General features: G+C 49.4%; 5 protein-coding genes and 1 non-coding gene across 12 annotated transcripts; 2 read left to right on the top strand and 4 right to left on the bottom strand.

Annotated features, from left to right (window-relative positions):
• Nucleotides 1-6,258: 6,258 nt before the first annotated feature.
• On the bottom strand, nt 6,259-47,601 carry Sap30bp (SAP30 binding protein). 3 transcript variants are annotated; one of them, XM_046449557.2, is made up of 11 exons: nt 47,445-47,601; nt 45,854-45,963; nt 43,276-43,323; nt 23,150-23,192; nt 14,692-14,780; nt 12,055-12,146; nt 11,192-11,252; nt 10,688-10,739; nt 9,303-9,361; nt 7,979-8,063; nt 6,259-7,786 (listed from the first exon to the last, which is right to left on the bottom strand). In XM_046449557.2, the coding sequence occupies exons 1-11, from the start codon at nt 47,548-47,550 to the stop codon at nt 7,605-7,607; spliced, it is 927 nt and encodes a 308-aa protein (XP_046305513.1). In that variant the 5' UTR covers nt 47,551-47,601; the 3' UTR covers nt 6,259-7,604. The 3 variants fall into 3 exon arrangements, with proteins under 3 accessions (XP_046305513.1, XP_046305514.1, XP_046305515.1); XM_046449558.2 differs by lacking the exon at nt 43,276-43,323; XM_046449559.2 differs by lacking the exons at nt 14,692-14,780; nt 23,150-23,192.
• Nucleotides 22,242-22,314, top strand: Trnam-cau (transfer RNA methionine (anticodon CAU)). Its single transcript has one exon. It is a non-coding gene; the product is annotated as a tRNA-Met (tRNA).
• Nucleotides 47,602-47,712: 111 nt separating the features above from the next.
• On the top strand, nt 47,713-81,279 carry Recql5 (RecQ like helicase 5). Of its 2 annotated transcripts, none has more exons than XM_046449624.2 (19): nt 47,713-48,506; nt 49,584-49,705; nt 50,703-51,221; nt 52,064-52,169; nt 52,695-52,806; nt 53,232-53,394; nt 58,052-58,131; nt 76,688-76,906; nt 77,150-77,249; nt 77,403-77,439; nt 77,571-77,629; nt 77,707-77,780; nt 78,166-78,259; nt 78,535-78,669; nt 78,985-79,517; nt 79,686-79,776; nt 79,999-80,223; nt 80,436-80,505; nt 80,604-81,279. In XM_046449624.2, exons 1-19 carry the CDS (start codon nt 48,377-48,379, stop codon nt 80,702-80,704), a joined length of 2,970 nt encoding a protein of 989 aa, XP_046305580.1. In that variant the 5' UTR covers nt 47,713-48,376; the 3' UTR covers nt 80,705-81,279. The 2 variants fall into 2 exon arrangements, with proteins under 2 accessions (XP_046305580.1, XP_046305579.1); XM_046449623.2 differs by having other exon boundaries at nt 77,150-77,258.
• Smim6 (small integral membrane protein 6) lies at nt 61,053-62,824 on the bottom strand. 2 transcript variants are annotated; one of them, XM_046449628.2, is made up of 3 exons: nt 62,688-62,824; nt 61,384-61,600; nt 61,053-61,200 (listed from the first exon to the last, which is right to left on the bottom strand). In XM_046449628.2, the coding sequence occupies exon 2, from the start codon at nt 61,592-61,594 to the stop codon at nt 61,415-61,417; it is 180 nt and encodes a 59-aa protein (XP_046305584.1). In that variant the 5' UTR covers nt 61,595-61,600; nt 62,688-62,824; the 3' UTR covers nt 61,053-61,200; nt 61,384-61,414. The 2 variants fall into 2 exon arrangements, with proteins under 2 accessions (XP_046305584.1, XP_046305585.1); XM_046449629.2 differs by lacking the exon at nt 62,688-62,824 and adding an exon at nt 62,277-62,471.
• On the bottom strand, nt 67,793-74,483 carry Smim5 (small integral membrane protein 5). Of its 3 annotated transcripts, none has more exons than XM_046449626.2 (3): nt 74,315-74,483; nt 68,849-69,007; nt 67,793-68,378 (listed from the first exon to the last, which is right to left on the bottom strand). In XM_046449626.2, the coding sequence occupies exons 2-3, from the start codon at nt 68,973-68,975 to the stop codon at nt 68,269-68,271; spliced, it is 237 nt and encodes a 78-aa protein (XP_046305582.1). In that variant the 5' UTR covers nt 68,976-69,007; nt 74,315-74,483; the 3' UTR covers nt 67,793-68,268. The 3 variants fall into 3 exon arrangements, with proteins under 3 accessions (XP_046305582.1, XP_046305581.1, XP_046305583.1); XM_046449625.2 differs by having other exon boundaries at nt 68,849-69,012; nt 74,315-74,477; XM_046449627.2 differs by lacking the exon at nt 74,315-74,483 and having other exon boundaries at nt 68,849-69,050.
• Nucleotides 81,280-81,318: 39 nt separating the features above from the next.
• Nucleotides 81,319-112,443, bottom strand: Myo15b (myosin XVB). The gene is made up of 65 exons (XM_058581014.1): nt 110,393-112,443; nt 109,931-109,994; nt 109,585-109,694; nt 109,343-109,417; nt 108,943-109,039; nt 108,561-108,664; nt 108,139-108,409; nt 107,866-108,027; nt 107,163-107,276; nt 106,991-107,049; nt 106,785-106,917; nt 105,170-105,265; nt 104,805-104,936; nt 102,317-102,442; nt 100,885-100,962; nt 100,566-100,681; nt 100,433-100,478; nt 100,193-100,317; nt 99,007-99,121; nt 98,664-98,830; nt 96,173-96,266; nt 95,935-96,031; nt 95,757-95,893; nt 95,471-95,536; nt 95,112-95,169; nt 94,858-94,988; nt 93,980-94,075; nt 93,644-93,879; nt 93,384-93,562; nt 93,111-93,183; nt 92,516-92,677; nt 92,203-92,315; nt 92,036-92,112; nt 91,847-91,928; nt 91,549-91,647; nt 91,302-91,417; nt 91,010-91,201; nt 90,760-90,838; nt 90,504-90,602; nt 90,180-90,429; nt 90,010-90,097; nt 89,685-89,904; nt 89,127-89,239; nt 88,881-88,940; nt 88,231-88,306; nt 88,002-88,120; nt 87,720-87,838; nt 87,504-87,645; nt 87,194-87,305; nt 86,934-87,103; nt 86,393-86,544; nt 86,170-86,233; nt 86,007-86,079; nt 85,510-85,586; nt 84,302-84,375; nt 84,099-84,214; nt 83,900-83,994; nt 83,728-83,805; nt 83,538-83,634; nt 83,245-83,390; nt 82,940-83,055; nt 82,470-82,603; nt 82,201-82,334; nt 81,945-82,085; nt 81,319-81,767 (listed from the first exon to the last, which is right to left on the bottom strand). Exons 1-65 carry the CDS (start codon nt 112,426-112,428, stop codon nt 81,708-81,710), a joined length of 9,438 nt encoding a protein of 3,145 aa, XP_058436997.1. The 5' UTR covers nt 112,429-112,443; the 3' UTR covers nt 81,319-81,707.
• Between the last annotated feature and the right edge of the window lie 3,514 nt (nt 112,444-115,957).

The following is a 115,957-nucleotide window of genomic DNA, read 5'->3' as shown; positions in this document are numbered from 1 at the left end:
GGATCGAATCTAGGCCCTGGTGCATGCTAAGCATGCACTCTACCACTGAACTGCACTCTCAGCCCAGCTTGTGGCTTTTTCATGCATTTGCCATGTTGTTTTGAAATGACTGTACCCCTCAAGATCAGATGCTCCCTGGCACCTAGCACAGTGCTTGGAACATAGCAGGTACTCAATAAAAGCGTAGTTGAACTGTATGGGACTGTCAACCTCCCTGAACCTCAGCTATGTGCTGCCAGCTCCCAGCGGGATTGAGGAAATGCTTGTTGCAAATGCATGAGCCATAGTCACCATCCTTGTGCATCACCTGCCTTGCCAGGTTATCTTGAGAACTGTTCTGCACAGGCAAGGAACTCAGAGAGGGCTGGCTCCTGGAATATGGGAACACTGTGGAAGGAGCCCCAGTGTGGCTGCAGCACTCATGTCTGCATGTACCAGGCCAGCACAGTGCCCTCCCTGTGGATGTGAGCCCCTCTATTAGGCATCCAATCACCCTGGAAAATAGGAGAACAGAGCAGTGGCTCAGAGCAGCAAAACTCAGCCTGGCCAAGGGGCCTGTGTCTACCAGCATCCTCCATTGGAGGCTGGGGTGCATATACATCCCACTGTAGGTGGGGGACTGAGGCATCTTCCCAGGCCCAGAGATGGCAATGCCCCAGACTCCATGGGGCTCAGTAGCCCTTTTGTTTTCCTGCCAAACCCTTCTGAAAATGCCTTTGGGGCTGGAGCCCTACCCTGCAGCAGCTGAGTGTCATGAAATGTCCACTCTGGGGCAGTTTTGGTAGGATGGGCCATGAGGTTCTTCAGGCTTCTTGGAGTGCAGGGATTCATTACCTGGAGCTGAATGTGAACTTGTGGTCAGGGAAGGTCCACGGGCCATCTGAGATTGTGTGAAAAATTCATGGTATATTTGATATAGGAATATGAGTTTGTGAGAAGGGGATGCTGAGCTTACACTGGATTCCCAAATAGGTCACAGACCCACAAAACGTTAAGAATCAATCACTATATGACCTGCTAATTTTGTAGTAGTGTGGTACTAGGGGTTGAACCTAAGACTTCACATATGTTTGGCAAGTGCTCTACCACTGAGCTGCATCCCCAGCCTCCTACATGTTAATTTTATAAAAATGAAATAAAACTCCAATGACTCATTCTACAGCCTTAGGGCCAGAGTGGGGGCTTCCCTCTCAAGGCTCTACAAGATAAGCAGGTGAGGCCTCTGGAACACAACAAATACCACAAATCCTTGCTACTGCTACTGCCAACTCCCCTGTGGACTCCAGTAGGCCAGAGTTGTTGTCATTAGTTCAGTCACTTGTTTATTTTACATGCATTTAATAAACTGCCCAGGCCACGTGGTGGGAAGACCATGCTGAATGAAACACACTGCCCTTTCCTTTTGTGGAGCCTGCAGTTTGAACCATGGGTCTCCAGGGATGTGCCAGGCTTGCTAATGTACATCACCTATTGGTAGAGGGGATAGTCACTGAGTTTGTTTTCTCCACAGAGGTATGGGCTTGCTCACTAGGCCCTTCTTTCATTTATGAATGTATGTATTTATGTACTGATTTATTTGCTGGGCTGGGGATGGAACCTTGAACATGGACCTCGAACATGCTAGGCAAGTGCTCTACCACTAACCTGCACTCCTATCCCCTATAGGCCTCCTTGGGAGTTCTGATTCCTTAACTTTTTACTTTGAGTATTTTTCAATCATACAAATATTGAAAGTTACAAAAATCAATTTTATTTTACCACCTGGATTCAAGAGTGACATTTGCCACATTTGCTGTATTTATATATTCATTACAGGTTCATATATTTTTTTAAATATTTATTTTTTAGGTATAGATGGACACAACACAATGCCTCTATTTTTATGTGGTGCTGAGGATCGAACCCGGGTCTCGCCCATGCTAGGCGAGCGCTCTACTGCTGAGACACAATCCCAGCCCACAGGTTCATATTTTTAATTTGGATTTAAGTTGTATATATCCTGACATTTCATCTTTCCACACTCTAGAACAGCCTCTAGAACAGCCCAAAACATCACACAAGCTCAAGAACTGTGATATCACCTAACAAAGTTAACCATGACATGTCTATTAAATAATTTGGGGCTTGCTGCACCCGATGGCACGACTGTAATCCCATGGACTCAGGAGGCTGAGGCAGGAAGATTGCAATTTTCAGACTAGCCTCAGTAACTTAGCAAGATCCTGTCTCAAATAAAAAGGAAAAAGGGCTGGGCATGTAGCTCAGTGGTAAAGCATCCCTGGATTCAATCCCCAGTGGTGTGGGGGGTGGGGAATCTATGACAGTCCATATTTAAATTTTCATAGCAGTCCCAAAATGTCAATTATGTTTCCTTCTGAATCTGAGCCCAATTCATATCACCCATTGCATTTGATCGTCTCATTTTTACTTTAGTCTTCCCACCCTGATCCCCCCACTGACATTTTAAAGAGATGCCCGTGGCCCTGCAGAATGCTCTGTCTGGATTGTTTCTTCAAGGTTGTCGTTGGACTTGTTCTCTTATCCTTCTGCAAAAGGGAGGCTGGACCTAAAGGTCCAATTGGATTTGAGTCACATATTTTCGACAAGGTTGGTCATAGGTGGTAGTGTGAGTTTTGCCAGTGGCACCTGCCTCTCTATTAGGGATGCTGAAGTCAGTCATCAGGGTAAGGAAGTGATGGCCCTAACTTCTAGTGGGAAAATACCCTTTTTCACTTTGTGATTAACAGTTATCTAGAAGAGGGTAATAGTGCTTTGTCACCCTGCACATTGCTCAAACATTTCTGAATGTTTTAGCACCCCTTGGTGACTGGCCTGAAGTAAGTATTTCTTTACAGTTACAAAATGACTATTTTTTTTTCTCTGTTTTTACTTTCCTATATTTAATAGGTTCTTTTTTTCCTCTTCCTTCCTTCTTTTCTTTCTGGGGTTTGATTCCAGGGCTTCATGTGCTTTACTACTGAGCAACATCCTCAATCCTTTTTTTTTCATATATATATATATATATATATATATATATATATATATATAGTTGTCAATAGATCTTTATTTATTTGTATGCGGTGCTGAGAATCGAACCCAGGGTCTCACATATGCTAGGCAAGCGCTCTACCACAATCCTTTTTTATATTTTATTTTAAGACAGGGTCCTGCTAATTTGCTGAAGTTCTAACTTGCACTCCTCCTGCTTCAGCCTCCCAAGGAGCTGGAATTACAAGCCACCATGCCTAGTGCCCAGCACCATGCTATGTATGTTTTTGTCACATAATGTAAAATTTCCCATCTTAACTTTCTTTTATTGCTTCTGAGGATTGAACCCAGGGGTGCTTAACCACTGAGCCACAACCTCAGTTCTTTTTTATATTTTGAGACAGGGTCTCACTAAGTTGTTTAGGGTGTAAGTTGCTGTTGAACTTGTAATCCTCTTGTTTTAGCTTCCGGAGCCATTAGGATTACATGTATCACCTCCACTGGCTTATTTCCTTTTTAATAATAAAACTTATATTAACTTTATTTGAACTTTTTTTTTTTTCATGCTGGGGATTGAACTAGGACCTGAACATGCTAGGCAAGCACTCTACCACTGAGTTACGTCCCCAGCCCTTTTTGTTTCTTAGACAGGCCCCGCGTTAGCCTTGAGCTCCTGAACTCAAGTGATCCTGACTAGATGGAATCACAGGTATGCCACCACACCTGACTTGGGCAGTTCTCATTAACTTTTGGAGGGTCGCCATACTGTTTTCCATAGCAGTTGTACCATTTCACAATGCCATCCACATTAGACTAGGGGCAAGTCTTTTCAGTGTCAATTTCTGAGTAAGGAATTAACATTAAACTCTGATGGTGGCAAATACATTTTTCTTCTTTTTTTTTTTTCAAATATGAATGAATGGATCTCTATTTACCCAGTTTATAGTCCTTTGCAGTCATTTTTTCTTAATGTTCACATTAACCACATTTGACCAATGAGAAATATCTTCAAAATAGTTCCGTTGACCTTTTGAAATACTTGAAATACTGCTTTCTGGAACAAAGTGCTCCATCCAGCCCCACTTAGATTTTGACTCATCCGTTTCTCCAAGGAGCCCTGTGGGGAATCAAAATCTGGGTGTTACACATGTGTATTGCTACTGGGGTTTCTACATTCCTTTAATACACAGAGACAGATTGAACCCACCCAGAGTCAATGCACTACCAGTCAATACCCAGCCCTGATATCTTTTATTCTTGTATTGCTTTTCTCTATAGCACTGTTCTACATCTTGCCTCTCCTAAGATCACTGCAAATCTGTCCATGGAAATCTTCCTCATTCATTCTTACTTACAGCTCAATAACCTTTTTTTTTTTTTTTTTTTAATTACTATAGTCAGGTGAGGTGGCACCCATCTGTAACATCTGCAATCCCATTACCAGGGAAGCAGAAGGAGAATCATAAGTTTAAGGCCAAGCTAGGCAATTTAGTGAGATCCTGTCTCAAAATAAAATTTTAAAAGTGTATGTGTCTGTGTGTAGAGGGGGAGGGAGCTGACATGTAGCTCAAGTGGTAGAGCACCCCGAAGTTCAATCCCCAGCACCATAAAACCAAACTTTTTTTTGGTACTGGGGATTGAACCCAGGGGCACTGGACCACTGAGCCACAAACCCAGCCCTTTTTATATTTTATTTAGAGACAGGGCTTCACTAAGTTTCTGAGGCTGCTTTGAATTTATGATCCTCTTGCCTCAGCCTCCTGAGCTTTGGGATTACAGGCATGCACCACAGTGGTTGGTAAAACCAAACTTTTACCCATACTTTCAAACATATACAAAATGAGAGCCAGGTGTGGTGACATGTGCCTGTATTCTCAGCTATTTGGAAGGCTGAGGCAGGATTGCTTAGGCCCAGTAGTTTGGGGCCAGCCTGGGCAACATAGTGAGATCCTGTCTCCAAAATCAAAACAAGCACAAAATGAGAGAACAATGAGCCCCCTATTCCTATGGCTGAGCCTCTGGGATTGCCAGCCCACAATCTACAGTAGTCCTTTGGAATTAAACCCATACAAGAATCGCTGTGAACATGGGCATGGAGGGTCACTCGAGTCTAGTGACCACAACTTTGGATGACCACTAATTAACCCCTCCTTCCATTCCTCCACTACATCACTGAAGTCCTTATTTCAGGCACATGGGACATTGTTTCTTGTAACTACCTTCTTTGCTTGCAGTAACTAGGACACCAGTGGTCTCAGCCCACTGTTTTGTGGGCAGAAGTCACAGGCAGAGAAACATTTCTGAGAGCACTGAGAAAGGAGTGAGCAGCTGCGGGGAATGAAGTCAGGAAGGGGTATGAAACCTGAGATCCATTATGTGCAGAGGCGTAGCAGGGAAAGCACAAGGTGAGGGAGCTGCCCAAGCACAGTGGGTGGGGCGTGGAGAGGTGGGAAGCTGGTGGCTTGGCATGCCATGCTCAAGTCTAGACCCTGCTGTGCAGCGTGTAACATGGCAAAAGCTGGAGTATAGCAAGGGGCCTCTGCTAGATGACCGGAGCTTGGACGGGAGTGGGGAGACTTGAGGCAGCACTACCAGGCCAGAACAGTGTGGTGTGAGGGACAAGAGCCTGAACAGAGGCAGCAATAAAGAGGATGGAGGAGGAGCTTCTGAAGTCACCCACGGGGTGTGAGGGACAGCGCAGATTCCCAGTGCACAGTGGTGAGACCTGCATGGATCATGATGTCATTGCTCAACACAGGAAAGGGGTGGGGGCAGAGTGAATTTTCCCTGTGAGATCAGAAGTCACCTTAGTCCCTGCAGGGATACCCGGTATCCACAGACACCATCCTCAGTGGGAATAAAGGTGGGCAGGCACCCTTTTATACTAACCTGTTATTCTGAGGATTGAGACTTAGCCAACTCACTCGGTTTCTAGGAAGTGGAACAGCACTCTCAGCTTGGGGCTGCCAACTCAGCTGTGTCCACTGCCCAGGCCCCCACTGCACGGTCACTGCTGCTCCAACTGGGCAGCTCAATGGCAGGGCTGGGGAGAGGGGCAGACTGGCCTCAGCCTACTTCCCGCTCTATCAAAGAGCCCTTAAAGGGGAGGTGGCCTTGCTGCCAACTCCCCAGACCCTGGCTGATTTCGTCATTTTTAGGGTTTGCTTCTCTCTTAGGTCAATAGTGAAAATAAAATATATTGGCAAACAGCAGAACTTTCCGAGTACTTTACAGTTTAGAAAGCTTTTCCTTCAATGATTCCTCCAAACCTCTGCATGAAGCTTTATTGCTGTGATTTGACAGAAGAGTGGCATACAGACCACAGGACTTGCTTTAGGCCAGGACACCAGACCAGTGGGTGCCCACTGTACTTGGCACTCTGTTTCCCTGCTGCACTGCCTTCTACTAGACCTCCTGGTACCCTTGGCTATGGGGGAACCCCCAGAGCCTGGGAGCAAGGGGGCCTTTACAAAGACCCTCTTGGGATGAGCAGGCAGCAGCAATTCCCCCAGGGTGGCCAAGTCCCAAGGAGAAGAGGGGGCAAGAGTGACTATTTTTATTTTGGCGACATTAGGGATAGTTTGTCATATTCCCCAGATCACATAACAGTACCAGGCATCAATTTCAAGACCACCTTTCTCAGTCTTTGCCGGGCCCATGGAATCCATAGCTTTTCACAGCCCGGCTTCCTCCTTTGACACTCAGCCCTTCCGCTGGACCAGAGCTGCCAGAGGGCTCAAAGGCAAACTGCCCCCTCCATTCCCAGGCTGGTGGTGGTTGGGAAACCCATTTTGGCCCAAGAGAAGCTGGTCAGCCATTGGTGTTGCCCAGGGACTGCTGCTGGGCAGAGATAACAACAGAGGAAGGGCGGGGTGGCAGCAGCTCTCCCAGGAGCAGTGCTTTCACATAAACAATGAACTGCTGCTGGCCAGAGCAGGAGGTGATTCATCTCCCCAACTGTGGATCTCACTGGCTGCGCTTGCTGGGCACTAAGGGACTAGGCGGCCTTGGCCAGGTGCCCATACCAACCCCCTCTGGTGCACATTGGGGATCTCACCCCAGCCCTTCTGGTATCTAGCCTAATTCTGAAAGCCTGGGCATGTCCAAGAAGTGGCCTGTAGAGTGCTCAATTGCACCAAGACAGCCGAGGTCTGCTCTTGCTTAAGAACCAGAGGCCTCACTCTCCTCCCTGGGGCCACACCTGACCATGCCAAGAGGCAGACAGTGGGAACAATCAGTGACTTACTGGGGCACCCCTCTGAGCAGTGCCACAGGCTTCCATCACCCCACTATCAATCCTTAGGCAATCAATAATCACAAGTAAGAAGATGGAGGGAGCATTTGAGCTTCACATTTGCCTGAAAACAAACCGTGGAAGAGGCCAGTGTACCCCAGATGCTGGGACGGAAGAACACGACACTTTTAATTGGGTGAGACCCCAAAGTGGTGTGTGGACAGACAGACCCTATCTGCTGTATCCTCTGCCTCTGCTACAATGTCCTTCTGGTTGGAATGCCACACAGAGGCTCCTCTCAGATGGCACCTTGGGAGCAGGTCCAAGTCCTGAAATATACAGCAGCCACTAGGCTGCACAGTCAAGCCCTGGCATGGCTCTGTCACTGCTTGGCCTTCTTCACGATGGTGCCCACAGCAGAGATGACTGTGGTCTTGGAGCCGCTGGCGCTGGTGGTGACAGTGACTACCGCTGGCAGGGTGGCAGTGGTGGTGAGAATGGTGGGCTGCGCTATTGTCGTCACTGGGATGGCGGAGTCCCACTTGCTCTTTCTCTTTTGGGCATCTAGAGATAATGCAGAAGAGGAATCAGGATAAAGACCAACCAAAAGCAGAGCACTTCATGTCCTCAGGGCAGGAATGCAAAGGCCTTGGTCCAAGAAGCCCCAGGTGGCCAGCAGGTGCCCTAGACGAGCCCAGGAAACCCTTGCTAGACTGGTGTGGCCAGTCCAGGCAGAGCTGGGCCAAGCCATCCTACCTGCAACGGCTGTGCTGGCAGTGGTTGTGGTGGTAGCTGTGGCATTGGTGGTGGTGCCTTTCTTGGTGCCCGTCACAAACTCAATCTGGAGGGGGGAGAGAGGAGGATAAGGCCAATGCAGAGCTATGTGCCTACTTCCTGTGCCATCCGTCTGCTCCAGGGGGACAGGAATTTGGCAGTACACAAAGAGGCATTGAAAGTCACCTCAGCTATGAGCATCTGGGGAGGGAGAGGTGCCTGGAAACAGCCCGAAGGGACTTTCACCACTCTTCAAAGAGCTTTCCCAGCAGACAGCAGTCCCTCCCGGCATCACAGGATTGCGCATGCCTGGCACCCCTGCCCACCACCCCACCTCACATGCCCAGAACCGGTTGGCCAGGCCCCTCCTCCTCACACCCAGGAGGCGGTGCCTGCCCGCACAGGGGAAGGACAGCTCCGGTCCCCAGGCGCTGCAGACACGTCCCTGCAATAAGCCTGGGGTTTGGAAGGGAGAGGGAAAGAGAGAGAAGGGAGATTCAATCAAGGGTTAAGAATGAGAAACCAGATTATCCCCTCACACCAGCTCCCACCAGCCAGGGCCTTGAGAGGGCCACCAGTGCGTCCAGGCCCTGCAGCCCCTCTGCTTGGGGGTGAGGGGAGTATCCTGGGGGTCGCAGCTGCCGTGAGGCTGACCAGGTCTAACTAGAGGTGGGAGGAGCCAGTGTCTGATGCCCAGCTTTCTCTCTTGGAGACTCTGGTTATAAAGGCACAGTATCCAAAGGATGATGCTTTAGTCTCAGAGCTAAATTGATGCTTATGAAGAACCCACACCACACTACTGGGAAGAAGTGGTACTCAGGGTTCTAAAATGAGGGTTCACCTGGCTGTCAGACATGGGACTTACAAGGAAGCACCCAAGCAGGCTGCTGAGGTCAGTTTTGCAGGGCAAGAAATACAATGGCTGGAGCAGGCTGGGGTGTCTACACTCTCAGAAGGAAATACTTCCCTCCATCCAGGTCAGGGAGGGCACTGATGACCCAATGACCCACAAGAGACAAGCTACCTGAGCTTTGAAGTTGTGAATGGGGGAGGGAAGGTAAGGGAGAGCATAATATCTGAACTACAAGACATCAAGAATGGAACAGTGGGAGGCTTCTAAAAGCCACGTCAGAGGCTGGGCCACAGCCTGCTTGGTGCAGAAGGGCAGGCCTAGGCTCCTCAGAGCCTCAGCAGGTGACAAGTGCGGAAAAGGGTGGGTGTGGGAGATGGGGACTCTCGGCTTATCCATCAGGACCCGCATACCCAATGCTTGCCTTTCTGATCCTGCAGGTCTGTAACCACTTACTTTGGTTCGCTCCTTTTTGGCCTTTTCCAATTTGTCCATTTCAATCTTCTGGGCCTTGGCTAGAAGAGACAAGATGGTGTTACAAGGAACCCTATGAGCAGCTTTGGCCTGTGGAGCCTAATCCCCTCACTGCTCGGGGCACTGTATTCTTTTTGATGATTTTAAGGCCTTTGTGGGCTTAGAATTCTTTTGCATTAGGTGAAATGAAATGCCAGCCCTTAGTCAATTTAGAGCAGGGGCCTCAAAACAAGGGCCTGGAGGCTGCATATCATGTTGGGAAGGGTTAGTTACTCCTGAGCTCCAGGGACTGTTGGGTTTGGGAATGTGGGGACTATCTTCCTACTGACAAAGAAAAGCTGCAATTATGGAATTTTATACAAAATGTTGGCAACTAATTCAAATTAATAAAAGAAAAAATTTGTGTGGGGAAAACAAAATATATGTATAGGCCAGGAACTGGACCATGGGCTGTTGGCTTAAGACCTGTAGCTTGAAGGCTACCCTTTGAAATCCCCCTGGCCTTAGAATACAATTCCCCAGCCTGCCTGGAGCATTCTGCCCGCATCTGCCTGGCTCCTACACCTCTCCAAACCTTAGCTGCAACATGGCTTCCTTGGCAGGGTCTTCCTAATCCTTTAGCCAGGTGAGGTGACCCTGATTACCAAACCCTCCCCAAACCCCCTTGGGTCCCCCTGGCCCCCCGTACTGGGGATTGAATCCAGGGGCACTCTACCACTGAGCTATACTCCCAGTCCTAATTTTTTGAGATAGGGTATTGTTGAGTTGCCCATGCTGGCCCTGAAGTTGTGATACTCTGTCTTGAGCCTGATGAGTTGCTGGGACTACAGGTGTGTGCCACTACACCCAACACTCTCTCCTCATCTTAATACCCATCAGTGTTGGAATTACTGGTTTCACTATCTTCCTTGCTATATTTAAGTCTTTGTGTGTGTGTGTGTGTGCGCATGCGTGCATGTGCGTGCACGCATGTGGGGTACTGGAAACCAAAGACCTCACATATGCTAGGGAATTGCTCTACTTCTGAACTATGTCTCCAGCACTTTTAAAAAATATATTTAAAAGTTTTGAGAGGGTCGTGCTAAGTTGCCCAGACCTATCTTGAACTTTTGGTCCTTCTGCCTCAGTCTCTCAAGTAGCTGGAATTAACAGGTATATGCCCCCATGCCTGACTTATATTTAAGTTTTGTAAGTTACAGATGGGGTCTGTCTTATTCAAGATTGAATCAACAGCCCCTTGGATGTGGCCTGACATAGAGGAGACCCTGAAATATGTGTGGCCTGGATCCTGGATGGTTGACTGGATGGTTGAATGGCTGAACAGATGGGTAAATGGACGAGTGGTTGGTAGATGGAAAGCAGGTTACCTAATGCCTCATAATAGGAATCCTCAGACCAGCCATGGGGGTCAAACATATCCTGAAAAAGAAAAGATCAAGCTGCAATCAGCAGAGACCACCAGGTAACAATGATTTGAAGAGTCTTTCCATGGACCTTTTTGGCCTGGAGCCCCCTGTCCTCTTGACAGCACAGGAGCTGGCATGATTCCCAGTCATGGGTAGCCAGAAAAAGCTCAGAAAAGAACATGGGAGTGGCAAAGTTCTTGGCTCAGTAACACCACCACCAGCTGGCCGATAGGAACAACAAGCATATACTTGGGTTCTAAGTGGTTAGAGACCAGGTCGTTGCTGGCATTTCTTTGTTAAACTATTTCAGAATAGAAACTCAAAAACAACAGAGATGGGGCCTGTCCTCTTCAACCCGTAGTGCTGCTACATGGACCTTTCTGTGGCTCTAGGTCAAATACAGTGGAGCAAACACAGAGTCCTGGGAACCCTCTTCACCCTCAAGCTGCAGAGTGTAGGACGTACCTTTGGGTAGTTGGTGCCCAGCTCATCAATGGCACAGAACTGGATCAGTTTCTCATAGATGCTGAAAAGAAAACAGCCTCATCAGTGAGCAGGCACTGGTCCAGGTCTACAGGGCAATGAAACCCACTAGTCCCTGGGGCTAAGATAAGAGCGGAAACTCTTAAGGCCAGTTATATTGTTCTAAGCAAGCTTCCTAATGGGGGGCCTGACCTCCTGGCTCTGGCTTTCTACCTTCTCTGGGAGATGGAAATGTAGCTGGGGCAAGCACCAGGAGTGAGATGTCAGCTATGCTGTGTCTAATCCAGATGTCTCTAACCTTCAGTCTGCATGGCTGGGTTGAGTCCACCACACTCAGGCCCATGCAGGGGCCAGAACAGGTCCCACTGTCACACACCACCTTCTTCCTGGGTTTGTCACTAGCCAGAACACTAGATGGACTAAGACCTAGATATACCTGTCCCTAAAACCTCTCATCTGCATGCAAAACCAACTTTTTAGAGTTGGAAGAAGAGTAACTCCCTTATTGAACAGATGAGGAAACCAAAGCCTTGAGAAGTTATGTGCTGTAGGAGCAGAGGAGTGACAAGAAACCAGCCAGGTCTCCCTGCATCAGCCCAGGACTCTTGGCTGCTATTCTGTAGACTGGTTTCTATGCTTAGTTTGGATCTAACTGGTAAAGTTCCACCTGGTTTAGACAGCTGGCTATGTGTCACAGGCACTTAGAATAAGGAGAATCTGGGAGATGGCCCTTTCTGCTCAAGAGGGATCAAGGCTGCCTCTCCTTAGCCCTTCCTAGGCGCATTCCTGGTTCCCCCATCCAACACCAGTGACTCAACTTACCTGCAAGCTCATGGGAAACTCACCTAGGGTTCCGAAATTCTTTCTTCCTTTGGATGATGTAATTCATATCCATTCCCTCCTTTATCTTTCGCTCATAAAGCTTCTGGATCTTGTCCTATGAACAGGAACAGAAGGACATATGACAGAAGACCACCCACCTACAATCCAGTCTGTGGCATAAACACAAGAGCCCCAGGAAGCACAACTCCAGCCATATTCTCCTTTTCCACCCAGCCTTTAAAGAGCAGAGCTACCCACAGGCAAGATAAACCAAGATGGGTCTGTTTTCATTGCTGATTTCTCCCAACCTTCTCTGGATGGCCAGTACAGTGAGGAGTAAAGATCAAGGTGGAGAAGGAACAGAGAAGAAAAGAAACAAACTCCTGACTGGTTATCAGCTCTCAAATCACTATAAGAAGAGTTTAAGGTGTTAACTGTTTTTACATGATTTATGTTTGGTATTAGGGGTTGAATCCGGGGACACTATCACTGAGCCATATCTCAGCCCTTTTTAATTTTTATTTTGAGACAAGATCTCACTAAGTTACCAAGGCTGGGAACTTGTAACCCTCCTGCCTCACTTCCCAAACTGCTGTGATTATAGAAATGTACCACCATGCCTGGTTGGTTTAAAATTCCAACAGAAGGTTAAGTCCTCAGCAAAACTGTGAATTGCAACCAATAGACCTGTGACCTTTTTAAGGCAGGAGTAGAATGTCTTGGAGTGGTCTCACAAACTTCCTAGAATTTTCTTTCTTTTTCAATGCTGGGGATTGTGCATGCTAGGCAAGCATATTCCCACTGAACTAAACCCTCAGCCTTAGCAAGTCTTATGTGAGGCACTCACAAGTGGTTGGGTCATGCCAGTTTGTCAAGGGTCACAATCAAGGGTTAAGAGCGCATGTCATTTTGACCAAAATGCTCACACAGATCCCTGACCTACTCTCAATGGGACACAGGAGAACTACCTGGCTGGGATCCAGGCTAACCTACTGGGCCAGTAATATGCTATCCTCAGGATGGGGGTCCTGCCTGGCCCCTATGGCATATGGTATCAGTGCTGTCCAGTGACAATGAAGAGTTCTTTGAAAGTGTGTTCTTATCTAGGAAGGTGGGTAAGATCTAATTCAAGATCAAACTGCAGCATCCCCTCACTTGGCAGTTAAATATACAGATTCTCCAGAAGGAAAACATTTGGGCACCCTTCCCCTGCAAGAGGAGGTGGGGGAAGGGCTGGAGGTCCCAAGTGATACTCCTTAGGATGGACATGTCAGGAAAGGTGGCCTACTCGCCTGGTCAGAAGGCAAATTTTTCTGCCGAGATGGACCTGAAGAAGCACTGAAAGATTTGTAATCCATTTAACTACCAGGGAAGAGAGAAGCTGAGAGCGACAAGCTGCTTTCCTCAATGGGTTCTCATCAAGGGCAGTGGAAGGAGGCCTTACATAGAAGGCTGGGCAGCTTTGGGTGAACTTATCATATAGCTGACTTGGTTGGGTTTCCAGGCCCATCTATCAAATGGGTTCTGCTACCTCAGGTGAACTAAACCATTTGCTCAAATGCCATGGTTTCTACCCAAGGGAGGATTGAATGAGGAGGAACATTTTGAATTTGAGGGCTGAATGGCTATCTGGCTCTGTCTGGCAGGTCTTTGGAATTGTCCTTACAGGCTAGAGCCCATTTTCTGCCATGGAGGATGACTTGATCCTGAGGGTGCTGGGAAACAGACAACTCAGCAAAGGGAGGAGACTTCCGTGAAAGGAAGACAAGCTGCACTGTACCCCAGCCCTGACTCTAGCCCTCCCCTGGTCTGCTGCATTCTTCAACCCCACTCCCATTAGTCATCCATCCGTTTGGGTGGTGCCAGGGGCTTGCTAAGTAGCCAGAGGCACTGAGCAGAAGCTGCAGGATCAAAGGCAAAGCAGGTGAACCAGGGCCACAATTGCACAGCCTTGGGCATCGGCCCTATTATTAGTTACAAGGTCCCACTCACAGCAGAGGGACAAAGAGAAGCCACAGTATAGTCTGAAATCCAGAAGTCTTGCCAGCCAAGGAGCAACTGCATGAACAGTTCCCACCACTAGGGATTTCAAAGCCAAAGGTAGGCAATAAATGGCTGAAATCTGAATTTAGGAATGAGGACAGGAATGTTATGCCATATAAATGCTGTACTTTTGGCTGAAGGTGTAGCTCAGTGGTAGAGTGCTAGATGTGCCAGTGGTTGATGTGTGAGGCCCTAGGTTCCATTTCCAGTACCGCAGGAAAATAAAAAGTATAAATGCTGTTTTCACATTAGCATAATTTACTTTACAGTCTGATATGTCCTTATTTTGTCAACACAGCTTTTTACCACTGGGTCAACTGTGTGCAGGGAAATGTGCATGTTTTTTCCTGCGGGGACATAGGCCTTGCTGAAGGTAGTCTAGTACGATATCAGGTGCCATGAACTATGGGTGCCAATTCCTGAGATCTGGCTAGCTAGAGATAACCAGGATTGTAGCTCCTGATCATGTGGCAGCCTATTTATTCATTTATTTATTTTTTGTGGTGCTGGAAATTGAACCCAGGACCTTGGTCCCTTTTCCCTGCTATGGCCCCACCAGGTAACTAACCCATACCACTTCATCCATATTGGCCTCAGCAGCCAGGCCCTGTGCTTACTTGTAAATGATTAGAACACCTGCCAGGGGGTTCTGGTGGGATCTTGATTTCATCAGGCGACATGTTCCGGACCCTTTCGGAAAAGGAGGCTGTTGAGAAATTAGAGGGAAAGATTCTATAGGTGAGGGTATTAGGACAGGGGACAGAGATAACATTTTATATGCTGCGTTTTTATGTTTTCAGGAAGGGATAAATGCTGTGAAAATGGTAAAACAGCTGGGTAGGGTAGCATATGCCTATAATCCCAGTGACTCCAGAGGCTGAGGTAGGAAGAATGCAAATTTGAGGCCAGCTTCAGTAACTCAGTGAGACACTGTCTCAAAATAAAATATAAAAAGGGTTAGGGATTTAGCTTAGTGGTAGAGCTCTCCTGGGTTCACACCCAATACTGGGGAGGTGGGGAGAAATAAAAGAAACAAACAATAAAATAGGGTATTCTGCTGTCACCTGAGCTGATCAGGAGCCAGACACATGTCAACCTGGGAGAAGAGAAATTTAGGTAGAAGGTCTAGATGAAAAACATGTATTACCAAGTCCTAGTGGTTAACTTTTTCTCTTTTTTGTGGAGTAGTACTGGGGATTAAATCTAGGGCTTCAAGCTTGCTAAGCAAGTGCTCCTATCACTGAGCTATATCCCCAGCCACCCCATCCTCCTTTTTTTTGAGACAGGGTCTCACTAAACTGCTCAGGCTGGCCTTGAACTTGTGATCCTCCTACCTCAGCCTCCTAAGACAGATTACAGGTGTACACTACAGGGCCTGGTTCCCACTGGTTAACTTTTTTTTTTTTTAATATTTTAGTTATGGATGGACACAAAACCATATATTTTTTCCCCCATGTGGTGCTGAGGATCAAACCCAGTGCCTAACCCCAGCCCCTCACTGGGGTTAACGTTAAAAAAATAATAATAAAATTTTTTTTTCAGTCGTTGATGGACCTTTATTTTATTCATTTATTTATATGTGGTTCTGGGATCAAACCCAGTGCCTCACACGTGTGAGGCAAGTGCTCTACCACTGAGTCACAACCCCAGCCCCCACTGGTTGACTTTTTTAAAAATATTTTTTCCCTTAGTTGTCGATAGATCTTTATTTTATTTATATGTGGTACTGAGAATCGAACCCAGTGCCTCACACATGCAAGGCAAGTGCATTACCACTGAGCCACAGTCCCAGCCCCTGGTTAAATTTTAAGAAAAGAATATGCCCAGTGCTGTGCTGGGAAATGTTTAACAACCAGCTGGAAGAGAGGGATCCTTAGCATTTGCTAATTCCCATGGTGTAAATTTCCTTTCTGTGGCCAATTTCAGGCTACCAATGTGAAGTTAGTGAACACATGGTTGGGAGGAACATGCAAGTCAACTCACTGTGCATTGGCTCCAGCCTCCCACTGCGTAGTCTCTAAAACACCTCTACTAGAACTCTAGAAATCAGAGTTGCTCAGTATCAGCCTTCTTGTCTTGGGCTGACCTGCCTAGGGAGAAACTGTATTCAGGGTTCCTGAGATTTTGGGTTCTAAGAGTCTAAAACTGTTTATGCATAAGGACACTTTTTAAAAATTACCTGTTGATAATTGGCTTATGGTCTTTTTCTTGGCCCAACTAATTTTTGAGAACAAAAGGCCTGATTCTGACATTAAGAACCACAACCCCCAAGGGACGACTCCCTCAGAGATTTGCTGCTGCCCACCCAAGCCTCCCACTCAAGCCTCGCCCTCTCTTCTCACTCCTTTCCTTGTAGCCTCTGGCCACTCTGGTGACCACAGTCCTGCTCTGGATCACTCAAACAATGCACTGTTTGTTGTAAAATTCTGCCTGTGCTCTTTAAAACATTCCTTCATGAAAAGGACCATACAATGAGCAAATAGCAGGCAGAACAGGGCGGGCAGGAGGAAGGGAAAGAATGAACAAGCTACCACCAATAACATCCAACAAATACTTTCTGAGGACCTACTGTGTGTGCCAGGTCCTACGGCTAACTCATTTCTTTATTTCTTCCTTTTGTGGTACTGGAGATTGAACCCAGGACTACTTTCGCACGGAACACCGTCCCCAGTCCTTTTTTAATTTTTGAGATAGTGTCTCTCTAAGTTGCTGAGGCTGACCTAGAACATGCAATCCTCCTGTCTCAGCCTCCTGAAAAGCTAGAATTACAGGGGTGCAAAACTAACCTATTTCTTAGACCACTTAGCTGCTCTAAGAAATGGGTTAGCTTTGCACCCCTGTAATTCTAGGGGGAACAAGTGGTCTCCTGGACTGTGGAGACTGGCCTAGAACAGCCTTCTGGGTCTCCTCTCCCAAGGCTAGGATAATATTATTTTTGTATCGGGAGTGAATCCAGAGGCACTTAACCACTGAACCACATCCCCAGCACTATTTTGTATTTTTTATTTAGAGACAGGGTCTCAATGAGTTACTTAAGGCCTTGCTAAGTTGCTAAAGCTGGTTTTGAACTTGCAATCCTCCTGCCTCAGCCTCCAGAGCTGCTGGGATTACAGGCATGCAACATCATGTCTGGTTATTATTACTATTATTTTTAAAAAAGACAAGCTCTCACTATGTTGTGGAGGCCTTGTTGTAGAAGGCCTATGTTGTAGAAGCCTTGAGCTTCTGGATTCAAGTGACCTCAGCTTCCTAAGTAGCTGGGACTACGAGCCTGCCACCTGTACTACTTAGACTAGAGACAAACCCTCCAGACTTGTCAGTCAAGCTGTTGGGATTCCAGCCTGCTCACACTACAAACACCTTAAGCCTGGGGGTCAAGCCCAGAGCATTACTGCTTTTTTTTTTTTTTTTTTAAGGTACTGATCTAGAGATTGACCCCAGGGTTTCACACGTAATAGGCAGGTGCTCTACCACTGAGCCACATCCCTAGCTTTTTCTGAATTTGGTACCAGGGATTGAACCCAGGGGCACTTTACCACTGAACAACATACTCAGCCCTTTTTATATATTTTATTTAGAGAGAGAGTCTCACTGAATTATTTAGGGCCTAAGTTGCCAAGGCTGGCTCTGAACTTGCAATCCTCCTGACTCAGTCTCCTGAACCACTAGGATTATAGAAGTACCACTGCACCTGGCTTGAATTTTATTTTAATACAGGGTTTCATTAAGTTGTCCAGGCTGGCCTTGAAATGAGATCTTCTTTTTTTTTTTTTTTTTTTTAAAGAGAGAGTGTGAGAGAGAGGGAGAAGAGAGAGAGAGAGAATTTTTCAATATTTATTTTCTAGTTTTCGGCAGACACAACATCTTTGTTTGTATGTGGTGCTGAGGATCGAACCCGGGCCGCACGCATGCCAGGCGAGCGCGCTACCGCTTGAGCCACATCCCCAGCCCGAAATGAGATCTTCTTACTTCAACCTCCTAAGTAGCGAGATTATAGGTTCGAACCACCATGCCTGGCCAGGGAACTCTTATAACACGACTACACATGCTGATTTTTACTGTTATCAATGGATTTTTGCTGGACACACTCCAAGGGCAGAGTACTGGCCTGTTATTTTGAGGGGGGGCAAGAGGACAGGGATTGGGTGACTCATAGATCAAAGGTCTTGCTGTGGCCTGAGTTTCCACAAGGGGACTACATGATTCTCTCCGCCCAGCACCTTCCTTCTGCCTCCTGATTCCTCAAGCAAGGGTAACACTCTGCTCTGGCTGGGATTCAAGCCTCATCCTGACTTCCTCCTTCCTCTCAGCCCTGGGATGAGCAGAAGTTCTAGACATGAGCTCAAAAAGGCTGCAGAGGCCAGTTGAGAGTGGAAGCAGCTGGGAAGAGCTGGTCCTCCGATTTCATGAACATCATCAACAAAAGCAAGGAGGCCTTGGCAGGCACTGGGCACAGAAACAAGGAAGGTTAAGTTCTTCCCAAGACTAGAGCCACAATGTGACAATGTGTACATGTGACAGGGAGACAAAGAATGCCCTTTGGCATTTGCCAGGAAAGTCTTTTAGAAAAACAGGGTGTGACACTGTTGCCATAGCAACCCCACCAACCTCCAGGGTGCAAATGGTAGATAGCATGACAAAAGGGAAACCCCTCTGAGCTCTGGGCTAAAAACAAGAATTACTAGGAAGTAACTGACAATAAAGGGACAAACTTGGGAAAACAAAAGTTATCCCACGGATTTTAGAAGCAATTTTTCAGTGATTCTCTTTCCTAAGTTCCAGAATGAATCCAATAAAAATGACATCAACTCTGTGTATCTTGCTACAAGCAGCCAGAACTCTGAACCATCTTCCCAGGAAATACATTTAGCAGTGTGTCCTCAGACACTCAGGACAACAACCACATGTGTGGGTGCTGCCTGGGTCTTCTGGGGACAGTCTGGGTGGGCAGCTGCAACTTAGGATTTAAGGAGCCTGCATCAGCACACATCACCCCTGGGGCCTGCCCATGTCAGAAAACATCCCCAGTATCCATAGCTGCCAGGTAGGCCTATGAAGTGGCAGGGAGCAAGTAGAGCAGCAAGACTGGGAGACCTGAGGATGTCTGCAGGGTGTTGTGGGGGGCTACAAGCAGGAGGTGGGGGGGGATATTTCCAGTTCATGATTGGCATGGAGAACTCACTGGGGGTGTCACTCCAGTACCTCTGTTTCTGGCACCTATGGAGCAATGGTGGGGCCCCTGGTGGGTATGGACAGCTCTGTCAGGAGTTACAGTACTAGAGATACCTCACCTATGAATTGGACTCTCAGCGTTCTTGATTGCTTTTTTAAAGGTAGGGCTGTCTACATGTTTGAAAATGTTTCCCACATCCAGTGAGCAACGTTAAGTCCTGATATCTAGAGGAGTTAAGTTCAGGTACAGGAGCCAAGTTCATACAGAGGAGCTGACAAGCATGGCATCATGAATGGAATCTACTCTCCATTAAACTAAAAGTTGTCCAAGCTTGCATGCTCAGTGAAGAGCTGACCTAGCTACTCCTTAATGAGAAGTGGTCAGACAGTTCAAAACTGTGCGGCATTTGTGTCCTCAGTGGGTGAACGAATACACAAACAACTGTAGTATACCTTACAAGCATGTTCCTTAGCAATAAAAAGAAGTAAACGATGGATATGCTCAACGACATGGATGAATCTCAGAAGCATCAAGACAAGTAAAGGAAGCCAGTCAGGAAAACTACGATCTATTTGTATTGGCAGTTCTCAACTGGGGGTGCTTCTGCACCTTTGGAGATAACATTTTGCCACCACATTTGGGGAAGAAGGAGAGAATGCTCCTGGCATTTAGTGGGTAGAAACTAATGCCGTGCTAAATATCCTAAATGCACAGGATGCCCCCTTAACAGGGAGTGATCCAGCCCAAAACATCAATAAATTCTGATTTATATGAAATTCTAGGGGGCTGGGGATGTGGCTCAAGCGGTAGCGCACTCGCCTGGCATGCATGCGGCCCGGGTTCGATCCTCAGCACCACCTACAAAGAAAGATGTTGTGTCCGCCGAAAACTAAAAAATAAATATTAAAAAATCTCTCTTAAAAAAAAAAAAAAGAAATTCTAAAATAGGCAGAACTTCCAGGAGGGATGGAAACATCCTGTCTTGTGAAGGTGGAGGGGATAATACAACTATACACAGCTGTCAAAATTCATCAAATGGCACACTTAAAACCAGCGAATTTTACTTTGAAAATTATAAAATAAACCTCAACAAAGCTCCTTTATTTTTTTCGGAGGGGGTTACTGGTGATGGAATCCAGGTGTGATTTACCACTGGTTCTAGGCCTTTAAATTTTTTATTTAAGACAGGGTCTCACCAACTTACTAAGGGTCTCGTTAAGTTGCCCAGGCTGGCCTTGAAGTTGTCCAAGCTTGCATCAGATTGTGACTCTCCTGCTCAGCCTCCCAAGTAGCTTCAAATACTGTCTTTTCCACCTTGCACAGTTCAACCAAACTATTTTTATTTTTTCATTATTTATGTATTTGGTACTGGAGATTGAACCAGAGGTGCTTTACTATTGAGCTACATTCCCAGTTCACTACTTTTTTGGTAGCAGGGACTGAACCCAATCCTTTTTATTTTGAGATTGGGTCTCACTAAATTGCTTGGAGCCTTGCTAAATTGCTGAGGCTGGCTTTGAACTTGTGATCTTCCTGCCTCAGCCTCCTAAGCTGACCAGTTTTTTGAGATAGTGTCTTGTTAAGTTTCTGAGGCTGGCCTCAAATTTGCAATCCTCCTGCCTCAGCCTGCCAAATTGCTGGGATTACAGATGTGAATCTCAGCATCCAGCTCAACAAAACTATTTTTAAAGTGTGGCATGGAGTTGGGTATAGGCAGTACAAACCTGTAATTCCAGATCACAAGTTCAAGGCCAGCTTCAGCAACTTAAGCCTTAAGCAACTTAGGGGACCCTGTCTCATAATAAAAGGTCAAAAAAGTTGAGGGGGCGGGGGGATCTAGGATGTAGCTCAGTGGTAAAGTGCCCCTGGGTTAAATTTCCAGTACCAAAACAAATAAACAAACATGGCAGAGAGAAACAGTGCTCAGTTGGCTGTGAAAGAAGTTGGGAGCTAAGCTCTCATACACACTGTGTCATGTGCCAGACACTGCTAGTGAGTGGAGGGCACTGCCATGATGGCTCACAGACAGGCTGCTCTCTGACCTCCAGCCTTGAAGCTTCTTAATAATAAACAGAAAGATCAGGTGGGGTTCTGAAGGAAGAGGCTGAGGCTCTTGCCACACCTGGCCCTACAGATTACTCACTAGGGACAGGCCCTTGGCTCCCTAGCTGACATACTCTGCCTCTTCTGGTCTAGAAGGAAACTACTGCCCCTGATGTTGCAAGTCTCTCAATTTTAAGCAAACTCTAGCTAGGACTTAGGAAAACCCGGGGCCATTACAGGATTTGGAGGATTCAAATTCCACCCATTAGAGAGCCCAGGGATCAAAGCAGAATCCTGCTGAGAACTGGGGTGGCACTGAACAGCATTATGGTTTAGGTTAGGTGTCCTCCAAAAGCTTATGTGTGAAACAACGGAAGAAAGTTTAAATGAGAAATGACTGGGTTTTACAAGGCTTAACCTTATCAGTGAATTAATTCATGATGGGGATTAACTGAGTGGTAACTGAAGGCAGGTAGGGTGCGGCTGAAGGAGGTGGGGGCATGCCTTTGGGATATGTTTTTGTATCTGACAAGTACAGTCTCTCTGCTTCCTGCTCATCATGTGAGCCACTTCCCTCTGCCATTATCTTCTGTCATGATGTTCGGCCTCACTTCAAGGCCCAAGGAATGGAGCCGGCTGTCTATGGACTCAGACCCCTGAAACTGAGAGTTGCCAAATAAACTCTTCCTCCTCCCCACCCCCAGCAAAAGGATCCTACTTAGAGAAAAAACAAGTGGAAGGGAGGCTGGAGGAGCACTTTCTGGACAAGTCTCTGTGTGATCTGAAAACTTGGGACTAGGGCTGGGGATGTGGCTCAAGCGGTAGCGCGCTCGTCTGGCAAGCAGGGGACCCTGGGTTCAATCACTCAGCACCACATACAAATAAAATAAAGATGCTATGTCCGCCGAAAACTAAAAAAAAAAAAAAAAAAAAAAACAATAAATATTGGGCTGGGGTTGTAGCTCAGTGGTAGAGCGCTTGCCTCATACGCATGAGGTCCTGGGTTCGATCCTCAGCACCACATAAAAGTAAATAAATAAAAATAAAGATATTATGTCCATCTACAACTAAAAAAATGTTAAAAAAAAAAAAAAAAGAAAAGTTGGGACTAGAAGGAGTGAGCCTTCAATGCCAACATGGGTGTACAAGGGCAGGTTCTATAGGTGTCCCTGGGAAGAAGAAAAAAGATCTGCTTTGTAAACATCACTGGGACAGGCAGGTAACAGCTGCCATAGAGAGGGAGGGTTGACACTGCTGAGAGGCCTGGATTCACTGGAAAATTCCCTTGGGTAAGGCTTTTGGATCCAATAATGTCCATGGCCAAATTAAAGGAGCTAAGAAACTTTCTAATGGGATTAGAGGCTGGGATTGGCAAAGGAGGTAGACGGTACGAAATTTCCAGAAACGGCTCTGTCTCTCACCAAGGGCCCCAAACTCATGAGTTTCAGGACATGTTCTTGCCTGGGGACAAAGCAAAATTCCAGCAAAGGCCATATGCTGACTCTGTGAGCAACGTGAACACCAGTGGAGCGGGAGGAGAACAAAGGCAAAGAAAGGACCCAGGGCACAAGGGAAAGAAACAAAGCTCCCAGCTGATGGGGACCTGGAACCCCCTCCTGATATATTAGCAACTTAGGAAACCCCAATAAGATGTACCATGAATATTATTCAATGAAGAACTGCTTTGGGGGGCGGGTCTCAGTCATTCTAGAAAATGCCAAAGGCCCTAAGAGGGAGTCTGAAGGGAGGATGCTCATAGATGAGAAAAGCCCCAAGGAGCAGAGGCTGGCATAGCCAGAAGCTGGTTTGCTCACAGGGCAAGGGTTACAAGTATGCCCCCAGCTCTCCTGCATACTTACCAACTAGTTCTTGGGGATCTCGCTTCTCTACTTCTGTGTTATCCTGCAGAAGAGAAATAACACACAGAGGTAAGATCAGGCCCCTGAGCCAGTCTCTCTCTTCAGGAAATGCCTGATTTTTTTAGGGAAGGAGAAGAGGGAAAATTATAGCAGTGGCACTAAATGAAGGGGAGCAGTGCTTTGGGGGCTTCTGGGATCCCAGAGCCTCCTACCCCTTCTTCCTTATATCAGTTGGGATACTCCAGAGTGCCGTGTTAGTCTTCTTCCATGGCTTCCAGCAAGGAGCAGTTCCAACTGATGTTGAGGAGCGCCAACACAGCAGCATTCCTGCCTGGGCCACCTGTATGACCTGAACCATGTCTGCTGCTCCCTTGGGCTCAGGAGGCCCCCCGTACCCTGAAGCAGTAGAGCTCAAGATCCTGGCTGCCTCTTCCTCCAGAGCCTAGGCAGTGCCACAGAGTATATTACTGAGACTGCTGGCACAAAGGAAGTAAGGGGTACTTCTTCATAATATCCCGCTCCCAAGATTGAGACGTGAGATTAGTTACTCCTCGAGTTTCATGTTTAGCTCAAGTCAAAAAAGGAGTCTTTACGTAAGGATAAAGGAGCAGCTCACAGAACCCCAGAGCATGTGTACAGCATGCCTTTAATAAGGGACCAAATGAGGTCCCAGTTCCAGGCAGCATTCTTTGGTTGTATATTCTCTCTAACGAAAATTTTTTCCTTAATACTTTTTTTTTTTTTAAAGAGAGAGACAGAGAGAGAGAGGAGAGAGAATTTTTTAATATTTATTTTTCAGTTTTTGGCGGACACAACATCATTGTTTGTATGTGGTGCTGAGGATCGAACCCGGGCCACACGCATGCCAGACGAGCGCGCTACCACTTGAGCCACATCCCCAGCCCTTTCCTTAATACTTAATGCAAGTCGACAGTTACTCCCATTTCATCCTGTAGAAACCTAAATACAAAGGCTTCTTTTTATTTTTTAAATTTTTTAGTTGTTGTTTTTAATTTATTTACTTATATGTGGTGCTGAGAATAGAACCCAGTGCCTCACACATGCTAGGCAACCGCTCTACCAACTGAGCCATGACCCCAGTCCAACAAAGGCTTCTTATCAGAAAACTGCTTACCTCACTGCACCAGAGTAAATGCTTCATCTAAAACAAATCAATGGATGAGAAGGCAAAGGTGACAATCTAAGCCCCATATTACAAGTTCCTGACACAGCAGGAACATAAAATGGCAAGAACACACCTGTTTCCTACTGACTGACCAGTAAGGTCAGTGATCTCAAGTGCCACTACAAGTTAATGATCAAAACAGAAAAAGCTGAGTTCACAGAATGTTGTTGGATCTCATTTCCTTTCCTTTGCTTGGTGAGGGGGGAGATAAGACAGTGACAACTCTGCAACAAGATCTTCACATGGGAACCGCCACAGAGCTCTGGACTCCATTCACCCTGCATCTCAGAAGGGAAGGCACCGTGAGGGTTACCAAATTCCTGCCCAAGCTATGGCCACGTGCCAAGACCAGACTACAAGTGCTTAACCCCTTCCCCAAAAAAGTCCCTCCTGATTAACAGACAGACCAAAATCCTCTCTCTCTTCCAAACACTGCAGCTATTCATCCAAACTGCAAGGGCACAATGTTAAAGCCAGGCTGCTTAGCAACCCACCTTCTAGGCACCCACCCCCTGCCAATCAGGTGGGCAAAGAGGAAAGAGGGCTAGGGTAGAGGAAGGCGGGAGGCAGGCCTGGAGCACTGCCATGTCAAGTTCAGGTTGGACTCATAAATCAGCTGCTTTATAAAGAGCACCAATCTCTCAGGGGACCAACAACAATCCCTTTGTAGAAGTAACTGAAGAAACCATTATTAAAGAGTGGTCAGTAACAAAATGTGGGACTGTAAAATTTTCTTACATTTTTCCTCTAGGGGACAGCCTTCTTGGTGCTGATTGTGGGAAACATCATCTGGGTACATCCTACCTCCCCGAGCCAATACAGGGGACTGACCTGTGAACTCTAAGGGCCCCAAACTCACTGTTTTCCAAGGTCCTGTTTCCTGCCACTCTCCTTTCATGGACAAATATGCAGAGTTGAGGAAGGAGGCTTGATAGTCACTGAAATCCTAATCCAGTGTCCATCTGAGTGACAGGAAGCTGGTCACCAAACATGCAAATGTCACTTAAAGGGCTCCCTAAGTACAGTAAAAGTTCAGGAGCCTCCCCATGGCTTCTTATGACCTTTGTGATCTGAGATGGGAGGGGAGGAGGTGTGTGTGGTGATGAGGAATGAATCCTGCATTTCACACATGCCTGGCTGGCTTAGCTGAGGTTCTTTAGTCATATCTGAGGAAGAAAATGATGGGGCAAAAACCAGACAGGAAGTATATTTGTGTATTTTCCTCTTATATTGTTTTGCTGTATGACTCTAGTTATTTTACATGTTAACTAAAAGAGAAAGGTAAACCGGGCAGTGGGGGGGCTGGGATTGTGGCTCAGCGGCAGAGCGCTCGCCTAGTGCAGGTGGTTCAATCCTTAGCACCACATAAAAATAAAGGCATTGTGTTGTGTCCATCTACACCTAAAATAAATAAATAAATAAATATTTTTTAAAAAGCTTAAAAAAAAAAGAAAGAAAAGAAAAGAAAAACTGGGCAGTTGGTTTCCATTTGTGAACTGATCTAGTCCTTGCTTTCTACTCTGTTAGACCAAGAATGGGGTATGCCAGAGAGCACCCAGCTAAGGTGCTAGAACTCGTATTTTACATCCAAAACACAGGTTCACCTGACCTACCTCAGTGGAACTTGGTTCCACGGGCCTCCAACTTTTGGTGACTCCAAACAAAGTGCTGACCAATGGACCATGGACCTTATTCCAAATGTGAGAAGATTCTCCTGCCTTAATCCCATAAATCGAATGCATAAATGAGCCTGCATATCTTCAAAGCCATATGGGGCAGTGGGCTTCAGGAAGGGGCCAGAAACATGGCGCTAAGATCTCCTAGGATGTAAGATCTTTTTTTTTTTTTTTTTTTTTTTTAAATTTTAATATTTATTTATTCTTTTTTAGTTTTCGGCAGACACAACATCTTTGTTTGTACGTGGTGCTGAGGATCGAACCCGGGCTGCATGCATGCCAGGCGAGCACGCTACCGCTTGAGCCACATCCCCAGCCCGGATGTAAGATCTTTGGAGATCTCCTAAGATTTCTGGAGCCCATTGGTGTTATAGGCACCCTTGGAACCTGGAAGGTTCTGGAGAATCCACAGTGGGAATCTACCTCCTGCTGGCCACACCCTGTCCTGTTTTGGAAGGTAATTCTTCTGCCCTGAGACCAAAAAGCTGGGTGTGAGCTTGCTTAGCCCTGGGCACATTATTGCATAGAGCTGCTTCTGAGAAAACAAACCAAGTTCTTATGGCTCTTATGGTGCCCACTCTGACAAATCAGGTTCCCTCCATATCTGAGCATAAGACCAGAGGCACAGCATCACCTGTACTTCAAAGGAGATGGGTCCAGATTTAAAACACCACTGAGGAAGTCTTGGCAGAAAGTAGGAATCACTGAAGACGGTGATAAACATCCCAAGATGCTTTCAGGACCACTTACGCCCATCCATTGAAGCAAGTTTCACTAAATGAAAACAGGCACTATTCTGACAGTAGCAACATGATTCCACAAGGACCTCCATACAGTGGAAGAAAGGGTAGAAAGCGGAGGGAGACTGTCACAGTAAAAACAAAGACCCAGAGGAACATCCTCCTAACTGTCAAGCCAGATACTATTCAAGTACCCACGACAGCTATCACAAGCTAGTCATAGGACACACGCATGAGGTAGTATTTTAAATGGCAGAGCTAAGGGGACAGAAAAAAAGGGTCACATTATTCAATTATACCTGTATTCGGAGAGTCTTGCCATGCCCTTAAAGAGGCAGGAAGGGGAAGGGGAGTAATGAAGACACAAGCAAAAACAATGAGAAATCACTGTTCCTCTTTCCTTCCCACAAAGCACATTTCAAAACTCACAGGGGACACCTGTTTTGACTTGTACAGATCCGTTCCTCTGGCTTCCAGTTGGTTGAAGTAATAAACTCAGCCTGGAGATCTATTTACCAGACAGTTGTCTGAGTCAGTCAGGAGGCATGGAACCCACAGCCCAGAGACAAGAAGGCAACAGCACAAGTCTCTCAGGTAGAAAAGGTTGAGAGGGACTCTCCTAGTCTACAGGAAAGATGAAAGAAAGCATCGCCCTATGAAAGAAAAGCAGCTCCTAGAAGAAATCCCCTTCAGCTCCCTAGTTCAAGTCCAATTAAGACAAAAGGAAAAACAAAAGCCCAAATCCACAGCTTTCCAACAGAAGCCACGTGAGAAGACAAGGGAGGAGGAAAGAACCACTCTAGTTCACATGCTGCTCCCCAGCCTTCACCTGAGACCAAAGTCCCAATAGCTAGAGCATGAGGTGGCTACAGCAGGCTGTAGAACTTGCCAGTTTGGTTTAACTGTGACAGACATTTGGGAGAACACACCAGCTATGGCTGTAGGTCAACAGCAGAGCCCTGGTATTCTCAGGAATTACAGAACCTAGAATTTGGTTCTCCCTGCAAAGAATACGAAAGCCCAGTCACCGATGAAGCTGACTGGGACAGAGGAAGGAAGTAAAAACAATATAAATTCATGAAGATAGAGGAGCTGTCATTGGAGCTGGGAGGATTTACTCAGCATATCCTGAAGCAGGTTTATTTACAGCCAGCAATATTTCGTAGACCCTCCCTAGAACCAGTCCCATAACACACACACAAAACTCCAGTAACAAACTCATCACAGTACTGGCAGCCTCTCACATCTGGATTCTGCCAATCAATAATGTTTTCTTTTCAGGTTTGGGAATATTAAGCACAGAGAAAGCACTCTGAGCAGCACACAGAGAAGCCTCTACCAGAGCCAGAGACAGCATGTGATGGATTTCAGCTGGGCAATCTAATTTGGGATATGGGGAGGTATACTGGTAAACTAATACTAACCAAACTATCATCTCAGCAATGTGACAGCCACATAGTTATAGAGCCCTAATGCTATCTCACTTAATGAGCAAACTATCTACTTAAATGAATCTTCACATAGTCCTGGGGCCCTCTTCTCCCCTCTCCACACCAGGGCTTTGCAATGCTTGCTCCCTGCCCACTGTTGCCTAGTAAACCCTATGCAGTCGTCAGACCTCAGTCTAGGGAACCTTCTTCTGCCTCCATCCACTCAGACAGGAATGACACCCTGTTCTACTGTGTGTGCTCGCAAACTGTCCAGCATACTGCCTAGTATAGTCAGTACCTGGCCCACAGCAGATGTGCAAACACTGTCACACACAGAGGCACTCTCCATTGTCAGTTTTCCTTCAGTCTAGGGCAGGGTTTTGTGGCAACCTTTTGATGCAGTGCAGTAATGCCTAGGCTCCAAACCTGTTAAACTCCAGTTAGTTTCAATGTGTAGACATGGAAAACTTCATAAGAGGCGCTAACGAAGGTGTTAGATTTGCAATAAAAGAGTGGCCCAAGACAGAGAGAAGGCTGGGAGTGGCACCTTTTTTATTTATTTTTTTTCCTTTTTTATGGTTCTAGAGATAGAATCTAGGGCCTTGTACATGCTAGGCAAGTGCTCTACCACTGAGCTACATCCCATCCTTAAAAAATATTTTAAACCCAATTTTAAAAAAATTTTAGTTGTAGATGGATATAATACCTTTATTTAATTTATGTATTTTTATATGGTGCTAAGAATCAAACCCAGCGCCTTACACGTGCTAGGCAAGCGCTCTACCACTGAGCTACAGTCCTAGCACTTAAACCCAGTTCTTTACTCTTCTCCCTGTATCTTTTTTCTAACAATTGGGCCTAATGCTCCTAAGAGGTGGTACATACCTATAGCCCAACTACTAAGGAGGCTGAGAAAAGGACTCCATAAGCCCAGGAGTTGGAAACCAACTGGAGCAATACAGTGAGACCATATGTCAAGACAAAACACAAAATCCAGAAGACAACAATAAAAAACACAGAATTACAGTATAGTTAGTTCACTTATTTATTTAACAAATAATTTATTGAGAATTTATTGTGTCTCAGGCAACAGGCAAAGCACTAGTGATAAAATACATATCAATCTAGGGAAACAGCATTAGTTATTATACTAAACTCTTCAATTATGGTCTTATCTAATATTCAGAACAGCCCAGGAAACCATGTCTGAACTATCAAGACAGCATTGCTGTTTCAGAAAGACCAGTATGCATGCCCAGGAAACCCTCTTGGGGGCATCAAAGTGATAGTTGAAACAAGATTTTCTGAGATGGATGTGAGTCACTTCAGGTAACCAAAAAAGCAGCAATTCTAGATTACTTCTGTCAAAATAACTCCAATCTCCAGAATAAATGATGCTGGTTTGACAGTCATGAGGGTGTGGGTGGGTAGGTGGGTGGAGGGAGGGAGCCCTGTCTGCAACCCCCAAGCTCAATCAAGTCACAGAACCAAGGTTGCATGCGTACATTCCCCCCTGTAAATCAGATGCCAGCCCTCACAGGCTGGAGAGCCCTGGAGAAAGCCCATCACCAACACATTTCCTTCAGTTGCATCCTGTGGGTTAGGATTGGGCCACTGCCATGGCACACTGCCTGTCTAGGGATGGAAACACAGCACTTATCAGAAAAATGGGCGGAAGCTGGTGGGGCTGCTTTGGATGCCCTGGAATTGCCTTTACTTCCAGAGAGCTTACTGACAGGAAGGCTCAGCCCCCCAACCAGAGCCAGAGGTTTCTCCAGGAAGGGTTAAACAGAAGACTGCCAAGACAACTTAAGCCAGCTCTAGAACTGGCCTCCTTGTAGATTAAGGAAACGACAGGAAGGAGAGAAAAAAAAAATGGCCTCCTTTTCTATTTGAAAAATTTGGTTAAAACAAAGCTATGGCTCAGTATGGCTGTCAACGTTTGGCCACATGAAACACGCTGCATCAACCAGACTTCAACCTAAAAGCAAAAGATGGACCAGGAGCCATTTCCAAAAAGATTTTTTTTTTAAAAAAATATATTTTTAGTTGTAGCTGGACACAATACCTTTATTTTGTTTATTTTTATGTGGTGCTGGGATTGAACCCAGTACCTCAGGCATGCTAGGCAAGTGCTCTACCACTGAGTCACAACCCAAAGGGGAGATTTTTGTTATGTGAGCATTTCAACAGTCATCTACACTTGATTTAAGACACTTGAGGATTTTTATTATCTTTTATAAGTAGCAGGGCAACAAATTTATCACAAAAGCAAAATATGAATTTGAGACTTGAAATGTAGGCAATAGCGCAGAAGAGACATGCATGTGAGGATTTTTAGTCTCTTGAAAACTATAGAGGATGGTAAGAGAGGGCTGTTCCATTCCACTCTTTCTGGTCCTACGAGTGCCAGGAGTGGGCTGTGTTGGGGGACAGAGATTGCCTCACACCAAAGATCTGAGTAGTCAAACCTTCAGTGGAGGGGCCAGGCCATACTTTTCCTTCATGGCTTCCTAAAGGACAGTCTCCAGGCTTTAAGCCTGTTTTTTTGGGGTGGGGGAGGTCGGAGCCAGACAAGGACAAAAGAGACAGCTCTGAGGCTGAGAATAGCCAAGTGAAGATTTTAAGACTCAACTCTACATGGCCACCAAATTGCATTATTCCTTCTGAGAGATTAGAATCACCCTGAGGTGTTAGGATAATATCCTGAAAGCCAGGAGGGGGAACTGCCAACTGGTAGTCATCCACTTATGGGCAGGAAGGGGATTCATCATCCTGAGGGCCAGAAGGAATGCCAGTGCTTAAAGCATGCTGGGAAAAAAGTGACCGAACTCCAAAGTTAGGAAAACAGAAGAACAAACCCCACCAAACTCAGAAATCATGCATGGAGTAGGATTTCAAGAGACATAGATTAAACCGCAGAAGGTGGGAAAGTGCTGGATTCCTAAGGAAAGGCAGTTTTCTGCATCATATAATTTCAAAAAGATGAGTCCCAGCTGGGGAGGGAGGGGCTCGGCCACACCTCAGTTAGCAATCCACGGCATCTGATCCTGAGGGGAAGGAGGTATGTTGGGGCTTGCACGGCCATGGGAAGGCGGACTGGGCATGTTATGGCTCCTTCCGGCTGCAGAGCCATGGAGGAGCAGGCAAGGTGGGGCTTCTGTTTTCTTGGAGCCAGTACAGTCAACAAGGCCCCTCTGGAAGTGTGGTAGAGCCAAGGGGTAAGAAAGAGAACACAGGTCATTCTTTCACTCCGGAAAGTGACTTCTAAAGCCTTATTTCTGCTGCTCAGAGCAGGTTATCACCCAGCAGATCCCTAGATCCCAGCCTGGAATGGGTCTTTCTGAGCATGCCTACTCCCAAGAGCTTCTAGAAAGGCATGCCTCCCATTTCTTCAAGGGCAGCCATAGCATTGTTGAGGACAACTCTAAAGAAGGCCATTCATCATGCTGAGATCACAAAAGTGCCAGATGCTAGGCAGGCGTGGGTATTCTCTGTTTTGTTTTGTTTTTTAAAGAGAGAGAGAGAATTTTTTTTAATATATATATTTTTTTTGTAGTTATTGGTGGACACGACATCTTTGTTTGTATGTGGTGCTGAGGATCGAACCCAGGCTGCACACATGCCAGGTGAGCGCGCTACCACTTGAGCCACATCCCCAGCCCAGGCGTGGGTATTCTCAATAGTTCAAAGGTCACATTATAATTTCCAATGAGAAGAATAGGTGATTCACAAAACAGCAATAGTCAAGGGCCACTTCCTTCTCAGAAATGTCCTAGGTGACCAGGGAACTTTTTTCTCTATTCAGCACTCAAAGGATCATGGAGAATGGGAGACAGAACAAAGGGGTAGGTGGAACACTAAAACTAAGTTGAGGGACCAGTATACCCTCTCCCTCTCCCATAGACTTCCTCCCATACCATAAACACAGAACTCACTGAAAGCTAATGTTTATTACTCAATTCTCACAACCACCCCACAAGGCAGACAGTATTATCTCATTCTGCAGATGAGTGAACTGAGGTAATGTATGATGAAGGAGGTTGCCTAGCAAATGGCAATGTTGAAATCCAAAGTAAAGTACCCAAGTCTGTCTGACTCCAAAGTCTAGTTATATGGATTCCCAACTTAAAACTGTTTCTATGAAGTCTCTGGATATACCACTGCGGGAGCCAACATAAAACAGCAAGGAGGAATAACTCTCTAGTAGGCAGCAGAGCGGAGCAGGTGATAAACCCTGGACTTAAGAGGAAGACGGCCAGATTCACTGCCTTACAGCTATGATGATGATCAGGGGAAGCCACTCCTGAGCCTATGGTGCCCCAGTGAGTAATGCCTGAGTGGACTCCAAAGGAAGGGCTGGTGCTTAAGACTTAGACACAAACAGTGGGTGCTGCCTACAGACTTTTGTCCTCAGCCTATAGACTTCCTGGGAGCTCATGGAAGAAAAGCCATCAAATCTTGAACACGACTTAAGCTCTTTTTTCTTCTTGGGTGAACATGTGGACTCTCAGTGATAGCTGGAACTCCCAAAGATGAGTTAATTCCTCTGACTTGACCGCTTAGAGAACACAGCAGGTTTTCAGTTCAATAGAGAATCTCACTAGAGAGAAACTGCAGGCACAGCATCTGACTCTGTAACAACTATAGCAATATATTCAGGTTTGGCTACAATAATGTACTAATTCTGGATTTAATCTACATAGCTGAAGCAAACATGAATATGAGGCAACTGATGTGAAAGAGTGTGGTGCTGATGCTAACATCACTGTGAGAACTAAACTTGGTGGATCTTGACAGACTTTTTCTTCTTTTTTTTTTTTTCGATATCGGGGATTGAACTAAGGGACACTTGACCTTTGAGCTACATCCCCAGCCCTATTTTATATTTTATTTAGAGACAGGGTCTCACTGAATTGCTTAGAGCCTCGCTTCTGCTGAGGCTGGCTTTGAACTCTCCATCCTCCTGTTTCAGCCTCTCCAGCTGCTGGGATTGCAGGCGTGCACCCCTGCACCTGGCCAGACTTTTTCTTTTTTAAAATCATCCCTGATTTAAAATACTTAGACAATTAAAAAAATATTTTTCTTATAGCAGCCTTAACTGACATATAACTTACATAATTTTTTTTTTTGCAGTGCTGGAGATTGAACCCAGGGCCTCATAGATTCTTAAGTGTTTATAGTTTTTAGTTTTTCATTTATGTTATGCTACTATTAAAATCACTGACATAGCAACGCAGCCTTAATTGACATATAACTTACATAATTTTTTTTTTGCAGTGCTGGAGATTGAACCCAGGGCCTCATAGATTCTTAAGTGTTTATAGTTTTTAGTTTTTCATTTATGTTATGCTACTATTAAAATCACTGACATAGCAACATTGGAACCAGAGAACCAGAAACAAAACTGGATGTATATCTACATATGTATTATTATAGGCAAACAAAAAAAAAAAAAGGAAGAAAATGGGAGTATTATTACTGTTATGAGATTAGATGAATTTTTCTTTTACAAAATACTCAATTTTGCCACATAGTTTGACAATAAATATAAAAACAAAACTCTAATAGAATCACCATATATAATTTTGTTCTTCTCAAAAGAAAAAGTCTAGCTAGATACAGTATCCCAACCTGTAATCCCAGAGACTTGAGAGGTAGAGGCAGGAGGATTCTAAATTCAAGGTCAGCCTAGGGAACTTAGCAAGACCTTGTCTCAGGGGTTGGGGATGTGGCTCAAGTGGCAGCGCTTGCCTGGCATGCGCGGGGCGCTGGGTTCGATCCTCAGCACCACATAAAAATAAAACAAAGATGTTGTGTCCACCGAAAACTAAAAAATAAATATTAAAAAAATTCTCTCTCTCTTAAAAAAAAAAAAAAAAAGACCTTGTCTCAAATAAAAATTAACAAGAGCTGGAATGCAGCTCAGTGCTAAGCTCCCCTGGATTTAATCCTCAGTGTTGTTTAAAAAAAAAAAAAAGGAAAAAAAAAAAGCCAAATATAAGCTCTAAGAGATAACTTTTACTCTCATACCCTGAAAACTAGTTCTTAACTCTCAGGGTTATCCAGAAGCACACCAAAGACACAAAAATGATCTGTTTTCTATTTTGCTAAAGGACTTATGATTGTGCTAGGCATAATGGCACAAGCCTGTAACCAGGGACTTAGGAGGCTGAGGAAGGAGGATCAGAAGTTCAAGCCCAGCAACTTGGCGAGAACTTGTCTCAAAATAAAAAGGACTGGGGATGCAACTTAGTGGTAAAGCATCCTTGGGTTCAATCCCCAATACCAAAGGTGGGGGGCAGGGGAAAACTCATGGTTCCTACTCCATCGCAACCTACATAATCTTTTTTTTTTTTTTTTTTGAGGTACTGGGTATTAAACCCAGGGCCTTGCATATGCCAGGCAAGTGCTTTACCACTGAGCTACATCCCCAGCCCTTTTCATTTTTTATTTTGAGACAGAGTCTTACTAAGTTACTGAGGCTGGCCTCAAACTCATGATCCTCTTGCCTCAGCCCAGCTACTTGCTCTCTTAAATATCCTTCAATGTTATGATGACCAGACACCCACACTATTTGTTTATAAACAGCTTTAGCATCTTCCTTTTGGACTTCAGAGTGCCAGAGGTGTAGCAAGCACACCCAGAGCCAACCTCTTCCTCCGTGGAAAATGGCACTTGTTCCACAGTCTCTTCACAGTCAATAAAGAGAATGTAAGATTTCAACCTTTAGTACTGTCCATGGACAACTGCTGACAGGCTCCTGAAACTTCTTCCTAAAATCAGTGGTCAACAACAAGTTCTTTCAAAATAAGCTCCTTAGGCAGTTTTCAGGCCTTTGATTCTTTAAAAGATCAATAATGAGGAGGATTTGGAAAGGAGAACATGAGGAAATTATTGAGTCAGATTGGCTCAATACAAATCTGTTGTCCAGACTCTGAATCAATAATATGCAGTAACTGGGTTGGGGTAGTGGCTCAGTGGTAGAGCACCCACCTAGCATGGGTGAGGCACAAGGTTCAATCCTTAGCACCACATAAAGGTAAATATAAAGGTATCGTGTCATCTACAACTAAATAATAATATTAGTGCTAATACTAATGCTACTACTACTTCTAATAATAATTATAAGCAGTTACTGAAAAACCTGACCTTCAGGTTGGGTATGAACAACCACTGGGAACAAAAAAGCAAACACTAGGGCTGTGGTTGTGGCTCAATGGTACAGCTCCCCCCTAGCATGTGCGAAGCCCTGGATTTGATCCTCAGCACCACATAAAAATAAATAAAGGTATTGTGTCCAACCACAACTAAAAAATAAAAATTTTTTAAAAAGCTGGGGTTGTGGCTCAGAGGTAGAGTGCTCGCCTAGCATGCATGAGGCACTGGGTTCAATTCTCAGCACCACATAAAAATAAAATAAAATAAAGATATTGTATCCACCTATAACTAAAAAAAAAAAAAAAAAAAAAAGCAAGCATACCCAAAAAATAGCTAAGCTGAAGCTCCAGGGGAGGGCACATGAGGACTTATATCACACACCCACCCACCCAGGGAACTCTATCAAGGTACCATGACAAACTTACAAAGGTGTCACAGGGTATTTAAAAATTTCACGGTAAATAACATCACTAGAAACCATACAAATTTATATGTATTACTTTTGAAAGCAGTAATGACCGAATTGTGAGGATAGTAGTACTTAAGTATTTGGAGCCAATTTCAGAATGAGGAAAACCATTAGGAATTTCTGTGGCCTGCAATTCTATAAAACTACTGAGACCCCATGGGTGGTAACCTGGGAAGATACGGCAACTTCTGCCTTATGGAGTGAGGATGTTTAATGAGACCCAGCTATACTGCCAAGGCTGAGCAATACTCACAATTGCATTTCATCCCATGAGAAGCAAGTTCACATATGTTCTCCTGCATCACTACCATGGCTGACTTCACCCATAAAGTGAATGGAGTGTAGGTGTGTACCTGTGCTTCCACAGCTGGAGGCAAGCCAAACCAGGGTACCACCCAGGGCTTCTAACAGAAAGCCACTAGCCTAGCTGGAACCTGTGAACTTCAATTTTGGCACTACTCTCAGGCTCTAAGAATCTTTATTTTTTATTCTATTTTTTTGTGGTACTGTGGATTGAACTAGAGGTGCTTGCTCTAACACTGAGCTACATCCCCAGACCTTATTATTTTTTCATTTTGATACAGGTCTCATTAAGTTGATAAAGCTGACCTTGAACTTGTGACCCTCCTACCTTAGTCTCCCAAGTCACTGAGATTACAGGCATGTGCCACTGCGCCCAGTAGTCTCTAACAATCTTAAAAATGCACGCTAGGCAGTGGCACATGCCTGTAGAGTCTGAGGCAGAAAGATCACAAATTCCAAGCCAGCCTCAGCAAAAGCAAGGCACTAAGCAACTCAGTGAGACCCTGTCTTTAAATAAAATCTGAAACAGGGTTGGGGATGTGGCTTAGTGGCTGAGTGCCCCAAGTTTAATCCCTAGTACCAAAAAAAAAAAAGAGAAGAATATTAAAAATGTGTTTGTTTGTTTTAAAAAAACTTTAACTGGGGTCACACACACCTTTTCAAAAAATGCCAGAACACGCCCCCCACGTGATGTTACTTCCATGACCCAAAGACACTCTTTTGCAGATGCTTACTCTTGGGCCATGAGTATCCTTTTCCTAGGCCACAGCCTAGACTAGGAGACCTCAGGGAGGCAACACTCTCAGTCCCTTCCCAGGCAGCTGGCAACAGGCTGCTCCATCTTTCTTGCTCCAGGTCATGAATCTTTGTTTTCAAAGGAAGGGTGTGTCAAGGACAGTGAGTGGAAATACCTCCATCCACAGGAACAGTAGGAGTGGAGGAAAAAAATAAACAAGGGAAAACATTCCAGGGTAACCGAGGGAAAACCTGGACAGTGAAGAGTGCAAAGGGGACGCTCATATACCAAGGTAATCAGATGGAGGAAATGAAGTTAAGACCTCATAGAGGAAAGCCACTGCTAGTCTGGTGTTTTTCTAAGACAGCAGTGCCACCTTCTGTTGAGTATGGGTTATACAAGGGTCAGGATCTTACCTCACTGAGGAGGTAAGATCAGAAACCTAAGTTAGCGGAAAAAGAATGCAACAGAAACACCAAAAATGTTCCATTTCCTATGAGATGCTCAGCTGATTCCCCTGACCTCTTCTCTGGTTTGGGACAAACCCAGCACCCGCAGAACCTCATTAGTGCCACCCCTGGGTGATGGACAGGACTGAAGACTCCCTGTATAGCTGGGACCAGAGTTAACATCTCTCATTCAAACTTCCAAATGAAGAATTTTGTACTCATAGATAATCCTTAACATCAGTGATTTAAAAAAAAAAAAAAAAAGCAATTTCCACTCTTGGTATCCCCCTGTGCCAGAGATTAAACCCAGGACCTTGGGCATGCTACTGCTTAGTTACAACCTCAGTCCCAGTCTTGGTGATACTTTTTTTTTTTGGACTGGGGATGGAACTCAGGAGTGTTTTACCATTGAGTTACATTCCCAGTTCTTTTAATTTTTTATTTTGAGAAAGGTTTTGCTAAGTTGCCAAGGCTGGCCTTGAACTTATGATTCTCCTGCCTCAGCATTCCCAGTAGTTGGGATCACAGCCTCAGAAGCAAGCAGAAGTTCTGGCAGCTGTGTTCCTTGCTACTAGTGCTACTGAACACAGATATAACTGACATTATTAAGCCACGTATTGTACTTTTACTTACTCAATCCTCATAAAATAAATGAGGTGGATTTTATTATGATGCCTATTTTCCAGACAAGAGTGTTAAAGAGATTGTAGGTTAAAGAGACTAAGGTTAAGGGAGAGATGGAATTCAAACCTGGGTCTAATTCCGGAAATTTAATTTCTCTCCACCATGGTGGGCTGAATTTGCTTACTCTGGATACTGTGATGCCCACAATGAGCAAGATCCCAAAAGGGGAACTTAATAAACTTTTGCAGAAAAATAGAAGTTACGACACAACTATTTAATATACTAATTCATAATTTCTGTTTTGAAAGAATAGTGATTCTTGAAGTTGGTCTGCAGATCCAAGGGGTCTGCAAAGTCTAAATTATTCTCATAACAGTATGTTATTTTGCACTGTGTTGCCATTTGCAGAAGCAATGGCGTATAAGCTGCTGGACAAATAACGGCAGTGGCACCAAACTGTAGCTATAGTTACTATAAACTCAGTTTATTAAAAAGAGAAAAAGTAAAACCATTTTCATGTAAGAACACTACTCTGGCAAAGTAGTAAAAATGATTAGTTATTTTTAAATATATTTAATTATTAAATCCTGATCTTTGGAAAAAATGTACAATCTCTTTAATACGGTGTATGATAAACTGGGGGGAATGCATGAACCTTTTTGTTGCATGCCAAAGTACGATGGCTGCTCAACGGAAAGCACATATGGTGAATGCCTGAGTTCCAAGCTGAGCTAGTCATTTTCCTCAGAGAACACCATTTCTACTTTAAAGAATGACCACAGACAAATTGGTTATACGATCTTGGGTATCTGCCAGGCATTTTCTGAAAAAAATGAAGCATGTCACTTCCAGGAAAACTCTTGATAGTACAATGCAACTTAAGCTTTCAAGGAAAAAATGTTAGAATCTTGGAAAACATACTCCCCATTGTATATTTGATAGATTTCTGTTACTTAACAGCTTGTCTGATAAGATCAATGATGTTACTAACAAACGTGATTTTTTTTTATATCATAGAACAAAATGTGTCAACATGAGATCTGTGTACACAGTAAACCAATATCTTTATAAATCACCAGTGACTGATAATATAAAATCATGCAAGGGTAAAAGACCCATCGAAAGTGTAGGACACATCTGAAGCTGGGCACACACCTATAATCCCAGAAACTCAGAAACAGGTTTGCAAGTTCAAGGTCAGCTTCAGCAAGAAAGACTATCTCAAAAGAAAGAAAAAAAAAATTGGGTATGTAGTTCGGTGGCAAAGAAACCACAGATTGAGTTTTGATAAAGTATCAAAGAATAATATCCATAATTATCTTAAGGACTATTAAAATACTTCTCTTTTTCAACTACCTATTGTGTAAAGCCAGATTCTCTTCAAATACTTTGAACACACAACAACAGACTAAATTCAAAAGCAGTTATGAGAATTCAGCTGTCTTCTAGTAACACACTTTGTTTCAGAAATACTGTTTTTCACAAAAGTGTTATTTGTGTTAATTTGTAATGAGCTGAATTTTGTTATTTTAAATTACATATAATTTCAACTTTTCTCACTTTTAATCATTTTTCCCTCCAGGACTGAGGACTGAAGCTAAGGTTACTCTACCACTGAGCTACATTCTCAGCCCTTTTTATTTTGAGACAGGGTCTCCTAAGTTGCTGAGGTTGGCCTTGAACTTACAATTCTCCTGCTTTAATTTCCTGAGTAGCTGGGATTTCAGGCTGGCTCCCAGTTTATAATAAATACCAATAGATAAAATTTAAATAAACACAAGTTTTTTTTGGATCCTAAGTTTCTTTTCCCCGGGTACTGGGATCAAACCCAAGACCTCATGCATGCTAAACATAGCACCTTACCACTGAACTATACCCCAATTACAAGATCCTCAATTTAAACAAAAAAAAATTTTTTTTGTAGTTGTAGATGGACAGAATGCCTTTATTTATTTATTTATTAATTATGTGGTGCTGAGAATCCAATCCAGTGCCTCATGCATGCTAGGCAAGTGCTCTGCCACTGGGCTACAGCCCCAGCCCAGGATCCTCAATTTTTAATTGTGTAATAACCAAAATGTTTTGAGGACTGCTATAAAAAAATAAAAAGTGAATCTTGAAAAGCCAAAGCAGAACAGAGAACGCCATCTAGTGGAATAGACAGTTATGACAGCAACTTGCTTACTAACCAATTAAAAGATACTTCCAACATGTACCCCTGTAACAAGTTACATTGTTAGAAACTTTATATACTTAAAGCAAAAACATTCAAATTAAGGTTTTAGAATAAAAAACTTTAAATATCAATTAAAATAAAACTTGAATGTGCCAGAAAAACTCTGGGTTTGAGGTATAGGCTGCTACCTGGAAGATAGTCTGATGCATCTGGGCCAGATTTGATGGCAGGCTCATGCTGGGCAGGGATTGTTTCTAGTCATTAGGATACTGGTGACTGGAGGACATCTAATCCGGCAGCTCTATATAAACTCTCCACCATTACTCTCTAAAATAACTAAGTCAAGTTACCTTAGGACTGGATTTGGTGTTCTGATTCCTGAGGTCTGCCCAACAGAAATAGAAATTATTCCACAAAAACTTTTATTTTCATAGGAAGACTTGAAATTCAAGTGACTGAATGAGGTACAGTAAAGCATATCAGTTAAGGGCCAAGTAGAAATGATAGGACTTTCTAATCCCAATGCGGAACTGAGAAAGAGAAGGCTGAGCACAAAAGACACATTTACAATCTCCCTGAGTGTGCCGTTTTATGGAGTTCACCCCCACCCCCATTTCTTTATTAACTGCTCCTAGACAGCAGAAAAGTCTATTTTATTTTTCATGATCTGCCCTCTCTGATAAAGATATGTTCTTCCCTGAGGATTTACCTCAGGGACCACAGCACTCTACAAGGGGTGATGGTCAAGTGCATGTACCCCATTCTTAAGTCAACTTTCCCAGATGGCCTTCCAGCTTTGAGCACAGGCTGCAACTGCACACATAAAGCTCCAGTCTGGTAAATCCTCTTTTCCCTCCACAATTCAAGCCTAACACCTGATGGCTCCACCAGATTGTTGTATACTCGGGCTCAATGACCCTTATTTTCTTGGTAAAATGTGTTTTTGCCAGGAATGGTGGTGCACTCCTGTAATCCCAGCAACTCAAGAGGCTCAGCTCTAAGCAAGTTAGCAAGACCCTGACTCAAAATAAAACATAAAAGGCTGAAGATGTGGCTCAGGTTCAGTGCCCCTGGGTTCAATCCCCAGGAAAAAAAAAATAAAAAAAGTGTTTTTATGTGAATCATCTATAGCCTTTCATAAATTTATTTCTATGGCTGCAAAGAGTTGTATCCAATCACAGAATCAGTCCAAGTATGGAACAGCTCACACTATATTTTCAGATATACTGTTGTTCTCCATACCTGTGGGTTTCATTATCTGGATATTCAACCATGGATCCAGAATATTTTTTGGGGAAAAAAAATCGCTTATGTGGGCTGGGGTGTAGCTCAGTGGTAGAGCGCTTGCCTTGAATGTGTGAGGCACTGGGTTCCATCCTCAGCACCACACAAAAATAAACTAAACAAAGGAACTGTGTTCATCTACAAGTTACAAAAAAAAAAAAAAAAAATTAAAAAAAAATCTCGTATGTACTAAATATTTCCCTAAATAATACAGTGTAACATTTATTTTCACAGCATTTACACTGTACTAGATATTTTAAGTAACCTAGAAAATCCATGGAGGAGGACATCCACAGGTTATATGCAAACACTACACAATTTAGATAAGGGTTGTGAGCATCTGCAGATTTTGATATTCACATGGGGTGGAGGTGGGATGTTCTGGAACTAATCACCATGGACACTGAAGGACTACTATTTAGATTGTTAACTGGATAGTTTTCCTAAATTCTACTAAGCCATCTTGAAGGCTTCACCTGGTTTCAAAGTAGGTTTTTTTGTTTTGGGGGTACCAAGGATGGAACCCATGGTTACATAACCACTAAGCCACATCCCCAATGTTTTATTTTGAGACAGTCTTGCTAAGTTGCTTAGGGCCTTGCTAAGTTGCTGAGGCTAGCTTTGAACTTGTGATCTTCCACCTAAGCCTCCCGAGTTGCTGGGATCACAGGCTTGAGCTACCATGCCCAGCTCAAAGTATGTTGTTTTTTAATTTTTCATTTGTTTTGGTAGTACTGGGGATTGAACCCAGGGCCTTGCACACACTATTCACGGACTTTACCGCTGAGCCACATAACTAGTCCTCACCCTCAGCCCTTCTGATTTTTTAATTTTGAGACAGGGTCTCAATAAATTGCCCAGGCTGACTTCAATCTTGTAGTTCTCCAGCCTAAGCCTCCTAGATAGCTGGGATTATAGGTATGCACCAGTAGGACTGGCTTCAAAGCAGTTTTTTTTTTTTTTTTAAAAGAGAGAAAGAGAGAGGAGAGAGAATTTTTTAATATTTATTTTTCAGTTTTCAGTGGACACAACATCTTCATTTTATTTTTATGTGGTGCTGAGGATCAAACCCAGTGCCCCAAGCATGCCAGGCAAGCGTGTTACCGCTTAAGCCACATCCCCAGCCCTCAAAGCAGTTTTTAAGTGCAAAATTTGATCCCTATTCCCCAGGCCCAGAGTAATGGAATTAGTTTTTCTCTTTAGGGGCTAAAAAAAAAAATGTCCCATAAAGAAAGACTCCTCAAAAGACACATGTCCAATGCCCAGTGAATAACATAGCAGTTTAACCTGAACAAGTGGTCTTAACCTTCATCGCTACTGGACCACTAAGAAACTTGACAGGAATCACTGTTAATTACTCTCAGCTGCTACTGGGATGGACCTATGAGAAGAAATGGCTTCATGAAAATAAATATGTCTTCCTGACCATTAAACACAGCTTGCCCAAGAGTGAAAGTTGTACATCCCTAGGAAAATGTACATGGGATCAACATCCCCAGCAGTTGGGGTGAGGTCTCATATTGGTCTGAGCCTCTTGGAGATCTTTTTCACTTCTAGAAGCCTAAGAGAATCCCAAGTACACATGGCAACCCTCATGCCTTCCTGATTTCCACAAAGCACTTGGGAGACAGTGTGAGTTGTGAGACTCAGGCCTCTTGCTTTCTAGTCCAGAGTATGGCACAATCTGCAAGCCTGGAAATCTACTCTGCCTCAGGACTTATTCATTCCTAGGTTGCCTCAAAGATCTTTCTTTATAAAGCTGGCACTTTATAAATGCCACAAGGTCACACAATTATTAGTGGGACAGATCGTGACCAGACATATGAACTGAGCCATGATGTTAAAATGCCTTGTTCGTATCCAGCCACCCCGCCACAGCCAACACCAAATACCTTTGGGTCATCAGCCTCAGGTTTTTCAGTCTCTGAATCGTCATCTTCCTACAAGACAAAGAATTTAGAGGATTAAGCTTAAAGGAGTGGGCCTGAGAGTCTCACATGCATAACTAAGGTTGGAGCAAAAAGCTCATTTACCCAGAAGGGGTCATCCCACCAAGAACCCCTCCCCTACCAAATGACCCACAGCTAGAGAAAGAGAAGGGGAAAAGGAGATGTTCTGGGGTGGGGGGAATCCAAAAACAACAGCAGCTCAAAGTCAACAGTTACTCCAGTGGTGCCACAGTCCACATCAATGAAAATGCTCAAGGTAAAATATTACATAAAGAGTGGAAAGAAGTTGTAATTTGCTTCAGAAAAGAATAAAATTAGGTTACAGGATAAAACAAGCATAGTGTTTCCACTGAAATATGAATGATTTAAAACCAGTATTATGGATCTTTTCCCCCCTTGCCTTTCATATTCACAAATATATCAGATTTAGACCTAACACAACACTGTTCAACATAAAAAAAGAGCTGTGACTCAGACATCTATACCCTGGTACCTCAACCAGTAGAATTCACACTAACATGAACACAGGAAGGTAGACATATGACTAGAGCAGGTGACCTAGGAAAGGCAGGACTAAAGGGCAATGCACAGTCTTTCTTGGGTCCCAGCTGAGTGGGTTCCGCCTCCACTGAGTGCTTACATTACTGACTGCCACTGATCCATTCTGCCCACCTTGTTCCTTATCCAAATGAGCACCATGTGAATAAGACATTGTCCAGAGCAAGACCACAATTCTACTGAACACTTATACTAATATAACGAAGGTCCCAAAGATCAGGCACAGCTATTTTGTTAGATAATTAAATCCATGTCACTTCCATTACCTACAGCACTCCCAATACATGAAAGCTTTTTTAGTGCTGAGGAAAAACTGATTTGACACTGTTATTTTCAACAAAGTTACACTTTAAACCAAATGTGACCCAGCACTCTAGATGTTACTATACACACCACCTAAGAGTTGTAAACAAATATAGTAATGATTTTGAGACTTAACTGCCCTGTAAGGTGCCAGTGAGTCAAAGCCTTTGGATGCAATCTCCATAATCTCCTTAAAATGAAATCAATCAGCCAAATAATCAGTGATGGAGCCAGCTGAACACATATTTCAGAACATCTATTTTGGGATTGGTGAAATTTTACTAAAATATGAAACAAAGCTTAAATATGATGGAAATTCTAAGAAAAACAAATATGGAACAACATTTAAAAAATACACATTATGTAAATGTATTAAAGAAAGCAGTTAGGAAGATTAAGGCAATATATACATACTTGAGAAAAGTCAAGAAAAGATCTTATAAAGTTTTTCTTAAAAAAATATAATCAACTCTGAATTATAATTATTTATGGCTGAGGCTAAAGACATGAAAATACTTCACAAAAGAGCACAGAATATATTTCTATTAATTTGGAAAGCCATAATGCTGGGAACTGAACCCAGGGCCTGCTAGGCAGGTGCTCTACCACTGAGCTACACTACCAGCCCTAATTTGGGAAGCATTTTAATGCTAACATTAACATATAAACATGTAATAACATGTTTAAATAAATAAGTGTGTCAATTCAAACTGTTGCAAAATAGCCAGACTCAATCAATATCGAAATTCAATTTTGTACATATCTATGCTAAGCATTAGCATGAACTTCCTTGCTTTTCTTCCAAACATTCATTCAATCATTTTTATGGTGGTGGGGACTGAATGTAGGCCTTGCACATGGTAGGGAAGACTCCATTTCTGAGTTACATCACCAGCATCTCCAAACTTAAAAATTCTGATTCATAAGCCAGGCTTGGTGGTGCACACCTGTAATCCCAGCAACTCAGGAGGAATGTAAATTGGAGGCCAGTCTGAGCAACTCAGCAAAGCCCTAAGCAACTAAGTGAGACCCTGTCTCAAAATAAAAAAATAAAAAGGGCTGGGGATATGGCTCAGTGGTAAAGTGGCCCTGGGTTCAATCCTCAGTACCAAAAAAAATTTCTGGTTCATGCTGCTCTCAGGTGATTGTGAATCCTATGTCTTTCTTGTTAATAAAAACAAGTTCTCCTTTCTTTGTTATCCAGTACCTACTTAACATAAAGTGGAAGAAAATGAAATTTCCTTTCCTTATCTTGTTAACCAACTGAAGTAATTAAATGAGCCCCAATTGAGATTTCAAATAATACAGAGTTGATTTCAGATATAAATAACACACCAATTAGGATGAACACACTGTTATATCATTTAAGTAGGGAAAACTCATACAAAACACCCACTGATATCTGAGTTAAATAAAATAGTCCACTATCTTTCCTTGCAAATTTCAATTCCAAGGTTCATACAAAATGGTCCAGGTAAAAATGGATTTCATTTTCAATAGAACTACTGATATTCAACTTAGTTTCTTCAACCAATGGAAAACAAAAATGGGGAAGAAATGAAGTTCAGCCATAAAATGGAATATTATTGACACAATTCAAAAGTTTCTTGACAAACAAAAAGGTGCTTTGAACAGCTCTGGATTCAACAAATTTACTTACCGACTGTTTGCTGTTCTCATCTTCCTCTTCTTCATAACCATCTTCATCACCCCCTGGGCGAGAAAAGTCATCATCTCCATAGGCATCAGACACCAATCCACCTTTCTCTTCTGAAACAGAGGTGGTAAAAGATGGAGAAGAAAGAAAGAAAAAAGAAAAAAAAAAAAAAGCAAGAAAACTTTCTAGTGACTTGAATGGCTAAGACTATCTCTGAAGAAAAAAGGGGAAATTAATTCTCATGTAAGTGACCACAGACATAAACATGGAAGAATATCACACTAAATCCTGTTTCTTTTTTTTTTTTTTTTTAAAGAGAGAGGGAGAGAGAGAGAGACAGAATTTTTTTAATATTTATTTTTTTTAGTTATCGGCGGACACAACATCTTTGTTTGTATGTGGTGCTGAGGATCGAACCCGGGCCGCACGCATGCCAGGCAAGCGCGCTACCGCTTGAGCCACATCCCCAGACCCTAAATCCTGTTTCTAATGCTGTCAATCCAGGCTGGGGGTGTAGTAGAACACCTGCCTAGCATTCATGAGGCTCTGGCTTATATTCCCAGCACAGTCAAAAAAAAAAAAAAAAAAAAAAATTAAAGCTCTCAGTCCAGGGCTGGGTTTGTGCTCATTGGTAGAGCACTTGCATAGCACATGTGAGGCACTGGGTTCAATCCTCTGTACCATGTAAAACAATAATAATAAGCAAATAAAATTATAGAAAAGGTTTTTTAAAAAAGCTGTCAGTCCATCTACACTAGTTTAACTGAAGCCTTCCCTTCTCTGAATTATCATAGCATGGAGCTTGAACATTTCTTTTGACATGCTTGCCTCTACCTTGTATCATAGGAACCTGTGACTTTGCCTTCTCTTATAAGACAGACTGTCTTATTCATTTTCGTACCAATTCCCTTCACTTTCCAAATGAGAAAACGCAAGGCCTAGATACATTAGGTAACTTGCTCTTTCTACTACCCCAAAGAAATCTGTTCCTATTCTAACAAGAGATTCATAATTCGAACAAAACAACAAAATTACTGATGGGCTTTAAAAACTCACAAAGAAACAGAATCACCCAGAAGCTTTAAAAAAAAAAAAAAAAAAAGCTCACAAATACCCAAATTTTATGGCGTAAGCTACAGAATTACACTCTCTGGAGTGTAATTTAGACCTACGTCTAAAAAGCTCCAAGATATGTTTAGAGATCATTCCTAATTTAAAAGTCATAAATTTACCAAGACACACGTTTCATCACTCTCCAAGTAGGTTTTACTCATCTCCCTCCCCCCATCAAACAAGGAACCGGAGCGAACTGGTAGTGATGCTGCGGCCGTGGATACCTCTCTCCCTTCGTCCATTCCAATGCCCAGCACAGATTTCTATTAAGTTTTAGCAGAAGAGTAGAAACAAAGGAAGGAAACAGTTCTTATTGTAAAATCTCTAATGTTAAACCTAACTCAGGACCCCGACTGCGCTTCGGGGCTCCGGGGTCCGAATCGTGGGGCACAATGAACATCTCTTCCCCTCCTACCCCACTAGGAGAGCAGCATTCTGAAAGACGCTCGATTCCCCCTTCAGCTTCCCACTCGGGCCTCACCAGCCGCACCGCCCACAGCTTCGTTTCCAGCTTCGCCATCAGACTCGGGTTCTGAATCCTCGGCGTAAACCGCCAGAGACGACAGAACGTTCTTCTTCCCCGCCATTTTATTCCCACAGCTTGGGCGTGGCTCACGCCTATGACTCAAAGACGACGACTTCCGTGAGGAAAGTCAACTTCTTCCGGATCCCAAGACACACCGCGCCCGATGGTAACCAATCAAAACCGCCGTTTCTGAACCTGGCCCATCCCTCAGGTCTGCGCTTCATTGCGTCATCATCGCGCGACGGCTGTAAGGTTGTAGGGGTTGTACCTGACAGGCTATTCCCAGGGGTTTATCTTAGAGTTGGGAAAGGTGTGTAGAAGTGTTTGAGCGCTTGCGGAACCAGCGGACAGCAGCGGCCGGGCAAGAATCCTTGGCCCTTAGAGGCCCTACGGCCGGGTCTGATACCTGGGGGTGGTGAAAAGAGGGAATCTTCTGCTGGTGAAGAGAGAAAACTGTGGATCTGGGGCTCAGAGGAAGAAAAGTGGAAGGGCCGGTCCTGGGGGGAAGAATAGTCGTCAAGACTGCCCTTACAGAAGAAGGAGCAGTAGGTGGATCTTAGAAAAACAATTCCACGTTCTCCAAACTCTTCCAAAGACAGTTGCGTTTCTTGTGATCTGATTCTAGCTCTGGGCTAATTGGCCTGGGATAGTTCAATGTGTTTATGTTCATGGAGTCTAACAGTGCAGATGATAATTGCCCAGGAATGTATTGCTTGAGACAGTTCACCTGCAACTTTACTACTTGAAAATAACATTGCTTAAGTGTAATATAGCAGATTTATTCTTACAGAAGAAAAACAATCAGTGTTTTAAAAGCAGAACAGAGAGTTCTCGTGGCAATCTTCCACCACTTTTGCTTTAACTTTTGGCTACTAATTTTCGTTAAGATGAACACCCACCCTCCCTCCACTTCCTTTGACCCTGAACGGCGAGTCCGGAGCACATTGAAGAAGGTCTTTGGGTTTGACTCTTTTAAGACAACTTTACAGGAGAATGCGACCATGGCTGTAGTGAAAGGTAACATGAGACCACCTGCCTTTAAATTTCTACTGGCTGTACCATAGCATAACATCATCCTCTTAAAACTTCCTACTTCCTCACCTTAGGCCTGTAACTAGTTTTGGAGATCTTTAGACTTATCATCTAAAGCTGCAATTTTAATGGCAGAATCAGTCACTTGTTCTGATTCTTACATTATATAGCTGGAGCCAAAAATAGTCTTTGAAAAATTATTCCTAGATTCCCATTTTTTGTTTGGGTAGTCACAAGGTAATCCCCTTGTTGAAAAGTAAGTATTTGGGTCCCCCATAAGAAAGGAAGGAGCAGTAAGATTGTAAACTGGAGATATGATCATTGGAAATTGTCCAGAGGGGAGCAGCAGTGTAATATTTAAAAATTTTTTTTTTAGTTGTTGATGGGCTTTTATTTTTAGTTATTTATATGTGGTTCTAAAGATTGAACCCAGTGCCTCACACATGCTAGACAAGTGCTCTACCACTGAGCAACAACCCCAGCCCTGCAGCAGTGTAATATTACTGATATATTTATAAACAAAATATCTCTAAGTGATGTCCTTGTGTGTCTATACAGATGTGCCCAGTCACCTAGCAATATTCTGCTTTTACAACTGTTTTTTTTTTTTCAGTCATCTATGTCCCAGCAGACTCAAAATTTATGCCCTTATTATTATTATTCGTGTATGTGGTACTGAGGATTGAACCCAGGGCACTCTACCACTAAGCTACATCCTTAGTTCTTTTATTTTTTTATTTTGAAATAGGGTCTCACTAAGTTACTTCAAACTTATTATTCTCTGCCTCAGCCTCCCAAGTTGCTGGGATTATAGGCAGATGCTACCATGCCCAACTCATACTCTTTTGTTTTTTAATACCATTACCAGAAATAGTTTTCAGACATTTCCAAATATTTTAGTATCCTTGTCCTTTTTATAGAAGGGACAAAAGAGAGTTAACATATCCAGATCTTCCCCTGTGCCAGACACTGCTAGATGTTGTTCCTACATTCTCTTTAAATTTTCAACAACCTTGATGAAAACAGGAAGCACTGAGACGTTATCTTTTTGTGTTTTTGCAGGTGACAAGGATGTCTTTGTGTGCATGCCCACAGGTGCAGGAAAATCCCTTTGCTATCAACTCCCTGCACTGTTGGCTAAAGGCATCACTATCGTTATTTCTCCTCTTATTGCTTTGATTCAGGTGAGCTTTGGGGAATGAAGGTGGTAACCCAAAACAATGAAGGAATGGTTGTTTATAGTTAGAAATTTTACTCCTCCTTTATTTGGTCTTTGCCTTTTATTTTCTCTGATTTGCCTACATTACTCTTGTTGGGTTTCTGAATTGCCCAAATGTAAGGTTCTCTATTAGTGCATGTCACTCTTGTGGGTCACAAATGAGTCTTACTGTTTTGATGGCCTGAGGTCCTTCATCCTCTGGGTTTGGTTTTTGTTTTTGCTTTTTGGTTTTGTTTTGTTTTGGGTTTTTTTGGTGCAGAAGTGTATGAAACTTTATCTGTTCCATACACCAACTCACTCTCACATCCACACACATGTGCTCGTGATGTTAGGATAAAAGGTGCAGGTGTATAGGTAGCTAAATTGATATGAGGAATCCCTGGTGTCCTGGTTTATTTTGGCAAGTGTACAGGTATGTGAAACCGAAAAAGAGATGAGAAACTCATTGGGACCTTACTGACCAGATGTTCTGACTGTATTTAGTGCCTGCAGATGGGCTGATGGAATTAGAATTGAGGAAGTAAGGCCATGTGGTTAAGAGCCATCCACCCAAAAGAAAGGTACACAGACTGGGAACACCAGTTGTACTTTGCCAGTGTTCCCTATTCTCAGGCTTTGTGCCAGGTGCTTTATATGCATTCACATTACCTTTAAAATGTAAAATTTTATTCACTTCTTACTACAGTCTTATTAGATGGTTACTATTTTGGGAGAGAGAACTAGAACTGAGTCCCAGGGGTTAAGAAACAGCCTGAGAGCAGGTAGCACTTTAATGAGCCAGGATTAGATCCAGGTCTTTGTGACTCCAGAGAGCCTGTCCTCTCAGCCACTTCACCTTGCATACTTCTGGGCAAAGAGCAGATATGTGGAAGGAGGGGAGGAGGCTTTATGACTGGGAAGTTTCCTGGGGAGTTGCAATGAAATTGACCACTGATTCTGGCCTTGTCCCCTTTTGCCCTCAGGACCAAGTGGACCATTTGCTGGCCCTGAAGGTACAAGTGAGTTCCCTGAACTCAAAGCTTTCAGCGCAGGAGAGGAAGGAGCTGCTTTCTGACTTGGAGCAAGAAAAACCCTGGACCAAGCTTCTCTACATTACCCCAGAGATGGCAGCTGCATCCTCCTTCCAGCCCACCCTGAATTCCCTAGTGTCCCGCCACCTTCTCTCCTACTTGGTGGTGGATGAAGCTCATTGTGTTTCCCAGTGGGGACACGACTTTCGTCCTGATTATCTGCGTCTGGGTGCTCTGCGCTCCCGCCTGGCACATGCCCCATGTGTGGCCCTGACTGCCACAGCCACCCGACAAGTTCAAGAGGATGTGTTTGCTGCCCTGCATCTGAAGCAACCAGTTGCCACTTTCAAGACTCCCTGTTTCCGGGCCAACCTCTTTTATGATGTGCAGTTCAAGGAACTGATTTCTGATCCCTATGGAAACCTGAGGGATTTCTGCCTTAAGGCTCTTGGACAGAAGGCTGATAAAGGGGTGAGACCCTAAGGTTGGGGACTAAGGTGTTATCTGCACCAGAGAGATGGATAGTTTTTCAAACCTTTGCTTTTCCTAGCTTCTTAGTCAGGCTTCCTAAAACTTGTGTACAAGCTGAGTACAGTGCCTGTAATTACAGCTACTTGAGAGACCAAGATAGAAAGATAGAAAATTCCAAGCTAGCCTGGGCAACTTAGTGAGACCCTGTTTCAAAATAATTTTTTTTTTTTTTGCTAGGGAAGCTACTAGGAATTGAACCTAAGAGTACTTTACCACTGAACTACATCCTTAGCCCTCACAAAGTCTCCTGGGGTCTTATTAAGTTGATGAGGCTGGCTTTGAACTTGCAATCCTTCTGCCTCAGCCTTCCTAGTCACTGGGATTATAGGCATGCACCAGCATGCCTGGGTCAAAATAAAATTTTAAAAAAGAGTTGGAGATATAGCTGAGTGGTAGAGTGCCCCTGGGTTCAGTTCTCAGTGCTTCACAAAACAAACTTGGGCACAAAAAGAGTTATCCCTTTCATTACCTGGCATTGTCCTCCTCAATGGGGTTCCCTTGTCTTGGCTCCATCTGTGGAAAACAAGCACATGGTCCCTCTGTGTGAAGCCTTTGCTGACCTACACAGGGTTTTGGGGAGTAGGCAGAGGAATTATAGAGGCTGGACTTTAGGCTGCTTTGGTTCTGCTTCTTCTGAAGCAGGAGAGCTCTGTTGGTTGTCCTGCCTTCTCAGTAGACTGAAGTTGACAAGACAAAACACAGAGCTTCTTCTGAAGCAGGCTGCACCTAGCAGGCTGATTGTTTTCTTCCCACACCTCTTTTCTTCCTGTCTCCCCATTCAGTTGTTGTCCGGCTGTGGCATTATCTACTGCAGGACTAGAGAGGCTTGTGAACAGGTGGCCATAGAGCTCAGCAGCAGGGGTGTGAATGCTAAGGCTTACCACGCAGGTAAGAGATGTCCAGGCTATGTGGTCCTCTTCACTTGAGGAGGCCTGTTTTGTTCCTATGGATTCTGGATAATTAGGTGATTCATTATCTTTTTCCAGAGACCCATGCAGAGCTAAAATTCACTTGATTCCGCTAAAAGGAGTCCAGGTGTGAATGAGGTCTAAAATAAGAGTTGTAATTCCTGAATTCTTTTTCTTATCCTGTGCCCACCAAGCAGCAGGGGATGCATTTTTATAAGTCCAGATATAAAAAACCAGGTCAAAGAAGCACAGGCTTTGGAGGCCAATGGACAACAGTTTGAGTCTCATCTAACATTTATTGAATGCTCTGTGCATTCACGTTGACCCACGGGCTGAGGTCTTTATGTCTATTAACTGAGATTCTGTGAGATTAAGTACCCAGCCCCAGGTCATATAGCTGGGAGTGATGGACTCAGGGTGGGTATAAAGTGCCCAGCAATGTAAAACCCAAGGTAAACCCATGGGAAATGTGGGTTATCCTTCCCCACCTTCTCCACCTTTGCAGGGCTGAAGGCTTCTGATAGAACACAGGTGCAGAATGAGTGGATGGAGGAGAAGGTCCCTGTAATTGTTGCAACCATCAGTTTTGGAATGGGAGTGGACAAAGCCAATGTCAGGTGAGCTCTGCTTATTGCTTTACCTTCCTGGTTGGAGCCTGGCTCAGGGTAGTTTGCCTAGTTCTGTGCTTCAAAGAAGTTATAAAAGACTTAGTCATAGTTGTGTCTCTCATAAGTGTCAGAGTCTAATCTTATTCTAAGACTGGTATTTATTCCACTGGGCCTCTGGCTGTGAACTTTTTTGGATCCCCCATATTTGTTGAAATTACCCCCTTAACTCCTGCCTCTAAGCTGGGCTGCTCCATGGCAGAGAGAGCTGCTAATGTGCTACAGGCATCTCAGCCAGCTTACTCTGGGATCTTTTTTCTGCTTCCTTGTACCTGGCCTCAGTGGATAGAGCCCTGCTCTAGTGGCACAGGATTCCCCCCTCCATGAGGACTCAGCTCTTCCATATCTCATGCAACTCATTCTTTTGAATCCCACAGGTTTGTCGTCCACTGGAATATTGCCAAGTCAATGGCTGGGTTCTACCAGGAGTCTGGCCGGGCTGGCAGGGATGGGAAGCCTTCTTGGTGCCGTCTCTATTACTCTAGGAATGATCGGGACCAAATTAGCTTTCTAATCAGGAAGGAAATTGGGAAACTCCAGGTAAGTCATGGGTGGTATTAGCCTTTTCTAACTGAACCCACCACTCTCCAGTTTTACACAGTCTATTTCCCAGTCCAGCTGGAGCTTCTGTAAGCTAGACAGGGCGTTACTGGCCAGGGTTTTGCAGGGTAGTAGTGGTGTGTAGGGTGGACAGGCAGCTGACAACAAGCTAGTTTGGTCTTATTTTCTTTATAAACATTTAAATTATGCTATTTTACAGTCAAAATCAATCTTGCCCTTGTTTTAGTGAGCATTGTTATATGAGCATTTCCCATTGTTATGTGTCTTTTACTTTTGCTTTTAGCCATTTTTTATTTTTTAATGGTTAGGCATTCTTCTTAGAAAACCTAAAAACAGAACCAAACATGTAAGAGAACCTGATATGTGATAGGTAGCATTATAAATCAACAGGAAATTGTTGGAAAAGGGGGAACTGTTGAATAGTGCCAACCAAAAAAAATTTAGGTCCCTACCTGATAGCACATACATATGAATTACAGGTGGGTTCAAGACCTCAAAAAGCTATAAAATTAAAAGGCGAAATATTTTATCTTCTTGAGGAAGAGCAGAGCAACTCAAGGTTTTTTTTTTTTTAAATAAGTTTAAAAAATTTTTTTTAGATATTGATGAACCTTTATTTAATTCACTTATTTATATGTGGTGCTGAGAATTAAACCCAGTGCCTCATACAAAATTAGGCATATGCTCTACCACTGAGCCACAACTCCAGCCCCTACTCAAGATTTTTGAAATAGAAACCATAAAGGAGCATGTGATGTATTTGATGAAATTCCAACTAAAATTTTCTGTATAATGGGCAACACCATAAATTAAGTGGAAAAAAAGGGGAAGATATTTGTAGTATATATTATTGGTGGGCTGTTGAGAGAACTCCTTATAAGAAAAGGTACCAGCCTCATAGCACAAAGCACAGACAATTCATAGAAGAGGAAAACAGAATATTTAATAAATGTACAGAGATGTTCAATGTTACTTAGGAATCAAAAACATGCAAATCAGAAAACAAGCTATCCTTTTATACCTATTAGGTTGGCAGAAATGTAAAACATTTATAACCAATTGTTGTTAAGAATGTGGAGGCTGCGTATGGTCATGTGAACCTGTGGTCCCAGCTACTCAGGAGGCTGAGACAGGAGGATCACTTGAGCCCAGGAGTTTGAGGCTAGCCTGGGCAATAGAGTGAGACCCTGTCTTAAAAAAAAAAAAAAAATTACAAGAAAATTTAGCCTGGTGTATGATCTAGGGCTGGAGTTATTATGTGTATGTATGGGGGAGTACTAGGGATTGAACCCAGGAATGCTCCACCATTGAGCTATATCCCCAGTCCTTTTTTTAATTTTTATTTTGAAACAAGTCTGGCTAAATTGCTGAGAGCATCACAGATTGCTGAGGCTGCTTTCAAATTTGTGTTCCTCCTGCCTCAGTCTCCCAAGTCACTGGGATTATAGGTGTGTGCCACCACATCCAGCCTGGAGATACTTTTGTAGTAGAAATTACAAGCCTGGAGGGCTGGGGATGTGGCTCAAGTGGTAGAGCGCTCGCCTAGCATGCGTGAGGCACTGGGTTCGATCCTTAGCACCACATACAAATAAAATAAAAGATATTGTGTCCACCTAAAAGCTAAAAAAATAAATATTAAAAAAAAGAAAAGAAATTACAAGCCTGGAAAGCTATCCTTTTAAAAAAAGAAATATTTGAATACATTAAAAAGTTTTAAATTTCTATCAACTCTGAAGCTATAAAAAATGTATATGGCAAAAAGTCCCATAAACAAAGTCAATAGATAAACAGTAGATCTGGGAAAATATTTCAGTATAGAAGCAAGTAAAAGGTTAAGGTTGAGAACAGAGAGCTTTTGCCAATTGATAAGAAAAAGGACACGAAAAGCAAAGAATATGAAAAAAATGTTCCCAGAAAAACTCATCCAAATGACATTTCAAAAGATGCTCAAATTAATAGCAATCAAATAAATGCAAATTAAATGTTTTGACATGCATGTGAATAAGCTCTAGCCCTGGTTGCTAGTGGGGCTGTGTAGGAAAGAGGACTCATGCTTTGCCAAGCAAAGAGTTACAGTCATTTTGAAGAAAGCAATCTAGCACCTTCTATCATACTTTTTTTTTTTTTTGCAATGCTGGAGATAGAGCCTAGGACCTTGCACTTGGGAGGCAAGTGCTCTGTCACTGATCTGCACCCCTAGCTCCCTGTTACCCTTTAAAATACAGGTATACTTTGACCCAGATATCCTATTTCTGGCATCAGAGTCTATGAAATAAAAGTGCCAGTGCATAAGCTCATGTGTAGAGCCTGTGAGGCAGAATTGTTCATGATGACAGAAAATGACAAAGAAGATGAATGTTGATCCTTGGGCAGTGAGTAAAGAAATCATGGTACATGTTCCCCATGAGGGGATACAAGGCACAGCTGAGGCTGAGGAAGGCTCCTATCTTATTTTTTAGAAATTCATATTTATTACTACTCAGACATTTGTTTATGCTCTGTCTACTTTTCTGAAATGCAAACTCCATGAGAGTGGGACCTTTTGCTTTCTGTAACTGTAGTGCCTAGATCTGTGTGGGAACAGAGTTAGTATTTAGTAAATGAATGGCTAAATTAAGGAATGGGGAGAGAAGGTGAATGCAAGTAAAGATTAGGATGGAGACTTTTGTGGGCAGAGAATGATGGTTTGCCCTGAACTAAGGGAGCATGATTAACTCATCTCCATGATCTGAAATTCACATTAGACAAGGTAAAGATTTTGCTAGGATGATTGAGTAGAAGGTATTTATTTGAAACTTACTAACAGTGAATTTTGGGAACCTACGCTAGACTCCTTGAAATATTTAAGATCATTGGAGAGAAAGAGAAGATCTAGAAAACTTATATAGAGAGAACACAGGCAATATATGATGGACTGAGAACCAGAAGGGCATCTGGTTTCTCAGCTGGAACACTAGAAACAAGATAACTGTGAAGTAGAGCCTTCAAATTCCAAACAAATGCCAGGCCCATGTGGTGGCACATTCCTGTAATCCCAGGGACTTGGAAGGCTGAGGCAGGAGTATCTCAAGTTCAAACCCCACCTCATCAACTTAGTGAGGTTCTGTCTCAAAATAAAAATATAAAAAAGGTCTAGGAATATAGCTAGTGGTAAAGCACTCTGGGTTTAATCCCCAGTACCTGTCCTCCTCCCCTACAAAATTCTAAACAATTTCCAACCTAGAATTTTCTACCCAGTCTATCAGTTAAGCATGAAGATAAAGACATTTTCAGATGCAGGGTTTCAAAAAATTTCCTCTGTGTCATGTCTGGCTAGTAAGGGATGCTCTCCATCATAAAGAGGTAGTTAACTTGGAGAGGAAAATGGAGATGTGACTGAGGAGCAAGACAAAGGGACAATGTTCAGTGGGAGTCAGAAAGACAGCTGGGCACAGGCCTACAAAAAATCATGCAGATGAAACTGGGGGATGGAAGGTTCTAGGAAGGAAGTTTCCAAAAATTAAAGTGGAACCTGCATGTCCAGCTCCAATTCAGATGAATTCCTTATTATGTCAAAACATTTGAGGGTGAATTAGTGACATCCTGAAATCTAGGCAAATGGAACAAACAAAGCAACTATTTCAGGGAAAACAGAGTTATAAAAAAGAAAACCTGACCATGGGAAATGCAATTCCATGGTTTAGCTTGAAGTAGTGTTGACAGGGTTATAATGAGGAAAATATCAATGTGATAAGAAATTGCAGTTGAAACACATTGAGAGATTGCAGGTGAAGGAAGTATGTGCATTCATCTATATCAGGGGGAGGGGCCACCTAAATGCAGTAAGTCAGTAAGTAGGTAATGTCTCAGGTATCATGTCATATTTTCTTCACTTTTCTGTATTTCTTTTAAGTTGACAATTTTCTTTCTTTCTTTTTTTTTTTTTTGGTGTAGATGGACTCTACATAATGCCTTTATTTTTATGTGGTGCTAAGGATCGAACCCGGGTCCTGCCCGCACTAGGCGAGCGCTCTACCGCTGATCCACAGTTCCAGCCCCAAGTTGACAATTTTCTAAAAGGAAATTTTTAATGAATAGCTGTGTATTAAAAAGGCCAGTGGTGCATACCCATCACTCAAAAATAACAACTGTTAACCTTTTTTTTTTAGTTTTGTTTTTTTAGTTGTAGTTGGACACAATATTTTATTTATTTTTTTATGTGGTGCTGAGAATTGAACCCAGTGCCTCGCACATGCTAAGCAAGCACTCTGCCACTGAGCCACAACCCCAGCCCCCCAGCCCCCATTAACCTTGTGTGTGTTAAGCCTCTGTATATACATTAGCAGGTAGGGTCACACCATATAAGGACTTATATGAAGTCAGATCATATCATGCTTCCCACATGGCAGTCCAGGGCCCTTTGCATGAGAATCACGTGGGGAGCTTTTTGGAAGTATAAAATATTTCCAAATATTAAGGCTTCTGTCCCAGAGAGTTAGATTCATTAGCCTAGGGATTTTGATGTACACACAGGTTTGGGGATACCATTTAGTAAATGGCTTTATTATTGTCCTGTAATAGTTTTCTCCCTCATTAATTTTTGTAGTGACAATGTAGTCTAACTCTGTGACTTTTAGTGGTCATTTTCTGTCTCCAGGAAAAGAGAGGGAACAAAGCCTCTGACAAAGCCACCCTTTTGGCTTTTGAGGCCCTGGTGACCTTCTGTGAAGAATTGGGGTAAGTGACTTATTTTAGTTATGGAGCAAAATGTCAGATCATTTCCTCCCCCAGCAGCCATTATCTGACCAGCTAACATAAAACAGCTTTTGTCCACCAAGGGACAAAGATCATTGGGTTTTGTATTGAGGACCCTTCTTCAGGACCCTTCCTCTTCTCTTCTGGAGACCCCAGCCACTCTGGCAGTTTGAGGATTTGTTTAGCATTTTAGGTGTTCATCCACCTTTCCATTCTACTCCCTTCTAGGATGACTGACATTATGTGGCCAGCCCCAAGCCATTGGCATTATGGTCATCACATGCCACTGAGCTGGGTCTTTTGCTTTACTCCAAGTATCCACTCTTACCTATGTCCCAAACAGAAGCATGTGACCCTCTTATCTTTTGGGCCAGGAGGCATCACGTGCTTTAGAGAAATCACCCTTTCTAATAGCCAGCCAGCCCACATGGAACCCACTTGTCTCCTTTGTCTTCATCTGTGGGGATTGGGCAGGGTGTCATGATTGTGGCTGGACACATGCAGTTGTTAGTGCCCCCTGTGAGGGACACCCCAAAGGACTCTGTTATACTTGGTCTAAAAAGCTCTCAGATTCGTCTGATCTCATGGAACAGTCCTGGGAGGACAGCAGATATGATTGCCTCAAAAACAGATGAATAAACCAAGCTCTGGAGAGGTCACAATCATAAAGCTCAAGGTAGACAGAAGCCACTAAATTTGTGCCTCCTAATTGTCAATGGAGTGCTCATTTCATATACCTATGCCATCTTGGTTTTTGTAAGCATAGTGTCTTCTTTTTGTTAGCTTGCTTGCTTGTTTTTATAGTGCTGGAGATGAAATCCAGGGCCTTGTGCATGCTAAGCGAGTGCTGTACTACTCAAGACTAGAATCTTGAGACAAGGTTCTGTGTAGAGGTACATAGTACCAGCGTGAAACAGATGTTTTGGGCTGTCTTCTGGAAACCAGGGAGACACTTCCTTAGGCACTGTCTTTGCATTCCCATCTCTGTCCTTCTCACATGAGTTGGTGGCTCCTTCTGGAAATGACCATCTCTCATTTGGTCTCTGTGGTAGGACCACACCCAGCAAAAGTGGTAGACTGCAATGCCAGGCCCACCCTTGCCTATGGCCCTCGCCACCAGAACCCTTTTCAGGCACTGGTTTAGGGATTGCTAAATTCAGCCTTCTTGGGCTCCTTGAGCGGACATCTCATTTCTGGTGAGGAATAAAAGGACCACCGAGTGTTCTTGCTAATTGTCAGAGCCCCCTCTGCTGGAAGCACCCTGGCTGGTTCTTGTTTGAGGCTCTGGGGGTTAGAACCTGCCAGGCAGGGAGACGATCCTCTTTGAGGCCTCTACTTCTATTTCATCTCATTTCAAGGAGCTGGGGTTTCTGAGTGTGTCAGTGGGCCAGCTGGGGGTAGGGGCCGAGGCATCCATGGGCCCAGGGAGTCCAGCTGAAGGCCTCCTGGGCTTTGTGCACAGCCTTGTACTTGTGTCTTGTTTTCTGTGTGTGAGGGTTCTGGATCCCAGGGCTTTCAGGCTGGAATAAAACCCCTGGTACGTCTGTAGGACCACTGCTCTTTGAATAAAAGGGAATGTTTATTATAAAATGGGGCAGAACATGAAGAAAAAGCTCCTTTCCACCCTATATTTGCTCCTTTTCTAAGAATAGTTCTGGTTTGAGGTCGAGGTGAGGCAGCTTTTCCTGCCAGCACTCCCTCAGGGCGGGCACCTGGCAGTGAGAGGATAGACCAGTGCAGTGGGTTTGCTAAGGTCAGAACATTTCTAAAAGAAAGCTGTTGTAGATGTTTGGGCATGTCGAGGTGGCACCCTGTGAGTAGCACTGGGTGGGAGGGTCTGGGACCAACAGAAAAGGGACTCGGGTCAGTTGGGATTGAGGCCAGGTTGTGGCACCCAGCAGTGTGCCTCTCATCTCTGCATGTAGCTGTTTTCTCTGGGCTGTAGCCATGGAAAAGCATTATTCATGACAGGGTTTTTTGTGTTTTAGTGATCTGGGAACAGTTATAAGGCATGAAGCAACCTCTGGCCTCGCGGCCTCAGTACCTTGAGATAGAAGAACAGCTCTGTGTTTAGGCCTGAGCTGAACTGTCTCTTGTGGTCTCCGAGCTGGGGAGCACAGAAGCCCAGTATCTTCCTGTTTATCCACTCATATGCTCATTCACTCATGTGTTCAACCAATATTGATTGATATCAGCTTTGCCAGGCACACTGGCCATGGGAATAAAATGGTGACAGAAAGAGACCCATCTCCTGCTTCTGTGGTGCTCAGTTTCCATGGGAAAGACAGGCATTTGTCAGGTAACTGATGATTCTTGCCAGATAATGATAGTGTACACCTGCAATCCCAACTACTTGGGTGGCTAAGGCAGGAGAATCACAAGTTTGAAGCCAGCCTGGGAAACTTACTAAGATCCTGTCTCAAAATAAAATAGAAAAGGCTTAGGTTGCTCAGTGATAGAGGACTTGCCTAGTATGTCCAAGGTCCTGGATCTAGTATCCAGTACCACAGAACAGAACAAAACAATAAAAATGTACAATTTCTGTTAAAAGGGCTCTGAAAAAAAAAGATAAATGGTGTTTTGATAGTATATAGCAGGTGTCCTACCCTAGTCCAGAGAGTCAGGAGAAATTTACCTGAGGAGTCAGGTTTAGACTGAGATCTAAAGGGTGAGGAAGCACTAGCTGAGCAAGTGTAGTGTTGGTGGTGCACACCAAGTCTGTGGCAGGACAGAGCAGGGCTTTTTCAGGAACTGAAACTTGCTCCAAGAACCTAGGGGCACGTGCCAGATGGCTGGTCGGACAGGCAGGGCCAGCACACAGGGAGAGTTGCAGGTCCCAGTAAGGCTTTGCTGGCTTCTTCTGGTGACCACATCTAGATAGAAAATGAACTCTTACAAGTTAACAGATTTGAAAAGGAATTTTTTACTTCATTTGGTTTGGTTGTTTTTGGTGTGTGTGTGTGTGTGTGTGTGTGTGTATGTGTGTCCTCTTCATGTTGCTGGCTGGGCTGGGAATCTATTGGGGACCTTCTTATCCGTTGCTTCTCTCACCTGAGAACAGAGGAGAAGACCTCTGCATGACCAGTATCAGACCAACCTCCCAATCTTGCTAGCTGACCAACCCTAAGGCAGACCCAGTGTTTGACTAGATTTTTTTTTCCTGGTGAGAAAAGACGACTGGACCCTGAGTCTGAGGGGACCACAGAGGGGTATGGGAGAAGCAGAGGAGCCCACCTCTCGTCTTCTTGGCCCCCAGGAAGTCACATCAATCCTCTTCATATTCTGTCTTCTCCAGTGGAGGGATTAAACCAAACACAACAGCAAACATGAAGAGAAACAGGACTGTGGAGATAAATAAGCCAATCACTATCAGGCCCCCCAGCTCCCAGGGGTTCTCCCAAAACTCATCATGCCAGGCGGTCTTCTGGATTGCCGCTTGGTCCATATAAACCTGGAAAAGAAAAGACGGAGGCTGTGAGTTTGGACCCTCAAGGTCCTGTCTCAGGTGCTACTCTCCACTCCCAACCTTCACACTAAGTAGCAGCTGCAGGGAATAGCTGGCCATGTGTGGTCACTGAAGAAATGGTGAGTCTCTGAGCTCCAGGTCTCCCGCAAGCAACAAATGGAGTTTCCCCCTTTGTAGAGAGGGCCCTGCATTCTTCCCAGAGGCTGCCCCGGAGCCTCCCTTTCTCTCCTGAATAGCTCTGGTATGAGCCAGGACATTCGTTCTATCCGAGGCCTACTCAACTCAAAGCTAAAAAGCACTGCTATGCGTCCTCCCTAACTTTTCCTGCCCCAATTGCTAAACATTTGGGAGGCATTTTGAGAACAACCGCATAGGAGCCCACCCATGTGCTGTGGTGTGCTCCTATAGTCCCAGTTCTCAGGAGGCTGAGGCAGGAGGATCACTTGAGCCTATGAGTTGGAGGCCAGCCTAGCCAACAGAGTAAAACCCTGTCTCAAAAAAAAAAAGGACAAGAGCCAAGAAGTGGCTCAGGCTTCAGTAAAGTCCCTGGGGGCCCCTGAAAATAGGAAATCTAAATATCTTTTCGAAATGGAACCAGTGTTTGGAGAGCTGTGAGCCCTTAGCTGAAGGGAGTAGAGAGGAGAAAGGAAAGAGTCATTACCTGCTGTTGTTACTGTGTTGTGACCTACAAGGGCAAATCAAGGTTGTCCTACAAGCTCCACGCTTTGGGGGGCCCTGACTGAAGAGACTGCCAGGTGACCAGAGCTTCACCCTGATTCAAGGAAGCAACTTTTTTGGGGGGAAGGCGTTAGTTTTGACTAGCAGCCCTGACCAGACCTGCATTGCTGCCACCAGAACAAACAGCGGTGGGCTGGGGCTGGTTGCCTGGCAATGACCACTCCCTTTCTGCCTTTCACACTCCTCTCAGCTGCATCCTGCCTTTTGTGATGTCACTGTTGGGGTACTGTGGGCACCTGTTCAGAAGTGCTCCCAGAAAGCAGTCAGACTTGGAGTGGGGTGGGGGAGGAGACTGAACCCGGGGCCTGTACCCCAGGCCACCCACCCATCTTACCTGTATAGAGCAGGGTCTTGGCTTGGTTTAGATGACCTGTCCACAGAGAGAACCTGCCCAGAGCTGGGAGCCCTGGGGCTGGGACTGCCACCCAGGCCTTATTTCCAGGAATGTGGTGAATGATTAACTGCAGCTTCTGAAGGGAGTCTGGGGCGGGGAGCACTGTGGAGGCCTCACTTCTTGATGGTGCCTGTTGCCTCTCAGGCCAGGCCTTGGCTGCTGAGTGGCTGGTTGCTACCCATTGGTGTGATTGGGAAGCTAGGAAAAGGGAACAAAGCCCAAAACCTCATGGCCACCCTTAACTGCTTTAAAAGCTAGGATGGGGGCTGGGGATGTGGCTCAAGCAGTAGCGCGCTCGCCTGGCATGCGTGCGGCCTGGGTTTGATCCTCAGCACCACATACAAAGAAAGATGTTGTGTCCGCCGAAAACTAAAAAATAAATATTAAAAAATTCTCTCTCTCTCTTAAAAAAAAAAATGGATACCCTTAGAAAGTCCTGATCAGAGCCACTTCCTCTTTAAAATAAATAAATAAATAAAAGCTAGGATGGGTGGGCCTATTGTGACCAGGAACTGTGCCAGCCACTGAAACAAGAAGAGTGGGGCTGGCCCTTTGAGAGCTTATCTTCCAGCCCATAGGTCCTCAACCCTGCTTGTGACAGTCACTAGAATCTCTAGAAACGCCCAGGCCCCGCACATCAGTCTTTGGGATGCCAGGGTGCTGTGTTGTTTTAAACCTTCCTAGGGGACTCTCCCAGGTGTAGCCGGGTGGCTGACAGATGAGCAAGTGCAACAAGGCCTTCTTAACTGGAGAGCTGCGTGGACCTGGCCTGCCTGAGCTTTCCACTTCCTTGTGGAGAACTTGCTGACTCATGTCCCTGGCATGTGGAGCACGCTGGTCTCTGGCACACCCTGGTACTTCAGCTCCACCAGTCAAGCCAGGGTCTTATCAAGAGTCAGTTGTTTGTCCCCAGACTGGTTTGTGGCAGTTGAACTTGTTGTTATAGTTACATAATCGAATGTAACATAAGCAAATGAAGCAACAATGATAACTAATATACCAATTTTTAAAAATTTTATTCATTATTGTGGGGGGGTACTGGGGAGTGAACTCAGGGGCATTTTACCTTTGAGCTTCCCCAGCCCGTTTATATTTTTATTTTGAGACAGGGTCTTGCTAAGTTGCCCAGGATGGCATCAAACTTGCCATTCTCCTGCCTCAACCTCCTTTTTTTTTTTTTTAGTATTTTTTTAGTTGTAGATGGACACAATACCTTTATTTTGTATTTACTTATTATTTTGTATTTTATGTGGTGCTGAGGATTGAACCCAAGGCCTCACACATGCAAGGCAAGTGCTCTGCCACTGAGCCACAACCCAGCCCATCAACCTCCTTAATAACTGGGATTTCACACCCGTCTAAAAGTCCAGTTTTGTAGATAGGACACAGGCACAGAGAAGTTCAGTAACTTACTCAAGGTCATACAGCTAGTAAGTATGGTTTAGATGACCTGTCCACAGAGAGAACCTGCCCAGAGCTGGGAGCCCTGGGGCTGGGACTGCCAGCTAGTTATAGTTGAGAACTAGCTGTACAGAATCTGAGCTCTGAGATACTACATTGTGCCTCAGAGTAAGTAGAGAAAGAAGTTGTTTCTACAGGTGCCTGCGTGACCCCTTGGAATCACTGGGATTATATTCCTGTCAAAAAAGATGCAGACATGATAACTAAATAGGAACATTATAAAAATTCGGTGGACTTTCACACTCAGATTCCTTTGCAAAGCCTAAGTTCTTGTTCTACTCCAAACTGTGTGTGTGTGTGTGTGTTTGTGTGTGTGTGTGGGGGGGGTGTTGCTAGGGCTGGAACCCAGGGCCTTGTGCATACTGAGCAAGTGCTTTACCACTGAGTTGCATCCCCAGCCCATCTTGGCCTGCTGTAATTAAATCAAAACTACAAAATAGATACCACAAGGACTCTAGTCAGCCAGCCTACATTTAGAGAAAAGACCCTCACCCTACCCCAGAAGGATTAGCCAGGAAATGTGTGGGCTTTCTCAATTTAAAATGAGATGTGTAGGTGCTGGGGCTGTGGCTCAGTGGTAAGGCACTTGCCTGGCATGTGTGAGGCACTGGATTCGATTCTCAGCACCACATATAAATAAAACAAAGGTCTATCAACAACTAAAAAATAAAACCAAAAAATGTTTAAAAGATGAGACGTGTAGACAATGTGTCATACACATGAAAGGTGCGTGGACTGACTGTTTCAGCTAACTACTGTCCACAGGGGCATAATTCTGCTGGCATGTTGGTGTGAAGAGCATGAGCTGACGGGGAGGAGAGAGGGTACTGAAGCTCAGTTGCTCGGCCTGCTGTCCTGTGAGGAAGCAGTGCATAAATTAAGACACAAAGACTGGAGACAGAGCTAGAGTCAGTGTTGTGTGGCATGGAGCAGGCACAAGGAGATCAAGGGAACTTTTTAAGGATGAAATTCATTTGTCCTCAGTTGTGCTCTGAAATTTGTATTACAGTTTGTGTTCCTCATTTGTGCCATAACAAAGATTTTTATTGTAGATTGCTTTAAAGTGTTAATAATTGAGCAGATAATAATTTTTGTGCTCTGCCAAATTTTGCTAACCAGAGTCTTGCCCAATAGGTTTTGTAGTTGTAATGAGGTATAATACTCCCACAGCACAGTGCACAGATCTTTGGTGTGGAGCGCAGCCCTTCTGAGAAACTGAGAGCAGATGCTGGTGGAGCAGAGGCCACAGTGGGGTGGCATGAGGAGGCTGGTGAGATCACTGTGGAAACTGCCCAGGCCTCTGTGCAGTGGCCCTGGCAAGCACTGCTGGTGGCTTGGTCCAGTGTGGCATGGAACAGTGACAGGTGGTGACCAGAGTCAGTCAGATGTTCTCTAGGTCTGAGGCAACCTGATGGCTGTCCCTTATATGTAGCCATCTTCAGGCAGCCCGCGTCTGAAGCGTCTTTGTGTTTATTTTTCCCACAGTGGGGGTGTAGCTGCCTCCTCTCCAAGCCCCCTTCTCCAGGAATGCCCTGTGCTAGGAGCTGTGCGTCCCGGGGTTGGGCTGGAGCAGCTTTGTTTACCTGAGTGGGCTGGGAGCCTGCGTGGCACTTGGCCCAGCAGAGCTTGGGGGGCTCAGTGTTCACCAGGGAGCAGGAGGAGCACGTCTTCCGCTGGCAGGGACAGCCTCATATTTGGACCCAGCAGTTTTGTACTGCCTGCCATGGGACAGGAGGGTACACATAGACTAGCCAGACACCTGTGTGTGCCCTGGTTGTTCACGGTGCCTGACTCCCAGCAACTGGGCTGGGAACTGGAGGCTTTCCTAGCAGAGTCTCAGCCTCAGCCACTCTTTAGGAGGGCCATTCTTGATGCCAATGAAACCTTGCTTTCTGGAGGAATCGGGCAAGCACTGGTCTGCTTCCCAACCAAGTGTTCCCAGGACCCTCCAACCAGCAGTGCTAGGAGTGAAAAATGCAGGGTTCTCCCTCCCTCCCACCATCCCGAGGTTGTTCTTCTGACACCTGGTTGAGCTCCACCCCAGCTCTTCCCTGTTGGGTACCTCCAACTCATGTGAAGGTCATTTTGAGACAGAGTTTGGGTGTGGGTGTTTGGGCAGTAGGGTTCTTATTATCCTCACTGGAGGATAATAAGAATCTTATCTGTCCTACATCCGGGAGGCCTCAGAACCCTGGGTGTGGTGAGCAGGAGCTCTGGAGCCAGACAGACTGGACCCAGAGGCTGGCTCAGCCACTTTCCAGCTGGTTGAGCTTGGACACCTAGTGTCACTGAGGCTCAACCTCCTCACCTCTAAATGGGGATAATAATGGTATCTAAGGCATTAAAGTATTGTGATGATTAAATGAATTGATCTGCATTGAAATGCTTAGACAGCTCTTGGGCGTGGACTAGCCCTCAGTGGATTCCAGCTCTTCATTGTCACTGACCTCAGTGTTGCCGTTGTTCTTTAGAATCCCTTACTTTGGACACTACTAGGGACAGGTGGATTCTTGGGTTTCTTTTCTTTTGGGTGGAAACCCTTCCTCCCCAGGCCTTTGACTCAAACCTGCCAGGTGAGTCCTGGAGACCAGGAAGTAGAGCCAGCTAGTGAGAGCTGCTTCTGCTCTGCCTGCCCCCGCCTGTGTGGCTTAGATTGCCAGCTAGAGATGACAGGGCTGACATCCCCTCTCCATGACAGGGCTCTGCTCTCAGGCACCTGGGGAGTGTTCTGCACAGACCAGATGATGGAAGGGTCCAGGAAATTGCAGACCCCTTTATGGCTCCACAGGGCTGGTGGGGAGGTGCTGTCAGATGCTCTGGTCCAGCCCCGTTGGCATGTGGGGAGACACATCCATGTGCCTTCTCTCCCCCATTTCTGGGTTTGTAGCTCTACCTCTCAAAGAGAAAGTTAACTGGAGGGAGGCAGGAAGGGGCATTGCCTTTTAGCAGATCCATTCTTTAAAATGGGTCCATGTTGCTGTGGGTTGGTCCCTTGTCTAGAGGGGAGAATAAGTCAGTTCATAATTATGGAGCTCTTAGAACTATGCTCAGCTGTGCTAAGTGCAAGATGGAGGTCATCTTTGTTTATTCTCATGGTGCACCACAGGAAGCAGGTGCCAGGATGAGCCCATTTCACCAGGGAGGAGACAGGCTCAGAGGTTGAGTCACATAGCCAGTGAGTGGCAGGAGAGGTGTGAGCCCACAAACGGGGAAGTAGTTGTAGAGAAAACTAGGGACCTGACCTCTTTTCTTGGAGCTCAGAAGTTTAGGGATCCAGGGGTTTAAGCCTGCTAGTGTGGTGTGTCCAGGCAGAAGTTATAGACAGTGGAAAATGTTAAGTGGCCTTCCTGGGCCTAGCACAGTGTGGGTATCCAGCAGCCACTGCTTGTTAACTGTTGGGTGACAGGAATGTTGCTGTGTCCCTCCACTGGTTTCTTGGCTGTGGAGGGGGACTCCTCCCTGTGTGATTTTCCAGTTTTCATGGGCTTAGGGAGAGCAGTGGCCTGGAAAGAATAGTCGCTGGTCACACCCCTGGAATTCCAGCTCCGCCCTCCTGATGCACAGAGTGCAGCCAACCTCAGAAATATATAACCAAAAAGCTTTTACTTGGAAATAAACAGGCAAATACCAGGCTAGAATACTGACATGTTCCCCTTGGTTGGGATCCAGTAGCTATTGCACAAAGTCCCTCTGATTGGCTTGTTCCTCTTTGGCATGGATCAGTAGAGCCCCAAGGGCCAGCTCCCCACAAATGTGGGCTGGTCCCCATCAAAGTATGGGAACTCCTGTGTCCTTGTTAAACAGTGAAGGTCAGCAGAAGACCCAGGTGGTGTCCTCAGTCTTTGAGCAGTGGACTCCTCCCCAACACCCAGTGTCCACTAGCAGGTGGAGTTTTGTGCGTGTCCCAGCCCTTGTTTCCTTGGTGAGGCTCCAGGTGTCAGCATCCTGGTATCGGGACAGGGCCAGGACTGGGGCTGGGGGGGTCCTTGTCTGGAGGCGCGAGGGCCACAGGGCCAGGCTGACAGCCTCTCCAGCTTCTCCTTCCATGTCTTGCTGCCCCTCAGTGGGGGGTCATGGGCCGCACCTGGACCTTCCTGCCTCTGCGCTCAGGGCAGCAGCAGTGAGTGCAGCAGCAGCTGCAGGCTATCAGCAGCAGCAGCAGAACAGTGGCTGCAGGATGGGAGAGTGGGCCTGAGAAGGTGGGGAAGGCAAGGGTGCCCACCCTCTTTCCAGAGGAGCCCTTGGACCCATGCTAGGGCTCCCCCAGGTCTGGTTTAGTAGTCTGAAAGACCTGAGGGTCTGACGGGGGATGTTGACTGTCCCCTTGCTGGCCCCGAGCCTTGACCTCCTTCCCGGTGTCTCTTCCACAACCCAAGCTTGGCTCCCTTCATCTCTGGGTTGAAACCTGACAGTGCCCCTGGGCCCCGTTCCCAGTACTACCCAGCATTGCCCATCACTTGGGCAATGTCAGAGGATATGGGGAAATCCCTTGGTTTCCCACAAGGGGCAACTGCTTTTCCTCCTTATCTGGGGACAGTCTCCACCCCCACCAGCTCTCTAGCTAGCACCATGCTCTGGTCTCTCCCAGATGCCAGGAGGAGCCATGGGGTGCTAAGGAGACTGTGAGTGCCCACACTTGCCTGTAAAGAGGACGAGGATGGAGAAGGCCACAAGCTCCACGGGCTCGGCCTGGGGCAGCCCTCGCAGCTTCTTCAACAGTCTCTCACCCACAGAGTGCATCTCCTGCACAAAGCCAGGGGCTGCCATGCTGCACCAGCTCCTGCTGGGGTTCTTGCGGGCTGCGCTGAGGCAGAAAGAGTGTGCCTGGAGTCTCCGCGGGGCTGGCCGCACACTGAGGCAGCACCAGCAAACCACCCTCTCTCCTGCTGCAGCCCGCAGAACAAGTTTGTCAGGTCTTACCCCTGTGCCCCTGGTGGCTTCTGAGGGAAGCCGGGAGTTAGTGGGGCCCACTCAGTGGCCACCCTCAGCCCCCAACCTGGCTGGCCCAGCTCTGGATCAGGGACACTGGGGATGAGTGACATAAAGAGCCTGCTTTTGGGGGCTGCCAGCCAAGGCCTGAGTTGGTGAAGGTTTCTGTCCGCAAGGTGGAGCAACTTTGCTGTACATTCCTTTGCCTTGAGACACTACAACTAGGCTTGGCCAGGATACTTTGGCTGGCACAGTTCCCCTATCAGCCCCTGGGTCTTTGGGACTTGGGTACCTTCTCCAATGCCCTTGGCTGGGGAGATGGACCTCGGGAGCCCAGCCTATGTTTGCCTTTCATCACATGCCCGGCAGGAGGACGTGTTCATGGGGGTTCTGGCTGGGATCAGTGGTAGTGAACACTGCGGAGAGGAGGTTTGGGGGATATAAAACTTGAGTCCCCTGGGACCCCCCACTCCCAGCAGCCAGAGTTTTTTGCTGGTACATTGTTCTAATGTGAGGGGAAGAGATCGCACTGTCTGCTCCCGTTTTTGCCAGGGGAAGGGTCCTCTCTGAATGGGATCAGGACTTCCCTCCTCTGTTGGTTTGGATCTGTTCTGGCCTGACCAGAGAGGCCTGTCCATCACCCCCACCCCAGAGAGCTTCTTCCTGTCCAGGGTGCCCAAGAGGCCCAAAGGAGTTTCCAGGTTCAATCTGTTAGTTGAGGCCTGTTGTGCATCAGGGATTCTTTCCCCTTCTACCTCTCCTGTGGGCACAAGGGAGCCAGAGCCTTTTTAGAGAAGGACCAGGGACAACCTTTGCCAGCCAGCCTGAACCGGTTCACCAAGACAGTTGCTTTAATCCTGGGCCTGATGTGGTAGATCAGGTGGCCAGGGGATTGTGATGTACTGATTGGCTCTACTGATTGCCTCCTTGCTCCTGGTCTCAACCCAACAGGCAGCACCTGTGCTGTGTTTCTCCCAGCTACAGGGCTGCTCACTCCCAGCACCGCTGCCTGGAGGCAGGGTTAGAACTGTGGGCCATCTGACCTGGTGCTCCACCTGCATTTGGCCTGCTGCCCTCCTGTTGAGCACCTGATGGCAAGGACTCTCCTGCTGGAGCAGCCCACCTGCTCACAGAAGGTCAGACCCCTGCCTTCCTCCAGGGAGTCTCTCTTCCCCTGCACAATCCATCAGGAACTTGATGGCAGCTGGTGTGAATTTCCCTTCCTCGCAGTAACTGTTCTAGTTTTTCCAGCTGACCCTCTTAGAACAGTGTTTCAATCATCCCACCTCCCCTCTTCCTCTGTGTCGTGGGTAGGTCACTTCATCTCTGCATTGACACAGAGATAAGATGCCCACCTTTCCAGCTACTTGGGCCCTGGCCATCCAGCCATACATGGTGGATATGAACACCCTCTGGGTGGGGCCTGGCCATTGCCAGGGGAGTTGAGGCAGCTGCAGGTCTCCTGGCTTAGGAGCTGTCCCCCCATGCACTGTCGACTAGCCCTCCCCAGAAATGCCTTTCAGGACTGTCTGTCCTTTACTCTGGTTTGTTTCTGTTGTGTCTGGAAGCTGGACAGGGGGACTTGTTGTTTAGTGACATTGGGGAGAGCAGGCATATGATGGCTCCCTGGAAAAGTGACTTCCTGTCAGAAGTGTGAGGTTCTCTGGCTTACATCCCCTGACTTCTCTCACGCCTTACCTCAGGGCTAGCACATTTCTGCAAAGGAGATCAGACCCCAGTTTGCACAGTAAGAAGCCGCACAGAATCCTGGGATACTGCTACTCACCCACTCCCACCTCTTTGCTTTTATATATGGGTAACCTGAGAGCTATGTGACTTCTCTGCGGTCACTACTGGACAGGCTCCTCCTGCCCTGTGCCCTGTCAGTGAGGGCCCATCTCAGGCTTTGAGCAGAAAGCTAGGCTAGTGTAGCAGCCGTCCACTGAGGACACTGCCCATGACTGGCAGCCCCTGGGCTCTGCACGGTCAGCCCTGCTCTTGTGGGCCTGAAGCTCTAACTTCACCACCATGTCACCTTCAGACTGAGGCATACCAGGCTTCTTGAGAGCACACATACTACTTGTCTCCAAAAGGACAGATCTTAAGTGCCCTGCTGACTTGAGCATAGTACCATTCCCTCTGGTCAGACCAAATGAGGCCCTTCTCTGACCAAGTGGGACAGGCTTGCACAGGATGGTGGTCCCCTCTGTTCTGGGACCTTTGTGCCATTACCACTCCTCAGGTTTCCAGGCATCTCATCCTTAAAGGAATAATTTGCTCATGGCTCAGAAGTGGTCCTGCTTCCCTCCCCTCCGGCTTCATTTGTACTTGGTCTGGCTTTTCAACCTGACTGGCACTTTGCCCACATGGACTAATGTAGCCCAGTGGAGCCACTCCTTAAAAGAGGAAGTGGGCAGGAGGTGGGTGGGTAGGGAGAGCTTTCTCTCTTCTATGCCACACCCAAAGACCCAGGGAGAGGTTGTGGGGGAGGGGAGAGATGGCTGTTAGTGAGAAGTGGTGTGGGGACTCCAGGTCCATCTGAGAGTCAGAACCCAGGGCAGGGAAGGGACACTGAGGCCGAAGCTTCCCTGCAGGGAAGACAGGGTTTGTTGATCAGACCCTGGGCTACAAGGTGGTGTCCTCCAGGGCTTGTGAAGTTGGAAAGCTGCAGACTCATAACTAGAGGGCCTGGTGTCCACTCTGGAAGAGGTCGGTCCACACCAGTGGTGGGCCATGCATGTGGATGGCTCCAAGGCTTCTCTAGACTGCCAACTGGGAGCTGAATTAGCCAGCTGGACTTGGCCATCCTCACTCAGCAAACTGACCCAGGGTTGCCCATGGGATTCCATCTGCACTGTGCACAGAAGTGGGGCTGTTGGGCATGGTTGTTCTCCCCTAAGAACCTGGGGTCCTCTTTGCGTGGCTGTTGGTATTTGTCCATTCAAGCTTAGCCCTATGACTGAGCAGAACAGGCCCACCAGGAAAGAGGCAGGAGAGTGGGGGGCAAGCTGAAGGGTCTTGTTCTTAAAAAAGGAAAGAGGCACATTCCAGCGGGTCCCCGGCGTCTTCCCAGCGGGCTATTTAAAGCAAGACCAACAGAGTGCCTGAAGCCTGGTGCCCAATATAACCAGCAGCCGTCAGGTGACCCTGTGGCATGTGTCCCAGCCATTATCTTGGAGGGAGCTGCATGTGTTCCCAGCTGTGGCCAGGGGAATGTGGGAGCCCTGGGACTAGCCCCTATTGCCGCTTTACCCTCCCAGGTTTGGGGGAAGAAGGCAGGGAGGCCAAGTGGAGTTGAGAATTATGTATTTTCTTAGTCTTTCTCAGACTCACCAAACTTTTTTAACTGTACTTCCTGCCTGAGAACCAGAGGAACTAGAGCCTCTCCCACCCCCAAGCTTGTTAGTGCCTCAGTCCTGACAGCCCGCAGGACAGAGAGGGAGGCTGGCAGTGCTGGAGGGACTTGGCAACAGCCTTTGTGTGGCATCTCCTGGCAGAGAGAGCCTTGCCATGGAGCAGACTGGCATCCTGCAGGCCAGACAGCTGCCACTTGGTACCAGGGCTTGTCTGTTTCCTCCTCAGAAAACTGATAGTCCAACTCCAGGCTGCCCCATGGAGGACAGGCAGTGTGTGCATGCCTGATAAGCACAGTGTGCTCAGGGCCCCGAGGACCTTCTTGCTCAGTCCCCGTTGTTTTGTCATGGTGGGCTTCAGCCACCCTTGCCCTGTGGGGCATTATCTTGTTTGAGAAATGGTTCCAGTGAGAAATAACCAACAGTTGTGGGAGATTTGTAGGGTCCAGAGGCCAGCAGAGTGGAGACACTTGGTGTGCACCGTGCTGGACATTCAGCCCTGGTTCTGATTTGAAATAGAACATAGGCACTAGAACCTTTGGCAGTTTCATTGCCCCAACCCCAGAGCTTCCCAGGACAAGAGGCGGACTTCCTGCCGTCCACTTTCTGTCCCTGCTTGGACTGCTAGAAGGACCTCATCCACCTGTGTCCAGTGGATGTAGGGCACCTGCCTGTTGGGGTATCTTAGAGATAAGACACACCTCACCATTGTGCCCTTCCCTTCCCTGACCTGATGCCTCAGGTACACCCTGGCCTCCATTCAGTCCCCTCCCTTTGCCACGTGCTTCCAGTCCCCAAGCTAGGCAAAGCCCATGGCCTCTTCCTAAGCCCAGGACACTTGGCCTGATCTTTGCTTTCCACTTTTCCCTGGATTGTTTTTCTTTCTTGCTAGATGCCAACTTGTTTGCTTTGGGAAGAACCATCTAGGGGTGTGGGGGACTTTAACTCTGATGTGAGGACAGGGAGGCAGAAGGGGTAAGTAGCCTCTACTTGTGGAGCCCTTCCCAGGAGGGAAATGCTCAGTGCTGCCTGAAGAACCAGATATCTGTCTCAAGGTCACAGCATCTCTGTGGTGCCACAGAGATCTGAATACCTGTGGTCCCTCCCCAGCCTCACACCTTTCATAACCATCTCCCAGCCCAATGCTGAGTTTAGAATCGGGTGTACATGGCCGTGGTTCAGTGTTCAGAACTCATTGCCAGAGGGAGATCTGGGGGCTCCTGGGGATCTAAGTGGGCCCAGGGACACCTCCTTGGGCCAAGCCCTAGGTGGGAACATCTGTTATTGAGTGGGCCAAACCTCCAAAAGAGATGGCAGCTGTTGTTCTTGTCCAGGACACAGGTGGGCAGAGCTGCTTGAGGTCCTGCTGCATCCCCGGGGGGCTGTGAACGGGCTGGACATACCCTGCCCTGTGCCTCCTCCACTAGGGGAACCCACGAGGGGAGGACTCGGGCCTAATCCTGGGGAAAATGGGGGCTCAGCGGGCATGCGTGGCAGGGCAGCCAAATCCCTCTCCAAAGCCCACTGAATAGAAAAAGCTTAAACTGACTTGCAGAGTCAGCAGCCTGGGCCCTCTGCTGCACAGCAGGCGGCAGGGCAGCACTTGGGGCAGAGGCCCCCACCCTACCCCCACAAAGGTCCCAGGGGAAGGGAGAGCCCAGGTGCACAGGAGACGTCGGATTTCCCTGTGAGGAGGTGACTAGACGCGTTCCAAGACTTTCCTCTCCCTGTTTGTGGTAGATGTGGCCCCCCACCCCAGTGCAGGAGACCCTGGCTGTTCCCTTGTCTTCCTTTCCCCCCTTCTCTGTGGCCAGCACCACTTACCTGGAACGTAGCTGTTGGGGAGGCAAGAAAGGAAGCCCGGATCAGGGTGTCTGCGTGCCTCCCCTCGGGCCCCTGGCCACCACCTCGTATCTCTTTCGTGCACACCGTTTCCCTGGCCCTCCGCAGCTCCCCTGGGCACTTCTCAGCACAAGCTCCTGGAGCCTGGAGCTCCTCCTTGAGGCTGACAGCCAGCTGCTGTCCGACAGCCTCGGCTTTTTTGTTGTTGGTTGTCCTGGAGATGTAAGTGTCAAATTACCGTCGAGAGGGGGAGCCAGAGGGAACCCTCTCTGGAGCTTGTCCTGCAACTTCTACCCAGTGGCTTTCCTTGCTGGGGAAAGTGGGCTTTGGGATCCTCCGCCTCCTCCTCCTCTTCCTCTCCCCTCCCTCTAGCCAGTGGGCTGGGCCTGGTTGGCTGATGACAGGTGCTGGGCTCTGGTTCTGAGTAGATGACCCAGGGGCTCATCCTCTGCCCTCAGGGAAAGAGAGTGGAGCAGTTTTCCCTGCCCTTGGGCTCCCCACTGCCGCCCTCAGGAGTGTTATTCAGGCCTGTGTCCCCAACTCCCACAATTTGTACCTTGAGCCACTGTTCCTCCCTTTGGCCTCTCTGAGAAAAGAAAGTAAATAGTGAGGGACTGCTGGGCTACCCCAGCAAACAGGCAGGCGTTGCCAGCAGGCCACCCAACACCCAGAGGTGTCTTGGGAAGTCTTTGGGAATCCTGGTGTCTTGGGAGTGGTCTGCTTGCCCTGTGAGGGACATCGAACTCTTCTTAAGAGGAAGGACACTGCTGATTTCTTTCTGCTTAGCTTTCCCCCACGGACTCCTGGCCCAGCTGTCAGGGATTGGCCCCAGAGCCCAGTGGCTGGGGCCCTCTGACATTTGGCTGGTCGTGCCACCCAGCAGACCAGTCTCCTGGGAGAGAAACTGACCCTAGCCCCGCAGTCAATGGAGCTCTTTGAATCTGAACACAAAACCCCAGTGAGTCAGGGCTTGGGGGGTAGGGAGGAGGCAAACCGCTGTGGCCACACCACTTGAATGCCTGAGCCTCCCAGAGACAGACAGGCAGTCACTGTATAGACAAGGGGACTCAAGTGGAGGTAATATGTGTCATATTCATCCAGGGCTGGCAGGAGTGGGCATGAGAGCGCCCTCTGGTGGCTACCTCTGCTGTCTGGCTGCTCCTATCTACCTTCAGAGCTGTGTCCTCTTGGCTAGAGGGTGACCTGACCCTACTGCTTTGGGGGCTGGTCACATTCAGCTTTTGTTCCTTGAGACTGCCGTTTGAGAAGACTTCTGGTTAGAGCATCTGGCACCAGCTATTCTTATCCCTGCGATTGGTGCCCCAGACAGCCCTGCCTCTGCTCCAGCATCCCCTTTTGGGCTCTTCTACCCTGTGCTACCTTCTCAGTGGCAGGAATGGCTATTGTAACTACCCTGGTAAAGCTATGGTTCCTTCCAGGGCCTCTGTACCTGCCTGAGGGTTGGTGGGGCCTCAGTCTGGGGATTGGAGCAGAAATAGACCCTGCTGGGCCAGATGGAAGCTGCTGTCTGTTCCTAGCTTGGGCAGTTACCCCAAGAGGGCCAAGACAGGGTCAAGGCAGTGGGGGTGAGGAGGGGACTCCAGTGAAGCCACGTCTCCTTAGCTGAATGCTCACCAGTGAGTCGGTACAGTGCCGGCCCTCAGAACCACCTGCTTGCCAGCTCTCTCGATAGTTACGCCTTGTGCAGCTCCCAGTCTCGGCCTGGGTACAGTAGGCTGGGACACAGGCTTATCAGGGTCCACAAGGAATAAGTCATCAAGAGACAAGCAGAGCAGAGTGTTGAGGCTGGAGTGGGGCCCTCTCCTACTATTCCCTCCCCTTCTGACCCAGAGAAGGGTGGGAAGTAATATTGTATCCTAATGCCCTTCGGAGCATCCCTTCTCAGTCCTCACACAGCTTGAGGCCAGCGTCCTGCTGCACCATTTTATTGAGAACCTGTAGGTTTTAAAGGTGAGATGATTACCCAGGGACACAGCCTTGATGGCAGAGCCAGCATCTGTATCAGAGCCTGAACTCTTCCAAGGGCACCTACTGCCGGAGGATAGGGTCCCAGGGGCCAGAGGAGTAATAGACAGAATAGGGCTTATATCCTTGCTCTTGGGGTACATATATAGATATGACCTTGGAAAAGCTTCTTCCCTCACTGTCCCCAATTATACAATGGGCAAAATCAAATATGTCTTGTGAGGCCCCCATGAGGTGGCATGTGTGAGATGCCAAGTGTGGTGCTGGACAGTGACACTCAGCCAGTTTTTGGAGCTGGGGTGAGCAAATGCTAGCTTTGCCTGGGTCCTCATCTCTTATCCCTCATCTCTTCTGTATTGCCTGCTCCAGGTGCCGCCATGCTGCCATTGCCAAGTACTTTGGGGATGCTCCACCTGCCTGCACCAAAGGTTGCGACTACTGTCAAAACCCTGCTGCTGTGCGGAAACAGCTGGACGCCTTGGAGCACAGCAGCAGCTGGAGCAAGACCTGCATCAGGCCCTCCCAGGGGAATGGCTTTGACCCTGAGCTGTATGAAGGAGGTCGCAGGGGCTACAGGGGCTTTAGCAGGTCAGGAGCCATGAAGCCAGAGGCCCCCCAACCCATTGGAAATAGTCTGTCATTCTCCTGGTGCTAAGGCCAGACATGGTAGTGCTGTGGTTTACCCTCCTGCCCTATGGACTAGGTTGGGGCCTGGATCTCAGTGTTGCCCCAAGCTTCCAGGGCATGAAGGACATCGTTGTTCCACCAGCAGCCTGAGTGGTCAGGACAGAACCTCAGTCCTGAGTTGCTCACAACCAGCCTTTTTCCTAGGTATGATGAAGGTTCGGGAGGCAGTGGTGATGAGGGCAGAGATGAGGCCCACAAGCGGGAATGGAGTCTCTTCTATCAGAAGCAGATGAGCCTGCGCAAGGTGAAGGAGGTGGGGACTCAGCAGGGAGTCAATGACCCATGCAGCATCCCAGGTGGTCCTGTCTTCACCCTCTAACACCCTTCCCTGGTCCTGGGTGGGAACTGTCCTACAACAGAGCAGGATGCCTCATAGGCCCTTTATGCCGTCTTCCAGGGCAAAGACCCCAAGATAGAAGAATTCATACCCCCAGGTTGGTACAGAAATGTTTCCAGGGGCTTATGGGCTGTGCCCTGGGTTTGGATGGTGGTTGCCTTATTGGGGTCTTCAGGGACTCCAGAGAGCAGGAAGTTGAATGGAAGAACCCATCCTTCCTCTCCCCAGATGAAGATTGTCCCCTGAAAGAGGCTTCTAGCAGAAAGATTCCTAGGCTCACTGTGAAGGTAAGAAAGGGGAAAGTCCTCACCTGCCCCCCAGGACTCTCCCCTGAGGCCAGGTGACAACTCCCCTCTCCCTACAGGCCCGTGAGCACTGCCTGGGTCTCCTGGAGGAGGCTCTGAGCAGCAACCGCCAAGCCACAGGTTCCAGCAATGGGTGAGTGTCCTGAGATCTATGGGGCCAGAGCAAGAGCCAGCCTTGGGGACAGAGGAGATCTCTGAGCACTAGTTCCTCAGGAGACTCTGGGCAAACCCCACCCCCAGGCTCATTTGGGCAGCCCCTCGTTACACCTGTCCTACTTCAGAGTCACCCAGTCCCTACAGCCCCCCCCCAGGGGGCAGGTGTGACCACACTTAGGGGCTGCCAGTGTCTGCTGAAGACCTGTAAGCCATAGGGTACCCAGAAAGTCCTGGTTGGAATCCCTGGGCCTATCCCCACCAGGTCCTGAAGGTACCCTGCAGTCTCTGTGTAGGGTCCAGCAGGAGATCCCAGGGAGAGGTCTTGGGCCCACCAGATGCCTTGTGTTCATTCCTACCCTCAGAACAGAACTCCAGGCCCAGGCCGTGCAGCTAGAATATGAGACATTCCGGAATGCCAAGATGGCCAACCTCTACAAGGCCAGCGTGCTGAGGAAGGTGGGCCCAGGGCAAGGGGCAGGTGGGCAGGGCACATTTACTGGATCAGGGTAGGAAAGGGCAGGCTATCTGCTAGCCCGCTGGCCCCAAGAGCCATTTATAAGAGGAGAGTCTGGCTTTCTGGGCCAGCTGGAGATGTTTTTAGCCAACTCTGTAAGGACTGCAACTTGTCCAGTGCCCAATTTCTTCTTGTACCTCATGGGAAAGGAAGACCTGGGCTAGGAATATAGAAGGAGCCTGTAGGTACCATGACCTCACTGTCTGTCCCTGCCCAGGTAGCTGAGATCCACAGAGCCTCCAAGGATGGACAGCTCTATGACGTGGGAGGTGGTACCAAAAGCTGCAGTGCCCAGGCTGAGCCCCCAGAGCCCAATGAGTATGACATCCCACCAGCCTCCCATGTGTACTCGGTGAGTGACACTCTGGTGTGTGTCCACCCCAAACTTGGGCCCAGGAAAGGCCCCACTTCTTTGCCCTCAGTAGGGCACATCCTCTTGCACTCTCCTGGGATGCAGCCCTGGCACTGGGTCCCCTGGAACATCTCTGCTATGCTAGCTGTGCTTTTGCCAACTACAGCCTCTTCTCCCATCAGCCTGACTCCCAAATGATGTCCTGTGCAACTCCCAGGGTCTTGAGAGCCCCACCCCAACAGCCATAGCTTGGAGCAATCAACAATACCCTCCAGGGGACCTAGAGGTCTGAGCCTTTCCTCTTCTTCCTTACAGCTCAAAGCCAAGAGGGTGGGAGCTGGCTTCCCTAAAGGCTCCTGCCCATTCCAGACAGCCACTGAGCTGATGGAGAAGTCTCGGACTCAGGAGTCTTCCCAGCCTGTGCGGGGGGATGAGCAAGAACCCCCCAGCCAGCCCTCTGGCATCCAGGATAAGGATGTGAGTGAGGCCCTCCCTGGGCCCAAAGGAGAAGACCCTGGAGGTAGTGCTCACTGTGCAGGGCCCTCTGCTGAGAAGGTGAAAGCCTCTTCCAGAAGTTCAAATACCAAAGCCCGGGCCAGCAAGAAGCAGCAGCTCCTGGCCACAGCAGCCCATAAGGATTCCCAGAATATTGCCCGCTTCTTCTGTCAAAGGGCAGAAAACCCACCTCCACTCACCACAGCCCCAAGGGCAGATGGTGCCAGCCCCTCCTGTGGGAGAAAGCAGGAACCTCTGATGACTTCAGAGAAGTACACAGAGGAAGAAGATGGACTCCGGGGATATTTGATGGACCCTCCTCAGACTGAGGCATGTCCCAGTGAGGGGCCAAGGTAAGGGCACAGGGAGGGGCGGGAGTGAGGGCACAGTAGTCATGGGGTCCTATGGACTTTGCCTGGCAGCATCCCCTCTACTAACTGGGCTTCTGAAGCTCTGATGAATCTGTTGGGCTGAGGAACACCTGGCCCTGGAGCTCTGATGTTGCTCTTCCCTCTGGCCAGCACCTGCCCTCTCAAAGACCGGGGGTTCCCTGAAGCCCAGCTCATCTCCCCAAAGAAGACACAGATGGGCAAGCGGCCCAGATCCCAGCAGGTATCATCAAGGAAGAAGCACAGGGGAATGGAGGAGGCCTGTGGACAAGACCAGGAGTTCTGGTCAGGGGTTCAGGAAAATCATTACTTCTTTCTATACCCCAGGGGCAGATGGGACAGGCTAGAGGGAGCCACCTGGTGCTAAGGCACAGTCTTCCAAAAGGAGGGGTAGGAACCAGTGAAAGGGAACCCAAGAGTGACCTCTCACTGTTGTCCTGTCCAGGAGAACCCAGGGAGTCGGGCTCAAAAGAGACCTCGCCCCCAAGCCAAGCCCTCCATCTTAGCAGAGGTCAGGGGCAGTGCCTTGGGCAGTGAACAGGGTACCTTGAATGCCCTGGCCCAAGACCCCTGCCAGCTGTCAGCTCCTGGAATCTCCTTGAAGGAGGCTGCAGATATTGTGGTCAGATACCTGACCCCCTTCTACAAGGATGGCAAGTTTGCATCCAAGGTAGGGTGAGAAGGGGAGCTTTGCCCTCTCCAGGCTTAGGGTAATGGGTGGTTGGGGTGGGTGCCCCAGAACCAAGTGGGGCAGAGCAGGCTGAGCCTTCAGCCAACACCCAGCATCTGCCCCCCCTGGGCCTGCCTTGGTCATGGCCGTGGGTGGCTCCAGGGCTTGGGGCAGGTTCCTGCACTCTGTTCTGTTGCCCCTCTACCTTCTAGGAGTTGTTTAAAGGCTTCGCCCGCCATCTCTCACACTTGCTGATCCAGAGGACCTTTCCTGGAAGGACTGGTGAGCACCATCATGGCCAGGGTTGGGAGGTGGTGCAGGAGTTCTTTGAGTAGGAGATTGGGCCTTACTTATTACAAACTCCTGCCCCAAATCTGCAGTGAAGGAAGAGGCCCAGAGCCTCATCAAGCAGTTTTTCCATGGACACACCCGGTGCGAGAGTGAAGCTGACTGGCACAGCCTGTGTGGCCCACAGACATGACCCCACCACTGGCTGGACAGGGCCAGCATCCTGCCCGGACTCCATCATGGACCAGCCTGGGCCTCATGCGGAATTGGGCAGCTGTGCCAGCCTGCTGGTGCCTGGGGCACCATCTTTCCCGGGGTCGTTCCCACTTCTAATCACACCTTGCTTTGGAGATGGCCCCAGACCCTCTCAAATCTAGTCAGAGGCCAGAGGTTTGCCCAGCTTTCTGCCTGCAAAGCTTGTGGCCTTTTTTAGAGCCTCCTTGCCTCTCCTGACCCTCATGGCTGGGTTTTCTGGGCCAGATCCCCAGGTTAGAAGGGGAGGGTGGTGTGACTGCTACAAGGTTAAGAGGAAGAAGAAAGAGTCCTCTATCTTGTACTTAATAGGATGGGTCTCAGCCAGGAGTGAAGCCCTCCTCTCCAAGGTATTGGGCCCTCCCAGGTGCTCCACACCCGCTTCCCTTGAGATTACAGGTACAGCGCTATGGGGAGAGGGCAGCTGCCAGCCCCCCCCCCCCCCCGCTAAGCTCCTAGTCAGGAAGGACAGGCCTAACTGAGATGTTGACAAGAATAAAGTCCTGTTTGTCAGCACATGGCACGTGCACACACACACACACACACACACACAGGTCTTTCCTCAGGAGTTTTATTTCCTCAGCAGCTGCTTCTTCCAGGCCTAGGTTCATGCTGACATTGAGCCTGGGTGGCAACATGGGCCTCTCCTCCAGGCTGGGCAACATCAGATGCCTGGACTGAGTTCCTACAGCTCTTCCCTTCCCCAAGCCCACCCTGGAGGGAGTGTGGCTATTTTTATTCCCAGTTGAAGTCACTGTGGCGTCCCCTGCCTCAGCCTTCACCTGGGCCAACCAGGCTATTCTGTGGTGGGTTCCAGAGCAGAGTCAAGTAATGAAGTCCAAACCAGAATGACCTGTAAGGCGGACCATCTGGAAGAGACCTGGGCCAGGCAGAGGCTGCTGCCTCTTCTGTCCAACCCCAGGCCCTCAGTTGAGGCCAGGCCACTAAGTGGAATATATACTGTCATCCAACAGGAAGATGATGGTGTTCTGTAGCTCCTGGGCCTGCTTGGGCAGAGGCACGTCAGCATTGGGCTCCCTAGCCAGCTCCCATCCGCCCCTGCCCACACCACTCCTGAGCAGTGGGCACTGCTCACAGTGCAGTGGGTCCCACTGCACACCAGAGCTGGTTGGAGGCACTCATCCTCCTTCCAAAGGGTGACTGAAGGCCTGGCCACTCACCTGTGGCAGCTCCAACCAGATGGTCTGAGGGCTGTCGGCCAAGCCATAGTTGAGTTCCAGACCAGGGGGCCCTTCCTCCTCCAGGGGACTCAGCAGGCGGAGCCGCTGCAGGTCCTTCAGGGCTATGGAGCAGCACAGTTTCTGGGGATTATAGAGATGGCAAAGCTTGGCTCTTCTGGGGTGGGGCTTCAATCCATAGTGGCAGAGGAATGGCCCTTGAATCCTGGGCCAGCACCAGGGCAGGAGCTTTGCCCACCTGGGAGCTGGGGTCCATGAGGATGAGGTGCCTGCGGTTGAGCCCCAGGAGGGCAGGTCCTGGGAGGACTAGCTTGCTCACTCGAAGCACTATGTACACAGTGTAGCCAAAGAGGGGCAGCTGACTGGTGGCCTCTGTGAGTGGAGAGGGCCAGGGCAAGGGTTCTGACTTCAGGGGCCAGGAGCCTGCCCTGCTTTGTTCCCTGGGGCAGGTAAGGGCAGGCAGACCCCTCTAGCCTCCACCCCATGACCTCCTTGCATCAGACCTACCAATGAAGCTGATCTGTGCTTCCTGGGGGCTGTGTCCTTGTAGCTGCCTGAGCTCCTGACCCATCAAACTCTCTATAGTTGCCATATTCACCTGCCATTGTAGAGGCTTTGGTATATAAGCCAGTAGGTCCTGCCTAGGGTACAGAGCTGAGGTCAGTCAATCCCACCACCAATGACCATCTGGTGTAGGGCTGGGCATATGGTGCCAGGTAATAGTGCCTACTGTGGGTAAGACAAGAGATCATGCACATGAATGAGGTGAGGGCCTCACCCTGGAGAAGCTTGGGGAGGGGTAAAGAGGTCAGATATCCACTGCCTTGGCTGTTCAGGCCACTCTGAGTAGGGCCAGGAAGGGTTAGTGGAGTGACCGTCGCCTTGGAAGAGGGAGTGGGGTAGGGTCTGGAGGAGAAGCTCAGGCTGGTGCTGAGGTGGGTGGGGACACAACAGGTGTGGGGGCCAAGCTCACACACCCTGAGGGGGGGCTCTTGCTGGCCCTCCCAAGGTGCTGAAGGGCAGCCAGCCGGGCAAGTTGGTGTTCTGCCTGGGCGCTGGCCATCAGCTTCCCCTGTAGGTAGTCCCGCAGCACCTGGTGGGGGCAAGGCCATGAGGGGGGGCAGCCTAAAGCCCCCAGGAGCTCAAACCCTTTCTGCCAGCAGCCCCTTCTAGCTGCCATAGATCCAGATCCTCGTGGAGAAGGGCCCTAGATGTTGCCCAGGAAGACTCCGCCCCCAAGCTGTTGCAGCACTGGATAGCAGCCCCAGGGGCGGGGACTGACCTGGCCATAGTGGGTGCTGATGTAGGTGGGATGATTGAAATGCAGTGGGGTCTCCCAGCCCAGCCGCCGGCTGTGCAGGCTCACATCCTGGTGCACCATCACTCTGTTGAGGTACTCGTGGGGCCACAGGGGACGAACCAGCTCACCTACATGGGGAGCACAGGTCAGAATTGCCTACAGCCCACCCTGCCACCCCAGCACAGAAGCTACCTCCTGTGAACAGAATGGCCCCCAGGTGAGGCTTCCTCCCCAGACCCAGCCTGGGGGCTCTTCCCTTTTCTCCCTGGACTCACCTTCCCCTTTGATGAGAAAGAGGGCAAATTCTTCCACCTCCTGGGGGTCCCTGATGCCCATCTGCCCACACAGCTCCTCCAGCACTTCTCCTGCCACCTGTGCACGGTGATGGGACTGTGATGATGGGGGAAGGAGGCTGGGAGCCCAGAGCTGAGGCCCAGGGCCTCTTCCCTTGGCCCCCCTGCTCACCGTGAACATGTGGCCATTTGTCCTGTAATTCACACCGCCAGGCAGGTGGACCACAACAAGGCGGACTGCATGCCCTTTCTTGTGGAAACAGAATGTAGGCTGAGTAACCAGCAGTCCCATACTGCCCCCTAACCCAGGGAAGCCACAGAAGGCATCCACCCACTCCCAGTACCAAGAAAGCCTTCATTTCAGCCATGGGGGGCAGCTGTTGACGCCCCCCATACTTGACTGTTCGCTGGAGGTGCTCCTGGCTGGTCCGGGCAAGCTCTGCAGAGGGGCCATGGTGAAGGAGGTCAAGTGTGTCCAAACCCCTCCCCAGCCAGTGGGTTCCCAGCCTCCAAAGCCCCTTCCCCTTCCATTCCCACCAGCACCTTGGCTGGGGCCTGAGTCCTGCAGGAACTTTGTCACATAGGGCATGAGCGTGGTGGATGGGGGGAAGAAGCCCGAGAGGAGACTGAGGAAGCTCCAGCCCCGAGCACAGTGCTCCCTGTGGGACAGAAAGCCTGGGCTGCAGGTGGCTGGACTACAGTGCCATACTGCCCCCCCTGAGGTCCCCACCCCTGTGCCCACTCACGGCTGGGGGTGTCCTGTGACCTGCTTGATGACCTGGCAGTACATCTCATCCCTGAGGTCCTCCTTACTGCACAGCTGTGGAGACAAGAATGGCAAGTAGGCAGGCCCACAGGGTGAGGGATGCGTGGGGTCTAAAGTCAGGAAGAGATTCTGCTATGGTCCCAGGCAGGGGCCCAATCAAGGTGACCTCCCAGTGGTCACCTCTCTGTCTCAGCAGCTGGAAGCATATGAACAACTGTGTGTGTGTGTGTTGCTGGGGATGGAACCCAGAGCCTCCTGAGGTACCATATCCTAACCCTGGTCACCTTCTTTAAATTGCTTTCTTTACCTGCTTCTCTGGTCTGTTGGTCATCTTTGCTGGATCCTCCTGTCTCCCTGGCCTCCACCACTGTGATGCCCTGAGCCTCTCTCTGCACCCTCCCTGATGGTCTCAGGTGCCTGCCTCTATCTAGACTATATGCCCCCTTGAATCCCAGACCCCTTTAATCTGAAGTCTGAGTTTCAGACCTCACATGTCCAAAACGGACCCTCCAGAAACCCAGACCTGCTCTTCACCAGAGACAGTCCCTGCTCTATCCCCTTGCACCCACTGCAAGCTGGGGCAAGGGGTGTGGGCTCTGAATCTTCCCCTTGTCCCTCTGCTGCTGCCTCTGATCCTGACCTTGCACCCTCTCATCTGGGATCACTGCAGTAACTTCTTTTTGCCCTTAAACCCCACAATCTCAAGCAGTAGCAGGATGGGAAATGTAAGCCAAGTCTCTCTTCAAAACCCTTCAGTGATTCCTGTCAGTACACCATCAAAGTCCCTGCTGTGACCTGGACCCATGTACCCTGCCTGTCCCCACCCCCTCCCTCTTCTCATCAGAGTCCAGCTATGCTGCTCTGTCGGTGCTGAGGTGCACAGCCTTGTCACAACTGTTGCGCCCTGCTCTTCCTTCTGCCTCGATGTCCTGTCTCTGTGTACACATGGCTCACTCCTCCAGATCTCTGTCACAGAGTCTTCTCCCTACAGCAGCACTGCCCCTACCCAGCCCCAGCCCCAGTCTTGCCTGTTGGGTTCACAGTCATGCTCCCAGCAGATACATTTGATTGATTAAAAGGAACAGTAACCAAGGGGAGGGGATCCTGTTGAGGCGCAGGCAGAACAGAAAGAGGCCCTCAGGGCTCAAGGTGTCTGCCCAGCCTCTAGCACACACAGCTCTTCCATACCTTCAGCAGGTCATAGAGCAGGTCCATCTCCTCCTTGCCCCGTGGCTTAGACTTGTCCCCCATAAATTGCATCAGAGCTGCAGGCAGGATGAGGAGCGAGGTGAGCTGGGTTGGGGCCTGGCCTGGCTCATGCCGTCTCTGTATGGGCCTTCACCTGCCATCTGATGCCTCACTCTCCAAATGCCCATGTGCCGGGCAGGGCAGCTTTACCAGGGAGGAAATGGGCTCAGGGAAATCACATGGGTGCCCAAGGCCACACACAGCACAAGCTGTCAGCTGGACCCATCCACTGCCTTCCAGCCCCGAACTCCAAAAAACCCACAACCTGTGGGTGAGAACACAAGTGGGGGAGGACCCTGGGGCACAGGAACCACCAGCAAGCATGTCTGACTTGGCAAACTGGGGAGGAGCCAGGTAGAGCTTAGGGAGGAAGGGGGACCAGGTGTGTAGGCCCAAGGCACTGTCGACATGGGGACCCAGGATGCCACACCACTCACCCTGGAAGCCCGCCACAGCCTGCTTGCTCATGTCCTCATCACTAAGTCTGATGAGAGATTCCTGGATGGGAGACTGGCAGAAGAGGCTCAGCTGTGGGTCTTGGACCAATGTTGGTCAAAAGACAGAGACACTGGCCGGATTCCTCCCCACCTGGCCCCTTACCTTGGTGTACTGCACCAGGCTGGTTATGACTTTCCCCTGGGCACTGCCACCTCTCTGGTCCAGCCTATGCAGACACAAGAAAGGACAGCCCTGCTTGCTTGGCTCACCTGCCCTTGTTCTAGGCTATGGAGAGGGTGGGCACGCACCAGCCAGGTGGCTGTGGGCTGGGGGTTTGGGTTGGGAAGGCTGGGGACAGGCACAGGGGTTGGCCCAGGGCACTCACAAAGTGGAAGGCTTCCGGAAGTAGTGCAGGGCAAATTCTTGCATGGTGTAGTTGCGGGAGTCATTGGACAGAGAGGCATGGGCCATGGAGGAGGGCAGGCTGGTGGCCTCTGAATCATCACTGTGTGCCTGTCTCCAGGGGTGAGCAGGGCGCTGGAAGCACAGGAAACCTGGTGCCACCTGAGTGCCCACTAACCTGTCCCCAAGGCCCTACCCAGCCCCAGTCCCAGTCTTGCCAGACCCGAGAGGAGTAACACCAGAAGCCAAGAAAGTCAAGACTGTTTATTGAGAATCCTTGATAGCTGTGTTGAAATAAGCACCATGTGGGAGCCAGAGGGTTAGGTCCAGCCCCTGCTACGGGAGGTTTACAGACTTGCTGGTTCGGAAAGAAGGCAAGAGAAGGCAGAGGGGGGACAGCAATGCACCAAGCACTGACCACCAGGCCACTGGAGGGCACAGGAGGCAGGCAGCCGCTGGGGCAATCACACTCTCCTTCCTTGACTCTAGAGAGCTCTTGCCTCTGCCTCTCCTGTCTTTCTCACCTCCGAGGCCCTGTCCCATTGAGTGGGATCTGGCTCTCCCAGCTGAGGCTGACTTTTGCGCCGCCAGCCGTTCCTCTGCTCAGGGGAGGGAAGGTAGGGAGCGGCAGCCGGCTGCACCATGTCAGCAGGAAAGAGTCCAGATCGGCCCCCGGCAGAGCCAAACTGCCAGCCTAGAAGGCATACCCAAGACAGTGGTTCACCCAGCTGGCCGTGCCAGCTTAAGCAGGCTTCGCCAGTAGGATGCCCTCCTTGGGGAATACCTGGCTCTAGGTCCGCCACTGGCAATAGTTTGATGAGGTCCCCACGGTGGAAGCTTAGGAGGCTGTGATCATCAGTGATGTAACTTCGCAGGGCGATGACATAGCCGGAGTCCTGTGGGCAGGTGGGTGAGCGAGCCAGAAGCAGCAAGCCTGCCCACCCCGCCTTCTCCCCAGTTGACCTCTCCCTCCACCCAGCACCCTGAAGTTCCAGGGATCCAGCCTAAACCCCCAGTCCCAGTCCAGGGAAGCCAGAGAGGCTGAGATACAAGATGCAGGCTGCCCTCTGACCCAGCACCCGGCCTGCACTTACCTTCCTGAGTTCACCCAGGAACTGATCGACTAAGGCCTTGATGGCCCTGGCCCGGGCTGTGTGCAGCACAAGCTGCTCGCTCTTCAGCGACAGTTCTAGGGTGGAGCTGCCCTGGCACTCCACACCCAGCACCTCAGCAAAGCTACACACAGATGGAGCATGAGCTGGGGGTCATCTTGCCACCCCACCCTCAGCCTAGGCCCCAGGCCAGCCCACCTGTATGAGCAGAGTGTCTTCAGCTGGTCCAGGTGAAAGCTGGGGCCTTGGGTCACCTTGAGCAGTTTCAGCCCTCGGTGAGAAACACCTAGTAGCTGCACGTCGCTGCCACTCTCGCCCTGCCCGGAAGGTGGGTAGGTCAGGGACAGGCTCCTGGAGTCTGGCACTGCTCATTCCCTGGACCTGCACTGGGCCACTGGCACACCTCCCCCAGCACTCATCCCGCCTGTGGAGGGCCCAGACTCAGGGTGCAACCCTGGCCCTTCCCAGAGCCCCACTGACCGAGACAGGGAAGATGCGGGAAAAGTAATTGGCCCAGTTGTCCCGTGCGGCCACCACAATGCGCTTCTTGACGCTGTCTTCGACAGTGGCGAGGGAGTCCAGGCCCACCTCCAAGTCTCCTGCAGGCAGGTCCCTGATCTCAAAGGGTTCCCGTGACCACATCCTCCCTTGGGGCCAGCCCAGCCCCTGGCACTCCAGCTCCCGGATTCCAGTGTCCCTGCACCCATACCCAGCAGGTCTTTCATCTTGTGCCGCTCGTCCTGGGAGATCCGGATGCAGGACTCAGCAAAGGTGTCCCTCAGGATCTAGGAATAGAGCCAAGTGGTCACCACCACAGGTCCTGAGGCCAGAGCCCACCCCAGAGCAGCCATGGACATACAGGGAGGAAAGACTGGAGGGCCCAGTGGAGGACCAGGAGGAGTCAGGAGGGACAGAGGGCTCCCCAGCCCAGGCAGCTCCCTGCCCCTTGCCAGCAGTCACCTGCTCTCCTACCCTTCGTCTCTCTGTCCCTCCCCCACTGGTTGCCACTGTTGGGTCAGCTGAGGCAAGCTGCCCTAAAGGAACAGAATGTGGCCAGAGGGAGAAAGGAGGCTACTTTTTGGGAGCAAAAGCACAGCCCTAGGAGCATTCATAGGTGGCAACACAACAACCACCATTTATGAAGCACCTACTGTGTACCAGGACCTCATTGCTAAAACTAGGTTAATCATGTTCTTCACTCTGTAAAGGACTCTAAGAGTCAGGGCTGGGCACACAAAAAGTGCCATTGCTATTATGCCCCTCACACGGGTGTTAACCCGAGCTAGGAGCTGGGCTAAGGGCCACAGGATGCTGTCTGGCTGCAGACGTGGCAGGCTGGCAGGCGAGCCCAGCCCTCACCTGCTCACAGAGAAGCCGGAGGCAGTAGGGATGGCTGAAGTTCTCCCGAGGGTAGAACACCTGGAGGAGAAGGGGAAAGAGTAGAGATTGGGTGGGCCTGTGTCCTACCCAGCCCACCTCTGCCCTTTCAGGCACAGACTGGGAAACCAGCCCTGAAAAGGTGGGTCATGAGGAGTGCCAGGTCGGGATCCCCAGCCCAAAGAGGCCAGGCCAAGGCCCACCTCTGATGCCCACTTTGATGCCTACCTCCTTGCGTAGGAACAACTTCCAGGGGGCGCTGGCATAGGAGAAGCACACACTGCCAGAGGGCACAAGGAGCTGGGTGGAGATGCCCCGGTCCCCCATGGGCTCTGACAAGACTGTCAAGGGAGGATAAGGAGCTTCAGGTGAGGGGCTGCCAGGGCCAGAAGGCCAGGGGTTCAGGGAGGGAGGACCCTTGTCCTTGCCTGCCTCCCTCAACCCCCAGCTGGATTACTCCTGAACTCAGCACTATCTCCTGCCTCCATTTCTGGCCCTAGATGTCCCTGGTGTCCCTGCACACATCGGTCATGAACACTGAATTCCCCACAGAGCTGCCAGGTCTGCATCCTGGACAACACTCTGTGTTTGACAGTCCCTCAGTGACAGGCCCAGGGTTCCCGAGCCCTGCCCGGGGAGGGAATGCGGAAGCTGGGGCTCCATGGCTCCAAAGTCCAAAAGCCCAAGCAGCTGACCTCAGCTGTGTAGAGATGACTTCAGCCATGGGGTCCCCAGAGGCTGTTGACCCGATGAGGCCCCACTGCACAGGGGGATGGGATTCCTTACCGCGAGGCTCTGCCAAAGGGGTCCTGGGCTCCTCGGATGAAGGCAGTGGGGGTGCTGGTGGCAGTAGGGGTTCCTGGGCAGTGGGAGGGTTTAGGCCAAACAGATCCCGAAGGGGCCCCTGCTTTTCCTTGATGGAGTTGGAGGGCCCAAGCCGTGGCTGGGCCTTGGGTCGGGGAGCCACAGCTGGTGGTGGGCCCTTCCCCAGGCTGGGGGACAGAGTCTGGGGGGGAAAGAGAAGGCACAAGAGCTGGGTCAGTTGGCAAGGCTAAATTCACCCCACGAGTAGATCAGACCATGCCCTGAAGAAAATAGACAGGAAACTCACTGAGGGGGGCGAGTGGGCACCATTGATCCCCAGCTTGGCCAGAGCCTCGTCTTTAGGGTCATTTTTCTTCAGGAAAGTTTTGAGGGGCCTTGTAGGAGAAGCAAAAGATCACTAAGTCTCTGGGGAAATTTCCTGAGAGAAGCAGGCCAGCCATCACTCCCTGGGCTGACCTGGTTGGCTGCACGGGCACGGGCACAGGGCTGGGGCGGCTCTGGTACATGCGGATGATGTTGCGAATTTCCTTGCTGGGTTCTGGCCGCTGCGGGGTGGGGCCCAAGCTGCGCACCATGGGCCCTTCACCCTGGGCTGGCTGTGCTGCCTCAGCTGGCTCAGCCTCAGCCTCTTTTGCGGCTTTGGCTACACCTTGTTTCAGTGGCTTCTTCACTGAGACAGGAGGAGGAGGGGAAGAAGGGGACAGCACTGACCAGAAGAAGAAAGAACATTAAACTCTGCACAGAAAAGCAGGAGCCCCAGGCCCCGTCTGTCTGCCCCACCTGTTCCTGTTTCCTCTTCTTTTTCCTCCGTCTCCTCCCCCTGGGGGATCTGGACCTTGGCTGGAGGCTTCACCATTTTCACCTTGATCTGCTGCTGTCCTGTAAATGCCCCACACGGCCTTCTTGTCATCTATGCTCGCCCAGCAGCTCTTACCGGGGGCCCCCCGGCAGGCCATACTGACGGAGATCTGGGGGCACCCTCTCCTCCCCTGGCCAGTTAGAGTTCCACATGGACTGCCACCCTAAGCACCCTCACCCATCTTCTGGAAATAGTCCCGTTTCTGCTGGAAGCTCTTAGGGCGCTGGGGCCTGTCTTCAGCCTCCTCTGAGGTCTCCTCCTGGCCCAAGGGAGATGCAAACTGCAGCCCCAGCAAGCACACGTCTCGTCCACGACCTCCCCGTCTGCTCCCTTTCCCAAACCTTCACACGCACCCAGCCCATGTGTCTCAGCCCGGCATCTTTGGACCCTCCCCAGGCCTTGTATCCACCTGGCCTTCATTCCTCACCCTCAAGCAGGCCCCTCCTGCTTCCAGGTCATGCTCTGGCTTCTCTAGGGGAACAGGGGGCTTCTTGGGCTTGGGAGTGACAGCTGAGGGCGGGGCCTGGGAGGCAGCCCCAGAGGCCTGGGCTTGGCGTTGGCGCTGCTGGTTCTGCTGCTCCAGGGACAGGCTCATGGCCTGGGTGGTCATCTGTTGGGCCTTCAGGGGAGGGGTGAGAGGCCAGGTAAGAACCCTGGGTGGCCCCCACCCCACACACCCATCCTCCCCCAGGCAGCCCCATGGGCCCTGCCACTCTCACCAGGATCAGCGCCTGCTGGTTGATGAAGTTCTGCTGCTGGATTGCCAGCTGCCTTGTGTCCAGGCTGGGAAGCAGGGGCTGTGGCTGCGGCTGTGGCTGCGATGGCACTATCATGGCTACAGGGGCAGCAGGTGGCCAGAGCAGGTGAGTGCCACTTGTGCCCTCGGGACTCCTAGAAGGCCCTTTCATGCTTCAATCTCAAAGCTAGCTGCTACAAGGGACCCTGATGCCCCCTGCCTGGCCTTACCTGGCATGGTGGGGACTGTGCCCACCGCCGGCATCATGGGCATTGGTGGAGGCATCATAGCTGGCTGGTATCCAGGCATTTGCATCATCCCTGTGTACACTAAAGAACCAGGCTCCAGGTCAGTCTCTGCCTGAGCTCACACACAATCTCCCTCCAGCCCCAGGCCAAGAGAAGAGCAAGGGCATCAGCCCCCCGGGTGCTGGCTGGAATCCCTGTCCCAGCTGCCTCGGGGTCCAGGCCACCCCTGACTGTGCTACTGGGCCAGGTGGCCCTGGATGGAATTCAACCCCACACTCACCCATGGGGTAGCCCTGCTGCATGGGCCCGATGGCACCCCCTCCCTTCATGCGGCTGTTCAGAGCCCAGCCTTGTTCCAGATCCTGAAGGGACAATAGTCACAGTGTCAGAACTAGTGCCTGGGAAAAATGGAAGGAGCAGCAGAGGCCCCAGCAAGTTGAGGCACGGCCAGGATGTAGGGAACACTCACACTGAGGCCTGGGGCAAGGACAGGCTCAAAGATGTGGTCCAGGAAGCCATCCAGGCTCCCCGATGTCCGGGCCTCCCCTGTGGGGCAGGGACAGTTTGGAGCATCCGGCCAGAGTTAGGGCTGCTGGACTCCCATTCCCAGCACTCTGCCAACTCAGCGAGCCTTACCTGTGTGGCCTCTGCTGGGCAGTGCTGGGGCTGGACCTGGAGGTGGGCCTGGAGGCGGGCCTGGAGGCAGTGAGGGGGCCTGGACACCAGGGGCAGGGGGAATGTTCTCGGCTCTGCAGAAACCAGTAGGTCTAGCTAAGGGGGCTGCTGAGGCAGAGAGTAGCACCCAAACTGTGGGGATGGGGTGGGGAAGGCCGGGGGCAGTGCTGGGTCTGTAGCAGTACCTATGCTGCCTCAGGGTGTGACAGGGTGACTACAGGGGTCACTAGCCAGGGGAGGGCAGACCAGGGATGGAGGGCATGGGTAGACCTACAAGCCAGTGGGGGTGATGGGGTAGCTGCGGGGACCTGCTGGGTCCCCAGGGTCCTCCATCTGGCCAATCAGGTCCAGCACAAAGTCACAGCCAGCCAAGTCCTGCCAAGCATCCCCAGAGTGTAGTGACACAGACCAGCCTCGAGGGGGCACATCCAGGCCTCTGGGTGGAACAGCAACATGCAGTAGGGAGTTGGTCAGTGAGTCAGATGACCATCCTGCAGGGGCAGGGAGCAAGGGGAGGCAGCCCAGGCCCTTCCAGCCCTCGGCATCGGCATCGTCAGTGGGCTGCAGGGCTCCGGTCTCGCTGGGCAACGCAGGCAGCCCTCCTCGTTACCCCGCGGCTCTGCTGCCCTCATCCACAGAACTACTGAGTGAGGATTTGGACCCGGGCTTTGGTGCATCCCCTCCACTCTGCTCCCCATCTGGAATCCACGGTCTGACCCACTCACTTACCTTAACCCAGCCCCCTCCCTGACCCTGGGGAGTAGCCTCAGTCCCTGAGCCCTAGGAGGTGTGTGGCACGAGGGAGGGAGAACAAGGATGGGGACAAGCGTTAGCTCTGGTCCCAATGGCCCCCAGCCTGATCCTCATACCTGCTCTGTAGGATCCACCCGGCAAATTGCTCCCCTGTGGTCCAGGACTCCACCTCGGCCGAATAGCACTCCTCTGCAGGGGAGGAGGTGGGACAAGGGTGAGGGACAGCAGGGTCCACCCTGGCAGCCAGGGGCTACTGTCCTGGGAGGAATCCAAAAGCAGAGGAGAGGGGAGATCAGAGTGACATGGGGCGGGGGGCAGCAGGAAGACCAGAGCAGGAAGGGAGCCGAGAGGGTAGAGGGCGGGGAGGCCTGGCAGGAGGGGGCCATCACCATTGAAGGTGAAGACATCCAGCGCCATGCGGCCCCTCCGCCATCCTGCCTTCCACTCGAGCTGGGTGGGCGCGTGGGCCCGTGCAGCCCCAGGGGCCAGCGGTGTCTGCTCCAGGGCTCCCAGCAGCTTGTGTTGGCATACTGCCGCCATGCCCTGGGGGGCCTGGTCCGAAACGAATCTGCAGGGACAGTACCGGGTTGCAGTAGAGGAGAGGCGTGTGGACCCTGCCCCCCAGGTCCCCTGCTGCCCATCCCATTACTTGAGCAGTGGCTTCTGCAGGGCGGGCATTGGGGGGAAGGCGCTGAGCAGGACAGCCATGAGGGCCCAGCCGCGCTGGCTCGGTTGCTCGTCAGGGTTCTGCCAGAGCTGGGACACGAGCTGGCTGAAGAGCTCATTCCGCAGCCCTGGCCGGCGCTGCCCCTGCCTCACCAGGTAGGTACCCACGGTCTGCTCCTGCCAGGACTGCAGGGACCCGTCTCCCAGGAACCGCAGCATCTGCCACACAATGCCAGGCCAGAGCAGGAGGGACAGGACTCTCATGTGCTGCCCTGTCCCTGGAGGGTCCACACTGTCCCCTCCCCAATGTGTCACTCACCACCTTGTTGATGTCCAGAGCAAGTTGGGGGTTCTCACCATCCAGCTGGGTCAGGGGCTTGGCCAGCAGCTGCCCTGGACTGGGCAGGGATGGCTCCTGCAGGGAAGAAGGGTGACATGGCATTTGTCCTCTGTGCTGATCAGCGGGAGGACAGTCCTGGGGACCCGCACAGGAGAAGGAGGGGGACTGGTGCACAAAGACATCTTAGAAATGCATCTTTCTTTTTTTATTTTTATGTGTGTGTGAGTGTGTGTGTGGTGCTGGGGATTGTCCCAGGACCTTGTGCATGTGAGGCAAGCACTCTACCAACTGAGCTGTATCCCCAGCCCAGAAATGCATCTTAACAAATCTTTGATTAGATTGAGATCCACATGTAGAGAAAGCACAGAAAAGGATAAAAAAAAGAAAATGAAAACCACCATTAACATCCTACTGCCAGAGAGAACCAGAGTAAGCCTTTTAGCCTCTCTCGTCTTCCTTTCTGTGCCTAGATACACATACCCTAGCATCCCCACTTTTGGGTGTTTTTTTTTTTTTTTAAGCAAAATTGGGATCCTACTACATGTGCAGCATGGAATCCTGCTTTTGATTTGAACGCTGCCTCCCAGACAGTTTCCCTTGCTGTGAACATTCTTAAGGACACGACTTCAATGGCGGAACAATACCACAGGTAGGCACCCAGGTGTGGCCTCACAGATGGAAATAACTCTATGGTGACACATCTCGGTTTAATGGGTATTTTCAGATCTGTCCAGCTGCACCCACAGCCCGGGTGACTACAAAGGGTAGAGAAGGTGGGGAGGCCCAGCTCATCCCTGGAATGTGCTGAGACTGGGAACCGCAGGGCCAGAGGGAAGTGCTCAGGCCTGGGGGCCCACCTGGAAGCTGCTAGCGATGAAACTGGAGAAGGGGAATTGGTCAATGTCCCGGGGGAGGGTCAGTCTGGGCCGGGCAGGAACCTCAGGAGGCATGGACTCGGTGATGCTTCCAGCCAGGGCATCCTGGTGACCTGGAAAGGAGCACAGGAGGAACCTGAAGGTACCCAGCACCTATCTCCAGGAAGCTGGCAGGGAGCTCTGGGAGAGGCAGAGTCACTGCACAGTCAAGGGACTGGGGCACCAAGGAGACCCACCTTCTGCTCTCTTCAGCATGGAGGCCAGCTCAGCTGGGATCTCCAAACGCCCCAGCTCCTGGTGGGGAGGAACAAGATACCAGGAACCAAGGGAGGGCACAGAGGCACCTGGTATCCCCCTTCCCTCAGAACAATAGACATCCCCTCCAAAGACCAAGGACTCTGGTCCTACGCACTCAAATAGAGCCCCAAGAGCCTCGGAGGGAGACTGAGGGTGGCTGCTCCTCTGTTCAGGTGACACATAAGGATAGTGACCCTGGCAGCTCCCCTGACTCTCTACCCTCCCCAAAGCTATGTCAGGCTCAGCAGGCTCAGACCCCCTCCCCCAAGGAGTCCCTTCCCAGTCCCAGGCCACCTACCATGCTTGACGCTTTCTCCAAGGCCCCACCACTGTGCCGACCACACTGGCCACGCGGCTGGCCAAGCTGTGGGGGAGATGCAGGAAGAGCTGACTCCCTACCCAGCCCCACATAAACACCACCGTGAGCCTCCCAACGGCACTTCCCCAGTTCCACAGGTCAGAGTCCCCTCCTGCCTGCTGGAGGCCCTGATTCCAAAAAAGGATCAGCACAGACCCAGAGGGGCCAGTTGTCTGCCAAGTGGCCAGTTTGTTCCTATCTGACCCCAGCCCTTCAGAGCTCTCACCTGCCTCCTCACTGTGCACGTCACTGCCCGTCTGCCAGGACTCAGGGAAGAGGACAGGAAGACGGGAAGAAATGGTCCCAGAGGACAAAGTTCAGCCAGGGAGGCGCCAGGGAGGGAGGCACTATGTGGGCACTGACCTTTGAGCGGCTTTATGGGCCTCAACTTGGAGTCATCAGGCAAGAGGGGGAGAACAAGGGGCCCACGGGAGGGACAGAGGGAATGGAAGAGACTCCAGGCAAGAAAGAAGACAGTAGACTCCCAGGTCCCAGATTGCCCTGGCCAGAGAAGAAACAGGGAAGAGTTCAACGTGGTCTCCGAGACCTCAGTTCTTGTGAGGCTGGGCTGAGGGCAGACACTGTTGAGATTTAGACACCCTGAGCTTCCCTAGCCCAGTATCTGTCTCCCATACCCCTCACCTGCAGCCTCTGCCGTCTCTGGCACAGGGGCTGGACCACAAGGAGGATGGTGTTCAGCTGTCCCAGAGCCACTCGACGCCGGAGGTACCGCTTTCTGGAGGCCAGGGAGTGTGATGAGGCTCCAAATTTATACCTACTGCCTGGTACTCAATCCCTCCAAGCCTAGACATTATGTAAATCTGACTCTGGACCATGAAGCCCCTGAACGCTTAACAGAAGCAACAAGAAAAGAACAGGACATTGTGAAAAAGGAACAGGTAAATGGAGCGGCTGTTTGGCAAAAGGGGATCAAGACCTGACTCCTGAGCTGGATTACCTGGATCTAAATCATTCCCTGCTAATTAGTCAATGTGACTGTGGATAAATTATTCTACCTCTTTGTTTTACTATAGAACTTACAAAGTTAAAAAGTGACCTCATAAATTTAAATAAGAGATCCCAGAAAAGGGAATATGAAAATAAAATAGCTTTCAGAATTTCCCAGTCATAGGAAGACTTGTCAAAGGAGGAATCCTGAACAGTATAAACATAAAAATAGGGCCAAGGGCGTGGCTCAGTGGTAAAGCACTCGCCTAGCTGTGTGAGGCCCTGAGTTTGATCCCCTGCACTGCAAAAACAAAAACAAAACAAAGAAACAAAAGCTCAGTGGTGAAGCGCTCACCTAGCATGTACAAGGCCCTGGGTTCCATCCTTAGCACCACATAAAAATAAATAAACAAAATAAAGGTGTTGTGTCCAATTACAACTAAAAAACAAACAAACAAACAACAACAACAATAAAAAAGACCCTGCAACTTTTTGTGGCTGAAAGGGCACTATGAACAGGGTGAAAAGACAAACCACAGAATAAGAAACTATTTGCAAATCACATATTTGATAACGGCTTAATATCCAGAAAATAAAACGAACTCCTACAGCTCAACATCAGGAACAGCCCATTTAAAAGCTAAGCAGGGGACTTAAATAGATCTCTCTCCAAAGAAGACAAATAATGGCTAAAAAGCACACAAACAAATGCTCAATGTCATCGGTCACTAGAAAAATAAAAATCAAAACCATGAGTTAGCAGTCACATTCACTAGGATGGGCATGACGTAAAAACACAAAAAATGACAGGTATTGCCAACGATATAGAGAAACTGGAACCTTGTACATTGCTGGTAGGAACAAACATGACGCAGCCACTATGGGAAACAGTCCAGCAGCTCCCCGAAAAGTTCGACACAGAAATGACCACGCGGTCCAGCAATTCCACTCTTAGGTACAAACCCCAGAGATTTAAAAACAGAGCCTAGAGCCAGGCATGGTGGTACCCGCCTGTAATCCCAACAACTTGGGAGGCTGAGGCAGGAGGATCGCAAGTCCAAGGCCAGCCTCGGGAACTGAGTGAGGCCCTAAGCAACTCAGCAAGAGCCTGTCTCAAAATAAAAAAAATAAAAAACAGGCTAGGGATGTGGCCCAGTAGTTAAGCAATCCCTAGTACAACAAAACAAAACAGAGCCTAGAACACACACTTGTTTACCTGTATTTATAGCAGCATTATTCAGAAATAATAGAAACAACCCAAATATCTATCAATGGATAACCTGATAAATAACGTGTGGCCAATCCATACAATGGAACATTATTCAGCCATAAAAAGAAATGAAGTTTTGATCCATGCTTCAACACAGATGGACACAAAAAGCCTTATGCTAATAAAATAAGCCAGATATAAAAGGATCCTATAAGTCAACTTACATGAAACATCCCGAATAGAGGCAGAAAGTAGGTTGGAAGCTAGCACAGGTCAAGGGCGGGAGGAAGAGGGAGTCTGTGCAGTGGTAACAGTTTGTGTTCGTTCAATGGAAAAGTTTTGGAAATGAGCAGGGATGACCGTTGCCCCTCTCGGAGGGTCCCCTGGTGTTGTCCACACAGAGCAGTCTCCACTTTATTCTCAGTCCTAGTCATCCCTTGGGGTGACTAGGGGCTGAGTTAACCACCCCGGGAGGCACCATCCTGATGCCATCACCCCTGTGTCCCAGTGTGTGGCATGAATGGGTGACGATGGCTGTGGAGGGTCAACAGGAGCTGATGGGGGAATGGGAGTCAGCGGGGAGGAGGGCAGCACCATGGGCCTGAGAAGCCCGTGCGTGGCTGCCTCGCACGCCAGGCAAGAGCTCTACCACTGGCCCACACCTCCAGCGCCTGATTTAAATGACCCTTCCTGCTGCAGGGTGGAGGACAGACTAGAAAAGAGCGGGTCAAGGAGTTGGACCCATAGTTCAGGTGGCCTCTCAGGTAGCCTCTTATGCCTGGGGTACTCAAGCAGAGGCTGCCTGGCATGGCAGGAATGCTGTCAGGAGGAGTCCAGAGCAGATGGGATGTCTCTGGGGCAGGCAGAATTACCTTGGGACCCTACCTCCCCAACACTGCCCCCCACCTTGAGGAGGAGCCCGTGGCCTCTTCCCTAAGGCCTCCTCCCTAATCAGCCCTGGCTCCAGTGGCCCACCTGGCCTGGACCCCGAGCACACGAGCCTGTATCCGGGGCAGGAGGCGGAGGCGCTGGCGGGAGACTCGGGCACGGAGGCCCCGGTGCAGGGTGAACAGAGGAGCCTGGGTGCGCCTCTGCGCCCACAGCCTCTCCAGCTGCTGCCAGCCCCTCTCCTGCAGCAGGACCTGTGGGTAAGGTCGAGGCTGCAGTGGAACAGGCAGGGGACCAGTGCCCACCTGCTCTCCTCCTCTTTCCTCAGCCTCCTCCCTCCCAGCCACACTGTGCTCTGGGGTGCCTGCCACCCAGCCCCTCTCCACCTGCCACTGCCCGCCCCACTGCATCCTTGCATACACACACCCACCTTAGTGGCCCCGAGGTGATAGAATGGTGACTCAGCCCCCAGCACCTGACAGAGGATGGCACCACACCTGTCCCGATCGGAGTCCTCCTGTCCTTCCTTCCCCAGGGCCTGGAACCTGCCCCAAGGAGGCAGAGCCAGGTCAGGACAGCTTCTTAGCTCCTTTGACACTGGTTTGCACCCAAGCCCCTCCGTATTCATTTAGTTCCTGGGTCATTCACAATGTGGAAATCCTGCCATACTAGGCGCATGGCTGGGTGCTGAGACCTGGCTGTGAACAGGGCTCTCCTCGGCTCTTGGGAGGAGACAGGTGGTTGGAATGCGGTGCACAGATAGGGCCATAAGACCAGTCCTGGGCTGTGGAAGCAACAGGAATGTGATCCTGAAGCTTGGTGAGTCCTGGTGGCCGGCACACCCTTACGCAGCGGGTGTCAAGGCGTGGTTTTGGAAGAGAGGTTGGGGGAAGCCCCAGAGCAGCAGGGGATGCTCACCACAGACCTTCAGACAGACCTGGACTGTGCTGAGAGGACAGCTGTACCCCAAAACCCCCTACCCAGCCTCAGGGCTTCCTGGAGGAGGTGGCAATGCTGCATCTGGTAAGTGTCCAAAGGGCAGGGAGGAACCTTCCCTGCCTGGCCTTCTCAGTGTCTGGCTCAAATACAGGTGCACACACCTGGTAGCCCTTCAGGGGGCGCCTGCAAGGCCATCCAGTCAGTGGCAAAGGCCAAATAGGCAAAAAACACAAGTCACCAGCTTTTCTAGCAGTTTCTGAACTCCCCAGAGCCGCCCAGTGTTCCTAGGGCTGACCCAAGTCTGTGTGCATCTGAAGGGCTCTGCTCTCCCTGTCCTCCCTTCTCATGTCACTAATTCAGCCAGCACTTCCTGAACACCGACTGTGTCCCTTGGCTACACTGTGAGCCCCCAGGACAGGCTTTGCCAACCTCATCCCTGGTCCCTGGGCATTAGCGCCAGAGAGGCGTGTGGGATGGAGAAGGGCCCGTGAGTGCAGCAGGGTGAGAAGGGTGATGGGAAGGGAGAAGGAAGGTTGGACGCCAGGCCCAGGGTCCCAGGGAAAGTGGGTCCCTCCCTCCAGGAAGGAGCCCAGGTCTCCCAGGTCGGCCTGGGAGCCTCCCTGTCAGCCCTGCCCCCCAGGTGCTGGGCCCCGGGAGGCCCCGCCCTGAGGCCCTACCTGGCCAGGAATGCCTGGAAGGGCATGCGCACAGGGAAGTGGGCACTGCGGGTGCCTATGGCCTCCAGGATGCCCGCCTGGTGCAGCTGCTCTGCCACATGTCCCACATCAAAGAGGCCTGGGATCTGGGGCCAGAGAGCGCCAGTGAGAGGAGGGGCTGAGGGCTCTGCGTCCAGGGGAGCAAGGGAAAGGGGCAGGGCCGGGCAGTGTGGGGAAGGCCCTGGGACCCCGGGAGCTCACCTTTCCAGGGTTGGGGTCAAGGCACTGGATGAAATAGATGTGGCTCCTGCTAAATGGAAGGGGAGGTCACTGGGCACAGACCAGCCCCCATTCAACTTCCGGGGGCCTTGTGGGGGAGCACCATAACCCTCACCTGCCCAGCCGGGCTAGGAGGTCTCCTAGGGACTTCTGGAAGCGAGAGGTCAGCGTGGATTGGCCTGGCCCTCCTCCAGCCCAGGGCTCTGCTTCCTGGAACAGGCTGCGTACCAGCTGTGGGGCAAGACAGGGCTGAGGCCCCCCGAGGCCCGCCCACCTGCCCCACAGCCCTGGGGACCCAGGCAGGCCAGCTCTGGCACACTGAGCCTGTCATGCAGGGCGCTGGGGCTTGAGGGCCAGCCCCTTTGGCAAGGGCATACGGGGAGGAGGACAATGGGGACAGAGTATGGAGGGGCAGGGCTGAGGCTGCAGGGCACCTGGAGCTGGCTCTGAGCAAGCATTCCCACCACGGCAGCGTCCAGGTGGTCCCAGTTTCTGTTCAAGAACTTGTGGACCTACAGGAGACATGAGTAAGCGGGCCGGGAAGCGAGAAGGCTGTGCGTGGTGGCCAGACTCCCGCAGGAGGAGGGCAGCCTCTCTCCAGCATCAGAAGGCCCCTGGTCAGCTGTGCAGGCCTCTCACAGCCCTGAGGCGGCCACTGGACTGGCTGTTCCGTTCCGTGGATGCCACTCCTCATGAATGCCGTTCCCCTTTCGGGGCAGGGCGTTTTCCTACCTGGGAGAGCAAATCACCCCTTCTTGACTTTTCAGTATTTTATTGGTTACTTTCCTGCATTTCTTCTCCAGATAAAGCTTCGGAATAATTTTTATCAACAATCCATTTCCCCTCCTGTAAGAATTCCATCAGAGTTTTGGCTGGAAAGGCAATGACTTTTCTAGGTTGACGAGGCAAGAACGGACCACATTGTGGTTTATCTTCCTTTTTTTTTTCTTTTGCGGGGGGCGGGTACCAGGGATGGAACTCAGAGGCACTTGACCATTGAGCCTCACCCAAGCCCTATTTTGTATTTTATTTAGAGACAGGTCTCACTGAGTTGCTTAGCACCTCGCTTTTGCTGAGGCTGGCTTTTAATTTGTGATCCTCCTGCCTCAGCCTCCCAAGCCACCAGGATTACAGGTGTGTGCCACCGTGCCCGGCTTGTCTTCCATTTTTAAGTCTTCTTTTTTGATATTCAGAGTTGTGTTTTGGAACCTAGGGCCTTGCACGAGCCAGGCAAGTGCTCTACCCCTGAGCTACGTTCCCAGTCTTCACAGTTGTCTTTATTAACTCCCAGGTAGTTTTTGTTTTCTTCTACAACCAGAGCATGCCCTCGCCGCCAGGGATCCTCCTTGACGCTTCCCACCTCAAGTCTATCACACTGTACCCTCCTGCATCCAGGAATCCTCCCGTCAGGGACTCTCCTCTTGGGAAGTCCTCGGTAGATGTGAAACTCGGAGCAGGACAGGGAAGTCCATTCACTGAGCACCTAGCAGGCCCCTCAGTGCTACTGCATTTAATACTCATGCCAATGCTGTAGGACCGACTTTCATGCCCAATTTACCGATGAGGAAAAGGAGGCCCGGCAGGCAAAGTGCCTGGGTTCTCGGCCGCGGCCCAGCCCTGTGCTTTGCCTCTACATCTGGAAGGTCCCAAGGCTTTGACCCTGTCGCCCCAAGATGTTCACACAGAATCCAAAAATCATGCTCAGAACTGAGTGGAGCCGATGGCCCAGGTGGGGACACAGGGCTAAGCATGAGAAGTGCCTCTCACCCATATCCTCTCACCTGTCAAGTGACTCAGTTTAGGAGGGGACATCAAGGTCACGTCACCTCATTGATCCACCCTGGAGTCTGTCCCTAGGCCAGATACCTGGTAGGTGACTGTCCCAGCGTAGTGCCGCACTGTGAAGATGGGCAGGGGCAGCTGAGGCTTGGCGTAGCTTGGGTGATCACCATGGTGATAGTGGCACTTCTGGAGGAAGGTGTGGTCTGTGGCCTGATAAGGGGATGAGTGGCACCTCCTCAGGCTTTGCACACACTGTCCCCTGCAGAGACTGCACTCCCTCCCAGTGACCCCAGGACCATATGCCCTGAATATAAGGGAGGTCTTGTCCCCCCAAACTCTCCTCAGACAGGAAGAGTGACTATTGAGTCGCTCGAAAGGTGTCTCTCCCTTTTCTTTTTCTTTTCCCTTCTCCAGTGCTGGGGACTGAACCCAGGGGTGCGCCACCACTGAGCTATACCCCGGCCCTTTTAATCTTATTTTGAGACAGGGTCTAAATTGTCGAAGCTGACCTCAAATTTGTGTCAGTACTAGATTTGGCAGCTCGAGGAGGCTGCCTGAAGGGTCAATTAAAGGAAACAAGGGCCAGGGGACTTTAAGACAGATGCAGCAATTACTGCGGATGTAGGATCCCACAATTACAGCTTCTAAATGAGTATTTCAAACATTATTTTCCACATGTAACCAGGCAGAGCTTACTTGACGGAGCTAATGAGCACATGGCAATCAATCAGGGGAGTCTGACTCCTGCTGCCCACAGGAGAGCCATGGCTCAGACCCACCCAGTGCTGCGTTTCAAATAGCATAGAACTAGAGGGGGTCTCAAGCCTTGGAAAGCCATGCTAGGTGCTCCAAAAGTAGCCTTGCGGCCTCAAAGACACCAGTGACAAGTTTTAATAAGACATCGTGGGCCAGGCAAGGTGATGCACTCCTGTAATCCCAGCTACTCAGGAGGCTGAGCGGGAGGATCACAAGTCTGAGGCTGGCCTCAGCAACTCACTGAGACTCTGTCTCAAAATAAAGTGGAAACAAGGCTGGAGGTGTAGCTCAATAGCAGGGCGCTTGCCTAGCATGTGTGAAGCCCTGGGTTCAATTCCCAGTACTCACTACTCACCAAAAAAAAAAAAGTAACGTGAGCAGGGGGAAAAGCAATCCTTTACAAATTAATATACTGTCTTATCTAGTAAGGGATTTCAAATATGTTTGAGTTTCATAAATGAATGTTGGCCTGGGGATATAGCTCAGCAATACAACACTTGCATAGCATGTGTGAGACCCAGTTCAATCCCCAGAACCAGAAAACAAACGATAAATGAAAGTTACAGGTGGGGGCAGTGGTGCACTCCTGTAATCCCAGTGGCTCAGGAGGCTGAGGCAGGAGGATTATAGGTTCAAAGCCAGCCTCAGCAACTTGGCAAGGCCCTGAGCAACTTAGAACCTGTCTCAAAATAAAAAATATAAAAAAAAGGCTAGGAATGTGGCTCAGTGGTTAAGCACCCTTGGATTCAATTCCTCATATCAAAAAAAAAAAAGTTACATATTAAGGTAATATGTTACATATCAGTATCTATTATATATTAACACTTAAGTATTACATTGATATCATGGTGACTATCATCTATGATATGTGATATGAATGATCATAATTATGTGTTGGATTATTCTACCATTATTTTTCATTTCTGACCTCTAATTGGGACAACGGGCATGGCTTATATTCAGGGTCATGATATATTTAACTTTTATAGATATTCCTGTTCTACCTTCTGGCCTCAGTTCCCAAAGAAGGCCTGGGACCCACATATGTTCTTAGAGCCTCACAAATCCACCCACAGATCATGCATGTGGGTTTTATATCAGCTTCTGCATTTTTGGCTTAGGGTTTTCTATACCCCTTCCCGTGCCGTGCTGGGGATGGAACCCCAGGGCTTTGCATGAGCTAGGCAAGCGCTCTGCCACTCAGCTACATCCTCAACCCCATCCTCCTTTTTAAAGACATGATCTTGGTTGGGGCTGTAGCTCAGTGGCAGAGCGCTTGCCTAGCATGTGTGAAGCACTGGGTTCGATTCCCAGCACCACATAAAAATAAACAAAGGCATTCTGTCCATTTACAACTACAAAAAAAAAAAAAAAAAGACATGATCTTTCTAAGTTGCCCAGGCTGGCCTTAACCCTCCTGCCTCAGCCTGCTGGGCTGGGACTGCAGGTGTACACCACTGCACCCAGCCTTTTCCTTTTAAATCAGCATTTCTGGGCTCTACGGTCTCTCTTTGCTCACCTTTTATCCTTAGCATACTTCCTGGCACAGAAATTCATTATCAAACTCTTTTTTTAATATTTATTTTTCAGTTGTAGCTGGACTCAATACCTTTATTTATTTATTTTTATGTGGTGCTGAGGATCGAACCAAGGGCTTCGCATGTGCTAGGTGAGCGCTCTACCACTGAGCCACAACCCCAGCCCCCCCATTTTCAAATTCTTAAGGGTCTCTGGATCCCATAACCTCTACAAGGTTCCAGCCTGGCCAACCAGGGCCCCTACTCCTTGTCCCTGACACTGGGGCCACAGCCCTCACCTGGGACAGCCAGGTCTGGGCATCCAGGATCCTCAGGAGGCTGTGGGGATGGTCTACTAGGAGGTCCAGGCAGGACTCCCTCAAAGGCTGAAGGAGGGGCACCCAGGGCAGCAGCTCCCGCCGACACTCCTCCTGGGAACAAACAGCTTTTGGCCATTTACGATCTACGTCCCCAGGGACCCCCTGAGCTGAAGCAGGGCTCACTTTCCCATTTTATAGATGAGTGAACTCAGTTCAGGAGAACCCAGCCATCCCATGAAAGGGGGACTCGGGCAAGCTCTCATGCATCACTTTTCCTTCACCAAGGTGGCCTCTGCACTGGGCAGTGCCCTGGCCCCCGTGCTGTCTGTGCTCAGCTCTCCTACCTCCTCCTGGGCCAGCAGCACTCGGCTGCAGAAGAGCTGCAGGTGCTCGCTGGCGAGGTTGTTGCACAGCTGCTCCAGGCTGTTCACCCGCAGCGCCTGGGGCACGGGATAGTGGGGACAGCGGGGACAGCGAGGTGAGCACACAGGGCAGGTGGGGCCAGCGCAGGTGGGGGCTGCACACAGGCCTGTGCCCTTTGTTCCCTCCCCTAGGAGCTGTCCCATCCTCTCCAGGGCTCAGGGAGAAACAGTGCCCCAGGATTGATGCTGCAGCCAATAGGATGGGGTCCAAAGGCCCTGGCACAACACGCAGCCCACCTCAGCCCTGACCCAGCCACAAGCCCAGCCTCCCTCCAGCTGCCCACACCCTTGCCTCTGCTCCAGCCCACTGTGAGCCTTCGGGGCTCTGCTCATAGCCATCCTTGGGTCCAGGCAGTGCCTTTGCCCACTACCTAGATTGCTATCAGAATCCCACGTCCTCATAAGCAGAGTTTCAGGCTGCCACCTCCAGGAAGCCCCCCAGCCTTCCTCCCAAAGGGACTATGTGCCTTCCTCTGTGCAGCTCAGTGCTTGACTATAAGCCCAGCAGAGCACCCCTTCGTGCAGTTGTACACCCCAAACAGCACACATGCAAGCACACACCCCCCCTCACAGGTGGGGATAGTCACCGAGAACGTATTGTGGGGGGCAGGATGGACAGGAGCAGGGCACAGTGCCCATCCAGCCACCTCCTCTCCCTCCACCCCCCTCCTTGCTGCCTTGAAGAAGTGAATTTTCTGGAAAGGGGTGCGGAGCGCGTGACAACTCAGGGAGATCTGGGGGACTCTCCCTCTCCCCTCCCCTCCGGCCGTGTGTAGGGTGAGGCTGTGGGTGAGCCTACCCTGGGGCCTCTGGGGGGCCTCTGTAGGGCTGAACAGGGCAGAACCCTGCAGAGGTTGTGTCAAGAAAGGACAGCAGGGGCAGCGCAGAATGACTGCACTGGGAGCACACAGCTCTCCGGGGCTGTTCTAAGAGGGAGGTCTTGTTATGGTCCCCTGCTTTGCAGATGGCCTCAGACAGGTTAATCAACCTGCAAGAGGTCACAGGATTGAGTGACAGGATTGAAACCTAGGAGCTCCAGAGCTTCCTGAGCCTCTGCTCCACAGAAGGAGGGCAGCACGTGCTGGCAACGGAGATTGGCGTGGGCCTCAGCCTCTCCCAGAGGGCAGCCATGGGGAAGAAAGGAGAAGCCCTGTAGGAAGCCAACCCAGGAGCGTGGCAAGCAGGCAGCTGGAGGTGAATGGAGTGTTCCCTGCCACCCTCAACCAGACTAAAGCACCCAGAGGCCAGGCCTCTGTGTCCCTGGAGCAGCCACCCATCAGGTGCAGAAGAGGCCAGCGAGGGCACAGGGTTAGGTGGGCAGGCAGCTCGGAAATATATCAGTGTGAGGGCTGGGCTGTGGCTCAGTGGCAGAGCGCTTGCCTAGCGTGTGGGCGGCACTGGGTTCGATTCTCAGCACCATATATAAATAAATGAATAAAATAAAGGTCCATAAAGAACTAAAAAAAAAAAATTTAAAAAAAAATATATCAGTGTGAGATGGGTATCCCCTGTACTGGGCCCCTCCCAAGGGGGCGACCTCAAAGCCATAGGCGTCCACAACAGTGATGGTGCCCATGCTGCCTTCCTCCTCAGGTGGTGCCAGCTGCCAGTTGATCCTCCTCAAAAGCCAGCTGAAGAGCTGTGAGTACAGGGCCTTGGCCAGGGCATCCCTGTGGGCACAGTGAGTAAGCCACACGCAGCAGAGCACCAGGCCTGGCTTGGTTCTCCCATCCCCAGGGCCACCTGGCATCGATGGCACTTTCCACGGGCAAGGATCTGGAGACCTGGCCATAGGACGTTTCCTGGAGGCCAGAGGAAGTGCATGGGTATGTCAGGCCGGTGGCCCATTCAGGTACCACCCAGCCTGGAGGAGGCCTGGGTTGTCCCCACACCTTCCCAGGACCCTGGGGCTCACCGTGACTCTCCTGGTGACAGCCCCTTCCAGGCGCTCTGGTGGCACCCGGAGTAACCGGGCTGCTGTGTGGATCTCAGCCCAGCTGGACACAGAAGCTACCTCCTGGGACTCCCACTGGACAGACAAAAGGATAGGGAGAACTCTGTTCATGAAATGGACCTGTTCCCCAGGGCAGGGACAGGAATTTCCTTGTCATGTCAGCTGCCATCATCCAAAGGGACGACAACATGTGGGGGAAATCTGGGTCATGGTGAGCCAGGCCCTGGGTCTGAGGGCCCCCAAGTCAAGTCCTGACTTTCCCTCCTGACTAGCTGGGTGGCTCTGGTGAGTCCCTTCCCTGGGCCTCCACTGCCTTATTGCCAAGGGGAAACAGTAACTCGTAGGTCATGGTGTTTTTATGAGAACTGAGTTAGACAACATGTGCCAAGTGACTTGCCCAGGGCTAGGCACAAAATAACTGCTCAGCTAATGCCAGGTGCTCTACTGATGGGCAGCAGCTGAGTGTAACAGGTACTGGGAAAATGTAGACTCTCCAGGGCTCAGTTTTCTCATCTAAACAATGGGTGTCTCCCTCTTTGGGGACAGCCCAGGGCTTTGTAGGCTCCTACACGTGAGGGCTTGACATCATTTTCATTGTTCTGACTGCACAAAAATTTACTGCTAATCAGCGTCTCCACTAGCCCTGCCCACAGGGGAAGCCCACCTCTGAAGAAGAAAAGCAGATGTTTCCCAGGTGCAGGACAGTGGCCAGCACGGCCCAGATTGCAGTCAATTCCTCGGGGCCCAAGCCGAGCACCTGCAGGGCCTTCTCTAGCCCTCTGAAGTCCAGGGCATCATCCTTGCCCTGGAGGCTGCAGGCCTGGCCCTGTAAAGCACAAAGGGGCTGAGGGGGCAGGTCTGGTCTCCCACTACCTCCCTCGACTCCTCACACCTGGGCTGAGACCTGGCCCTTGAACCACAAGAGCCTTACCCTCACCTGGTTGAGGTAGTAGTAGGTTTCTGGTCCTTGCAGGGAGAGCTGCTCCTGCTCCATGAGATCCAACCCCGCCAGCAGCTCGTAAAAAACATGGAAGCTCCGCTCAGCCTGGGCCTTTGGGAAGACGGGCGTAGGTGGAACGATGCCTGGAGGCACGGCCCCCTCACTTTGGGAATTGGGAAGGGGTAGACAGGAGGGCACCCTTACCTGGAATACCACTCTGGAGGTCTCAAGCAGATAATGTGACACAGAGGCTCCCACAATGACACCACTGCGGGCACAGGAGATGGGCCAGGGTGCCCCCATGGTACACTTGAGCCCTGCTTAGGATGGGCCCACGAGAGGCTGGGACCAAGGGCATCAGCCCCAGGCTCCCAGTAAGGGTAACCCATTACAGATGCCAATGGACCCCCATCACTCACCGCTGCAGGCAGAAGCATAAGGCCTGGCCAAAGCGGCTGGCGTTGGCATTGAGGAGAGTCTTGGCATGGCCAAAGCTGCTGAGCACAGGCAGCACATCATCCAGCTGTGGGGAGGAGGGGCGCTTGAGCATCTCTGGGATGACAGTGGTACTGCCTCAAGGGTTCCCTGTGCCTGCTGGCTGTGCTGGGCCCATGGGGGGAGTCAGACCCCTCAGAAAAGTTCCCCAGCCCCCACAACAGGCAATGCCTGGAGGTAACTCCAGGAGAAGCCAGAGACACAAGACCACTGTCCTTTGGCCCAAAGGAAAGGGATGGTCTCTCTTGGACCCCTGGCAAGTGGCCAGTTGCCCCCTGGAGGGAGACAGCTTCAGCCCAGCCTCACCTGGCACCCTCTGTCCCTTGTCTGCTGCTGCTCCAGGCTGCGCAGGAACCGCACAATCTTCTTGGCAGCTTCTGTTTTCCCTGAGCCACTGCGCCCACTGCAGGAGGGAGGAGCTGGGGATGGGTGGAGGCCAGGAGGTTCTCCAGGAAGGAGACTGTGGGACTGCCTCAGTGAACCTGCACAGTGGGGCTGTGCCACTTGGAAGTGACACACTGGAGAACCCCAGAAACATGGATAGATGCAGGGCGTGGAGGTCGAACAGAAAGGGGCCTATGTGGTGACCTCTAGAGCAGACCCCAGTGAAATCCAGAGCTGTCACCCCGTGGTGCACCAGACCTCATGCCCCACCTGCGAGTCCTCAGGGAGGCCTTTGGGCTCAGGCAGGCCAGCCAGCACTCACCTGAGGAGGATGCAGGGGTCCTGCCCAGTGCTCTTAAATAGGCTATAGGCTGCTGCCACGATGGCAAATACGTGTCTGGGGAAGGAGGGCAGAAAGACGGGAAGGGTGCCAGAGATGGGCCTCTAGGCTGCTCCTCGGTATAGGTGGGACATGCCCACAGGCCCCAGGGCCAGTCAATGGGGTGTGCTGGGGCCCAGCCACCAGGGAGGTAAACACAAATTTGAAAGACCAAAGGCACATACGGGGTGGTATTGGGGGCCTTCCCAGGGTGGTAGCTGGTTAAGATCTCAGATGAGAAGAGAGGCAGGGGCTGGTGGGGATTCAGAGCCACCAGGAGGGGCCCCCCAAATGTCTGGGGAAGGAAGCAGAAGTTGTTATTGGTGCATGGAGGCAGCAGGAGGAATGCAAGTGGGGGTTATTCCAGCGCTTCCCAGCTGGACCCCACGCTGCTCTGCAGGACCCCAGACAGAGGCTCACCACCCAGCCCAGGCACAAAGAGGAAGGAGAAGCCTTGGGATGCCCAGGAGCCCTCTATTCCCAGGGGAAAGGGAACCCAGCACACCACCCGCTCCTCGTAGGCCCCCATACATAGATGCGGCCCAGGTGAAACCTCTTCTTGAGGCACAGCAGCACAGAGCTGTCGCACACCAACCTGTGGGGACAGCAGGGTGGAAGGGAGGAGCTGGGAGATGAAGGAGGTCCTGGCCTAGCTGTGCCAGGAGCTTCAGGGACACCTGGGGCAAGTTTTCCAACTGTTTAGAGCCTTAACCACAGAGGGAGGGTCTATTCAGTAAATGACCAATCTATGGGGGGTAGACAAGGAACAGGCCCCTGAAAGGGAAGCTTTGTGCCAATTACAAGAGGAAGTCCCAGGAAGGGACACCTGACTTTCACTCCTCACCAGCCCCCTCTAGTCAGAAAACCTTTTGTGGGGCAAAAAAAATCTTTCTAAGGATTCTATAGAAGTCTATTCAGTTTATAAAGAAGAGTGTAGGTGGCCTATAAGAAACCGCGAGGCAGGGACGGCCGATTTGGAACTGTGCTGCTCACCCCAGCCGGGCCAGGTCCTCAGTGTCTTCCAGGCCGTCTCTGAGGCCCCTACCCTCAGTACCCAGGAAGGATGCCTTCAGGTCAGGCCCAAGGCTCATCTCCAGGTCCCTCTCCAGCGCTGCCTCGGCCTCATCCTCCGGCTCCCACTGCTCCCTCAGGGACCAGCAGGAGCTCCTGTCGCGCTCCAGGCGGGTCTCCAAGGTGAGTCGGGGCAGCAGCACGTTGGTGCCCAACCCAGGGTCCTGGTAGGGGCCTGAGTCCCGCGCCCAGTGCACCGGGGTCTCGGCTTCCAAGGTCTCTGGCTCCGCTTCGCTGCTGGAGCCGTTCTCCTCGAGTGGAGTCGAGTCGGGGGGAGTCTGCGCGAGCAAGACGGCGGGGCGGGGCCCGTCCGCTCCTTCTCCACTCGCCACGTGCCTCTCACTCTCCCCGGCAGCCTCCCCGGTGTGGGCGTCCGCGGACACTTCCCCTGAGCTCCCGCTGCTCGAAGCCCTCCCCTCCGTGTGCATCCTGGGGAACACGACTGCGAACTTGGGATCCGGAGTGGGGTCCTCATCGTCGGAAGGGTCCTCCGGGGCCGGGCTATCCCGGCCGTGTGGAGGGCTCCTGCCACCGCCAGGTGGAGGCCTCGGCGATGCTCTCAACCCCGCTAAGCCCGCCAGGCGCAACGCTAGACGGCGCCTCCGTCCAGGCCCGCGGCCCCGCCCCTCGCCCTCCCGAGGCTCCGCCCCAGGCTCCCGGGCCCGAGGCTGCCGTAGCCGCCGCAGCAACCACTGCAGCAGGCTCAGGGCCCGAACCACACGCAGAAGGCGCTCCTTGAGGCCCGCGCCACCCGACCCTGAGGCCTGGGGAGAGGGGCCTGGAGTGGGCCTCGCGCGGAGCTTACGGAGCACCGTGAGGGTGGCCAGTGGCGCTGGGTCCTCTGGACCTGCTCCCTTTTCCGACGCCGCTTCGCTCTGGTCCTCTGCCCCCTGCAACTTCCCCACCACCTTTCCAGTCTGGAGGCGCTGAGCCCGGGCCGCAGAGGCCTCGACTGTTTCAGGCTGGGCGTCCTGCAGCTCCGCCTCCTGCTGCGCCCAGCCTTCACTTGAGTCCGGAGAAAACATGGGGTCTCGAGAATCCCACGAGCTCCCAGGGACGTGCGCACAACTGCGCTCGAGGGAGCTGCATGCCGGGGCTTTTCCACCCAGGTCGATCTCTTGGGCATCAGGGACCCATCTTGCTGTCCCCAGGGGTGCCGGTGGGCGCGGTCCAGGCCCGGTCCCCTCCGGACTCAAGTCCGTATTTGTCCCAGAATCCTCACTCGCTCCCTGGGGCCCTGTCCCCGACGACACTTCCTCATGCAGAAGCTGAGCTGAGGGTTCGTCACTGCCCTGACTGCTGCTGGTCTGGCATTCGCCTGGATGCAGCGCTGACTCTGGCCATATTTTGTTCCCTTCCGGGCCCGTTTCCGTTGGCTCTGACTTAGTCCGCAGCTGCAAGGCCCCCTTGCCCTGGCTGCTCGTCTCCTGGGACTCTTGAGCTTCGCTGTCCCGGCAAGAGCTGCCTCGGTCCCCTCCCGATGGTTCACTTTCGCGGCTCCGAGCCTCTCGGCGGCCGGGCTGAACCAAGGGTCCCTGCCCTTTTCCTTTCCTCTTGCGGCGACGGCGGCGCTGGGCTGTACCCTCTTCTTTCGGTAGACTCTCCTCATCCTGGCGCTCCCCACGGCTGTCCCCTGGTCGGTGACTCTCCAAGGGCCCGGATCCCCTATGCCGCGTGCTGCCTTGCCTCTCCTGTGCCTCCGGTGGCGGCTCAGCACCTGGCTTTCTGCAGCCACCGTTCCCGTCTGTGGCCGGCTTCCTGTGGCCACTAGCGAGTCTCTTGTCCCCCGCGGTGTCGGGCTCCTTGGAGGGTCTCGCCCGCAGGGCTTTGCCACGGCCAGGTCGGTGGTCCTGGCTAAGTGCGCTATCAGCACTAGCCGATCCGGACTCCTGCTCCCCTGAGGCTGGCCTCCCAGGTCTCGCCCTGCACTGGGGCGCTTTGTTCTTGCTCCCACCCATAACAGTCCCAGAGATGACAGGCTTCACACTTCTCAAGTTCTTTTTCCTTTTAGGGGTCTGACTGCTTCAGGGTGCCCTTGGGCTGCAGCAGCATACCACCCAGCTGTGTTCTGGAGAGGCTAAGGGCTCTCCATTTAGAGCATCAATAATGCAGGAGACAGTAAGTCCTGACCCCTTCAGCCAACAATGGAGCAGAAGCACCTGTGAAAGAGGAGACTCTGTGGATTAAGGCCATGGACAGGGCAACCTTGCTGGGACTCCCTCCCAGCCAGGCTAGCCTGGCACCATGCCAGACTGAGGGGCCCACCTTTGCTTCTGCCTGTTTGCTCGCCTGGCTGGGGAGGGCAGAGTGAAACTGTGTGGGGCTTCCTACTTCTCCTGGGTCTGGGAGGCTGGGACCAGGTGACCCTGGTATGCAGGGAATGCTCCATGAGTATTATTAGTTTGTTCTTTTCCAATGTGAACTATAATTTATCCAGAATTGCACTTTGAATGGTGCATCTTGAACTGGTATAAAACAGATGGCTGTGTACCCTCTTATAGTTATGAAACAAAACCAGACCCCATAAATCCCCAATTAAATCTCCCTCTCTCCTTCCTTTCTTCCTTCTTTCCTTCCTTCCTTCCTTCCTCCCTTCCTCCTCCTCCTCCTTATTCTTTCTTTCTTTCTTTCTTTCTTTCTTTCTTTCTTTCTTATGGTTCTGGGGATGGAACTCAGGGCCTTGTACATGCTAGGCAAGTACTCTACCTCTGAGATAGAGATCTATCCCCTCACCACCCCCAATAAATATTAACATTTATTTTGGAATAGGAAATACATTTTCATAGTTCAAAATTCACAAAAGTCCCATTCCTGACCCTCAGCTATTCAATTTCCCCTTGAGGTTTCCCATTTTCCAGAGTTATCCATTCAGATAAAAATGAATCTTTATTTCCTTTTAGCAAAAGTGGAATCTTATCTCACTACTTTTTTTTCACCTAACAATTTCATTTGGAGATTTTATAATACATAGAAAACTTCCCTCCCTCCTCACTCCCTTGTTTTTAAATTGCATGGTAATCCAGCAAATTAATGCACCATCATTTAACCAACTTCTTGATATGTATCTATATACCTATAGGTACATATAATTGTGTGTGTTTGTGTGTGTGTGTGTGTGGGGGGGTTGCTGGGGATTCAACCCAGGAGCATTCTGCTTCTGAGCTCTATAACCCCAGACTTTTAAAAAATTTTGAGACAAGAGTCTCACGAAGTTACCCAAGCAGGCCTGGATCTTGCCATCCTACTGCCTCAGCCTCCTCAGTAGTTGGGGTTACAGACGTGAGCTACTTCACCCAGCTATTGATAGATGAGGATGCTGCCTCATCTCATCCTTTGCTTAAATTAAAAAAAAAAAATGGAATTTCATCAGTATCCAAGTAGGAATAATTCCTAGAAGTAGATTTGATAGACCGTAGGCTATATGTGTTTGTAATTTTGAAGATTTCCAAACATTATGGTTTGGTCATAAGGTGTTCCCCAAAGTTCCTGTTAATGCAGAAGTGTTGAGAGATGAAATGATCGGATGGTGAGAGGTGTAACCTAATCAGTCTGTCTTAGTTTGGGTGGTAACTGCAGGCAGGTAAACTGTGGCTGGAGGAGGTGGTAACCAGGGCATGCCCTGGAAGGGTGCGTCTTCCGTGGCCCCTTACCAGTGGCCCCCTCTTCGGCTTCCTCACTGCCATGAGCTGAGCAGCTTCCCTCTGCTGTGCCCTCCCCCCATGATGTGCAGCCTCACTTTCTGCCAGACCAATGGAGCCAGAGTCTATGGACTGAGACCTCTGAAACCATGAGCCCACAATAAACTTTGCCTCCTCTAAGTTGTTCTTGTCAGGTAGTTTGGTTATAGTGACACAAAAGCTGACTAAAACACCAAGATTTTCCCTCATGGAGATTGTATTAATATACATTCCCACCAGTAAAACAGAACAGGTGTCTCTGCATAGTATTAATACAGGGTGGTGTCCAACACACTGAAACAAAAAATAAAATATAAATAAATAAGAAATTAAGTTTAATTAATTTAATAAATTAAATAAAACTAATAATAAATTATAAATAAATAAATAATAAAATGAGTAAAATAATATAAAATTTATTTTAAAATTTTAAATAAAATATGGGCTGGGGTTGTGGCTCAGTGGTAGAGCACTCACCTAGCACGGGTGAGGCACTCAGTTTAATCCTCAGCACCACATAAAAATAAATAAGTAAAGGTATTGTGTCCATCTACAACTAAAAAATATTTTAAAAATCTAAAATAAAAAAGTGGTACCAACACTCTGAAACAAAATCCCAATGCCTTAAATTCATTTTTCTATGGGAAAAAAAGCAGACTTCCCTCCTCTTAGAGACACTATGATCCTTTGAGACCTGTCTTTTTTCATCTTTGGGGGGTCTTCCTCTAGGACACAGGGTGGGGAGTCTGCTTCTTGATGGCTACACTGTAGTTCAACCCAGTCAGGATTCCCGAGGTCACCGGAAGGTTCCTGGGACATAGCAGCTGCTGCAAGAGCAGGTTCTGGGGCCCCAAGATGGAGCCAGCTGAGTTGTTGAGCCAAGGCCCAGGACCTGCCCCCTCAGGGACTCCTGTGTCCCACTGACCCATCTTGCTCTGGCTTCTGTTCACCAGCAGCACCACCTAGTCCTGGAGCAGGGGAGGAACATTCCAGACTGCAGCATTTTCCCTTAAATGCCTGCCTGACATCTGTTTCTGCATATCCCCTTGAAGGAGCCTCAGAGGCAGCAGAGCAGTCTCACTCAGAACGCCCCGAGGGCCACTCAGCCCAGAGGCCTGGTTAAGCAGAGTTGAAAGCGACTCATCCAGTGCTGTGTGCATCTCCAGGAGTCAGCTGTCCCCGGAAACCACAAGCTCATGGGTAACAGCTGTGTCTGGAGACAGCTCTAAGCTGCACCCCCCACCATCAATGCTGCCAGGTAAACGGGCAGTGGTATTCAGAGAGCTTGAATCTCCCACACAAAGCAGAATGTGGGGTGAGAGAGGTATTTATTTACACAACGGTTCACTGCCCAGCATTGAGAACCCTCTACAACCACAAGCAACGTGGATAATCTCAAAAATGCTGAGTGAAAGTAGCTGTGCATGAAAGAGTATCTGCTGCGTGATTCCATTTATTGATAGTGCAAAAGCAGGCAGTGTGATTGAGAGTTTGCCCTGGGATGTGGGGGATGCTGTTTAGCACGGGGGAGTGTGTCAAGCTGTGCTCCTTTGACTTCTGCACTACCAGCACCTATTTTATAAAGATAATTCAGGGCTGGGCACAGTGGTGCACATCTGTAATCCCAGCTACTCAGGAGGCTGAGGCAGGAGGACTGTAAATTGAAGGCCAACCTAGGCAACTTAGAGACCCTGTCTCAAAGTAAGTAACTAAAAGGGTTGGGGTGTAGATCAGTGGCAGGGCACCCTGAGTTTAATCATCAGTACTGCAAAAACCAATCTAGGAAACAAACCAGAAAGAGCTCGCTCAC

This window comes from Marmota monax, unplaced genomic scaffold, assembly GCF_021218885.2.
Source record: "Marmota monax isolate L192 unplaced genomic scaffold, Marmota_monax_Labrador192_F-V1.1 WCK01_AAM20220418_F8-fsc00292, whole genome shotgun sequence".
In the NCBI taxonomy this organism is placed as follows: domain Eukaryota; kingdom Metazoa; phylum Chordata; class Mammalia; order Rodentia; family Sciuridae; genus Marmota; species Marmota monax.
Note: the sequence above shows the minus strand (reverse complement) of the source record. Positions and strands in the feature narration are given on the sequence as shown.

What these genes read in the sequence shown, in the direction of transcription:
- Myo15b (XM_058581014.1), bottom strand. Translation starts at nt 112,428, where the DNA reads ATGGGTGGGAGCAAGAACAAAGCGCCCCAGTGCAGGGCGAGACCTGGG. An exon ending in TTGACCCCAACCCTGGAAAG is followed by an intron (nt 100,318 to 100,432) that starts GTGAGCTCCCGG and finishes CTCTGGCCCCAG; the next exon opens with ATCCCAGGCCTCTTTGATGT. An exon ending in GGGTGGATCCTACAGAGCAG is followed by an intron (nt 92,678 to 93,110) that starts GTATGAGGATCA and finishes TGTTCCACCCAG; the next exon opens with AGGCCTGGATGTGCCCCCTC.
- Sap30bp (XM_046449557.2), bottom strand. Translation starts at nt 47,550, where the DNA reads ATGGCGGGGAAGAAGAACGTTCTGTCGTCTCTGGCGGTTTACGCCGAG. An exon ending in TGGGCACCAACTACCCAAAG is followed by an intron (nt 10,740 to 11,191) that starts GTACGTCCTACA and finishes TTTCTTTTTCAG; the next exon opens with GATATGTTTGACCCCCATGG. An exon ending in TTCCTATTATGAGGCATTAG is followed by an intron (nt 9,362 to 10,687) that starts GTAACCTGCTTT and finishes TGTCTCTTCTAG; the next exon opens with CCAAGGCCCAGAAGATTGAA.
- Smim5 (XM_046449626.2), bottom strand. Translation starts at nt 68,975, where the DNA reads ATGGCAGCCCCTGGCTTTGTGCAGGAGATGCACTCTGTGGGTGAGAGA. An exon ending in CATCCTCGTCCTCTTTACAG is followed by an intron (nt 68,379 to 68,848) that starts GCAAGTGTGGGC and finishes CCCATCCTGCAG; the next exon opens with CCACTGTTCTGCTGCTGCTG.
- Recql5 (XM_046449623.2), top strand. Translation starts at nt 48,377, where the DNA reads ATGAACACCCACCCTCCCTCCACTTCCTTTGACCCTGAACGGCGAGTC. An exon ending in GGCTACAGGGGCTTTAGCAG is followed by an intron (nt 76,907 to 77,149) that starts GTCAGGAGCCAT and finishes CCTTTTTCCTAG; the next exon opens with GTATGATGAAGGTTCGGGAG. An exon ending in GACCTTTCCTGGAAGGACTG is followed by an intron (nt 80,506 to 80,603) that starts GTGAGCACCATC and finishes CCAAATCTGCAG; the next exon opens with TGAAGGAAGAGGCCCAGAGC.
- Smim6 (XM_046449628.2), bottom strand. Translation starts at nt 61,594, where the DNA reads ATGGACCAAGCGGCAATCCAGAAGACCGCCTGGCATGATGAGTTTTGG.